Source organism: Rana temporaria (genome assembly GCF_905171775.1).
Source record: "Rana temporaria chromosome 8 unlocalized genomic scaffold, aRanTem1.1 chr8z, whole genome shotgun sequence".
Taxonomy (NCBI): domain Eukaryota; kingdom Metazoa; phylum Chordata; class Amphibia; order Anura; family Ranidae; genus Rana; species Rana temporaria.
In genome coordinates, this window is record NW_024404476.1 from 81,377 (window position 1) to 225,555 (window position 144,179).

At 51.6% G+C, this 144,179-nt stretch overlaps 1 protein-coding gene and 1 pseudogene across 2 annotated transcripts; one reads left to right on the top strand and one right to left on the bottom strand.

Annotated features, from left to right (window-relative positions):
* Positions 1-31,411: 31,411 nt before the first annotated feature.
* On the top strand, positions 31,412-116,643 carry LOC120921895 (tumor necrosis factor receptor superfamily member 1B-like). 2 transcript variants are annotated; one of them, XM_040334396.1, is made up of 8 exons: positions 31,417-31,690; positions 69,680-69,764; positions 100,977-101,096; positions 102,406-102,594; positions 104,601-104,711; positions 106,488-106,507; positions 112,722-112,743; positions 115,232-116,643. In XM_040334396.1, exons 1-8 carry the CDS (start codon positions 31,622-31,624, stop codon positions 115,336-115,338), a joined length of 723 nt encoding a protein of 240 aa, XP_040190330.1. In that variant the 5' UTR covers positions 31,417-31,621; the 3' UTR covers positions 115,339-116,643. The 2 variants fall into 2 exon arrangements, with proteins under 2 accessions (XP_040190332.1, XP_040190330.1); XM_040334398.1 differs by lacking the exons at positions 104,601-104,711; positions 106,488-106,507 and having other exon boundaries at positions 31,412-31,690.
* Positions 116,644-125,406: 8,763 nt separating this feature from the next.
* LOC120921896 lies at positions 125,407-125,587 on the bottom strand (annotated as a pseudogene).
* Positions 125,588-144,179: the final 18,592 nt, after the last annotated feature.

Below are 144,179 nucleotides of genomic sequence, written 5' to 3' on the forward strand. Positions count from 1 at the left end.
CCGCAAACCAGGAAGTCAGTGAGAATAATGATTCAGGAGTGCTGGAGGTGAATAAAACAGCTCAATTTCAACAGGTATCAAACTAGATATAATGCAAAACATTACTTTTTACTTTATCAGCTACTGTCAGACTTTAATTTAAGAGGAAAATATTTTTGTCTTTACAACCCCTTTAAGAAGCATGTATCAGGGTCCATACCTCTTGCTCTCTTTGGGGACCAAAGAATTCAAGTGGGGGGAGTGCGTAGCGGGGTCATCCTGACAGAGCTTCATGACTGGTCATCCCCACTGGAATTGCGTTCAAATTGTAAATATGTTAGACCCTATTATGAAGCTATGCATTGCGGGGTTGTGAGTAGCAGGAGATATGGACTCCATTGACTCTGAGGAGAAAACAGACTATGCCCCCTTGCAATGCCCCGTAGCCTTGGAGCATGTGACAACTCCAATCAGCCAGTCAGGATGAACATGGGAAGTTATTTAAAGAAAAGGAGGGGCCAATTTTGCTTTCTCGGGATCTGCACTTTCTCCTCTGCGGAGCTGCTGATATTCACCATCGTGCTGTTAGGCCAGAAGCCTGGGCCTAACCACCGAGGGACCAACCATCCAGACGGAAGCAAGACCCCAACGTACCAGCCTGTGTTCCCGGAGATCGGAGAGGCAGCCCAGCTGACAGCCGAAACAGTGGAGCACCCTCGTCCGGGATTCCATGTGCTGTGGAACAGTGTCTTACCTACGCATCCCCTGCTGAGGAGAAATCAGGCGGGTCGGCCTGTTGGGTGAGAGAGCACATGCTCAACTTCTGATTCTCTGGTTATCATAGACAGCCAGTTTCATTTCACAGGCCACGGATACATGTTCAGCTCATAGCCGGAGTTTAGGGGCCTAGTTAACTGTTAGGCCCCGTACACACGTCCGAGGAACTCGACGGGAAAAACACATCGTTTTGCCCGTCGAGTTCCTTGTGAAGCCGCTGAGGATCTCGGCGAGCCGAAATTTGCCATTGAACAACGAGGAAATAGAGAACATGTTCTCTATTTCCTCGCCGAGGTCCTCGTCGGCTTCCTCGGCCGAAAGTGTACACACGGCCGGGTTTCTCGGCAGAATTCAGCTCTGAACCGAGTTTCTGGCTGAATTCTGCCAAGAAACTCGGTCGTGTGTACGGGGCCTTACAGTATTTCACCAAAGTGACTGACACTGACGAGCGATCAATTCACCAACGTTCTGCTACACTAGACATTCTGTTGTGTGGTTTTCTCCTTTAACTATCACCAGTGGATTACAAATCTTTCACGTGCACCACCCGGCCGCAACGCGAATATTGACTAATTTACAGAACCTCCCGCTAGGGGCGCTCGCGAGCATAGACTGACTTTTCTTTTTTTTTTTGTTTAAACGGATGGTACCATTCCTAGGTTCAGAACATCACATTGATTCACATTAATTGCTGATTCTTGCAAGGGCCCCTACGAATCAGATTGAGCTATTACTTATTGATTGCATTGTATTTGAATCTTATGTCTGTCGTTTCTAAGTTCCTATATAGTAAACTTACCCCTTTTATTCAATCATATTCATTGTGTGGAGTATACTTTTTGCCTGGAGGGACCGTTCCATTATAGCAGGTAATTCTTTGTCATAACGTCTCTGCATGCTGTGTACCTGCTATTGTGATTCCAGCCCAGCAGGGGTCACAATATCATACTACCAGGCTTCTGATGTGTCGGGGGGTTCGAGTCAATTAAACAGGGGTGATCTGAGCCAGAGAGATCCCAAATAAAAATCAACCAGCGGCTCCTTCAGGGGTGAGCGCTACACTTATTTTCGTTAGAAGCTTCGCATTTATCTTTTGGTTGGTGAATTTCTGGCCGGGTCCTTTCCAGGAAATGAAGAGGAAGGAACATTGTTTGTTGACAGGATGACCCCGAAAACTTCAGATCCGTTTCATCAGCATTCTAATTCTAGGGCTTGTTCCAGGAAAATGAAAGCCCCGGTGTGTCGTGACTTGTGGGGTCCCAACATTTCAGCAGATTCTTAAACCTTGTTCACATGTGCTTTGGTCTCTGAAGAGTGACCTGCATTAGGATCAACCTTCAGAGAGCATTTGACAGGTGGTGAGGAGTCATTGCATCGTCTGCTTTAACCCATTGGACCCCCCACTAGCGTGCAGTCGCAGGGCACATTCGTAGAAGCCCCATTTGCTTGAATAGGGTCTAGAGAACGCATCAGGGGGTATAATTCCTCCCACGGCTGAAAAACAAAACATCAGAGATGTGTAAACCCCTGACTGCTACCTCTGCAGCTAAAGAGGGTAGTGTTTGGGGGGGTGGGGGGTAAAACCACAGCTCAAATGGGGGGGCTTAACCACCCCCTGAACTCAGGTGGGGAGAATTCCTTTAGGGCAGTTGTTGTCAACTTATGAGCCAAAGAAAGGCATCAAAGGGCCCCTGACATCACCAAAGGGCCCCACATAATGTTCAGTATATGTAATGCTGAGAGGAGTGTCAGAGACTGCAGGCCTAATAGAGGAAATGAGGGTCAGAGAGTGAGGGCATGGGGGGGGGGGGTGTAGCTGGCCAGCTATAACCTGTCCTAGGTAGCTAATATAACCTACATGTATATATACAGCTAAACCTGCCAAGAACCTAAATGTAATGCACATGTTTATATGTGAGAAACAAAAGCAAAGTTATTCACTGGGATTTTATGCTTGAATGTCATATAATAGTTCTATGTTGTGTTCACAGAAGCAAAAGAAAAAATATGCCTTTAAGAATCGTTTATTTATATGACAGTGAAGGTAAGCTCAAATTACACAGTAGAATTCATACCAGAAAGCATAGAGTTAAGCGTTTGTGACTCATCAGTAGCCTTGGCCAATCACAGCTAATCTCATATTGAGCAGAGTCTTGACCTATCACAGCTACCTTTGCATCCATTCTGTCTGGGAGGTTCCTAATACTAAACATGTGCTGCAAATTCATTCCACATGAAGACAGAGAGCAGAGCAGACATACAGAGTTCAGTTTTATGGAAGCAAGGGCCTAAATAGGTATGTTACACACGTTATATATATATATGTTCTTATTGTAAATAGTGTGATCAGAACTGTATACTGATCTAGTTGTGTGTTCACTTATAGTTCCACCGAACTAAGCCATCAAACAAAGTCATCTAACTGCCCTAACTGCATTCAGTCATTCGAGTCACATCTATCCATCCACTCTAACAAACTCATTACCGAACTAAAGCAACACTGCAAACCAAGTTGCAAACCACAGTTATACCTTTCAGAGAAATCTGAGAATGCTTTGATAACTTACAGAGAGAGAGAGGGAGTATAAATACTGAAGAAAGAAATATATCCACCATTTTACGTTGAATGACAAGATTGAATATTTGAACCGCCATTTTGTACATGGACTGTCTTCTGCAAAGCAGCAGTGTTATCTATGAAGAAAGTGAAGTTAATAAAGAAGTTATTTTATTTTATGCTTCCATAGAACGGCAATAGAGGAATTTCAGAGTAATAGACAGTCTTGTTGGACTGAAAAGTCAGAGATATCACAATTCTTCTAATGCCACAGCGCATGAGGCACTTTATAGTGTTGCGCCTGCCACACTGTGGACATGCTACATTGTTGGTTGGGGAGATGCTGTAGAAGACAAAATAAAGCTGGGAAGATGTCACATGAGGCTAGCAGAGATCAATGCTATCACCCCAATCAATGTTCCCACTACAGACTGCTGAGGTCCGAGGGCCTCACATCATATACTGGGGGGGCCGCATGCAGCCCTCGGGCAACAGGTTGGGCACCAAGACCTTAGGGGGTCATTACTACAAAGGAAGACCCAACACAACAACTCTGGCTCTGTCATTTTCAGCCTCCCTCAATGAAGGTCTCCAACTTATAAATGACCGGATACTAATATTCCAGTAATAAAATTTAGGAACCCTCCAATGATTGGTCACGTGACTTTGGAAGGGGTAGACTCATAGATGTTTGGGTAGAAGCATCCAGTCTATGATTGTAGCTGATCAGAGATTTCTTCCATTCAGTACACAAGACCAATGCCAAGACCAACGCCAGGACCAACACCAGGACCAACTTCATGACCAACTCCAGGCCCAACTTCATGACCAACGCCAGGCCCAACTTCATGACCAACGCCAGGACCAATACCAGGACCAACACCAGGACCAACACCAGGACCAAGGCCATGACCAACTTCATGACGAACCCCAGGACAAACGCCATGACCAACGCAAGGACCAACGCCAGGACCAACGCCAGGACCAACTTCATGACCAACGCCAGGACCAACTCCATGACCAACACCATGACCAACGCCAGGCCCAACTTCAAGACCAATGTCAGGCCCAACTTCATGACCAACGCCAGGCCTGAATTCATGACCAACGCCAGGCCCAACTTTATGACCAACGCCAGGACCAATACCATGACCAACGCCAGGACCAATACCATGACCAATGACAGGCCCAACTTCATGACCAACACCAGGACCAACTCCATGACCAATGCCAGGTTCAATTCCATGACCAACGTCAGGTCAAATTCCATGACCAACGCCTGGACCAACATGATGACCAACTCCTTGACCAACGCCTGGACCAATGCCATGAGCAACGCCAGGATCAACGTCAGGACCAACGCCATGACCAACTCCATGATCAACGCCACGACCAACGCCAAGACCAACGGCAGGACCAACTTCATGACCAACGCCAGGACCAACTTCATGACCAACGGCAGGACCAATGCCATGAGCAAAGCCAAGACCAACGGCAGGACCAATGGCAGGACCAACTTCATGACCAACACCATGACCAACACCATGACCAATGCCAGGCCCAACACCATGACCAACGTCAGGACTAACACCATGACCAATTCCATGACACGTGCCGAGAATGCAGAGAATAAAGTGCCAATCTAGCCAATGATTTTCATTTTTATGTAGTAGGGAATGCTTATATGTAGTAGGGAATGCTTATATGTAGTAGGGAATGTAGTGGGGAATGTAGTAGGGATTGTAGTAGGGAATGTAGTAGGGAATGATTATATGTAGTAGGGAATGATTATATCTAGTAGGGAATGTAGTAGGGAATGTAGTAGGGAATGATTATATGTAGTAGGGAATGATTATATCTAGTAGGGAATGTAGTAGGGATTGTAGTAGGGAATGATTATATCTAGTAGGGAATGTAGTAGGGAATGATTATATGTAGTAGGTAATGTAGTAGGGAATGATTATATGTAGTAGGGAATGTAGTAGGGAATGATTATATGTAGTAGGGAATGTAGTAGGGATTGTAGTAGGGAATGTAGTAGGGAATGATTATATGTAGTAGGGAATGTAGTAGGGAATGATTATATGTAGTAGGGAATGATTATATGTAGTAGGGAATGTAGTAGGGAATGATTATATGTAGTAGGGAATGATTATATGTAGTAGGGAATGTAGTAGGGAATGAGTACAATCCTCGTCTCGTATATCTTGCTGTCTGTAGACTCACATCGGGTGATCCTCTCACTTCCTCACCATTTGTTCTCTACTAGAAGATTTGTGTTCTTCCATCCAATTTAAATTGCACCCCCCCCCCTCTTCCCACATCCTTCCCCCCCCTCTCTTCCCACATCCTTCCCCCCCTCTCTTCCCACATCCTTCCCCCCCCCTCTCTTCCCACATCCTTCCCCCCCCCCCTCTTCCCACATCCTCCCCCCCCCCTCTCTTCCCACATCCTTCCCTCCCCCTCTCTTCCCACATCCTTCCCCTCCTCCCCCCTCTCTTCCCACATCCTTCCCCCCCCTCTCTTCCCACATCCTTCCCCTCCTCCCCCCCCTCTCTTCCCACATCCTTTCCCCCCCCTCTCTTCCCACATCCTTCCCCCCCCTCTCTTCCCACATCCTTCCCCTCCTCCCCCCCCCTCTCTTCCCACATCCTTCCCCCCCCCCCTCTTCCCACATCCTTTCCCCCCCCCTCTCTTCCCACATCCTTTCCCCCCCCTCTCTTCCCACATCCTTCCCCTCCTCCCCCCCCTCTCTTCCCACATCCTTTCCCCCCCCTCTCTTCCCACATCCTTCCCCCCCCCTCTCTTCCCACATCCTTCCCCCCCCCTCTCTTCCCACATCCTTCCCTCCCCCTCTCTTCCCACATCCTTCCCCTCCTCCCCCCCTCTCTTCCCACATCCTTCCCCCCCCCTCTCTTCCCACATCCTTCCCCTCCTCCCCCCCCTCTCTTCCCACATCCTTCCCCCCCTCTCTTCCCACATCCTTCCCCCCCCCTCTCTTCCCACATCCTTCCCCTCCTCCCCCCCCCTCTCTTCCCACATCCTTTCCCCCCCCTCTCTTCCCACATCCTTTCCCCCCCCTCTCTTCCCACATCCTTCCCCCCCCCTCTCTTCCCACATCCTTCCCCTCCTCCGGTAAATAAAAAAAACGTTTGGCATCGATAGTCCAGATAGAATCTGACGCTGGACTTTAACCCCTTGCCTACCGGGCACTCCCCTCCCCCTTCCTGACAATTACTCAGTCATGTGACATTTTTGCACAAATAGAGTTTTCTTTTGGTGATATTTAATCACCACTGGGGGGGGGGGGGGGTGCCCAGTAGGCAAGGGGTTAATGGGGTACCCTACATGGTAACCCGTCCATTTCACAAAAAAAGTGTCAAAAATGGTAAAAGAACCGGTTGGGACAAGTCCTTTATTAAAAAATTAAATAAAATTCCAGCGATGTAAATCCATTCTCGAGTGGAGGGGAAAAAAACGTGGCATCAGAGGGGGTGGGGTCACCTGTATATGTCCCCGTCCCCGTTGCGTCAGAGGGAGGCGGGGTCATCTGTATATGTCCCCGTCCCCGTTGCGTCAGAGGGAGGCGGGGTCACCTGTATATGTCCCCGTTGCGTCAGAGGGAGGCGGGGTCACCTGTATATGTCCCCGTTGCATCAGAGGGAGGCAGGGTCATCTGTATATGTCCAGGGCCGTTTGAAGGAATTTGGGGGCCCCAAGCAAAATGGACATGGAGGCCCCCCCCCCCCATGCACGCACACAAAGCCTACAAGAATTATGGATACTAGGATAAACATCTTGTACAGTGGACACAGTATATCTAATGACATCTAATGAGGAGAGCAAAAAATAAAGATTACCATAGCTTTACCATAGAAACAATTACCATAGCTTTCTTTCCGTTTTCTTTCTTTACCATCCCATTTCCATCTAAGAGTCCTTTCACACTGAGCCGCTCATAGCGTCGGCGGTAAAACTCCGCTATTTTTACCGCCAACGCTATGGGCGGATTTGCTAGTGCCCGGGGAAGGGTTAAAACCGCCCGCAATGTGCTGCTGCAGCAGCGCATTGCCAGCGGTATAGCTGCGCTGTCCCATTGATTTCAATGGGCAGCAGCGGTGAAGGAGCGGTAAATACATCGCCCCTTCTCCGCTCCAAAAATGCGGCTAGCAGGACTTTTTTACCGTTCTGCTGGCGCAATGCTCCAGTGGGAGCCCGAGGGCTTTCACACTGGAGACAATTGAGCAGCTTCTTAAGGGCGGTTTGCAGGCGCTATTTTTAAGAAGCTGCTCAATTGTCTCCATTGTGAAAGCCCTCGGGCTTTCACACTGGAGAATTGCGCCAGCAGGACGGTAAAAAAAAGTGTAAAAAAAAAGTCCTGCTAGCCACATCTTTGGAGCGGAGAAGGAGCGGTGTATTTACCGCTCCTTCACCGCTGCTGCCCATTGAGATCAATGGGACAGCGCAGCTATACCGCTGGCAATGCGCTGCTGCAGCAGCACATTGCGGGCCGGTTTTAACCCTTCCCCGGCGCTAGCAAATCCGCCCATAGCGTTGGCAGTAAAAATAGCAGAGTTTTACCGCCGACGCTATGAGCGGCTCAGTGTGAAAGGACTCTTAGATGGAAATGGGATGGTAAAGAAAATGGAAAAAAATCTATGGTAATTGTTTTGTATATATTACCTGATTCAAAAAAGAAGCAATAAGACCCCTTTCACACTGGAGCGTATTGCAGGCGCTATAAGATTAAAAATAGCGCCTGCAAACCGCCCTTAATCTTATAGCGCCTGCAATACGCTCCAGTGTGAAAGGGGTCTTATTGCTTCTTTTATGAATCCGGTAATATATACAAAACAATTACAATAGATTTCTTTCCATTTTCTTTACCATCCCATTTCCATCTTATAGCTTCTTTTTTGAATCAGGTCATATTTATTAAAGATGTTTGCAAAAATGTAAAAAGCAAAGTTTTTTCTCTGCTTTGTACATTTTTGCAAAAAGCTTTAATAAATATGACCTGATTCAAAATAGAAGCTATAAGATGGAAATGGGATGGTAAAGAAAATGGAAAGAAATCTATGGTGGTACCGTAATTGTTTATAATACATAATTGGGGTTATTAATTATCACTGTCTGTCGGCTAACATATTTTTGTAATGGCAGTCCCCCCCCCTGTTCTTTTTAACCCCCCCTCCCTACAGGCTACAGTACCGCATACCGCGCGGCAGCCGGCAGGAGATTCAGTTTGTTGTTCCTGGCCGGCCGGACTGAAAGGAAGTGAGCATAGAGGCAGAGCACTCAGTGTGTGCACTTCCTGTCAATCTGCAGTCCGGACGACTACAACAAACTGAATCTCCAGTACCGCGCGGCGTGGGATGCAGCATAGGACACGGCGGCATTTTGTTGTGTGTACAGAGTCAGTGTTGTTATTATCCCCATTAAAGATACAAAAATCCTGCTGCCTGTGCCGCTGGATGCTGGGGCCCCTGGCCAGCTCGAGGCCCCAAGCAATTGCCTCCTTTGCCTGTCTTGTTCCAACGGGCCTGTATATATCCCTGTTGCGTCAGAGGGGGGCGGGGTCACCTGTATATGTCCCTGTTGCGTCAGAGGGGGGCGGGGTCACCTGTATATATCCCCGTTGCGTCAGAGGGGGGCGGGGTCACCTGTATATGTCCCCGTTGCGTCAGAGGGGGGCGGGGTCACCTGTATATATCCCCGTTGCGTCAGAGGGGGGCGGGGTCACCTGTATATGTCCCCGTTGCGTCAGAGGGAGGCGGGGTCACCTGTATATGTCCCCGTTGCGTCAGAGGGGGGCGGGGTCACCTGTATATGTCCCCGTTGCCTCAGAGGGAGGCGGGGTCAGCCATGCACATGACGGGTAACCCCGCCCTCAGCTATTTAATAGCTGTCACGGTGGGGAGGCGGGGAGGCGGATCGCGTTTTTTTCTCCGTATCCTACGCTCGAGAATGGATTTACATCGCTGGAGGGGGGGGGGGGGTCTGGGGAGTACCCTTTGTTAAAGGAGACTTTCAGATTCCCAAAACCCCCCCGCATACCCCTCACAACCACCGGGCAAGGGTTGTGGGGATGAGGCCCTTGGTGCTTTGGACCCAAAGCATCCTCCCCATGTTGAGGGCATGTGGCCTGGTACGGTTCAGGAGGGGGGGCTCTCTTGTCCCCCCTCTTTACCTGCGGCCTGCCAGGTTGTGTGCTCGGATAAGGGCCTGGTATGGAATTTGGGGGGACCCCATGCCATTTTTTTTTAAATTTTGTTTCAATGACTTATCTGTATTGCCGGGACCCAACAATTCATTATAACCGCAAGTGATTTTAAATGACTTTTTTTCCCGTTACAAATTACATTTTGTGCAGAGACAGTTCTAAACCCGGGAAACATGCGCCACTTCACAGGCATACTATATACACCCCCCAGGTACAACATTTAAAGGAATATTTCACTTTTATAGTTTAACTTTAAGCATTATTAATATCACTGCTTCCGAAAAAACGGATGTTTTTAAAACTTTTTTTTTTTTGCATTGATACATGTCCCCTGGGGCAGGACCCGGGTCCCCAAACACTCCCCTGGGGCAGGACCCGGGTCCCCAAACACTCCCCCCTGGGGCAGGACCCGAGTCCCCAAACACTCCCCTGGGGCAGGACCCGGGTCCCCAAACACTCCCCTGGGGCAGGACCCGGGTCCCCAAACACTCCCCTGGGGCAGGACCCGGGTCCCCAAACACTCCCCCCTGGGGCAGGACCCGGGTCCCCAAACACTCCCCTGGGGCAGGACCCGGGTCCCCAAACACTCCCCTGGGGCAGGACCCTGGTCCCCAAACACTCCCCTGGAGCAGGACCCGGGTCCCCAAACACTTCCCTGGGACAGGACCCGGGTCCCCAAACACTCCCCCCTGGGGCAGGACCCGGGGCCCCAAACACTCCCCATGGGGCAGGACCCGGGTCCCCAAACACTCCCCTGGGGCAGGACCCGGGTCCCCAAACACTCCCCTGGGGCAGGACCCGGGGTCCCCAAACACTCCCCTGGGACAGAACCCGGGTCCCCAAACACTCCCCATGGGGCAGGACACGGGTCCCCAAACACTCCCCCTGGGGCAGGACCCGGGTCCCCAAACACTCCCCTGGGGCAGGACCCGGGTCCCCAAACACTCCCCCCTGGGGCAGGACCCGGGTCCCCAAACACTCCCCTGGGGCAGGACCCGGGTCCCCAAACACTCCCCTGGGGCAGGACCCGGGTCCCCAAACACTCCCCCCTGGGGCAGGACCCGGGTCCCCAAACACTCCCCTGGGGCAGGACCCGAGTCCCCAAACACTCACCTGGGGCAGGACCCGAGTCCCCAAACACTCCCCTGGGGCAGGACCCGGGTCCCCAAACACTCCCCTGGGGCAGGACCCGGGTCCCCAAACACTCCCCTGGGACAGGACCCGGGTCCCCAAACACTCCCCTGGGACAAGACCCGGGTTCTCAAACACTCCCCTGGGGCAGGACCCGGGTCCCCAAACACTCCCCATGGGGCAGGACCCGGGTCCCCAAACACTCCTCATGGGGCAGGACCCGGGTCCCCAAACACTCCTCATGGGGCAGGACCCGGGTCCCCAAACACTCTCCTGGGGATAGACCCGGGTCCCCAAACACTCCCCTGGGGCAGGACCCCGGTCCCCAAACACTCCCCTGGGGCAGGACCCTGGTCCCCAAACACTCCCCTGGAGCAGGACCCGGGTCCCCAAACACTTCCCTGGGACAGGACCCGGGTCCCCAAACACTCCCCCCTGGGGCAGGACCCGGGGCCCCAAACACTCCCCATGGGGCAGAACCCGGGTCCCCAAACACTCCCCTGGGGCAGGACCCGGGTCCCCAAACACTCCCCTGGGGCAGGACCCGGGTCCCCAAACACTCCCCCCTGGGGCAGGACCCGGGTCCCCAAACACTCCCCTGGGGCAGGACCCGGGTCCCCAAACACTCCCCCCTGGGGCAGGACCCGGGTCCCCAAACACTCCCCTGGGGCAGGACCCGGGGTCCCCAAACACTCCCCTGGGACAGAACCCGGGTCCCCAAACACTCCCCATGGGGCAGGACACGGGTCCCCAAACACTCCCCCTGGGGCAGGACCCGGGTCCCCAAACACTCCCCTGGGGCAGGACCCGGGTCCCCAAACACTCCCCCCTGGGGCAGGACCCGGGTCCCCAAACACTCCCCTGGGGCAGGACCCGGGTCCCCAAACACTCCCCTGGGGCAGGACCCGGGTCCCCAAACACTCCCCCCTGGGGCAGGACCCGGGTCCCCAAACACTCCCCTGGGGCAGGACCCGAGTCCCCAAACACTCACCTGGGGCAGGACCCGAGTCCCCAAACACTCCCCTGGGGCAGGACCCGGGTCCCCAAACACTCCCCTGGGGCAGGACCCGGGTCCCCAAACACTCCCCTGGGACAGGACCCGGGTCCCCAAACACTCCCCTGGGACAAGACCCGGGTTCTCAAACACTCCCCTGGGGCAGGACCCGGGTCCCCAAACACTCCCCATGGGGCAGGACCCGGGTCCCCAAACACTCCTCATGGGGCAGGACCCGGGTCCCCAAACACTCCTCATGGGGCAGGACCCGGGTCCCCAAACACTCTCCTGGGGATAGACCCGGGTCCCCAAACACTCCCCTGGGGCAGGACCCCGGTCCCCAAACACTCCCCTGGGGCAGGACCCTGGTCCCCAAACACTCCCCTGGAGCAGGACCCGGGTCCCCAAACACTTCCCTGGGACAGGACCCGGGTCCCCAAACACTCCCCCCTGGGGCAGGACCCGGGGCCCCAAACACTCCCCATGGGGCAGAACCCGGGTCCCCAAACACTCCCCTGGGGCAGGACCCGGGTCCCCAAACACTCCCCTGGGGCAGGACCCGGGTCCCCAAACACTCCCCCCTGGGGCAGGACCCGGGTCCCCAAACACTCCCCTGGGGCAGGACCCGGGTCCCCAAACACTCCCCCCTGGGGCAGGACCCGGGTCCCCAAACACTCCCCTGGGGCAGGACCCGGGTCCCCAAACACTCCCCTGGGGCAGGACCCGGGTCCCCAAACACTCCCCTGGGGCAGGACCCGGGTCCCCAAACACTCCCCCCTGGGGCAGGACCCGGGTCCCCAAACACTCCCCTGGGACAGAACCCGGGTCCCCAAACACTCCCCTGGGGCAGGACCCGGGTCCCCAAACACTCCCCTGGGGCAGGACCCTGGTCCCCAAACACTCCCCTGGAGCAGGACCCGGGTCCCCAAACACTTCCCTGGGACAGGACCCGGGTCCCCAAACACTCCCCCCTGGGGCAGGACCCGGGGCCCCAAACACTTCCCTGGGACAGGACCCGGGTCCCCAAACACTCCCCCCTGGGGCAGGACCCGGGGCCCCAAACACTCCCCATGGGGCAGGACCCGGGTCCCCAAACACTCCCCTGGGGCAGGACCCGGGTCCCCAAACACTCCCCTGGGGCAGGACCCGGGGTCCCCAAACACTCCCCTGGGACAGAACCCGGGTCCCCAAACACTCCCCATGGGGCAGGACACGGGTCCCCAAACACTCCCCCTGGGGCAAGACCCGGGTCCCCAAACACTCCCCATGGGGCAGGACCCGGGTCCCCAAACACTCCCCTGGGGCAGGACCCGGGTCCCTAAACACTCCCCATGGGGCAGGACCCGGGTCCCCAAACACTCCCCATGGGGCAGGACCCGGGTCCCCAAACACTCCTCATGGGGCAGGACCCGGGTCCCCAAACACTCCCCATGGGGCAGGACCCGGGTCCCCAAACACTCCCCTGGGACAGGACCCGGGTCCCCAAACACTCCCCTGGGGCAGGACCCGGGTCCCCAAACACTCCCCTGGGGCAGGACCCGAGTCCCCAAACACTCACCTGGGGCAGGACCCGAGTCCCCAAACACTCCCCTGGGGCAGGACCCGGGTCCCCAAACACTCCCCTGGGGCAGGACCCCGGTCCCCAAACACTCCCCTGGGGCAGGACCCGGGTCCCCAAACACTCCCCTGGGGCAGGACCCCGGTCCCCAAACACTCCCCTGGGGCAGGACCCGGGTCCCCAAACACTCCCCTGGGACAGGACCCGGGTCCCCAAACACTCCCCTGGGGCAGGACCCGGGTCCCCAAACACTCCCCTGGGACAAGACCCGGGTTCTCAAACACTCCCCTGGGGCAGGACCCGGGTCCCCAAACACTCCCCATGGGGCAGGACCCGGGTCCCCAAACACTCCTCATGGGGCAGGACCCGGGTCCCCAAACACTCCTCATGGGGCAGGACCCGGGTCCCCAAACACTCTCCTGGGGATAGACCCGGGTCCCCAAACACTCCCCTGGGGCAGGACCCCGGTCCCCAAACACTCCCCTGGGGCAGGACCCTGGTCCCCAAACACTCCCCTGGAGCAGGACCCGGGTCCCCAAACACTTCCCTGGGACAGGACCCGGGTCCCCAAACACTCCCCCCTGGGGCAGGACCCGGGGCCCCAAACACTCCCCATGGGGCAGGACCCGGGTCCCCAAACACTCCCCTGGGGCAGGACCCGGGTCCCCAAACACTCCCCTGGGGCAGGACCCGGGGTCCCCAAACACTCCCCTGGGACAGAACCCGGGTCCCCAAACACTCCCCATGGGGCAGGACACGGGTCCCCAGACACTCCCCCTGGGGCAGGACCCGGGTCCCCAAACACTCCCCTGGGGCAGGACCCGGGTCCCCAAACACTCCCCCCTGGGGCAGGACCCGGGTCCCCAAACACTTCCCTGGGGCAGGACCCGGGTCCCCAAACACTCCCCCCTGGGGCAGGACCCGGGTCCCCAAACACTCCCCTGGGGCAGGACCCGGGTCCCCAAACACTCCCCTGGGGCAGGACCCGGGTCCCCAAACACTCCCCTGGGGCAGGACCCGGGTCCCCAAACACTCCCCCCTGGGGCAGGACCCGAGTCCCCAAACACTCCCCTGGGGCAGGACCCGAGTCCCCAAACACTCACCTGGGGCAGGACCCGAGTCCCCAAACACTCCCCTGGGGCAGGACCCGGGTCCCCAAACACTCCCCTGGGGCAGGACCCCGGTCCCCAAACACTCCCCTGGGGCAGGACCCGGGTCCCCAAACACTCCCCTGGGACAGGACCCGGGTCCCCAAACACTCCCCTGGGACAAGACCCGGGTCCCCAAACACTCCCCTGGGACAGGACCCGGGTCCCCAAACACTCCCCTGGGACAAGACCCGGGTCCCCAAACACTCCCCTGGGGCAGGACTCGGGTCCCCAAACACTCCCCTGGGACAGGACTCGGGTCCCCAAACACTCCCCTGGGACAGGACCCGGGTCCCCAAACACTCCCCTGGGGCAGGACGCAGGTCCCCAAACACTCCCCTGGGACAGGACCCGGGTCCCCAAACACTCCCCATGGGGCAGGACCCGGGTCCCCAAACACTCCTCATGGGGCAGGACCCGGGTCCCCAAACACTCCTCATGGGGCAGGACCCGGGTCCCCAAACACTCCCCTGGGGCAGGACCCGGGTCCCCAAACACTCCCCTGGGACAGGACCCGGGTCCCCAAACACTCCCCTGGGACAAGACCCGGGTTCTCAAACACTCCCCTGGGGCAGGACTCGGGTCCCCAAACACTCCCCTGGGGCAGGACCCGGGTCCCCAAACACTCCCCTGGGGCAGGACCCCGGTCCCCAAACACTCCCCTGGGGCAGGACCCTGGTCCCCAAACACTCCCCTGGAGCAGGACCCGGGTCCCCAAACACTTCCCTGGGACAGGACCCGGGTCCCCAAACACTCCCCCCTGGGGCAGGACCCGGGGCCCCAAACACTCCCCATGGGGCAGGACCCGGGTCCCCAAACACTCCCCTGGGGCAGGACCCGGGTCCCCAAACACTCCCCTGGGGCAGGACCCGGGGTCCCCAAACACTCCCCCTGGGGCAGGACCCGGGTCCCTAAACACTTCCCTGGGGCAGGACCCGGGTCCCCAAACACTCCCCTGGGGCAGGACACGGGTCCCCAGACACTCCCCCTGGGGCAGGACCCGGGTCCCCAAACACTCCCCTGGGGCAGGACCCGGGTCCCCAAACACTCCCCCCTGGGGCAGGACCCGGGTCCCCAAACACTCCCCTGGGGCAGGACCCGGGTCCCCAAACACTCCCCCCTGGGGCAGGACCCGGGTCCCCAAACACTCCCCTGGGGCAGGACCCGGGTCCCCAAACACTCCCCTGGGGCAGGACCCGGGTCCCCAAACACTCCCCTGGGGCAGGACCCGGGTCCCCAAACACTCCCCCCTGGGGCAGGACCCGGGTCCCCAAACACTCCCCTGGGGCAGGACCCTGGTCCCCAAACACTCCCCTGGAGCAGGACCCGGGTCCCCAAACACTCCCCGGGGGCAGGACCCGGGTCCCCAAACACTCCCCTGGGGCAGGACCCGGGTCCCCAAACACTCCCCCCTGGGGCAGGACCCGGGGCCCCAAACACTCCCCATGGGGCAGGACCCGGGTCCCCAAACACTCCCCTGGGGCAGGACCCGGGTCCCCAAACACTCCCCTGGGGCAGGACCCGGGGTCCCCAAACACTCCCCTGGGACAGAACCCGGGTCCCCAAACACTCCCCATGGGGCAGGACACGGGTCCCCAAACACTCCCCCTGGGGCAAGACCCGGGTCCCCAAACACTCCCCATGGGGCAGGACCCGGGTCCCCAAACACTCCCCATGGGGCAGGACCCGGGTCCCCAAACACTCCCCTGGGGCAGGACCCGGGTCCCCAAACACTCCCCTGGGGCAGGACCCGGGTCCCCAAACACTCCCCATGGGGCAGGACCCGGGTCCCCAAACACTCCCCTGGGGCAGGACCCGGGTCCCCAAACACTCCCCCTGGGGCAGGACCCGGGTCCCCAAACACTCCCCTGGGGCAGGACCCGAGTCCCCAAACACTCCCCTGGGGCAGGACCCGGGTCCCCAAACACTCCTCATGGGGCAGGACCCGGGTCCCCAAACACTCCCCTGGGGCAGGACCCGGGTCCCCAAACACTCCCCTGGGGCAGGACCCGGGTCCCCAAACACTCCCCTGGGGCAAGACCCGGGTCCCCAAACACTCCCCTGGGGCAGGACCCGGGTCCCCAAACACTCCCCTGGGGCAGGACCCGGGTCCCCAAACACTCCCCCCTGGGGCAGGACCCGGGTCCCCAAACACTCCCCTGGGGCAGGACCCGGGTCCCCAAACACTCCCCTGGGGCAGGACCCGGGTCCCCAAACACTCCCCTGGGGCAGGACCCGGGTCCCCAAACACTCCCCCCTGGGGCAGGACCCGGGTCCCCAAACACTCCCCTGGGGCAGGACCCTGGTCCCCAAACACTCCCCTGGAGCAGGACCCGGGTCCCCAAACACTCCCCTGGGGCAGGACCCGGGTCCCCAAACACTCCCCTGGGGCAGGACCCGGGTCCCCAAACACTCCCCCCTGGGGCAGGACCCGGGGCCCCAAACACTCCCCATGGGGCAGGACCCGGGTCCCCAAACACTCCCCTGGGGCAGGACCCGGGTCCCCAAACACTCCCCTGGGGCAGGACCCGGGGTCCCCAAACACTCCCCTGGGACAGAACCCGGGTCCCCAAACACTCCCCATGGGGCAGGACACGGGTCCCCAAACACTCCCCCTGGGGCAAGACCCGGGTCCCCAAACACTCCCCATGGGGCAGGACCCGGGTCCCCAAACACTCCCCATGGGGCAGGACCCGGGTCCCCAAACACTCCCCTGGGGCAGGACCCGGGTCCCCAAACACTCCCCTGGGGCAGGACCCGGGTCCCCAAACACTCCCCATGGGGCAGGACCCGGGTCCCCAAACACTCCCCTGGGGCAGGACCCGGGTCCCCAAACACTCCCCCTGGGGCAGGACCCGGGTCCCCAAACACTCCCCTGGGGCAAGACCCGGGTCCCCAAACACTCCCCTGGGGCAGGACCCGGGTCCCCAAACACTCCCCTGGGGCAGGACCCGGGTCCCCAAACACTCCCCCCTGGGGCAGGACCCGGGTCCCCAAACACTCCCCTGGGGCAGGACCCGGGTCCCCAAACACTCCCCTGGGGCAGGACCCGGGTCCCCAAACACTCCCCTGGGGCAGGACCCGGGTCCCCAAACACTCCCCCCTGGGGCAGGACCCGGGTCCCCAAACACTCCCCTGGGGCAGGACCCTGGTCCCCAAACACTCCCCTGGAGCAGGACCCGGGTCCCCAAACACTCCCCTGGGGCAGGACCCGGGTCCCCAAACACTCCCCTGGGGCAGGACCCGGGTCCCCAAACACTCCCCCCTGGGGCAGGACCCGGGGCCCCAAACACTCCCCATGGGGCAGGACCCGGGTCCCCAAACACTCCCCTGGGGCAGGACCCGGGTCCCCAAACACTCCCCTGGGGCAGGACCCGGGGTCCCCAAACACTCCCCTGGGACAGAACCCGGGTCCCCAAACACTCCCCATGGGGCAGGACACGGGTCCCCAAACACTCCCCCTGGGGCAAGACCCGGGTCCCCAAACACTCCCCATGGGGCAGGACCCGGGTCCCCAAACACTCCCCATGGGGCAGGACCCGGGTCCCCAAACACTCCCCTGGGGCAGGACCCGGGTCCCCAAACACTCCCCTGGGGCAGGACCCGGGTCCCCAAACACTCCCCATGGGGCAGGACCCGGGTCCCCAAACACTCCCCTGGGGCAGGACCCGGGTCCCCAAACACTCCCCCTGGGGCAGGACCCGGGTCCCCAAACACTCCCCTGGGGCAGGACCCGAGTCCCCAAACACTCCCCTGGGGCAGGACCCGGGTCCCCAAACACTCCTCATGGGGCAGGACCCGGGTCCCCAAACACTCCCCTGGGGCAGGACCCGGGTCCCCAAACACTCCCCTGGGGCAGGACCCGGGTCCCCAAACACTCCCCTGGGGCAAGACCCGGGTCCCCAAACACTCCCCTGGGGCAGGACCCGGGTCCCCAAACACTCCCCTGGGACAGGACCCGGGTCCCCAAACACTCCCCTGGGACAGGACCCGGGTCCCTAAACACTCCCCATGGGGCAGGACCCGGGTCCCCAAACACCCCCCCTGGGGCAGGACCCGGGTCCCCAAACACTCCCCTGGGGCAGGACCCGGGTCCCCAAACACTCCCCCCTGGGGCAGGACCCGGGGCCCCAAACACTCCCCATGGGACAGGACCCGGGTCCCCAAACACTCCCCATGGGACAGGACCCGGGTCCCTAAACACTCCCCATGGGACAGGACCCGGGTCCCTAAACACTCCCCATGGGGCAGGACCCGGGTCCCCAAACACTCCCCATGGGACAGGACCCGGGTCCCTAAACACTCCCCATGGGACAGGACCCGGGTCCCTAAACACTCCCCATGGGACAGGACCCGGGTCCCTAAACACTCCCCTGGGGCAGGACCCGGGTCCCTAAACACCCCCCCTGGGGCAGGACCCGGGTCCCCAAACACTCCCCTGGGGCAGGACCCGGGTCCCCAAACACTCCCCTGGGGCAGGACCCGGGTCCCCAAACACTCCCCTGGGGCAGGACCCGGGTCCCCAAACACTCCCCTGGGGCAGGACCCGGGTCCCCAAACACTCCCCTGGGGCAGGACCCGGGTCCCCAAACACTCCCCTGGGGCAGGACCCGGGTCCCCAAACACTCCCCTGGGGCAGGACCCGGGTCCCCAAACACTCCCCCCTGGGGCAGGACCCGGGGCCCCAAACACTCCCCATGGGACAGGACCCGGGTCCCCAAACACTCCCCATGGGACAGGACCCGGGTCCCTAAACACTCCCCATGGGACAGGACCCGGGGCCCCAAACACTCCCCATGGGGCAGGACCCGGGTCCCCAAACACTCCCCATGGGACAGGACCCGGGTCCCTAAACACTCCCCTGGGACAGGACCCGGGTCCCCAAACACTCCCCTGGGGCAGGACCCGGGTCCCCAAACACTCCCCATGGGACAGGACCCGGGTCCCTAAACACTCCCCTGGGACAGGACCCGGGTCCCCAAACACTCCCCATGGGGCAGGACCCGGGTCCCCAAACACTCCCCATGGGACAGGACCCGGGTCCCTAAACACTCCCCTGGGACAGGACCCGGGTCCCCAAACACTCCCCTGGGGCAGGACCCGGGTCCCCAAACACTCCCCACTTTTTGTGACAATAACTTGCATATTTACCTAATTAGCACTTTTAATTTTTCACATTCGTGTTCCAACAAATGTTTGCATGTTCTACTGCAAACCGAACCGGGGGGGGGGGGGGGTCATCCCTAATAGGTGGCACTGATGATCTGTGTACATGTCCTCTGTGACTAGACCACTACTACACCACTACTACACAACTACTAGACCACTACTACACCACTACTACACAACTACTAGACCACTACTACACCACTACTACACAACTACTACACAACTACTAGACCACTACTACACCGCTACTACACAACTACTACACAACTACTAGACCACTACTACACCACTACTACACAACTACTAGACCACTACTACACAACTACTACACAACTACTAGACCACTACTACACCACTACTACACAACTACTAGACCGCTACTACACCACTACTACACCACTACTACTACACAACTACTACACAACTACTACACAACTACTAGACCACTACTACACAACTACTAGACCACTACTACACAACTACTAGACCACTACTACACAACTACTACTACACAACTACTACACGGCTACTACAGTAATCTCCTCCAGCTTCTGGGTCCCGTACTGATTTCCTCAATGACTGGAGAGGTAGGGTAGTGATGTCACGCTCTCCGCCTCATCCAATCACAGAATGTTTTGGCTCCCATGACCTCCTGTGTTCAGTCTCTCTGCAGAGGTCCCACAGAAGGTCTATAAAGGGATTTCCAGGTGCAGAGACTACAAATCCCATCATGCCTCTGCCTTGGGGGGTCATGCCTGTAGTGCATCATGGGACTTGTAGTTCCACAGCAGCTGGAGTGTCTTGAGAGGGATCCCAGAGGAATGGACTCCAACAATACAGAGCAAAGTGTCAGCTCCTCTGCCAAGGGCTCCTCCTTGGACCTCTTATGACTCCCCTGGGTATAGAGGAACTCTGCTGTGACCATGCTCAGGCCTTGCAGCCAGTCGCTGGGGGGGGGAGGGGTGACGGCACCACCGTCTGCGGGGTCCCCAGCGCCGTTTTCAGAGGCAGCTGTGATAGACAGGAAAGGCGACGTGATGTGCACACCGTGGGCTGTCAATCACAGGCTGTGTGCTGGCACTCCCTCCCCTGTCACCTTTTATCTCTTGGTGTCGCAGATAGCAGTGGGGGGAGGGGAGGGGGAGGAGTCATGTAGTTCAGATTTCATGTGCGGAAGCAGGCAGTGATTATGGGTACGTCCCTCCGCCTGTGTGGGGTTCCCATCACCCATCCGCAGTGCATGGCGCCCGGTCTGCCAGCGGGTGCAAATACCGAGTGACATAAAAAATTGCAGCACCCACCATTTTATTCTCTGGGGTCTCTGCCTAAATGTATATCATTTATTTCAGGTACTTGTATAGCGCCGTCAGTTTACTCAGATCTAATGTCCCCAACTAACATTCATACATACCGGGGCCAATTTATAGAGGAGCCAAGTGTGGGAGGAAACTGGAGGACCCGGAGGAAACCGGACAACCCAGAGGAAACCAGAGTTATCCGGAGGAAACTGGAATTACCCTGAGGAAACCGGAGAACCCGAGGAAACCAGAGTTACCCGGAGGAAACCGGACAACCCAGAGGAAACTGGAGGACCCGGAGGAAACTGGAATTACCCGGAGGAAACCAGAGTTATCCGGAGGAATCTGGAGGACCCGGAGGAAACCGGAGAACCCAGAGGAAACCGGAATTACCCTGAGGAATCCGGAGGAAACCCACGCAGGCAGGCACAGGGAGAACATGCAAACGCTACACTGTATATAAATGATATTTGGGGGTTTTTACCCCTTGGGATCCGCGCCAGAGATGAAAGACGTCCACAGCGCGGCTCTCAGGTGCCGGGTGGACGTCCCTGGACATCCTGTTTACATTCCTCCTGCGCGCCTCTGGGGGGTAAACACTGTGCCCGGCGCATCGCTCGGGAGCCAATGTGACTGCCTGGCGGTCGCGATGTCCTCCGAGTACACGCGATCGGCGGTGACAGCAGGACGTGGAGCTCTGTGTGTAATGATGAGGTGTAAACACAGAGCTCCACGTCCTGTCAGAGGAGAGAGGAGACCGATCTGTGTCCCTTGTACAGAGGAACACCGATCGGTCACCTCCCCCAGTCACCCCCCTCCCCCCACACAGTTAGAATCACTCACTAGGCTACACATGTAACCCCTTCCTCACCCCCTAGTGTTACCCCCTTCCCTGCCAGTCACATTTATACAATAATCAGAGAATTTTTATAGCACTGATCGCTGTATAAATGTGAATGGCGCCAAAATTGTGTCCGATACGTCCGCCGCAATATCGCAGTCCCAATAAAAACCGCAGATCGCCGCCATTACTAGTAAAAAAAAATCATAAATCTATCCCCTATATTGTAGACTTGAAAACTTTTGCGCAAACCGATCGATAAACGCTTATTGGGACTTTTTTTAACAAAAATATGTAGAAGAATACGAATCGGACGGAACTGAGGAAATTTATTTATTATAGCAACAAGTAAAAAATATTGTGTTTTTTTTTCAAAATTTTCTGTCTCTTTTTGTTTATAGCGCAAAAAATAAAAAACGCAGAGGTGATCAAATACCACCAAAAGAAAGTTCAATTTGTGGGAAAAAAATGATAAAAATATAATTTGGGTACAGTGTTGTATGACCGCGCAATTGTCATTCAAAATGCGTGAGCGCTGAAAGCTGAAAATTGGTCTGGGCAGGAAGGGGTTAAAGTCATTTTCTAGCAAAAAAAAGTCGATTTTAAGTTGTAAACAGAAAGGCCCGGATTCACGTACAGCGGCGTATATTTGAGCGGGCGTAGCGCATCTCATATGCGCTACGCCGACGCAGTATTCACAAAGCACTCGCTCCCTACGTTGCGCCGGCGTAGCGTAAATTGGTCGGCGTAAGCCCGCCTAATTCAAAGTAGGAAGGAAGTGGGCGTGATCCATTTAAATGAAGCGTGACCCCATGTAAATGAAGGGCCGAACGAACGGCGCATGCGCGCGCATGCTCAGAATCACGTCGCATATACTCCCTAAGATACGACGGCTCAATGCGTACGACGTGAACGCAACTTACGCCCAGCCCCATTCACGTACGACTTACCTAAACGACGTAAAATACGACGCTGTTCCCGCGTTCATACCCTAACATGACTTACCCCTGCTTTATGAGGGATAACTTTACGCCGGATGTGCGCCTTACGTAAACGGCGTAGCTAAATCCGACGGGAGTAAGTACGTTCGTGAATCGGCGTATCTAGCTCATTTACATATTCGATGTGTAAATCAATGGAAGCGCCCCTTGCGGCCAGCGTAAATATGCGCCCAAGGTACGCCGGAAACTTACGTCGGTCGGAGCCAAAATTCAGGCGTATCTTATTACAAGAATCAGGCGCAGAGATACGACGGCACATCCGTGCAATTACGCGGCGTATCAGTCCCTACAATGTGACGATCGATGTGTCCCTACAATGTGACGATCGATGTGTCCCTACGATGTGACGATCGATGTGTCCCTACATTGTGACGATTGATGTGTCCCTACAATGTGACGATCGATGTGTCCCTACGATGTGACGATCGATGTGTCCCTACAATGTGACGATCGATGTGTCCCTACAATGTGACGATCGATGTGTCCCTACAATGTGACGATCGATGTGTCCCTACATTGTGACGATCGATGTGTCCCTACATTGTGACGATCGATGTGTCCCTACAATGTGACGATCGATGTGTCCCTACAATGTGACGATCGATGTGTCCCTACAATGTGACGATCGATGTATCCCTACAATGTGACGATCGATGTGTCCCTACAATGTGACGATCGATGTGTCCCTACAATGTGACGATCGATGTGTCCCTACAATGTGACGATCGATGTGTCCCTACAATGTGACGATCGATGTGTCCCTACAATGTGACGATCGGTGTGTCCCTACAATGTGACGATCGATGTGTCCCTACGATGTGACGATCGATGTGTCCCTACAATGTGGGAACCTTCTGATACTTTGTATAGGGAGGAGATCGGTGATCGGAGTGATGATCGATGTGATGATCGGTGTGATGATCGATGTGATGATCGATGTGATGATCGATGTGATGATCGGTGTGATGATCGGTGTGATGATCGATGTGATGATCGGTGTGATGATCGATGTGATGATCGGTGTGATGATCGGTGTGATGATCGGTGTGATGATCGATGTGATGATCGGTGTGATCGGTGTGATGATCGGTGTGATGATCGGTGTGATGATCGATGTGATGATCGGTGTGATGATCGGTGTGATGATCGGTGTGATCGGTGTGATGATCGGTGTGATGATCGGTGTGATGATCGGTGTGATCGGTGTGATGATCGGTGTGATGATCGGTGTGATCGGTGTGATGATCGGAGTGATGATCGGTGTGATGATCGGTGTGATCGGTGTGATGATCGGTGTGATGATCGATGTGATGATCGGTGTGATGATCGGTGTGATGATCGGTGTGATCGGTGTGATGATCGGAGTGATGATCGGTGTGATGATCGGTGTGATCGGTGTGATGATCGGTGTGATGATCGGTGTGATGATCGGTGTGATGATCGGTGTGATCGGTGTGATGATCGGTGTGATGATCGGTGTGATCGGTGTGATGATCGGAGTGATGATCGGTGTGATGATCGGTGTGATCGGTGTGATGATCGGTGTGATGATCGATGTGATGATCGGTGTGATGATCGGTGTGATGATCGGTGTGATCGGTGTGATGATCGGTGTGATGATCGATGTGATGATCGGTGTGATCGGCGTGATGATCGATGTGATGATCAGTGTGATGATCGGTGTGATGATCGGTGTGATCGGTGTGATGATCGGTGTGATGATCGGTGTGATGATCGGTGTGATGATCGATGTGGAGACTCCTGATGATCGGTGTGATGATCGGTGATCGGTGTGATGATCGGTGTGATGATCGGTGTGATGATCGGTGATCGGTGTGATGATCGGTGTGATGATCGGTGTGATGATCGGTGTGATCGGTGTGATGATCGGTGTGATGATCGGTGTGATCGGTGTGATGATCGATGTGATGATCGATGTGGAGACTCCTGATGATCGGTGTGATTGGTGTGATGATCGGTGTGATTGGTGTGATGATCGGTGTGATTGGTGTGGTGATCGGTGATCGGTGTGATGATCGGTGTGATGATCGGTGTGATGATCGGTGTGATGATCGGTGTGATGATCGGTGTGATGATCGGTGTGATGATCGGTGTGATCGGTGTGATGATCGGTGTGATGATCGGTGTGATCGGTGTGATGATCGGTGTGATCGGTGTGATGATCGGTGTGATGATCGATGTGATGATCGGTGTGATCGGTGTGATGATTGGTGTGATGATCGGTGTGATCGGTGTGATGATCGATGTGGAGACTCCTGATGATCGGTGTGATGATCGGTGTGATGATCGGTGTGATCGGTGTGATGATCGGTGTGATGATCGATGTGGAGACTCCTGATGATCGGTGTGATGATCGGTGATCGGTGTGATGATCGGTGATCGGTGTGATGATCGGTGATCGGTGTGATGATCGGTGATCGGTGTGATGATCGGTGATCGGTGTGATGATCGGTGTGATGATCGGTGATCGGTGTGATGATCGGTGTGATGATCGGTGTGATGATCGGTGTGATTGGTGTGATGATCGGTGTGATGATCGGTGTGATGATCGGTGTGATCGGTGTGATGATCGGTGTGATGATCGATGTGATGATCGGTGTGATCGGTGTGATGATCGGTGTGATCGGTGTGATGATCGGTGTGATGATCGGTGATCGGTGTGATGATCGATGATCGGTGTGATGATCGGTGTGGAGACTCGTGATGATCGGTGTGATGATCGGTGTGATGATCGGTTCCTCCCCCTCCTCCGCCTCTCCCTTTTCCTTGAAATGAGAAGTTGCGCCGCCACCTTCCGCATTCCTCCCCCCCCCATGTATCGGTGTGATGATCGGTGTGATGATCGGTGGTGTGATCGGAGTGATGATCGGTGTGATGATCGATGTGATGATCGGTGTGATGATCGGTGTGATGATCGGTGTGATGATCGATGTGATGATCGATGTGATGATCGGTGTGATGATCGGTGTGATGATCGGTGTGATGATCGGTGTGATGATCGGTGTGATCGGTGTGATCGGTGTGATGATCGGAGTGATGATCGGTGTGATGATCGGTGTGATCGGTGTGATGATCGGTGTGATGATCGGTGTGATGATCGGTGTGATGATCGGTGTGATGATCGGTGTGATGATCGGTGTGATCGGTGTGATGATCGGTGTGATCGGTGTGATGATCGGTGTGATGATCGGTGTGATGATCGGTGTGATCGGTGTGATCGGTGTGATGATCGGTGGGGTGATCGGTGTGATCGGTGTGATGATCGGTGTGATCGGTGTGATGATCGGTGTGATCGGTGTGATGATCGGTGGGGTGATCGGTGTGATCGGTGTGATGATCGGTGTGATCGGTGTGATGATCGGTGTGATCGGTGTGATCGGTGTGATGATCGGTGGGGTGATCGGTGTGATCGGTGTGATGATCGGTGTGATGATCGGTGTGATGATCGGTGTGATGATCGGTGTGATCGGTGTGATGATCGGTGTGATGATCGGTGTGATCGGTGTGATGATCGGTGGGGTGATCGGTGTGATCGGTGTGATGATCGGTGTGATGATCGGTTCCTCCCCCTCCTCCGCCTCTCCCTTTTCCTTGAAATGAGAAGTTGCGCCGCCACCTTCCGCATTCCCCCCCATGTATCGGTGTGATGATCGGAGTGATGATCGGTGTGATGATCGGTGTGATGATCGATGTGGAGACTCCTGATGATCGGTGTGATGATCGGTGATCGGTGTGATGATCGGTGTGATGATCGGTGTGATGATCGGTGATCGGTGTGATGATCGGTGTGATGATCGGTGTGATGATCGGTGTGATCGGTGTGATGATCGGTGTGATGATCGGTGTGATCGGTGTGATGATCGATGTGATGATCGATGTGGAGACTCCTGATGATCGGTGTGATGATCGGTGTGATTGGTGTGATGATCGGTGTGATTGGTGTGATGATCGGTGTGATTGGTGTGATGATCGGTGATCGGTGTGATGATCGGTGTGATGATCGGTGTGATGATCGGTGTGATGATCGGTGTGATGATCGGTGTGATGATCGATGTGATGATCGGTGTGATGATCGGTGTGATCGGTGTGATGATCGGTGTGATGATCGGTGTGATCGGTGTGATGATCGGTGTGATCGGTGTGATGATCGGTGTGATGATCGATGTGATGATCGGTGTGATCGGTGTGATGATTGGTGTGATGATCGGTGTGATCGGTGTGATGATCGATGTGGAGACTCCTGATGATCGGTGTGATGATCGGTGTGATGATCGGTGTGATCGGTGTGATGATCGGTGTGATGATCGATGTGGAGACTCCTGATGATCGGTGTGATGATCGGTGATCGGTGTGATGATCGGTGTGATGATCGGTGATCGGTGTGATGATCGGTGATCGGTGTGATGATCGGTGATCGGTGTGATGATCGGTGATCGGTGTGATGATCGGTGTGATGATCGGTGATCGGTGTGATGATCGGTGTGATGATCGGTGTGATGATCGGTGTGATTGGTGTGATGATCGGTGTGATGATCGGTGTGATGATCGGTGTGATCGGTGTGATGATCGATGTGATGATCGGTGTGATCGGTGTGATGATCGGTGTGATCGGTGTGATGATCGGTGTGATCGGAGTGATGATCGGTGATCGGTGTGATGATCGATGATCGGTGTGATGATCGGTGTGGAGACTCGTGATGATCGGTGTGATGATCGGTGTGATGATCGGTGATCGGTGTGATGATCGGTTCCTCCCCCTCCTCCGCCTCTCCCTTTTCCTTGAAATGAGAAGTTGCGCCGCCACCTTCCGCATTCCTCCCCCCCTCCCCATGTATCGGTGTGATGATCGGTGTGATGATCGGTGGTGTGATCGGAGTGATGATCGGTGTGATGATCGATGTGATGATCGGTGTGATGATCGGTGTGATGATCGGTGTGATGATCGATGTGATGATCGGTGTGATGATCGGTGTGATGATCGGTGTGATGATCGGTGTGATGATCGGTGTGATCGGTGTGATGATCGGAGTGATGATCGGTGTGATGATCGGTGTGATCGGTGTGATGATCGGTGTGATCGGTGTGATCGGTGTGATGATCGGTGTGATGATCGGTGTGATGATCGGTGTGATGATCGGTGTGATCGGTGTGATGATCGGTGTGATCGGTGTGATGATCGGTGTGATGATCGGTGTGATGATCGGTGTGATCGGTGTGATCGGTGTGATGATCGGTGGGGTGATCGGTGTGATGATCGGTGTGATGATCGGTGATCGGTGTGATGATCGGTGTGATCGGTGTGATCGGTGTGATGATCGGTGGGGTGATCGGTGTGATCGGTGTGATGATCGGTGTGATGATCGGTGTGATGATCGGTGTGATGATCGGTGTGATCGGTGTGATGATCGGTGTGATGATCGGTGTGATGATCGGTGTGATGATCGGTGATCGGTGTGATGATCGGTGTGATGATCGGTGTGATGATCGGTGTGATCGGTGTGATGATCGGTGTGATGATCGGTGTGATCGGTGTGATGATCGATGTGATGATCGATGTGGAGACTCCTGATGATCGGTGTGATGATCGGTGTGATTGGTGTGATGATCGGTGTGATTGGTGTGATGATCGGTGATCGGTGTGATGATCGGTGTGATGATCGGTGTGATGATCGGTGTGATGATCGGTGTGATGATCGGTGTGATGATCGGTGTGATGATCGGTGTGATGATCGATGTGATGATCGGTGTGATGATCGGTGTGATCGGTGTGATGATCGGTGTGATGATCGGTGTGATCGGTGTGATGATCGGTGTGATCGGTGTGATGATCGGTGTGATGATCGGTGTGATCGGTGTGATGATCGGTGTGATCGGTGTGATGATCGGTGTGATGATCGGTGTGATGATCGATGTGATGATCGATGTGATGATCGGTGTGATGATCGGTGTGATCGGTGTGATGATCGGTGTGATGATCGGTGTGATCGGTGTGATGATCGGTGTGATCGGTGTGATGATCGGTGTGATGATCGATGTGATGATCGGTGTGATCGGTGTGATGATTGGTGTGATGATCGGTGTGATCGGTGTGATGATCGATGTGGAGACTCCTGATGATCGGTGTGATGATCGGTGTGATGATCGGTGTGATCGGTGTGATGATCGGTGTGATGATCGATGTGGAGACTCCTGATGATCGGTGTGATGATCGGTGATCGGTGTGATGATCGGTGTGATGATCGGTGATCGGTGTGATGATCGGTGTGATGATCGGTGTGATGATCGGTGTGATTGGTGTGATGATCGGTGTGATGATCGGTGTGATGATCGGTGTGATCGGTGTGATGATCGGTGTGATGATCGATGTGATGATCGGTGTGATGATCGGTGTGATCGGTGTGATGATCGGTGTGATCGGAGTGATGATCGGTGATCGGTGTGATGATCGATGATCGGTGTGATGATCGGTGTGGAGACTCGTGATGATCGGTGTGATGATCGGTGTGATGATCGGTGATCGGTGTGATGATCGGTGTGATCGGTGTGATGATCGGTGTGATGATCGGTTCCTCCCCCTCCTCCGCCTCTCCCTTTTCCTTGAAATGAGAAGTTGCGCCGCCACCTTCCGCATTCCTCCCCCCCCCATGTATCGGTGTGATGATCGGTGTGATGATCGGTGGTGTGATCGGAGTGATGATCGGTGTGATGATCGATGTGATGATCGGTGTGATGATCGGTGTGATGATCGGTGTGATGATCGATGTGATGATCGGTGTGATGATCGGTGTGATGATCGGTGTGATGATCGGTGTGATCGGTGTGATCGGTGTGATGATCGGAGTGATGATCGGTGTGATGATCGGTGTGATCGGTGTGATGATCGGTGTGATCGGTGTGATCGGTGTGATGATCGGTGTGATGATCGGTGTGATGATCGGTGTGATGATCGGTGTGATCGGTGTGATGATCGGTGTGATCGGTGTGATGATCGGTGTGATGATCGGTGTGATGATCGGTGTGATCGGTGTGATCGGTGTGATGATCGGTGGGGTGATCGGTGTGATCGGTGTGATGATCGGTGTGATCGGTGTGATGATCGGTGGGGTGATCGGTGTGATCGGTGTGATGATCGGTGTGATCGGTGTGATGATCGGTGGGGTGATCGGTGTGATCGGTGTGATGATCGGTGTGATCGGTGTGATGATCGGTGATCGGTGTGATGATCGGTGTGATGATCGGTGTGATCGGTGTGATTGGTGTGATGATCGGTGTGATGATCGGTGTGATGATCGATGTGATGATCGGTGTGATGATCGGTGTGATGATCGGTGTGATGATCGATGTGATGATCGGTGTGATGATCGGTGTGATGATCGGTGTGATGATCGGTGTGATCGGTGTGATCGGTGTGATGATCGGAGTGATGATCGGTGTGATGATCGGTGTGATCGGTGTGATGATCGGTGTGATCGGTGTGATCGGTGTGATGATCGGTGTGATGATCGGTGTGATGATCGGTGTGATGATCGGTGTGATCGGTGTGATGATCGGTGTGATCGGTGTGATGATCGGTGTGATGATCGGTGTGATGATCGGTGTGATCGGTGTGATCGGTGTGATGATCGGTGGGGTGATCGGTGTGATCGGTGTGATGATCGGTGTGATCGGTGTGATGATCGGTGGGGTGATCGGTGTGATCGGTGTGATGATCGGTGTGATCGGTGTGATGATCGGTGTGATCGGTGGGGTGATCGGTGTGATCGGTGTGATGATCGGTGTGATCGGTGTGATGATCGGTGGGGTGATCGGTGTGATCGGTGTGATGATCGGTGTGATCGGTGTGATGATCGGTGTGATCGGTGGGGTGATCGGTGTGATCGGTGTGATGATCGGTGTGATCGGTGTGATGATCGGTGTGATGATCGGTGTGATCGGTGTGATGATCGGTGTGATCGGTGTGATGATCGGTGATCGGTGTGATGATCGGTGGGGTGATCGGTGTGATCGGTGTGATGATCGGTGTGATCGGTGTGATGATCGGTGATCGGTGTGATGATCGGTGGGGTGATCGGTGTGATCGGTGTGATGATCGGTGATCGGTGATCGGTGTGATGATCGGTGATCGGTGATCGGTGTGATCGGAGTGATGATCGGTGTGATCGGTGTGATGATCGGTGATCGGTGTGATCGGTGTGATCGGTGTGATCGGAGTGATGATCGATGTGATGATCGGTGTGATGATCGGTGTGATGATCGGTGTGATCGGAGTGATGATCGGTGTGATCGGTGTGATGATCGGTGTGATGATCGGTGTGATGATCGATGTGATGATCGGTGTGATGATCGGTGTGATGATCGGTGTGATCGGTGTGATGATCGGTGTGATCGGTGTGATCGGTGTGATGATCGGTTCCTCCTCCTCCTCAGCCTCTCCCTTTTCCTTGAAATGAGAAGTTGCGCCGCCACCTTCCGCATTCCCCCCCCTCCCCCTCATGTATCGGTGTGATCGGTGTGATGATCGGTGTGATGATCGGTGTGATGATCGGTGTGATGATCGGTGTGATGATCGGTGTGATGATCGGTGTGATGATCGGTGATCGGTGTGATGATCGGTGTGATGATCGGTGTGATGATCGGTTCCTCCTCCTCCTCCGCCTCTCCCTTTTCCTTGAAATGAGAAGTTGCGCCGCCACCTTCCGCATTCCCTCCCCTCCCCCTCCCCCCCCATGTATTACTGGAATAGCAGGAAGAGATTTGTCGCCTTTTCTCGCCAGCAGGAAAGTTCAGCTTTAGAGATCCGGCGATAGAAGAGAATCTGAGTTCTCATGGAGGAGAGGAGACCCGAGGCTGAAGTCCCTCTAATGGATCTTTAAATTCCAACAACTTTCCGGGAAGTAATATGTGATCTGATCGAACGCGGAATAATGAAGATCCTGCCACAAATCCAACTCTGTCTCCTGCTTCTCATCACTCTCCTGGAGAAAGCCCAGCAGGTAAGGTGGGGGGTGGGGGGCTTAGCAGGTAAGGTGGGGGTGGGGGGGACTCAGCAGGTAATGTGGGGGTGGGGGGGACTCAGCCGGTAATGTGGGGGTGGGGGGGAACTCAGTGGGTAATGTGGGGGTGGGGGGGGCTCAGCCGGTAATGTAGGGGTGGGGGGGGGGAAGTCAGCAGGTAATGTGGGGGTGGGGGGGCTTAGCAGGTAAGGTGGGGGTGGGGGGGACTCAGCAGGTAATGTGGGGGTGGGGGGGACTCAGCCGGTAATGTGGGGGTGGGGGGGGCTCAGCCGGTAATGTAGGGGTGGGGGGGGGCCTAGATACGGATCTTCTTACAATGTAATGAGGGTGTTTAGCAGAAAGTAAAAAGGTTCCTCAACCTAAAGGGGGGGGATGGGAATTGGGAAACAGGAAATAAAAAGGTCGGATCCACAGAATTGATATTTTCTTGTTCAATATTTTTTATTTTTAAAGAGATTTTATTGTATAAATAACTGTGCACTGTGCCCAGAGTGGGTACAGTGCATCCGGACAGGCCTCTCTCACCAGCCTGGCAGCCAGAGTGGGTATAGTGCATCCGGACAGGCCTCTCTCACCAGCCTGGCAGCCAGAGTGGGCACAGTGCATCCGGACAGGCCTCTCTCACCAGCCTGGCAGCCAGAGTGGGCACAGTGCATCCGGACAGGCCTCTCTCACCAGCCTGGCAGCCAGAGTGGGCACAGTGCATCCGGACAGGCCTCTCTCACCAGCCTGGCAGCCAGAGTGGGCACAGTGCATCCGGACAGGCCTCTCTCACCAGCCTGGCAGCCAGAGTGGGCACAGTGCATCCAGACAGGCCTCTCTCACCAGCCTGGCAGCCAGAGTGGGTATAGTGCATCCGGACAGGCCTCTCTCACCAGCCTGGCAGCCAGAGTGGGCACAGTGCATCCGGACAGGCCTCTCTCACCAGCCTGGCAGCCAGAGTGGGCACAGTGCATCCGGACAGGCCTCTCTCACCAGCCTGGCAGCCAGAGTGGGCACAGTGCATCCGGACAGGCCTCTCTCACCAGCCTGGCAGCCAGAGTGGGCACAGTGCATCCGGACAGGCCTCTCTCACCAGCCTGGCAGCCAGAGTGGGCACAGTGCATCCGGACAGGCCTCTCTCACCAGCCTGGCAGCCAGAGTGGGCACAGTGCATCCGGACAGGCCTCTCTCACCAGCCTGGCAGCCAGAGTGGGTACAGTGCATCCGGACAGGCCTCTCTCACCAGCCTGGCAGCCAGAGTGGGCACAGTGCATCCGGACAGGCCTCTCTCACCAGCCTGGCAGCCAGAGTGGGCACAGTGCATCCGGACAGGCCTCTCTCACCAGCCTGGCAGCCAGAGTGGGCACAGTGCATCCGGACAGGCCTCTCTCACCAGCCTGGCAGCCAGAGTGGGCACAGTGCATCCGGACAGGCCTCTCTCACCAGCCTGGCAGCCAGAGTGGGCACAGTGCATCCAGACAGGCCTCTCTCACCAGCCTGGCAGCCAGAGTGGGTATAGTGCATCCGGACAGGCCTCTCTCACCAGCCTGGCAGCCAGAGTGGGCACAGTGCATCCGGACAGGCCTCTCTCACCAGCCTGGCAGCCAGAGTGGGCACAGTGCATCCGGACAGGCCTCTCTCACCAGCCTGGCAGCCAGAGTGGGCACAGTGCATCCGGACAGGCCTCTCTCACCAGCCTGGCAGCCAGAGTGGGCACAGTGCATCCGGACAGGCCTCTCTCACCAGCCTGGCAGCCAGAGTGGGCACAGTGCATCCGGACAGGCCTCTCTCACCAGCCTGGCAGCCAGAGTGGGCACAGTGCATCCGGACAGGCCTCTCTCACCAGCCTGGCAGCCAGAGTGGGTACAGTGCATCCGGACAGGCCTCTCTCACCAGCCTGGCAGCCAGAGTGGGCACAGTGCATCCGGACAGACCTCTCTCACCAGCCTGGCAGCCAGAGTGGGTACAGTGCATCCGGACAGGCCTCTCTCACCAGCCTGGCAGCCAGAGTGGAGTCTCTGCCACGGACCCTCCTGAAGATTGGAGACAATTTCGGTCCAGAATCCCTCTTGACTGGATTCAGCGCCCGGTTCTCCTTCACAAAGCTTCTGGTTGGATCAGTAACTGATAGGCGACCCGCGTCCAGCCTCTCAGAACCAAAGTGTCCTCCGATGAATGGACCAGCCTCGTACTCGGTATCCCCCGGAGAGGATCCTCATCAGACGGCTTCCTCCTATTGGACGGACAGCCGAGGACCATCTGGCAAGTTAGGGACCCAGTCGACTCACTGGATCCACCAGATAGATGAATGTGCTCCAGACCAACGCCGTCCCGGAGCCAGGAACACACACCCCAGCCATGAGGGCCACAGACGGGGGTGGTGTAACGACTGCCCAGCTCACAGCGACCCCGAACCAATGGCGTCAGCCCTTTGAATACCCCTCCCCAGCATGCACAGCGAGGCGACCAACCCTCCTGATAGGCTGCTGGGAGGAGATATTCAACTTGACCCTACTGCAACCACCTGTCGGGCCTGGGGCAGAACTCACTCCCCAGACAAGGACAGTATGCACAAACAGTACAGCCAAAGCTGGAGCAGAAATTCAGAGCCAACTACCTCTCTGAACTCCCCTAAATTTACAATAGCACCGCCTCTGAAAACAGCCAGGCGCTACAAGAGAGGAAAGAGAAGGCAGGGGGGTGCTCAGGCCACAGACATGACCCCCAATAGTGAGGAGACCACAATCACCAAGGACAGCGCAATCACAGCCAGGTGCTAAAAATCGATCCCCCAAGGCTGCCGGTGATATTGGGGCCCCTGGATTATAAAACACAAAAACAAACCTGGCGCTGGATTCAGATATTGAAGGGTCACCGGGGGGGGGGGTCACCGGGGGGGGGGGTCACTGGGGGGGTCACCGGGTACACTCGCTCCGGTTCCCCAGGAACAGGGAATGGACCCGGAGTTGAGAATCTGCAAACAAGCCAATGAGAGCGCCAAACAAACATCGAAGAGTCCAAAGTTCGGCCCTCAAAATGTGTTGGGTTTTTCTGCCAAGAATGAATTTTATCATTGAACTCTTGGATATTTGAGGCTCTCGTTGGATTGGATGGATGAGGCTCTCGTTGGATTGGATGGATGAGGCTCTAGTTGGATTGGATATTTGAGGCTCTCGTTGGATTGGATGGATGAGGCTCTCGTTGGATTGGATGTTTGAGGCTCTTGTTGGATTAGATGTTTGAGGCTCTCGTTGGATTGGATGTTTGAGGCTCTCGTTGGATTGGATGGATGAGACTCTCGTTGGATTGGATGTTTGAGGCTCTCGTTGGATTGGATATTTGAGGCTCTCGTTGGATTGGATGGATGAGGCTCTCGTTGGATTGGATGGATGAGGCTCTAGTTGGATTGGATATTTGAGGCTCTCGTTGGATTGGATGGATGAGGCTCTTGTTGGATTGGATGTTTGAGGCTCTTGTTGGATTGGATGTTTGAGGCTCTCGTTGGATTGGATGTTTGAGGCTCTCGTTGGATTGGATGGATGAGGCTCTCGTTGGATTGGATGGATGAGGCTCTCGTTGGATTGGATAGACGAGGCTCTCGTTGGATTGGATGTTTGAGGCTCTCGTTGGATTGGATGGATGAGGCTCTCATTGGATTGGATGGATGAGGCTCTCGTTGGATTGGATAGACGAGGCTCTCGTTGGATTGGATGTTTGAGGCTCTCGTTGGATCGGATGTTTGAGGCTCTCGTTGGATTGGATGGATAAGGCTCTCGTTGGATTGGATGGATGAGGCTCTCGTTGGATTGGATAGACGAGGCTCTCGTTGGATTGGATGTTTGAGGCTCTCGTTGGATTGGATGTTTGAGGCTCTCGTTGGATCAGATGTTTGAGGCTCTCGTTGGATTGGATGTTTGAGGCTCTCGTTGGACTGGATGGATGAGGCTCTCGTTGGATTGGATGGATGAGGCTCTCATTGGATTGGATAGACGAGGCTCTCGTTGGATTGGATGTTTGAGGCTCTCATTGGATTGGATGTTTGAGGCTCTCATTGGATTGGATGTTTGAGACTCTCGTTGGATTGGATGTGTAATGGAACTATGCATGCTGCCTGGACATCGATAACCATCCTGCAGTGAGGACTACAAGGAACTGCATGACTTGTTACAATTGGATTTACCACATTGTATTCTGAGCTCAAAGGGTTAATTATAGAAGGGACTCTTCCACTGCTGAATGCTAATATTCCCTTTGCATAGCTAATGGACTCTCCTTTGTGTAGTTACAGCCTCCTGTCAGGTGTATGCCGAGGGGATTATGTGTGAGTGTGTAATTGTTTTAAAGGTTAATTGAATTCTATTGTCTGAGCAGGTCATGTTAAATGTAAGATTGGAGCCAAACGGTCTAGAGAGTGAGTGGCTCAAGGGAATGTCATTATTTCAAAGTATCTGTATTGAAGCCCCCCTGTGTGAGGGGGGGGGGCGGAGAGTGTCATTGTTCCTGTAACCGTGTAACCACATATAAGCGAGGTGAAATGTACCATTAAAATCAGTCTGCTTGACCCTTCAAATGTAGCCTCGTCTCGTTCTTTTAAGGGCGTTCGATGGGATATACTGGCGGTACTTGCATATCATAACTTGTCAGGGAAAGGGACTTCTCCAACGGCTGATACCCTCTCACTATCAGTGGGTAGCCGTTACAGGATGTTTGAGGCTCTCGTTGGATTGGATGTTTGAGGCTCTCGTTGGATTGGATGGATGAGGCTCTAGTTGGATTGGATGTTTGAGGCTCTTGTTGGATTGGATGGATGAGGCTCTCGTTTGATTGGATGTTTGAGGCTCTCGTTGGATTGGATGGATGAGGCTCTAGTTGGATTGGATGTTTGAGGCTCTCGTTGGATTGGACGTTTGAGGCTCTCGTTGGATTGGATGGATGAGGCTCTCGTTGGATTGGATGGATGAGGCTCTAGTTGGATTGGATGTTTGAGGCTCTTGTTGGATTGGATGGATGAGGCTCTCGTTTGATTGGATGTTTGAGGCTCTCGTTGGATTGGATGGATGAGGCTCTCGTTGGATTGGATGTTTGAGGCTCTCGTTGGATTGGATGTTTGAGGCTCTCGTTGGATTGGATGGATGAGGCTCTCGTTGGATTGGATGGATGAGGCTCTCGTTGGATTGGATGTTTGAGGCTCTTGTTGGATTGGATGTTTGAGGCTCTCGTTGGATTGGATGGATGAGGCTCTCGTTGGATTGGATGGATGAGGCTCTCGTTGGATTGGATGGATGAGGCTCTCGTTGGATTGGATGGATGAGGCTCTCGTTGGATTGGATGTTTGAGGCTCTTGTTGGATTAGATGTTTGAGGCTCTCGTTGGATTGGATGTTTGAGGCTCTCGTTGGATTGGATGGATGAGGCTCTCGTTGGATTGGATGTTTGAGGCTCTCGTTGGATTGGATGTTTGAGGCTCTCGTTGGATTGGATGGATGAGGCTCTCGTTGGATTGGATGTTTGAGGCTCTCGTTGGATTGGATGTTTGAGGCTCTCGTTGGATTGGATGGATGAGGCTCTCGTTGGATTGGATGTTTGTGGCTCTCGTTGGATTGGATGTTTGTGGCTCTCGTTGGATTGGATGGATGAGGCTCTCGTTGGATTGGATGTTTGTGGCTCTCGTTGGATTGGATGGATGAGGCTCTCGTTGGATTGGATGTTTGAGGCTCTCGTTGGATCGGATGTTTGAGGCTCTCGTTGGATTGGATGGATGAGGCTCTCGTTGGATTGGATGTTTGAGGCTCTCGTTGGATTGGATGGATGAGGCTCTCGTTGGATTGGATGTTTGTGGCTCTCGTTGGATTGGATGGATGAGGCTCTCGTTGGATTGGATGTTTGTGGCTCTCGTTGGATTGGATGGATGAGGCTCTCGTTGGATTGGATGGATGAGGCTCTCGTTGGATTGGATGGATGAGGCTCTCGTTGGATTGGATGTTTGAGGCTCTCGTTGGATTGGATGGATGAGGCTCTCGTTGGATTGGATATTTGAGGCTCTTGTTGGATTGGATGGATGAGGCTCTTGTTGGATTGGATGTTTGAGGCTCTCGTTGGATTGGATGGATGAGGCTCTCGTTGGATTGGATATTTGAGGCTCTTGTTGGATTGGATGGATGAGGCTCTCGTTGGATTGGATGTTTGAGGCTCTCGTTGGATTGGATGGATGAGGCTCTCGTTGGATTGGATGTTTGAGGCTCTCGTTGGATTGGATGTTTGAGGCTCTCGTTGGATTGGATGGATGAGGCTCTCGTTGGATTGGATATTTGAGGCTCTTGTTGGATTGGATGGATGAGGCTCTCGTTGGATTGGATGTTTGAGGCTCTCGTTGGATTGGATGGATGAGGCTCTTGTTGGATTGGATGTTTGAGGCTCTCGTTGGATTGGATGTTTGAGGCTCTCGTTGGATTGGATGTTTGAGGCTCTTGTTGGATTAGATGTTTGAGGCTCTCGTTGGATTGGATGTTTGAGGCTCTCGTTGGATTGGATGGATGAGACTCTCGTTGGATTGGATGTTTGAGGCTCTCGTTGGATTGGATATTTGAGGCTCTCGTTGGATTGGATGGATGAGGCTCTCGTTGGATTGGATGGATGAGGCTCTAGTTGGATTGGATATTTGAGGCTCTCGTTGGATTGGATGGATGAGGCTCTTGTTGGATTGGATGTTTGAGGCTCTTGTTGGATTGGATGTTTGAGGCTCTCGTTGGATTGGATGTTTGAGGCTCTCGTTGGATTGGATGGATGAGGCTCTCGTTGGATTGGATGGATGAGGCTCTCGTTGGATTGGATAGACGAGGCTCTCGTTGGATTGGATGTTTGAGGCTCTCGTTGGATTGGATGGATGAGGCTCTCATTGGATTGGATGGATGAGGCTCTCGTTGGATTGGATAGACGAGGCTCTCGTTGGATTGGATGTTTGAGGCTCTCGTTGGATCGGATGTTTGAGGCTCTCGTTGGATTGGATGGATAAGGCTCTCGTTGGATTGGATGGATGAGGCTCTCGTTGGATTGGATAGACGAGGCTCTCGTTGGATTGGATGTTTGAGGCTCTCGTTGGATTGGATGTTTGAGGCTCTCGTTGGATCAGATGTTTGAGGCTCTCGTTGGATTGGATGTTTGAGGCTCTCGTTGGATTGGATGGATGAGGCTCTCGTTGGATTGGATGTTTGAGGCTCTCATTGGATTGGATAGACGAGGCTCTCGTTGGATTGGATGTTTGAGGCTCTCATTGGATTGGATGTTTGAGGCTCTCATTGGATTGGATGTTTGAGACTCTCGTTGGATTGGATGTGTAATGGAACTATGCATGCTGCCTGGACATCGATAACCATCCTGCAGTGAGGACTACAAGGAACTGCATGACTTGTTACAATTGGATTTACCACATTGTATTCTGAGCTCAAAGGGTTAATTATAGAAGGGACTCTTCCACTGCTGAATGCTAATATTCCCTTTGCATAGCTAATGGACTCTCCTTTGTGTAGTTACAGCCTCCTGTCAGGTGTATGCCGAGGGGATTATGTGTGAGTGTGTAATTGTTTTAAAGGTTAATTGAATTCTATTGTCTGAGCAGGTCATGTTAAATGTAAGATTGGAGCCAAACGGTCTAGAGAGTGAGTGGCTCAAGGGAATGTCATTATTTCAAAGTATCTGTATTGAAGCCCCCCTGTGTGAGGGGGGGGGGCGGAGAGTGTCATTGTTCCTGTAACCGTGTAACCACATATAAGCGAGGTGAAATGTACCATTAAAATCAGTCTGCTTGACCCTTCAAATGTAGCCTCGTCTCGTTCTTTTAAGGGCGTTCGATGGGATATACTGGCGGTACTTGCATATCATAACTTGTCAGGGAAAGGGACTTCTCCAACGGATGATACCCTCTCACTATCAGTGGGTAGCCGTTACAGGATGTTTGAGGCTCTCGTTGGATTGGATGTTTGAGGCTCTCGTTGGATTGGATGGATGAGGCTCTAGTTGGATTGGATGTTTGAGGCTCTTGTTGGATTGGATGGATGAGGCTCTCGTTTGATTGGATGTTTGAGGCTCTCGTTGGATTGGATGGATGAGGCTCTAGTTGGATTGGATGTTTGAGGCTCTCGTTGGATTGGACGTTTGAGGCTCTCGTTGGATTGGATGGATGAGGCTCTCGTTGGATTGGATGGATGAGGCTCTAGTTGGATTGGATGTTTGAGGCTCTTGTTGGATTGGATGGATGAGGCTCTCGTTGGATTGGATGTTTGAGGCTCTCGTTGGATTGGATGGATGAGGCTCTCGTTGGATTGGATGTTTGAGGCTCTCGTTGGATTGGATGTTTGAGGCTCTCGTTGGATTGGATGGATGAGGCTCTCGTTGGATTGGATGGATGAGGCTCTCGTTGGATTGGATGTTTGAGGCTCTTGTTGGATTGGATGTTTGAGGCTCTCGTTGGATTGGATGGATGAGGCTCTCGTTGGATTGGATGGATGAGGCTCTCGTTGGATTGGATGGATGAGGCTCTCGTTGGATTGGATGGATGAGGCTCTCGTTGGATTGGATGTTTGAGGCTCTTGTTGGATTAGATGTTTGAGGCTCTCGTTGGATTGGATGTTTGAGGCTCTCGTTGGATTGGATGGATGAGGCTCTCGTTGGATTGGATGTTTGAGGCTCTCGTTGGATTGGATGTTTGAGGCTCTCGTTGGATTGGATGGATGAGGCTCTCGTTGGATTGGATGTTTGAGGCTCTCGTTGGATTGGATGTTTGAGGCTCTCGTTGGATTGGATGGATGAGGCTCTCGTTGGATTGGATGTTTGTGGCTCTCGTTGGATTGGATGTTTGTGGCTCTCGTTGGATTGGATGGATGAGGCTCTCGTTGGATTGGATGTTTGTGGCTCTCGTTGGATTGGATGGATGAGGCTCTCGTTGGATTGGATGTTTGAGGCTCTCGTTGGATTGGATGTTTGAGGCTCTCGTTGGATTGGATGGATGAGGCTCTCGTTGGATTGGATGTTTGAGGCTCTCGTTGGATTGGATGGATGAGGCTCTCGTTGGATTGGATGTTTGTGGCTCTCGTTGGATTGGATGGATGAGGCTCTCGTTGGATTGGATGTTTGTGGCTCTCGTTGGATTGGATGGATGAGGCTCTCGTTGGATTGGATGGATGAGGCTCTCGTTGGATTGGATGGATGAGGCTCTCGTTGGATTGGATGTTTGAGGCTCTCGTTGGATTGGATGGATGAGGCTCTCGTTGGATTGGATATTTGAGGCTCTTGTTGGATTGGATGGATGAGGCTCTCGTTGGATTGGATGTTTGAGGCTCTCGTTGGATTGGATGGATGAGGCTCTCGTTGGATTGGATATTTGAGGCTCTTGTTGGATTGGATGGATGAGGCTCTCGTTGGATTGGATGTTTGAGGCTCTCGTTGGATTGGATGGATGAGGCTCTCGTTGGATTGGATGTTTGAGGCTCTCGTTGGATTGGATGTTTGAGGCTCTCGTTGGATTGGATGGATGAGGCTCTCGTTGGATTGGATATTTGAGGCTCTTGTTGGATTGGATGGATGAGGCTCTCGTTGGATTGGATGTTTGAGGCTCTCGTTGGATTGGATGGATGAGGCTCTTGTTGGATTGGATGTTTGAGGCTCTCGTTGGATTGGATGTTTGAGGCTCTCGTTGGATTGGATGGATGAGGCTCTCGTTGGATTGGATGGATGAGGCTCTCGTTGGATTGGATGTTTGAGGCTCTCGTTGGATTGGATGGATGAGGCTCTCGTTGGATTGGATGTTTGAGGCTCTCGTTGGATTGGATGGATGAGGCTCTCGTTGGATTGGATGTTTGAGGCTCTCGTTGGATTGGATGGATGAGGCTCTCGTTGGATTGGATGGATGAGGCTCTCGTTGGATTGGATGTTTGAGGCTCTCGTTGGATTGGATGGATGAGGCTCTCGTTGGATTGGATATTTGAGGCTCTTGTTGGATTGGATGGATGAGGCTCTCGTTGGATTGGATGTTTGAGGCTCTCGTTGGATTGGATGGATGAGGCTCTCGTTGGATTGGATGTTTGAGGCTCTCGTTGGATTGGATGTTTGAGGCTCTCGTTGGATTGGATGGATGAGGCTCTCGTTGGATTGGATGGATGAGGCTCTCGTTGGATTGGATGGATGAGGCTCTCGTTGGATTGGATGGATGAGGCTCTCGTTGGATTGGATGGATGAGGCTCTCGTTGGATTGGATGTTTGTGGCTCTCGTTGGATTGGATGTTTGTGGCTCTCGTTGGATTGGATGTTTGTGGCTCTCGTTGGATTGGATGGATGAGGCTCTCGTTGGATTGGATGGATGAGGTACGAGGAATGACATTGTTGGATTGTTTCTAAAGATTTTCCATGCAGTCCTTCTCTTATTGCTTCAATGTGTTTGATGGCTTACAGGCATGGAACAAGCATGCAGCCAGTGAAGACCTCTAGAGATGAGAGCAGTTGCTTGCTATTGTCATGTTTGGGAATCTACTCAGGGAAAGAACCTCTGGAGAGGATGGAATACCTTTGTTGTCCCCTATGAGGGTTCCTGTGCTCCTCTCTCTATGGGTCCCCCCTGAAGACTTGAGAAGAACATTGGGTCGTGTTTAGGGCCTTGTCATTGGGTGAAGGTGATCACATGGGGCTAACGTGTCCAACTGTCCTTTGGTGTCTATAAACATGATCTACATCAGTTGTCGGACATTCACATACAATGTGCCACCACTAGGTGGGGTCACTGAGCAGGAACATGGTGCCGTCATCTGATTGGATGCAGCCGCTGTTCTGTCATTAATGTTCAATAATCAACTTTTGTCAAGCTGGATTCAGCCAATCCACCTCATGGTCTTATCACTGAAAGTTTTATTGCTTTACTTGTGGCGCTGCCCTCTGACACTCAGCGTCCCTCCTCCCTGCTGTCCATTCACAGAAGCCCTTGTCATTTGTGAACGGGTATATATAACACAAAGCCCTCTGTGATTGGCCAGGGGGAGGGGGGTGCAGCTGCTGGAAGTGAGAGTGCTTTAAGGGCTCAATGACACTTCAAGATGCTTTTATGGTGTGTTTTTGATGCTTCGGTGATGCTCTTTTGAAGCTTTGTTGAAGCTTGGTAGATTCCCGGCGTGTGTATGGATATCTCATACCTGCAATTCCTCCCAATCAAAGCGAAGCTAAATTAAAGCCTCTCAAATGCTGCAGGTGCTTCAAGCGAGCTTTGCCATAGACTTCTATGGAGGCTTTGAAGATGCATTAAAGTGCCACTAAAGCGACATGGAGGATCATTTTTGTGGTGAAGCAAAGAAAACACAAGGTGCAGACAGGACTGTGAGGTAACCATTGTATTTAGTGACAGCGGCTTTGCCTGGCGTTCAGAGTGGAAACGAGCCCTTAGTATAACGATCGCTTTGCTCCCGATCACCTGTAAATTAAAGAGATGACCCCACAGGGTGGCAAATTCCTCATTAGAGTAACCCTTAACGTTCTCCAAAGCAGCTGAATTCCTGGAGTTCAGATTTTATTACTCTTTTATTTGCCAAGGTTTTTGTCATTCTAAGCAAGTCTCGTGATTCAAACAACCCTACCAGAGAGTGCAGCCAGGCCCTTGGCACACCGCAGGATTACTGACTGTGAATGAATGGCAGCACACCCATGAGAATTTATCTTTTGCTTACACTTGTCAGGATATTCACTTTAGCGCATTCAGCGGGACCCGATTGGTTCTGTAGCGCTAACCCCGAAGGAGTGACTTGGTAATTTGGGTTCTCTGTTCTGCGGCTCCAAGAACACCGCCAGCCCCTCTGACACACCTGGTATGGGTTAGAATGGTGATATGAGGAGAAATGAAGACACAGAATGGAGGCGCAGTCCAGTAGACCGTATAATCGCCATGCCAAGGCTTGGAGTTCTGTACCGATAGGCTGGAATTATCCAACGAATCAGCAATAAATAGTCATATAAGGGTTACCACAATGTGAAGTCTAGGAGGATGGCTGGGATTGGGTGCTCTGTGCCCTGAGAAGTACCTCTTAGCATAAGGGCGAAGGTCTCTGTGTAGCAACTGTACAGGGACAGGCTTTAGTCCTAACTCTTGAGCCGGCTAGCATTGGGGCCCAGTTGTACCATTGTTATGCATGCAGGCAGCAATAAGGCTACTAGATGGTTGTGTTTATCAGTTCCTAAAGGGCCCAGTCTCTCTTTCTCTAGCAGCAGATAGAATATTCCAACAGCAGCAGCCCAGCGATAATGCAGCTCTGGTCACACAGCGATTACTGTCTGCACCCAGGTGACTCTCCAGGTCCTGCTCAGGCCTCCGTTATGAAGCAATGTTGGTGCACATGGGACGGCCATTCTCTGGGAAGCTGTGTCCTCAGAACATGCCGCTCCTACCCCTCCCCCTGGCAATCTCCCTCTGGGAAATGTAGTTAAGAAGCTCCCAATTACAGTCTGTCCTCTGGACTACAGTTCCCACAGTGCAGTGCTGCCTGACACCATCTATTGAACTCTTCCTGCTCAGTGGCTCCCTCCTCTGGCTGATCGAGCTGTTAACCAGTTCAGCACTGCAGGGCAGCAGATACAGAGAGCAGCTGCAGCCAGTGTCTCTCTCACACTCCATTCTTAACCAATCACATGGCTATGTTTCGTACAGCTGAGCCTCTATCTTCTGGTCTGGGTGCTCCACAGAAGATCACGGGAGGTTCAGGTCAGGACAAATTCCGCCATTTATATTCTCTGCATGACTTCGTAACCAACACATAACCGGATTATCTTCTAAACATATTTTCCCACAGCTCAGCCTGAAGGCCGGGCAGCCGAATAATCTGAAGAGAAATGGCAACGCTCCAATCAAATCATACAAAGCTATTTAACCCCTCGCCTTCTGGAAGTTTTACCAGGCCATTATCTGCGATACGGCACTGCGCCGCTTTCACTGACAATTGCGTGGTCGTGCGACGCTGTACATAAAGAAATCTTTTGGTGTCCAGTGTAATACTGTAGTAGCGCTACTCTCAAACCCCCGTGTGAAAGACCTCTATATGTAGTACATATAGGAAACAATAATGGTGCAGGTCGTTGATCAGAATATTCCTTAACCAGTGCTCCTTTCACCAGGGGGTAGTCACCACCGTGGGGGGGTAGTCACCTCCGTGGGGGGGGGGATCACCACCGTGGGGGGGTAGTCACCTCCGTGGGGGGGTAGTCACCTCCGTGGGGGGGTAGTCACCACCGTGGGGGGGTAGTCACCACCGTGGGGGGGTAGTCACCTCCGTGGGGGGGTAGTCACCACCGTGGGGGGGTAGTCACCTCCGTGGGGGGGTAGTCACTTCCGTGGGGGGGTAGTCACTACCGTGGGGGGGTGGTCACCTCCGTGGGGGGGTGGTCACCACCGTGGGGCGGGTAGTCACCACCGTGGGGGGGTAGTCACCACCGTGGGGGGGGTAGTCACCACCGTGGGGGGGTAGTCACCTCCGTGGGGGGGGGGTAGTCACCACCATGGGGGGGGTAGTCACCACCATGGGGGGGTAGTCACCTCCGTGGGGGGGTAGTCACCACCGTGGGGGCGGTAGTCACCTCCGTGGGGCGGTAGTCACCACCGTGGGGGGGTAGTCACCTCCGTGGGGGGGTAGTCACCACCGTGGGGGGGGTAGTCACCTCCGTGGGGGGGGTAGTCACCTCCGTGGGGGGGTAGTCACCACCGTGGGGGGGGTAGTCACCACCGTGGGGGGGGGGCACTCACCAAAAAGTTAAATCAGCATGGAACAATCATCTGCATCTGCCCTGAATGTTGCACTCTCCACCACTTGTTCACCGCAATCCCATATAAGGTTCATTTAGTGCAGTACCGTTTAAAAAGTTTATTACAAACCCCACAGGTACCCCTTATACAAATATGCGTACCCCAAGAAAAAAGATCTCAAGCATGTATTGTGTTACTTGTGCCTGTGTTTGCTCCGGTCACCATGACAATGAAGTCGCTCTGTTACCAGTATTCCTGCAGACTTCCTTGTTCCTGGTCCTTGGAACACTAACAGTGCTTCTGGTCGTGCGATAGGAGTCACCCTGACGCGTTTCGTCATTGGCTGTCTTCGTCTGAGGGCGTGACTCAACCTATCCACGGCCTGTTATATATGCCCGCACGTATCTCTCCTCCCACTCATTGGCTGGCGCCAGTTACACTCGCGTCATTCTGGCGCAGGCGCACTCGGGACCTTTGAGGATCTTGCCATATTATGGTCAGAAGTGAGCGGAGTTGTTCACGCACAGCCGCACTGATCCCATTGAAGATCATGCCAGACTGAGGGCGGAGCACACATCTATTACTCGTACGATCTCAGTGTCAGCAGCGCATAATGATTTACTACGGGTGAGCACTTACCACACACTAAGTTTTCATACCCCAGTACATGAAAAAAAGTACATTATATTAAACTCACATTAAAATAAATCCTATGTACACATAAATATACGATGAACGTAATGGATAGTCCATGATTATAGTTATGTATGTACACCCTACACCTGCATTATATAATTTGTGGGTAGGGCGATACTAGCCCTTCTTCTGGTGGGATTTGATCGCCTCTGCGGTTTTTATTTTTTGCTCTATAAACAAAAAAAAGACAGACAATTAAAAAAAGACGATATTTCTTACTTTCTGCTATAAAACATCCAATGAATTAAAAACATTGAATTTCTTCATGCGTTTAGGAGAATCTGTATTCTGCTACATGTTTTTCATAAAAATAAATCCCAATAAGTTTATATTGATTGTTTTCCGCAAAAGTTATCGTGTCTACAAATACCACCAAAAGAAATCTCTATTTGTGGGGAAAAAAATGATAGAAATGCCATTTGGGTACAATGTTGCATGATCGTGCAAATGTCGGTTAAAGTAGGGCAGTGCTGAATAGCAAAGAATGGCCTGATCATAAAGGGGGGAAAACACTCTGGAGCTGAAGTGGTTAAAATATAAGTGAACCCCCCACTTTGTAAAACAACCCAATCAGGTTAAAATAGAATAGGTGGTGGAATCCCTTTAACAGGAAGAAGCCCCCCTCGCTGTTCCAAAGCTCGGACTATTTATATGCCTCTCCAGCCACCTACTGGGCACCCTTCCCCAGGGATTGGCTGAAGCACAATAATAAAGTAAGGTTGCCCATTTGCTTTGCTTAACCTCCTATGTTACAAAGCCTCTAGAAAACAGAGGAGAGAAATCAAACCTGTAGAGCCTGTGAGATCCAGAACAGCCCAAAGAAATCAATAGCTGCTTTAATGATTATAGATGAGTCAAGGCGGGAGTCTGAGCTGGTTTTAGTGCCAGGGGGTGTCTGAGCTGGTTTGGGTGCCAGGCGGGAGTTGGAGCTGGTTTTAGTGCCAGGGGGTGTCTGAGCTGGTTTTGGTGCCAGGGGGTGTCTGAGCTGGTTTTGGTGCCAGGCGGGAGTCTGAGCTGGTTTTGGTGCCAGGGGGTGTCTGAGCTGGTTTTGGTGCCAGGGGGGAGTCTGAGCTGGTTTGGGTGCCAGGTGGGAGTCTGAGCTGGTTTGGGTGCCAGGCGGGAGTCTGAGCTGGTTTGGGTGCCAGGCGGGAGTCCGAGTTGGTTTTGGTGCCAGGGTGGAGTCTGAGCTGGTTTTGGTGCCAGGGGGGGGTCTGAGCTGGTTTTGGTGCCAGGGGGGAGTCTGACCTGGTTTTGGTGCCAGGGGGGAGTCTGAGCTGGTTTTGGTGCCAGGGGGTGTCTGAGCTGGTTTTGGTGCCAGGGGGGGGGTCTGAGCTGGTTTTGGTGCCAGGCGGGAGTCTGAGCTGGTTTTGGTGCAAGAGGGGAGTCTGAGCTGGTTTTGGTGCCAGGGGGGAGTCTGAGCTGGTTTTGGTGCCAGGGGGGAGTCCGAGTTAGTTTTGGTGCCAGGGTGGAGTCTGAGCTGGTTTGGGTGCCAGGGGGGGAGTCTCAGCTGGTTTTGGTGCCAGGGGGTGTCTGAGCTGGTTTTGGTGCCAGGGGGGTGTCTGAGCTGGTTTTGGTGCCAGGCGGGAGTCTGAGCTGGTTTTGGTGCCAGGCGGGAGTCTGAGCTGGTTTTGGTGCCAGGCGGGAGTCTGAGCTGGTTTTGGTGCCAGGGGGGAGTCTGAGCTGGTTTGAGTGCCAGGCGGGAGTTGGAGCTGGTTTTAGTGCCAGGGGGTGTCTGAGCTGGTTTTAGTGCCAGGGGGTGTCTGAGCTGGTTTTGGTGCCAGGCGGGAGTCTGAGCTGGTTTTGGTGCCAGGCGGGAGTCTGAGCTGGTTTTAGTGCCAGGGGGGAGTCCGAGTTAGTTTTGGTGCCAGGGTGGATTCTGAGCTGGTTTTGGTGCCAGGGGGGGGGGGTCTGAGCTGGTTTTGGTGCCAGGGGGGAGTCTGAGCTGGTTTTGGTGCCAGGGGGGAGTCTGAGCTGGTTTTGGTGCCAGGGGGTGTCTGAGCTGGTTTTGGTGCCAGGCGGGAGTCTGAGCTGGTTTTGGTGCCAGGGGGTGTCTGAGCTGGTTTTGGTGCCAGGGGGGAGTCTGAGCTGGTTTTGGTGCCAGGGGGGAGTCTGAGCTGGTTTTGGTGCCAGGGGGTGTCTGAGCTGGTTTTGGTGCCAGGCGGGAGTCTGAGCTGGTTTTGGTGCCAGGCGGGAGTCTGAGCTGGTTTTGGTGCCAGGGGGGAGTCTGAGCTGGTTTTGGTGCCAGGGGGGTGTCTGAGCTGGTTTTGGTGCCAGGCGGGAGTCTGAGCTGGTTTTGGTGCCAGGCGGGAGTCTGAGCTGGTTTTGGTGCCAGGGGGGAGTCTGAGCTGGTTTTGGTGCCAGGGGGGAGTCCGAGTTAGTTTTGGTGCCAGGGTGGAGTCTGAGCTGGTTTTGGTGCCAGGGGGGGGGTCTGAGCTGGTTTTGGTGCCAGGCGGGAGTCTGAGCTGGTTTTGGTGCCAGGGGGGAGTCTGAGCTGGTTTTGGTGCCAGGGGGGAGTCCGAGTTAGTTTTGGTGCCAGGGTGGAGTCTGAGCTGGTTTTGGTGCCAGGGGGGGGGTCTGAGCTGGTTTTGGTGCCAGGGGGGAGTCTGAGCTGGTTTTGGTGCCAGGGGGGAGTCCGAGTTAGTTTTGGTGCCAGGGTGGATTCTGAGCTGGTTTTGGTGCCAGGGGGGGGGGGGTCTGAGCTGGTTTTGGTGCCAGGGGGGAGTCTGAGCTGGTTTTGGTGCCAGGGGGGAGTCTGAGCTGGTTTTGGTGCCAGGGGGTGTCTGAGCTGGTTTTGGTGCCAGGCGGGAGTCTGAGCTGGTTTTGGTGCAAGGGGGGAGTCTGAGCTGGTTTTGGTGCCAGGGGGGAGTCTGAGTTGGTTTTGGTGCCAGGGGGGAGTCCGAGTTAGTTTTGGTGCCAGGGTGGAGTCTGAGCTGGTTTTGGTGCCAGGAGGGAGTCTGAGCTGGTTTTGGTGCCCAGGATCTCTAAGTTTGGCCGGCTCCTCCATAGACACATAACATTGCAGACGGTTTCCTCAGAACTCAGAGGGATTTTCCTCAGAACTCGGAGTCTCGGAGGGATTTTCCTCAGAACTCGGAGTCTCGGAGGGGTTTTCCTCAGAATGCAGAAACATTTTTCTTGGATTTGTCTGACGTTTTTTTCTGCTGTTGTGCGTCTCTGTAAATTCCCTACAAAGCATCTGTGACAGAACCCACCGTCACTGTGTGTTTTGGAAGGGACTGTGGGCCGGCCTCTTACCCACAGATTATGGCCCAGAAGAGACTGGAGACCTGGGGACAAGCTGGCATTGAGATAATGTAATGCTACATCCCTTCTCCCCATCCCCCCCTCTTGTTGCTGTGTCTAAGGCCCCTTTCACACGGACGGCTGTTTTGCCGCAGCTGAAAGCATGTTTATGTTTTGCTGGAATTCAAGACTCCAGGCACAGCGATTAGCTGCATTTGTACAGTGCTTTTATCTGCGATTGCATTTAGCCGCGGCACGATATTGAACGGGGATCTGACTTGAATCCCTGCCAATACCAAGCACTGTGTTTGGTATGAATCTTGAGGGGGAACTCCACGGCAAATATCAAATAAAAAACCGGCATGGGTTCCCCCTACAGGAGCATACCAGGCCCTTGGGTCTGCTATGGATTTTAAGGAGAACCCCCGTATGCCAAAAAAACAGTGTGGGGTTCCCCCCAAAGTCCATACCAGACCCGTATCCGAGCAGCAGCCCAGCCAGTCAGGAAAGGGGTGGGGACGAGCACCTGTCCCCAAGTTGATGAGGACAGAGCCTCTTCCCGACAACCCTGGCCGTTTTTTTGTCGGGGTCTATGGGAGGGGAGCTTATCGGAATATGGGAGCATCCTTTAATAAGGGGGCCCCCAGATGCTGGCCCCCCACCCTAGGTGAATGAGTATGGGGTACATCGTACCCCTAGCCATTCACCTGGCGGAAAAAAATATATGTAAAAAAACACACTACACAGGGTTTTTAAAGTAATTAGTCAGCTCCGGGGGCCCCCCTCTCTTCTTTAGCTCTTTTACGAGGGAGGGGGCCTGCTTCTTCGATGTCTTCCGCGGGGGGGAGGTCCCGGTCTTCACCGCCGTCTGGTTCTCTTCCGCCAGGGGGGCGCTTTCTTCTTTAGCTCTTTTACAGCGCCCCCCGCTCGGGCTTTTTCGACGTCTTCTGTAACTGGAAAGCCCCAGACCATCCCCCTACCACCACCATGTGTGACTGTTGGGATGATGTTCTTGTTATGAAATGCTGTGTTAGTTTTATGTCGGATGTAACGGGACGCTCACCTTCCAAAAAGATACATTTTTGTCTCATCAGTCCATAGAATATTTGCCTAAATGTCTTGGGGATAATCCGGATGTTTTTGGTAAATGTGAGATGAGCCTTTGTGTTCTTTTTGGTCAGCGGTGACCTCAGAACTCTCCCATGGACGCCATGTTTCCCCCGTCTCTTTCTTATTGGTGAATCCTGAACACCGATCTTACCTGAGGGAAGTAAGGCCGGCAGGTCTTTCGATGTTCTTCTGGGTTCTTTTATCACCTCCTGGAGTCCTCGTTGTGCTCTTGGAGTCATTTTTGTAGGCCGGCCTCTCCTGGGAAGGGTCACCACTGTTGCAAGTTATCTCCATTTGTGAATAATTTCTCTCCCCGAGGATCACTGGAGTTCCAAAGCCTGATGCCGCGTACACACGATCATTTTTCAGCATGAAAAAAAACGTTGTTTTTCAAAAACGTCATTTAAAATGATCGTGTGTGGGCTACACATCATTTTTCAAGTTCTGAAAAACGACAAAAAAAAAATTAAAGATCGAACATGCTGCATTTTTTAACGTCGTTTTAAACAATGTCGTTTTTCAGGTTGTAAAAAATGATCGGCTACAGATTGGCATTGCAGGGCTAGGTTTTTTTTGCCTTCCTCTGGATCAACAGGGAGGGATGGTTTAGTCAGTTGGGGACCCACCCGTAATTTTCCCTTCCCATCGTTATTGATTATCTCCGCGATCAACACTTAACCACTATCACCATCCTCGGCATTTCTGCAATTATGGCTAATTTGCAATACTTTGCTAAATACATTTGGGGCCTAAGGTCATCCGCCTCAATATTACCAGCCGTCACCAAAAACGCTCTAAGTAATGAGCAACTGTTAAGAATCGATCGACGATGGACAGTCAAAAATTACACGTCTACATTTCAGCCAAAGCATATGTCATGCGCTTTGCTCAACACAAGATCGGCAGTAAAACACCGACAAGAAATCTATGATTTCATCTTACAATATGACATAGCCAGCTTTCTGTGATGAAGAGGCAGTCTAACAGCCGACTGTAACACCATTCTAGGAGAACTGGTGCCAGAGAATTATCACATTCTAACAGAAAACAGAGTGGGGCAAAGAGGAGGAGGCCTGGCGGGGATCTACAAGGCTCACTTCTCGCTCACTAAACCTGATCTACAGAGTGGGGCAAAGAGGAGGAGGCCTGGCGGTGATCCACAAGACTCACCTCTCGCTCACTAAACCTGATCTACAGAGTGGGGCAAAGAGGAGGAGGCCTGGCGGTGATCTACAAGACTCACCTCTCGATCACTAAACCTGATCTACAGAGTGGGGCAAAGAGGAGGAGGCCTGGCGGTGATCCACAAGGCTCACCTCTCGCTCACTAAACCTGATCTACAGAGTGGGGCAAAGAGGAGGAGGCCTGGCGGTGATCCACAAGGCTCACCTCTCGCTCACTAAACCTGATCTACAGAGTGGGGCAAAGAGGAGGAGGCCTGGCGGTGATCCACAAGACTCACCTCTCGCTCACTAAACCTGATCTACAGAGTGGGGCAAAGAGGAGGAGGCCTGGCGGTGATCCACAAGACTCACCTCTCGCTCACTAAACCTGATCTACAGAGTGGGGCAAAGAGGAGGAGGCCTGGCGGTGATCCACAAGGCTCACTTCTCGCTCACTAAACCTGATCTACAGAGTGGGGCAAAGAGGAGGAGGCCTGGCGGTGATCCACAAGACTCACCTCTCGATCACTAAACCTGATCTACAGAGTGGGGCAAAGAGGAGGAGGCCTGGCGGTGATCCACAAGACTCACTTCTCGCTCACTAAACCTGATCTACAGAGTGGGGCAAAGAGGAGGAGGCCTGGCGGTGATCCACAAGGCTCACTTCTCGCTCACTAAACCTGATCTACAGAGTGGGGCAAAGAGGAGGAGGCCTGGCGGTGATCCACAAGACTCACTTCTCGCTCACTAAACCTGATCTACAGAGTGGGGCAAAGAGGAGGAGGCCTGGCGGTGATCCACAAGGCTCACCTCTCGCTCACTAAACCTGATCTACAGAGTGGGGCAAAGAGGAGGAGGCCTGGCGGTGATCCACAAGACTCACCTCTCCCTCACTAAACCTGATCTACAGAGTGGGGCAAAGAGGAGGAGGCCTGGCGGTGATCCACAAGACTCACCTCTCGCTCACTAAACCTGATCTACAGAGTGGGGCAAAGAGGAGGAGGCCTGGCGGTGATCCACAAGGCTCACCTCTCGCTCACTAAACCTGATCTACAGAGTGGGGCAAAGAGGAGGAGGCCTGGCGGTGATCCACAAGACTCACCTCTCGCTCACTAAACCTGATCTACAGAGTGGGGCAAAGAGGAGGAGGCCTGGCGGTGATCCACAAGACTCACCTCTCCCTCACTAAACCTGATCTACAGAGTGGGGCAAAGAGGAGGAGGCCTGGCGGTGATCCACAAGACTCACCTCTCGCTCACTAAACCTGATCTACAGAGTGGGGCAAAGAGGAGGAGGCCTGGCGGTGATCCACAAGACTCACTTCTCGCTCACTAAACCTGATCTACAGAGTGGGGCAAAGAGGAGGAGGCCTGGCGGTGATCCACAAGACTCACCTCTCGATCACTAAACCTGATCTACAGAGTGGGGCAAAGAGGAGGAGGCCTGGCGGTGATCCACAAGATTCACCTCTCGCTCACTAAACCTGATCTACAGAGTGGGGCAAAGAGGAGGAGGCCTGGCGGGGATCCACAAGACTCACCTCTCGCTCACTAAACCTGATCTACAGAGTGGGGCAAAGAGGAGGAGGCCTGGCGGTGATCCACAAGGCTCACCTCTCGCTCACTAAACCTGATCTACAGAGTGGGGCAAAGAGGAGGAGGCCTGGCGGTGATCCACAAGACTCACCTCTCGATCACTAAACCTGATCTACAGAGTGGGGCAAAGAGGAGGAGGCCTGGCGGTGATCCACAAGATTCACTTCTCGCTCACTAAACCTGATCTACAGAGTGGGGCAAAGAGGAGGAGGCCTGGCGGTGATCCACAAGGCTCACCTCTCGCTCACTAAACCTGATCTACAGAGTGGGGCAAAGAGGAGGAGGCCTGGCGGTGATCCACAAGACTCACCTCTCGATCACTAAACCTGATCTACAGAGTGGGGCAAAGAGGAGGAGGCCTGGCGGTGATCCACAAGACTCACCTCTCGCTCACTAAACCTGATCTACAGAGTGGGGCAAAGAGGAGGAGGCCTGGCGGTGATCCACAAGACTCACCTCTCGCTTACTAAACCTGATCTACAGAGTGGGGCAAAGAGGAGGAGGCCTGGCGGTGATCCACAAGACTCACTTCTCGCTCACTAAACCTGATCTACAGAGTGGGGCAAAGAGGAGGAGGCCTGGCGGTGATCCACAAGACTCACCTCTCACTCACTAAACCTGATCTACAGAGTGGGGCAAAGAGGAGGAGGCCTGGCGGTGATCCACAAGACTCACTTCTCGCTCACTAAACCTGATCTACAGAGTGGGGCAAAGAGGAGGAGGCCTGGCGGTGATCCACAAGGCTCACCTCTCGCTCACTAAACCTGATCTACAGAGTGGGGCAAAGAGGAGGAGGCCTGGCGGTGATCCACAAGACTCACCTCACCTCTCGCTCACTAAACCTGATCTACAGAGTGGGGCAAAGAGGAGGAGGCCTGGCGGTGATCCACAAGACTCACCTCTCCCTCACTAAACCTGATCTACAGAGTCGCGCAAAGAGGAGGAGGCCTGGCGGTGATCCACAAGACTCACCTCTCGCTCACTAAACCTGATCTACAGAGTGGGGCAAAGAGGAGGAGGCCTGGCGGTGATCCACAAGACTCACTTCTCGCTCACTAAACCTGATCTACAGAGTGGGGCAAAGAGGAGGAGGCCTGGCGGTGATCCACAAGACTCACCTCTCGATCACTAAACCTGATCTACAGAGTGGGGCAAAGAGGAGGAGGCCTGGCGGTGATCCACAAGATTCACCTCTCGCTCACTAAACCTGATCTACAGAGTGGGGCAAAGAGGAGGAGGCCTGGCGGGGATCCACAAGACTCACCTCTCGCTCACTAAACCTGATCTACAGAGTGGGGCAAAGAGGAGGAGGCCTGGCGGTGATCCACAAGGCTCACCTCTCGCTCACTAAACCTGATCTACAGAGTGGGGCAAAGAGGAGGAGGCCTGGCGGTGATCCACAAGACTCACCTCTCGATCACTAAACCTGATCTACAGAGTGGGGCAAAGAGGAGGAGGCCTGGCGGTGATCCACAAGACTCACCTCTCGCTCACTAAACCTGATCTACAGAGTGGGGCAAAGAGGAGGAGGCCTGGCGGTGATCCACAAGACTCACCTCTCGCTCACTAAACCTGATCTACAGAGTGGGGCAAAGAGGAGGAGGCCTGGCGGTGATCCACAAGACTCACCTCTCGCTTACTAAACCTGATCTACAGAGTGGGGCAAAGAGGAGGAGGCCTGGCGGTGATCCACAAGACTCACTTCTCGCTCACTAAACCTGATCTACAGAGTGGGGCAAAGAGGAGGAGGCCTGGCGGTGATCCACAAGACTCACCTCTCGCTCACTAAACCTGATCTACAGAGTGGGGCAAAGAGGAGGAGGCCTGGCGGTGATCCACAAGACTCACCTCTCGCTTACTAAACCTGATCTACAGAGTGGGGCAAAGAGGAGGAGGCCTGGCGGTGATCCACAAGACTCACTTCTCGCTCACTAAACCTGATCTACAGAGTGGGGCAAAGAGGAGGAGGCCTGGCGGTGATCCACAAGACTCACCTCTCACTCACTAAACCTGATCTACAGAGTGGGGCAAAGAGGAGGAGGCCTGGCGGTGATCCACAAGACTCACTTCTCGCTCACTAAACCTGATCTACAGAGTGGGGCAAAGAGGAGGAGGCCTGGCGGTGATCCACAAGACTCACTTCTCGCTCACTAAACCTGATCTACAGAGTGGGGCAAAGAGGAGGAGGCCTGGCGGTGATCCACAAGGCTCACCTCTCGCTCACTAAACCTGATCTACAGAGTGGGGCAAAGAGGAGGAGGCCTGGCGGTGATCCACAAGACTCACCTCTCGATCACTAAACCTGATCTACAGAGTGGGGCAAAGAGGAGGAGGCCTGGCGGTGATCCACAAGACTCACCTCTCGCTCACTAAACCTGATCTACAGAGTGGGGCAAAGAGGAGGAGGCCTGGCGGTGATCCACAAGGCTCACTTCTCCCTCACTAAACCTGATCTACAGAGTGGGGCAAAGAGGAGGAGGCCTGGCGGTGATCCACAAGGCTCACTTCTCGCTCACTAAACCTGATCTACAGAGTGGGGCAAAGAGGAGGAGGCCTGGCGGTGATCCACAAGGCTCACCTCTCGCTCACTAAACCTGATCTACAGAGTGGGGCAAAGAGGAGGAGGCCTGGCGGTGATCCACAAGACTCACCTCTCCCTCACTAAACCTGATCTACAGAGTGGGGCAAAGAGGAGGAGGCCTGGCGGTGATCCACAAGACTCACTTCTCGCTCACTAAACCTCATCCACAGAGTGGGGCAAAGAGGAGGAGGCCTGGCGGTGATCCACAAGGCTCACCTCTCGCTCACTAAACCTGATCTACAGAGTGGGGCAAAGAGGAGGAGGCCTGGCGGTGATCCACAAGACTCACCTCTCGCTCACTAAACCTGATCTACAGAGTGGGGCAAAGAGGAGGAGGCCTGGCGGTGATCCACAAGACTCACCTCTCCCTCACTAAACCTGATCTACAGAGTGGGGCAAAGAGGAGGAGGCCTGGCGGTGATCCACAAGACTCACCTCTCGCTCACTAAACCTGATCTACAGAGTGGGGCAAAGAGGAGGAGGCCTGGCGGTGATCCACAAGACTCACTTCTCGCTCACTAAACCTGATCTACAGAGTGGGGCAAAGAGGCGGAGGCCTGGCGGTGATCCACAAGCCTCACCTCTCGATCACTAAACCTGATCTACAGAGTGGGGCAAAGAGGAGGAGGCCTGGCGGTGATCCACAAGATTCACCTCTCGCTCACTAAACCTGATCTACAGAGTGGGGCAAAGAGGAGGAGGCCTGGCGGGGATCCACAAGACTCACCTCTCGCTCACTAAACCTGATCTACAGAGTGGGGCAAAGAGGAGGAGGCCTGGCGGTGATCCACAAGGCTCACCTCTCGCTCACTAAACCTGATCTACAGAGTGGGGCAAAGAGGAGGAGGCCTGGCGGTGATCCACAAGACTCACCTCTCGATCACTAAACCTGATCTACAGAGTGGGGCAAAGAGGAGGAGGCCTGGCGGTGATCCACAAGACTCACCTCTCGCTCACTAAACCTGATCTACAGAGTGGGGCAAAGAGGAGGAGGCCTGGCGGTGATCCACAAGACTCACCTCTCGATCACTAAACCTGATCTACAGAGTGGGGCAAAGAGGAGGAGGCCTGGCGGTGATCCACAAGACTCACCTCTCGCTCACTAAACCTGATCTACAGAGTGGGGCAAAGAGGAGGAGGCCTGGCGGTGATCCACAAGACTCACCTCTCGCTTACTAAACCTGATCTACAGAGTGGGGCAAAGAGGAGGAGGCCTGGCGGTGATCCACAAGACTCACTTCTCGCTCACTAAACCTGATCTACAGAGTGGGGCAAAGAGGAGGAGGCCTGGCGGTGATCCACAAGACTCACCTCTCACTCACTAAACCTGATCTACAGAGTGGGGCAAAGAGGAGGAGGCCTGGCGGTGATCCACAAGACTCACCTCTCGCTCACTAAACCTGATCTACAGAGTGGGGCAAAGAGGAGGAGGCCTGGCGGTGATCCACAAGACTCACCTCTCACTCACTAAACCTGATCTACAGAGTGGGGCAAAGAGGAGGAGGCCTGGCGGTGATCCACAAGGCTCACCTCTCGATCACTAAACCTGATCTACAGAGTGGGGCAAAGAGGAGGAGGCCTGGCGGTGATCCACAAGACTCACCTCTCGCTCACTAAACCTGATCTACAGAGTGGGGCAAAGAGGAGGAGGCCTGGCGGTGATCCACAAGACTCACCTCTCCCTCACTAAACCTGATCTACAGAGTGGGGCAAAGAGGAGGAGGCCTGGCGGTGATCCACAAGACTCACCTCTCGCTCACTAAACCTGATCTACAGAGTGGGGCAAAGAGGAGGAGGCCTGGCGGTGATCCACAAGACTCACTTCTCGCTCACTAAACCTGATCTACAGAGTGGGGCAAAGAGGAGGAGGCCTGGCGGTGATCCACAAGACTCACCTCTCGATCACTAAACCTGATCTACAGAGTGGGGCAAAGAGGAGGAGGCCTGGCGGTGATCCACAAGATTCACCTCTCGCTCACTAAACCTGATCTACAGAGTGGGGCAAAGAGGAGGAGGCCTGGCGGGGATCCACAAGACTCACCTCTCGCTCACTAAACCTGATCTACAGAGTGGGGCAAAGAGGAGGAGGCCTGGCGGTGATCCACAAGGCTCACCTCTCGCTCACTAAACCTGATCTACAGAGTGGGGCAAAGAGGAGGAGGCCTGGCGGTGATCCACAAGACTCACCTCTCGATCACTAAACCTGATCTACAGAGTGGGGCAAAGAGGAGGAGGCCTGGCGGTGATCCACAAGACTCACCTCTCGCTCACTAAACCTGATCTACAGAGTGGGGCAAAGAGGAGGAGGCCTGGCGGTGATCCACAAGACTCACCTCTCGCTCACTAAACCTGATCTACAGAGTGGGGCAAAGAGGAGGAGGCCTGGCGGTGATCCACAAGACTCACCTCTCGCTTACTAAACCTGATCTACAGAGTGGGGCAAAGAGGAGGAGGCCTGGCGGTGATCCACAAGACTCACTTCTCGCTCACTAAACCTGATCTACAGAGTGGGGCAAAGAGGAGGAGGCCTGGCGGTGATCCACAAGACTCACCTCTCGCTCACTAAACCTGATCTACAGAGTGGGGCAAAGAGGAGGAGGCCTGGCGGTGATCCACAAGACTCACCTCTCGCTTACTAAACCTGATCTACAGAGTGGGGCAAAGAGGAGGAGGCCTGGCGGTGATCCACAAGACTCACCTCTCGCTCACTAAACCTGATCTACAGAGTGGGGCAAAGAGGAGGAGGCCTGGCGGTGATCCACAAGACTCACCTCTCACTCACTAAACCTGATCTACAGAGTGGGGCAAAGAGGAGGAGGCCTGGCGGTGATCCACAAGACTCACTTCTCGCTCACTAAACCTGATCTACAGAGTGGGGCAAAGAGGAGGAGGCCTGGCGGTGATCCACAAGACTCACTTCTCGCTCACTAAACCTGATCTACAGAGTGGGGCAAAGAGGAGGAGGCCTGGCGGTGATCCACAAGGCTCACTTCTCGCTCACTAAACCTGATCTACAGAGTGGGGCAAAGAGGAGGAGGCCTGGCGGTGATCCACAAGACTCACCTCTCGATCACTAAACCTGATCTACAGAGTGGGGCAAAGAGGAGGAGGCCTGGCGGTGATCCACAAGACTCACCTCTCGCTCACTAAACCTGATCTACAGAGTGGGGCAAAGAGGAGGAGGCCTGGCGGTGATCCACAAGGCTCACTTCTCCCTCACTAAACCTGATCTACAGAGTGGGGCAAAGAGGAGGAGGCCTGGCGGTGATCCACAAGACTCACTTCTCGCTCACTAAACCTGATCTACAGAGTGGGGCAAAGAGGAGGAGGCCTGGCGGTGATCCACAAGGCTCACCTCTCGCTCACTAAACCTGATCTACAGAGTGGGGCAAAGAGGAGGAGGCCTGGCGGTGATCCACAAGACTCACCTCTCCCTCACTAAACCTGATCTACAGAGTGGGGCAAAGAGGAGGAGGCCTGGCGGTGATCCACAAGACTCACTTCTCGCTCACTAAACCTGATCTACAGAGTGGGGCAAAGAGGAGGAGGCCTGGCGGTGATCCACAAGGCTCACCTCTCGCTCACTAAACCTGATCTACAGAGTGGGGCAAAGAGGAGGAGGCCTGGCGGTGATCCACAAGACTCACCTCTCGCTCACTAAACCTGATCTACAGAGTGGGGCAAAGAGGAGGAGGCCTGGCGGTGATCCACAAGACTCACCTCTCCCTCACTAAACCTGATCTACAGAGTGGGGCAAAGAGGAGGAGGCCTGGCGGTGATCCACAAGACTCACCTCTCGCTCACTAAACCTGATCTACAGAGTGGGGCAAAGAGGAGGAGGCCTGGCGGTGATCCACAAGACTCACTTCTCGCTCACTAAACCTGATCTACAGAGTGGGGCAAAGAGGAGGAGGCCTGGCGGTGATCCACAAGACTCACCTCTCGATCACTAAACCTGATCTACAGAGTGGGGCAAAGAGGAGGAGGCCTGGCGGTGATCCACAAGATTCACCTCTCGCTCACTAAACCTGATCTACAGAGTGGGGCAAAGAGGAGGAGGCCTGGCGGTGATCCACAAGACTCACCTCTCGCTCACTAAACCTGATCTACAGAGTGGGGCAAAGAGGAGGAGGCCTGGCGGTGATCCACAAGGCTCACCTCTCGCTCACTAAACCTGATCTACAGAGTGGGGCAAAGAGGAGGAGGCCTGGCGGTGATCCACAAGACTCACCTCTCGATCACTAAACCTGATCTACAGAGTGGGGCAAAGAGGAGGAGGCCTGGCGGTGATCCACAAGACTCACCTCTCGCTCACTAAACCTGATCTACAGAGTGGGGCAAAGAGGAGGAGGCCTGGCGGTGATCCACAAGACTCACCTCTCGATCACTAAACCTGATCTACAGAGTGGGGCAAAGAGGAGGAGGCCTGGCGGTGATCCACAAGACTCACCTCTCGCTCACTAAACCTGATCTACAGAGTGGGGCAAAGAGGAGGAGGCCTGGCGGTGATCCACAAGACTCACCTCTCGCTTACTAAACCTGATCTACAGAGTGGGGCAAAGAGGAGGAGGCCTGGCGGTGATCCACAAGACTCACCTCTCGCTCACTAAACCTGATCTACAGAGTGGGGCAAAGAGGAGGAGGCCTGGCGGTGATCCACAAGACTCACCTCTCACTCACTAAACCTGATCTACAGAGTGGGGCAAAGAGGAGGAGGCCTGGCGGTGATCCACAAGACTCACTTCTCGCTCACTAAACCTGATCTACAGAGTGGGGCAAAGAGGAGGAGGCCTGGCGGTGATCCACAAGACTCACCTCTCACTCACTAAACCTGATCTACAGAGTGGGGCAAAGAGGAGGAGGCCTGGCGGTGATCCACAAGACTCACCTCTCGCTCACTAAACCTGATCTACAGAGTGGGGCAAAGAGGAGGAGGCCTGGCGGTGATCCACAAGACTCACCTCTCGCTCACTAAACCTGATCTACAGAGTGGGGCAAAGAGGAGGAGGCCTGGCGGTGATCCACAAGACTCACCTCTCCCTCACTAAACCTGATCTACAGAGTGGGGCAAAGAGGAGGAGGCCTGGCGGTGATCCACAAGGCTCACCTCTCGCTCACTAAACCTGATCTACAGAGTGGGGCAAAGAGGAGGAGGCCTGGCGGTGATCCACAAGGCTCACCTCTCGCTTACTAAACCTGATCTACAGAGTGGGGCAAAGAGGAGGAGGCCTGGCGGTGATCTACAAGGCTCACCTCTCGCTCACTAAACCTGATCTACAGAGTGGGGCAAAGAGGAGGAGGCCTGGCGGTGATCCACAAGACTCACCTCTCCCTCACTAAACCTGATCTACAGAGTGGGGCAAAGAGGAGGAGGCCTGGCGGTGATCCACAAGACTCACCTCTCGATCACTAAACCTGATCTACAGAGTGGGGCAAAGAGGAGGAGGCCTGGCGGTGATCCACAAGACTCACCTCTCGCTCACTAAACCTGATCTACAGAGTGGGGCAAAGAGGAGGAGGCCTGGCGGTGATCCACAAGACTCACCTCTCCCTCACTAAACCTGATCTACAGAGTGGGGCAAAGAGGAGGAGGCCTGGCGGTGATCCACAAGACTCACCTCTCGATCACTAAACCAGACCTTCAGAACTCACTTCCATTCATGGAAACCCTCACTCTGCAACTACAAACAAATCCCCAGGACACTGTTCACATATTACTCTGCTATAGACCACCCGGTCCAAAAATGCAGCTCCTCACGTCACTGACAGAATTCATCTTCACATATACCTTAAACATCGAACATCTCCTGCTGCTCGGGGACTTCAATCTCTGGGCCAACTCCTCACAGGACCCCATCGCCGACGCCTGCATTGACCACTTGGAAGGATTAGGTCTGCAGCAACTAGTATGTGGGCCCACACATGCTTCAGGTCACACGCTCGATCTCATTTTCAGATCTGGAAATTAACATTCTGGAAAATGAGCCACAACCATGGACAGATCACCATGCCATTAAATTCACAATCAACATAAACGCCCCCTCAAAAAAAACAATAAAACCGCCGACAACACACTGGACTAGATCTCAGAAGAAGCTCCACTCGGAACTCTTCAAAACCACATTAGGGAACAAAATAAAAACAATCCAACTACATCAACAGCCACAGAAACACTGGATGCCATAAACAAGGCTCTACTACAGTCAGCCGACATAGTAGCGCCAAAACGCAAAACGTGCATCCGGAAAAACAACTCCAGCTGGTTTAACGACCAGCTGTCGTTGCTAAAGCAAGAGCGCAGAAGAGCAGAAGCAGCCTGGAAAAGAAGCTCTACAGAGGAAAACCACATTATTTACAGGGTAATAACTAAGAAATACCATAAAGAAATCTTTAAGGCCAAAAAAGATAATTTTTCTAATATATTAAATGCCCTGAACCGCCCCCACAAACTCTTTAATTTAGTCACTCAGTCCATGAACCCAGCCTGCCTAGAGGCCCCGAATTTTGAATCACAAGAATTTTGCAACGAATTATCGGATTATTTTATTAACAAAATTGACAAAATCCGTGAAAGTATTCAGCAAAATAGAACCTCTATCGACCCCCCTAAATCACAAACCTAATACCCACATAAATCCGCCGCAATCAACCAATTTCACTCTAAAACCCATCTCCATCGATGCCACTAAAAATATCATCAGTACTTTGCGAAACAGCACAGCGCCCAATGATATCATCCCCACTAAACTGCTGAAAGAATGTGCCGATATTGTGGCACCGGCTATCACCCATCTCATAAACCAGTCATTTAAGGAAGGCATAGTGCCGACCCAACTGAAAACAAGGTATAATCAAACCAATTCTAAAAAAAAAACACCCTCGACCCCAAAGACCCAAACCACCGTCGCCCCATAACATGCCTAAATGTCTTCTCCAAGGTAATGGAGAAAGAAGTTGTACAACAGCTACAACATCATTTAGACACCCAAAAATTACTCGATCCGATTCAATCAGGCTTCCGTCTGGGTCACGGAACAGAAACGGCGCTGCTCAAAATATGGGATGACGCTCTAGAGGCCGCAGACGAAGGAGAATCTTGTCTTCTGATACTGCTGGACCTAAGCGCAGCTTTTGATACGGTAGACCACGAATTACTACTGACTCGGCTAGTTGAAGTAGCCGGAGTTGCGGAATGTGACTTATCCTGGTTCTCCTCCTTTTTGGAAAACCGATCACAAATAGTGAAACTTGGTCCTTTCACTTCTGAAGAACGCACGGTGTCATGTGGAGTCCCTCAGGGATCCCCTTTGTCGCCTGTTCTGTTCAATATCTATCTCCGCCCGCTTTTTGAAATCATCAGTAACCAGAAGTTACTTTATCACTCTTATGCTGATGACACACAACTGTATTTTCGCATCTGCAACAAAAAGGATCATCATCTCGGACTAGAGAAATGCCTTACTTTGATAGAAAATTGGATGACAAAGAGTTACCTTAAACTCAACGGTTCGAAAACAGAACTTCTCCTGTTTCAGGCCAACCTAAAGAGACTTCCCGCACCAATATGGACCCCGCCGCCCATTCTGGGACAAACCATCACCCCCCAGCACCAAAGTCAAAAGTCTCTGAGTTATCTTCGACTCCTACATGACAATGGATGCACAAATAGGGTCAGTAGTCAGCGGATCGCACCATCTGCTGCGCCTACTACGCAGACTCCTCCCATTTATCCCAAAAGAAGACATAGCAGTCGTGGTGGGAACAATCATCAATTCCAGACTCGACTATGCAAATGCCCTCTATCTCGGACTCCCAAAGTACCAAATCACTCGTCTGCAAGTCGTTCAAAATACGGCCGCTCGACTAGTGACTGGGAAAAACCATGGGAATCAATCTCACCTTCACTGAGATCCCTTCACTGAGATCCCTTCACTGAGATCCCTTCCCTGAGATCCCTTCACTGAGATCCCTTCACTGAGATCCCTTCACTGAGACCCCGTCACTGAGATCCCTTCACTGAGATCCCTTCACTGAGATCCCTTCTCTGAGAGCCCTTCACTGAGATCCCTTCACTGAGAGCCCTTCTCTGAGATCCCTTCACTGAGAGCCCTTCACTGAGATCCCTTCGCTGACATCCCTTCACTGAGATCCCTTCACTGAGATCCCATCACTGAGAGCCCTTCACTGAGATCCCATCACTGAGAGCCCTTCACTGAGATCCCTTCACTGAGAGCCCTTCACTGAGAGCCCTTCACTGAGATCCCTTCACTGAGAGCCCTTCACTGAGATCCCTTCACTGAGAGCCCTTCTCTGAGATCCCTTCACTGAGAGCCCTTCACTGAGATCCCTTCGCTGACATCCCTTCACTGAGAGCCCTTCACTGAGATCCCATCACTGAGAGCCCTTCACTGAGATCCCTTCACTGAGAGCCCTTCACTGAGATCCCTTCACTGAGATCCCTTCGCTGAGAGCCCTTCACTGAGATCCCTTCACTGAGATCCCTTCACTGAGATCCCTTCACTGAGATCCCTTCGCTGAGATCCCTTCGCTGAGATCCCTTCACTGAGATCCCTTCGCTGAGATCCCTTCGCTGACATCCCTTCACTGAGAGCCCTTCACTGAGATCCCTTCACTGAGATCCCTTCACTGAGATCCCTTCACTGAGATCCCTTCACTGAGATCCCTTCACTGAGAGCCCTTCACTGAGATCCCTTCACTGAGATCCCTTCGCTGAGAGCCCTTCACTGAGATCCCTTCGCTGAGATCCCTTCACTGAGATCCCTTCGCTGAGATCCCTTCGCTGAGATCCCTTCGCTGAGATCCCTTCACTGAGATCCCTTCGCTGAGATCCCTTCGCTGACATCCCTTCACTGAGAGCCCTTCACTGAGATCCCTTCACTGAGAGCCCTTCTCTGAGATCCCTTCACTGAGATCCCTTCACTGAGATCCCTTCACTGAGATCCCTTCACTGAGATCCCTTCACTGAGATCCCTTCACTGAGAGCCCTTCACTGAGATCCCTTCACTGAGATCCCTTCGCTGAGAGCCCTTCACTGAGATCCCTTCGCTGAGATCCCTTCACTGAGATCCCTTCGCTGAGATCTCTTCGCTGAGATCCCTTCGCTGAGATCCCTTCACTGAGATCCCTTCGCTGAGATCCCTTCACTGAGATCCCTTCACTGAGATCCCTTCACTGAGAGCCCTTCACTGAGATCCCTTCACTGAGATCCCTTCGCTGAGAGCCCTTCACTGAGATCCCTTCGCTGAGATCCCTTCACTGAGATCCCTTCACTGAGAGCCCTTCTCTGAGATCCCTTCGCTGAGAGCCCTTCACTGAGATCCCTTCACTGAGATCCCTTCGCTGAGAGCCCTTCACTGAGATCCCTTCGCTGAGATCCCTTCACTGAGATCCCTTCACTGAGATCCCTTCGCTGAGATCCCTTCGCTGAGATCCCTTCACTGAGATCCCTTCGCTGAGATCCCTTCGCTGACATCCCTTCACTGAGATCCCTTCACTGAGATCCCTTCATTGGTTGCCAGTAAAAGACAGAATCACTTTCAAAGCACTCTGTCTAATACATAAGTGTATTCAAGGCAACGCCCCCCAATATCTATGCGAGAAACTAAAAGCTCATAACCCCAATCGCATTCTGCGATCCACCAATCAAAACCTCCTCCAGATACCCAAAGCCAGATACAAGTCCAAGGACCCAGACTATGGAACGCTCTACCAACCAGCATTCAGCTGGAGGAGAACCATTTGGCCCTTAGGAGAAAGATCAAAACCCATCTCTTCTAAGGGCAAAAGTTCAGTTAGGGAATGGACACCAAGCGCCCAGAGGCGATTCAATTCGCATGTATTGAGCTATATAAGTTTCTCACTCATTCATTCACAAAGCGGTCTCGTACTGCACCTGAGTATGCGCTAAGATGCCACACAGTTTTAAAAAAAGTTTTTTTTGCATTCACTAAAAAACACCGCTAAAATACTTTATAAGTTATTTGATGAAGTCATGCAGTATTTTAGTAATGAAGGCCTGCGGTAAATTACCTCCGGTGGTAGCCGGAATCTTAAGTACAGGCTGTAAATAGCTAGTTGTCAAACAAATCTGATTTCTTTTTACGAAGAAGTAAAACCTTGGACAGAGGGGTGGCGGTGGACGTGGTATAGGGGTGGCTGTGGACATGGTATACTTGGACAGAGGGGTGGCGGTGGACATGGTATAGGGGTGGTGTGGACATGGTATACTTGGACAGAGGGGTGGCGGTGGACATGGTATACTTGGACAGAGGGGTGGATGTGGACGTGGTATACTTGGACAAAGGGGTGGCGGTGGACGTGGTATACTTGGACAGAGGGGTGGCGGTGGAGGTGGTATACTTGGACAGAGGGGTGGCGGTGGACGTGGTATACTTGGATAGAGGGGTGGCGCTGGACGTGGTATACTTGGACAGAGGGGGGCTATGGACGTGGTATACTTGGACAGAGGGGTGGGTGTGGACGTGGTATACTTGGACAGAGGGGTGGACGTGGACGTGGTATACTTGGACAGAGGGGTGGGTGTGGACGTGGTATACTTGGACAGAGGGGTGGGCGTGGACGTGGTATACTTGGACAGAGGGGTGGCAGTGAACGTGGTATACTTGGACAGAGGGGTGGATGTTGAATACTTGGACAGAGGGGTGGGGGTGGACGTGGTATACTTGGACAGAGGGGTGGCGGTGGACGTGGTATACTTGGACGGAGGGGTGGCTGTGGACGTGGTATACTTGGACAGAGGGGTGGGTGTGGACATGGTATACTTGGACAGAGGGGTGGCGGTGGACGTGGTATACTTGGACGGAGGGGTGGCTGTGGACGTGGTATACTTGGACAGAGGGGGGCTGTGGACGTGGTATACTTGGGCAGAGGGGTGGCGGTAGACGTGGTATACTTGGACAGAGGGGTGGCGGTGGGCGTGGTATACTTGGACAGAGGGGTGGATGTGGACGTGGTATACTTGGACAGAGGGGTGGGTGTGGACGTGGTATACTTGGACAGAGGGGTGGGTGTGGACGTGGTATACTTGGACAGAGGGGTGGCTGTGGACATGGTATACTTGGACAGAGGGGTGGCGGTGGGCGTGGTATACTTGGACAGAGGGGTGGCGGTGGGCGTGGTATACTTGGACAGAGGGGTGGCGGTGGACGTGGTATACTTGGACAGAGGGGTGGCGGTGGACATGGTATACTTGGACAGAGGGGTGGCGGTGGACGTGGTATACTTGGATAGAGGGGTGGCGGTGGACGTGGTATACTTGGACAGAGGGGTGGCGGTGGACGTGGTATACTTGGGCAGAGGGGTGGATGTGGACGTGGTATACTTGGACAGAGGGGTGGATGTGGACGTGGTATACTTGGACAGAGGGGTGGATGTGGACGTGGTATACTTGGACAGAGGGGTGGATGTGGGCGTGGTATACTTGGACAGAGGGGGGCTGTGGACGTGGTATACTTGGACAGAGGGGTGGCGGTGGATGTGGTATACTTGGACAGAGGGGTGGATGTGGAGGTGGTATACTTGGACAGAGGGGTGGATGTGGACGTGGTATACTTGGGCAGAGGGGTGGCGGTAGATGTGGTATACTTGGACAGAGGGGTGGATGTGGACGTGGTATACTTGGACAGAGGGGTGGATGTGGACGTGGTATACTTGGACAGAGGGGTGGATGTGGACGTGGTATACTTGGACAGAGGGGTGGATGTGGGCGTGGTATACTTGGACAGAGGGGGGCTGTGGACGTGGTATACTTGGACAGAGGGGTGGATGTGGACGTGGTATACATGGACAGAGGGGTGGATGTGGACGTGGTATACTTGGACAGAGGGGTGGCGGTGGATGTGGTATACTTGGACAGAGGGGTGGATGTGGAGGTGGTATACTTGGACAGAGGGGTGGATGTGGACGTGGTATACTTGGACAGAGGGGTGGATGTGGAGGTGGTATACTTGGGCAGAGGGGTGGCGGTGGACGTGGTATACTTGGACAGAGGGGTGGATGTGGAGGTGGTATACTTGGGCAGAGGGGTGGCGGTGGACGTGGTATACTTGGACAGAGGGGTGGCGGTGGACGTGGTATACTTGGACAGAGGGGTGGCGGTGGACGTGGTATACTTGGACAGAGGGGTGGCTGTGGACGTGGTATACTTGGACAGAGGGGTGGATGTGGACATGGTATACTTGGACAGAGGGGTGGCGGTGGACGTGGTATACTTGGACAGAGGGGTGGATGTGGACGTGGTATACTTGGATAGAGGGGTGGCGGTGGACGTGGTATACTTGGACAGAGGGGTGGCGGTGGACGTGGTATACTTGGGCAGAGGGGTGGATGTGGACGTGGTATACTTGGGCAGAGGGGTGGCGGTAGATGTGGTATACTTGGACAGAGGGGTGGATGTGGACGTGGTATACTTGGACAGAGGGGTGGATGTGGAGGTGGTATACTTGGACAGAGGGGTGGATGTGGACGTGGTATACTTGGACAGAGGGGTGGATGTGGAGGTGGTATACTTGGACAGAGGGGTGGCGGTGGACGTGGTATACTTGGACAGAGGGGTGGCTGTGGACGTGGTATACTTGGACAGAGGGGTGGATGTGGACATGGTATACTTGGACAGAGGGGTGGCGGTGGACGTGGTATACTTGGACAGAGGGGTGGATGTGGACGTGGTATACTTGGATAGAGGGGTGGCGGTGGACGTGGTATACTTGGACAGAGGGGTGGCGGTGGACGTGGTATACTTGGACAGAGGGGTGGATGTGGACATGGTATACTTGGGCAGAGGGGTGGCGGTGGATGTGGTATACTTGGACAGAGGGGTGGATGTGGAGGTGGTATACTTGGGCAGAGGGGTGGATGTGGACGTGGTATACTTGGGCAGAGGGGTGGCGGTAGATGTGGTATACTTGGACAGAGGGGTGGATGTGGACGTGGTATACTTGGACAGAGGGGTGGATGTGGACGTGGTATACTTGGACAGAGGGGTGGCTGTGGACGTGGTATACTTGGACAGAGGGGTGGCGGTGGACGTGGTATACTTGGACAGAGGGGTGGCGGTGGACGTGGTATTTGTGTTTTTCAAAGTCCTGCTTGCTGCATTTGTGGTGCATGTGGTAAGAAAGACACAACAAAAATGCACCTCCCATTGAAACGAGTGGAAAACACATCCGTGAATTTTTGAGTCACGTGTCCTATTTCTCACAGGTGCAAAACACACGAGAAATTTGATAAAATGCGTTTTTACCAAGGGTATTTTGCAATGGAGCAGTGTGAAAGTAGCCTTACCTTTTTTACAAGGTAAAAAAGTTCTCTTGTGACCATTCATCTCTTCTTTCTGATGCACAGGACACTGTGCAGACAAACAGCATGCCTGTAACCCATAGTCTGTTCAGACTGTGCCAAGATACATGCTGTGCTTGAGCAGGGGGCGTGTCCAAGAAGTAGGCTGTGATTGGGAGGGGGTGTATGACAGAGGAAGGCAGTGATTGGTTGGAGAGAGTGGTGGCTGAACAAACTACCCAATAGTGGCATGCCGTGTGCCTGCACAGTATCCTGTACCTCTGAATGGCCAGACAGATCAGCTTGTGGGCTTTGTATGGTCAGTTTAGAAGAAGGAAGGAAGGTGACCAGTGGGATTAATTAGCTACACTCTGTATATGAATACACAGAGAAATACATATTGAGGGTAAAACTGTAAAATGACGTTTCTTTTTTAGAGTTCAGGGACAATTGTATGTCAGTAATTTCTGTGCAGACCGGAAATGATGGTGGATTGACATTTTCTCGTTTATTTCAGGTCACATCGAGCGATAATCAGACTTGTAACGATCGGCAATACCTGGAACAAACATTGGGAAAGTGCTGCTCCCGCTGCGAGCCGGGTAAGACCGCCCCTCCTCCGCTATGACAACCATCTGCCCAATCAGAGACACTCTTACATGTGCCACCAATCAGAGACACTCTTACATGTGCCACCAATCAGAGACACTCTTACATGTGCCACCAATCAGAGACACTCTTACATGTGCCACCAATCAGAGACACTCATACACGTGCCACCAATCAGAGACACTCTTACATGTGCCACCAATCAGAGACACTCTTACATGTGCCACCAATCAGAGACACTCTTACATGGGCCACCAATCAGAGACACTCTTACATGTGCCACCAATCAGAGACACTCTTACATGTGCCACCAATCAGAGACACTCATACATGTGCCACCAATCAGAGACACTCATACATGTGCCACCAATCAGAGACACTCTTACATGTGCCACCAATCAGAGACACTCTTACATGTGCCACCAATCAGAGACACTCTTACATGTACCACCAATCAGAGACACTCTTACATGTGCCACCAATCAGAGACACTCTTACATGTGCCACCAATCAGAGCCACACCTACAATTGCCACCAATCAGAGCCACTCTTACATGTGCCACCAATCAGAGACACTCTTACATGTGCCACCAATCAGAGACACTCATACACGTGCCACCAATCAGAGACACTCTTACATGTGCCACCAATCAGAGACACTCTTACATGGGCCACCAATCAGAGACACTCATACATGTGCCACCAATCAGAGACACTCTTACATGTGCCACCAATCAGAGACACTCTTACATGTGCCACCAATCAGAGACACTCTTACATGGGCCACCAATCAGAGACACTCTTACATGTGCCACCAATCAGAGACACTCTTACATGTGCCACCAATCAGAGACACTCTTACATGTGCCACCAATCAGAGACACTCTTACATGTGCCACCAATCAGAGACACTCTTACATGTGCCACCAATCAGAGACACTCTTACATGTACCACCAATCAGAGACACTCTTACATGTGCCACCAATCAGAGACACTCTTACATGTGCCACCAATCAGAGCCACGCCTACAATTGCCACCAATCAGAGCCACTCTTACATGTGTCACCAATCAGAGACACTCTTACATGTGCCACCAATCAGAGACACTCTTACATGGGCCACCAATCAGAGACACTCTTACATGTGCCACCAATCAGAGACACTCATACATGTGCCACCAATCAGAGACACTCATACATGTGCCACCAATCAGAGACACTCATACATGTGCCACCAATCAGAGACACTCATACATGTGCCACCAATCAGAGACACTCTTACATGTGCCACCAATCAGAGACACTCTTACATGTGCCACCAATCAGAGACACTCTTACATGTACCACCAATCAGAGACACTCTTACATGTGCCACCAATCAGAGACACTCTTACATGTGCCACCAATCAGAGCCACACCTACAATTGCCACCAATCAGAGCCACTCTTACATGTGCCACCAATCAGAGACACTCTTACATGTGCCACCAATCAGAGACACTCTTACATGTGCCACCAATCAGAGAAACTCTTACATGTGCCACCAATCAGAGACACTCTTACATGTGCCACCAATCAGAGAAACTCTTACATGTGCCACCAATCAAAGACACTCTTACATGTGCCACCAATCAGAGACACTCTTACATGTGCCACCAATCAGAGCCACGCCTACAATTGCCACCAATCAGAGACACTCTTACATGTGCCACCAATCAGAGACACTCTTACATGTGCCACCAATCAGAGCCACGCCTACAATTGCCACCAATCAGAGCCACTCTTACATGTGTCACCAATCAGAGACAATCTTACATGTGCCACCAATCAAAGACACTCTTACATGTGCCACCAATCAGAGACACTCTTACATGTGCCACCAATCAGAGACACTCTTACATGTGCCACCAATCAGAGACACTCTTACATGTGCCACCAATCAGAGACACTCTTACATGTGCCACCAATCAGAGACACTCATACATGTGCCACCAATCAGAGACACTCATACATGTGCCACCAATCAGAGACACTCTTACATGTGCCACCAATCAGAGACACTCTTACATGTGCCACCAATCAGAGACACTCTTACATGGGCCACCAATCAGAGACACTCTTACATGTGCCACCAATCAGAGACACTCTTACATGTGCCACCAATCAGAGACACTCTTACATGTGCCACCAATCAGAGACACTCTTACATGTGCCACCAATCAGAGAAACTCTTACATGTGCCACCAATCAGAGACACTCTTACATGTGCCACCAATCAGAGCCACGCCTACAATTGCCACCAATCAGAGACACTCTTACATGTGCCACCAATCAGAGACACTCTTACATGTGCCACCAATCAGAGCCACGCCTACAATTGCCACCAATCAGAGCCACTCTTACATGTGTCACCAATCAGAGACAATCTTACATGTGCCACCAATCAAAGACACTCTTACATGTGCCACCAATCAGAGACACTCTTACATGTGCCACCAATCAGAGACACTCTTACATGTGCCACCAATCAGAGACACTCTTACATGTGCCACCAATCAGAGACACTCTTACATGTGCCACCAATCAGAGACACTCATACATGTGCCACCAATCAGAGACACTCTTACATGTGCCACCAATCAGAGACACTCTTACATGTGCCACCAATCAGAGACACTCATACATGTGCCACCAATCAGAGACACTCTTACATGTGCCACCAATCAGAGACACTCTTACATGTGCCACCAATCAGAGACACTCTTACATGTGCCACCAATCAGAGACACTCTTACATGTGCCACCAATCAGAGACACTCTTACATGTGCCACCAATCAGAGACACTCATACATGTGCCACCAATCAGAGACACTCTTACATGTGCCACCAATCAGAGACACTCATACATGTGCCACCAATCAGAGACACTCTTACATGTGCCACCAATCAGAGACACTCTTACATGTACCACCAATCAGAGACACTCATACATGTGCCACCAATCAGAGACACTCTTACATGTACCACCAATCAGAGACACGCCTACAATTGACACTTGTTCAACAACCTTGAAAGCAAGAATCTCATTGGCTCTTGTGGGCGATGGATATTTCCCTTGTGAGGTCTATGCAGAGGAATGAGGTCCCTGACTTCCGAGTCACATGGTGCTGCGGCAGCGTGCGTTCCGGTATGCAGGAAATCCTGCGTCTTTGCGGATGTGTGGGGATGCAATCAGAATTCATGGCACCCGACAGATATTGTGAATAGATGTGCATTTCTCTGCATGTCAGAAGAGTTTTACACGTGTTCCCGAAACGCACTGGTGTGCCGCTTCACACTTCTCATGTTGTAACGCAACGTCACTCTGCGTGAAAAACACACCAAAACAAGTTATTATAATGAAGGGTCAGGGTTTCCCATTGGAGAATATGGTTAGGACTCAGGAATTGGAATAGGGACCTCCCCCAGAGGTCAATGGTCAGAGCTGACCCACCCCAACTAAGGTGTACCGCCTACGCCAACTAAGTCGGGGAAAGTGCTTATCGCGCGCTCCAGCGCATTGCAGTAGATGGAAGCGCGCTGCATTTTTGCTTGTTGCAATTTTTGTGTGTTTTAGTAAAAATGGGCATTTCATTGGAAAACGCACAAAAACGCACAAAAACGCACAAAAACGCACAACATGCATTATGTGCCTTGGAGAAAGATCACGTCTTTTCTAACCTAGCCACGCGGTACACAAGGGGCCACACGGTACATGCGGTACACAAGGGGCCACGCGGTACACAAGGGGCCACACGGTACACAAGGGGCCACACGGTACATGCGGTACACAAGGGGCCACGCGGTACACAAGGGGCCACACGGGACACAAGGGGCCACACGGTACACAAGGGGCCACACGGTACACAAGGGGCCACACGGTACACAAGGGGCCACGCTGTACACAAGGGGCCACACGGTACACAAGGGGCCACGCGGTACATGCGGTACACAAGGGGCCACGCGGTACACAAGGGGCCACACGGTACACAAGGGGCCACACGGTACACAAGGGGCCACACGGTACACAAGGGGCCACACGGTACACAAGGGGCCACGCGGTACACAAGGGGCCACATACTCCCCGCCCCTTTCTTTCCTGGCAAGCCATGTTTTATGCTTGGATAAAGGTCTAATGTGAGTTTTAGGTGGGGCTCCACCCTATTGTTTTCATGTGCCCTCCAATCCACACCAGACTCCTATCTAGAAAAAGAGAGCCTCAGGGGTAAAGTAAGTTAATATTATAGTGGGAGGTACCATCATCCTTGAGAATATAGGGTACTTGGGTCTAGGGTCCCCGGACCGAAGAGCCAAGAGGGGGAAATATGGGCCAATTAGGACTATCGCGGTACCGGTGTAGAGTTACAAAATAAAATAAGAATATGTAAAAAATTTATCATTTTTATTTCAGAATACATACAAGACAATTACATAATAAAAGGCACCAAAACAGAGGTCCCCAGAGGGGAAAACATTGCGATGAGTTGAGGGTTGTGACAGACAGTATCTCAACTAGTTTCGCGGATTTGTACCGCTTCATCAGGAGAAAGCTCTAAAAGAAGTCCGCCAATGGGGTACAGCGGGCGGGACCAGACAAGAGCCCCCGCGGGGGCCAACAGGGACACAAGTGTGGAGGGACCTGCTTGTCTTGGTGAATGAGGGGGTCCCGGGAGCCCAGTAGTGGCACATACTGTGCCACATTGATGGGTATGTGCGAGTTGTTGGGAGGGACTAAACCTTGTCCCGATGGAGCTTCAGGGTAATGATGCCGCCTGCAGTACACTGGGCTGGGTAGAGCCACAGCAGTCCCGGGGTCCGGCTTTTGTATGAATTCTGAAATAAAAATGATCAATTTTTTACATATTCTTATTTTATTTTGTAACTCTACACCGGTACCGCGATAGTCCCAATTGGCCGTATTTCCCCCTCTTGGCTCTTCGGGGACCCTAGACCCAAGTACCCTATATTCAGACTCCTATCTAGAATAAAGATCTTGTATAGATATTGGGGATACCCCGCGTCCTTTTTGTGGGAGGTCCCATCATGACCGGGGCTCTATGGAGAGGAACATGGAGGTCTGTTCCCAGCTCAGGGCAGATATGGTGACAGAGACCGTGCACCAGGCTGTTAGCAGAACGTTTGCCACCACATCAGGAATCAAGAATGTCACTGCCTGATCATTGGGTAGAATGCCACTGACGCTGACCGGTGGTGCCACCTGATCATTGGGTAGAATGCCACTAACGCTGACCGGTGCTGCAACCTGATCATTGGGTAGAATGCCACTAACGCTGACCGGTGCTGCAACCTGATCATTGGGTAGAATGCCACTAACGCTGACCGGTGCTGCCACCTGATCATTGGGTAGAATGCCACTAACGCTGACCGGTGCTGCAACCTGATCATTGGGTAGAATGCCACTAACGCTGACCGGTGCTGCAACCTGATCATTGGGTAGAATGCCACTGACGCTGACCGGTGGTGCCACCTGATCATTGGGTAGAATGCCACTGACCGGTGCTGCCACCTGATCATTGGGTAGAATGCCACTGATGATGACCGGTGCTGCCACCTGATCATTGGGTAGAATGCCACTGACGCTGACCAGTGCTGCCACCTGATCATTGGGTAGAATGCCACTGACCGGTGCTGCCACCTGATCATTGGGTAGAATGCCACTGACCGGTGCTGCCACCTGATCATTGGGTAGAATGCCACTGATGCTGACCGGTGCTGCAACCTGATCATTGGGTAGAATGCCACTGACGCTGACCGGTGCTGCCACCTAATCATTGGGTAGAATGCCACTGACGCTGACCGGTGGTGCCACCTGATCATTGGGTAGAATGCCACTAACGCTGACCGGTGCTGCAACCTGATCATTGGGTAGAATGCCACTAACGCTGACCGGTGCTGCAACCTGATCATTGGGTAGAATGCCACTAACGCTGACCGGTGCTGCAACCTGATCATTGGGTAGAATGCCACTAACGCTGACCGGTGCTGCAACCTGATCATTGGGTAGAATGCCACTAACGCTGACCGGTGCTGCCACCTGATCATTGGGTAGAATGCCACTAACGCTGACCGGTGCTGCAACCTGATCATTGGGTAGAATGCCACTAACGCTGACCGGTGCTGCAACCTGATCATTGGGTAGAATGCCACTAACGCTGACCGGTGCTGCCACCTGATCATTGGGTAGAATGCCACTAACGCTGACCGGTGCTGCAACCTGATCATTGGGTAGAATGCCACTAACGCTGACCGGTGCTGCAACCTGATCATTGGGTAGAATGCCACTAACGCTGACCGGTGCTGCAACCTGATCATTGGGTAGAATGCCACTAACGCTGACCGGTGCTGCCACCTGATCATTGGGTAGAATGCCACTAACGCTGACCGGTGCTGCCACCTGATCATTGGGTAGAATGCCACTAACGCTGACCGGTGCTGCAACCTGATCATTGGGTAGAATGCCACTAACGCTGACCGGTGCTGCAACCTGATCATTGGGTAGAATGCCACTAATGCTGACCGGTGCTGCAACCTGATCATTGGGTAGAATGCCACTAACGCTGACCGGTGCTGCCACCTGATCATTGGGTAGAATGCCACTAACGCTGACCGGTGCTGCAACCTGATCATTGGGTAGAATGCCACTAACGCTGACCGGTGCTGCAACCTGATCATTGGGTAGAATGCCACTAACGCTGACCGGTGCTGCCACCTGATCATTGGGTAGAATGCCACTAACGCTGACCGGTGCTGCAACCTGATCATTGGGTAGAATGCCACTAACGCTGACCGGTGCTGCAACCTGATCATTGGGTAGAATGCCACTAACGCTGACCGGTGCTGCAACCTGATCATTGGGTAGAATGCCACTAACGCTGACCGGTGCTGCCACCTGATCATTGGGTAGAATGCCACTAACGCTGACCGGTGCTGCAACCTGATCATTGGGTAGAATGCCACTAACGCTGACCGGTGCTGCAACCTGATCATTGGGTAGAATGCCACTAACGCTGACCGGTGCTGCAACCTGATCATTGGGTAGAATGCCACTGACGCTGACCGGTGCTGCCACCTGATCACTGGGTAGAATGCCACTAACGCTGACCGGTGCTGCAACCTGATCATTGGGTAGAAGGCCACTAACGCTGACCGGTGCTGCCACCTGATCATTGGGTAGAATGCCACTAACTCTGACCGGTGCTGCAACCTGATCATTGGGTAGAATGCCACTAACGCTGACCGGTGCTGCCACCTGATCATTGGAGAAAATGCAGCTACCCCTGACTTCACCCAGACATCATAGGAGAACTGAGAGACCAGCTGTCACCTCAATACTTGGTCTGCTGGCCAAACTCTACTGTACCTTATTAAATAGGAACAGTATTATATGCTTGAGCTACGATCCAAGGGCCTATACCTGGGTTAAGAGGAACTTATCTTGAGCGTTCAAACGCTGGATCTGGGCCCCAACATGCTGGCCAGCAGGCAAAAGGTTTAATACAGACTGACAGATTGTTATTGTAACATTGTCCCTCAGGCAGGACCACCCTCAGCATAGAGCTTAGGGGTTATCCTCTGGACCACTGGCTTGTTATCAACAGTATGTCCTATTTCCTACTCTATATATATATATATATGTCTGTTTACCAAATGTATACCCTAGTAGCTGTTCTTGGGGGGGGGGGGGGGTGTTCCTGTCTCCATTTCTTTGGTTATTGTAGTATTACGTATATTGTTGCAGTGAATCCCCCTCTTCAGATAGCATGGTGCTAGTTACAACAGTGGATGTCAATTAATGAGCTAAAGGGGGCCCCTGACATCACCAAAGGGCCCCACATAATGTTCAATAAATGTAATGCTTGAGAGAACTGTCAGAGAGAGTAGACCCCCTTGGGGGGCCGGGTGTCATATACCAAAGGGCCACAGGTTGGGTACAAGGGATGTACAGAGTTGTGGTCTCTGGGAACGGGGGGGGCAGGGAACATAGCTGCACCCATCGGGGGGCCGGGAACATAGCTGCACCCATCGGGGGGGCGGGAACATAGCGGCACCCATCGGGGGGCCGGGAACATAGCTGCACCCATCGGGGGGGCGGGAACATAGCGGCACCCATCGGGGGGCCGGGAACATAGCTGCACCCATCGGGGGGGCCGGGAACATAGCGGCACCCATCGGGGGGCCGGGAACATAGCGGCACCCATCGGGGGGCCGGGAACATAGCGGCACCCATCGGGGGGCCGGGAACATAGCGGCACCCATCGGGGGGCCGGGAACATAGCTGCACCCATCGGGGGGCCGGGAACATAGCGGCACCCATCGGGGGGCCGGGAACATAGCGGCACCCATCGGGGGGCCGGGAACATAGCGGCACCCATCGGGGGGCCGGGAACATAGCGGCACCCATCGGGGGCTGGGAACATAGCGGCACCCATCGGGGGGGCCGGGAACATAGCGGCACCCATCGGGGGGGCCGGGAACATAGCGGCACCCATCAGGGGGCCGGGAACATAGCGGCACCCATCGGGGGCTGGGAACATAGCGGCACCCATCGGCAGGGAGGGTCATATACCAAAGGGCCACAGGTTGGGCCCCAGGGACGTAGAGTTGTGGTCCCTGGGAACCGGGGGGGGGGCTGGATGTAATTTTGCTGTGTGGGTTTATTTGCCATGAGAAAACTTTACTAACAGGAAACCTGCAGAGTCAGAGGCTTGTTATTTCCGGAGCCGAAAGGGGAAACGTCCACTTCTACTTTCCAAGGCACGCCGGCTGCGGTTCCCGGAGGCGTCAGAGATTCGTGTGACGGAATCCGGGGACTGTTGCTATGGATACACAAAATTCTGTAGCAAAGGTCAGGCACTCCGTCCAATGAAAGCGATCGGCGTGCTGCAGACACTCATTTCTGAAGAAGTCGATCTTCTTGGCACCAAGATAATTATAATGATTAGTTGTGACCACACCCAGGAACGCCGCGAGTCCCATAATTAGGGGCGTGGTCTGTGCAAGAAATATCTCATTATATGCAATTGCCCTTTAAGGGCGGCTTCTTCCATCAGAGATCAGGAGACTTTGCAAAGGGAATTTTCTCTTTAAAGAGCAACTCCCCTTTCGGTCAGAATAACCCCTCCCCCTCTGGGTGATCTCTGTACATTATGGGGAATAAACCCCTCCCCCCTCGGGGTGATCTCTGTACATTGCGGGGAATAAACCCCTCCCCCTCGGGGTGATCTCTGTACATTGCCGGGAATAAACCCCTCCCCCTCGGGGTGATCTCTGTACATTATGGGGAATAAACCCCTCCCCCCTCGGGGTGATCTCTGTACATTGCGGGGAATAAACCCCTCCCCCTCGGGGTGATCTCTGTACATTGCCGGGAATAAACCCCTCCCCCTCGGGGTGATCTCTGTACATTATGGGGAATAAACCCCTCCCCCCTCGGGGTGATCTCTGTACATTGCGGGGAATAAACCCCTCCCCCTCGGGGTGATCTCTGTACATTGCCGGGAATAAACCCCTCCCCCTCGGGGTGATCTCTGTACATTGCGGGGAATAAACCCCTCCCCCTCTGGGTGATCTCTGTACATTGCGGGGAATAAACCCCTCCCCCTCGGGGTGATCTCTTTACATTGCGGGGAATAAACCCCTCCCCCTCGGGGTGATTTCTGTACATTGCGGGGAATAAACCCCTCCCCCTCGGGGTGATCTCTGTACATTACAAGGAATAAACCCCTCCCCCTCGGGGTGATCTCTGTACATTGCGGGGAATAAACCCCTCCCCCTCGGGGTGATCTCTGTACATTGCGGGGAATAAACCCCTCCCCCTCGGGGTGATCTCTGTACATTGCCGGGAATAAACCCCTCCCCCTCGGGGTGATCTCTGTACATTATGGGGAATAAACCCCTCCCCCCTCGTGGTGATCTCTGTACATTGCTTGGAATAAACCCCTCCCCCTCGGGGTGATCTCTGTACATTGCCGGGAATAAACCCCTCCCCCTCGGGGTGATCTCTGTACATTATGGGGAATAAACCCCTCCCCCCTCGGGGTGATCTCTGTACATTGCGGGGAATAAACCCCTCCCCCTCGGGGTGATCTCTGTACATTGCCGGGAATAAACCCCTCCCCCTCGGGGTGATCTCTGTACATTGCGGGGAATAAACCCCTCCCCCTCTGGGTGATCTCTGTACATTGCGGGGAATAAACCCCTCCCCCTCGGGGTGATCTCTTTACATTGCGGGGAATAAACCCCTCCCCCTCGGGGTGATTTCTGTACATTGCGGGGAATAAACCCCTCCCCCTCGGGGTGATCTCTGTACATTACAAGGAATAAACCCCTCCCCCTCGGGGTGATCTCTGTACATTGCGGGGAATAAACCCCTCCCCCTCGGGGTGATCTCTGTACATTGCGGGGAATAAACCCCTCCCCCTCGGGGTGATTTCTGTACATTGCGGGGAATAAACTCCTCCCCCCTCGGGGTGATCTCTGTACATTACGGGGAATAAACCCCTCCCCCCTCGGGGTGATCTCTGTACATTACGAGGAATAAACCCCTCCCCCCTCGGGGTGATCTCTGTACATTGCGGGGAATAAACCCCTCCCCCTCTGGGTGATCTCTGTACATTGCGGGGAATAAACCCCTCCCCCTCGGAGTGATCTCTGTACATTGCGGGGAATAAACCCCTCCCCCCTCGGGGTGATCTCTGTACATTGCGGGGAATAAACCCCTCCCCCTCGGGGTGATCTCTGTACATTACAAGGAATAAACCCCTCCCCCTCGGGGTGATCTCTGTACATTGCCGGGAATAAACCCCTCCCCCTCGGGGTGATCTCTGTACATTACAAGGAATAAACCCCTCCCCCTCGGGGTGATCTCTGTACATTGCCGGGAATAAACCCCTCCCCCCTCGGGGTGATCTCTGTACATTGCGGGGAATAAACTCCTCCCCCCTCGGGGTGATCTCTGTACATTACGGGGAATAAACCCCTCCCCCCTCGGGGTGATCTCTGTACATTACGAGGAATAAACCCCTCCCCCCTCGGGGTGATCTCTGTACATTGCGGGGAATAAACCCCTCCCCCCTCGGGGTGATCTCTGTACATTGCGGGGAATAAACCCCTCCCCCTCGGAGTGATCTCTGTACATTGCGGGGAATAAACCCCTCCCCCTCGGGGTGATCTCTGTACATTGCGGGGAATAAACCCCTCCCCCTCGGGGTGATCTCTGTACATTGCGGGGAATAAACCCCTCCCCCCTCGGGGTGATCTCTGTACATTACAAGGAATAAACCCCTCCCCCTCGGGGTGATCTCTGTACATTGCCGGGAATAAACCCCTCCCCCCTCGGGGTGATCTCTGTACATTACAAGGAATAAACCCCTCCCCCTCGGGGTGATCTCTGTACATTGCCGGGAATAAACCCCTCCCCCCTCGGGGTGATCTCTGTACATTGCAGGGAATAAACCCCTCCCCCTCGGGGTGATCTCTGTACATTGCAGGGAATAAACCCCTCCCCCTCGGGGTGATCTCTGTACATTGCGGGGAATAAACCCCTCCCCCTCGGGGTGATCTCTGTACATTGCCGGGAATAAACCCCTCCCCCCTCGGGGTGATCTCTGTACATTACAAGGAATAAACCCCTCCCCCTCGGGGTGATCTCTGTACATTGCCGGGAATAAACCCCTCCCCCCTCGGGGTGATCTCTGTACATTGCAGGGAATAAACCCCTCCCCCTCGGGGTGATCTCTGTACATTGCAGGGAATAAACCCCTCCCCCTCGGGGTGATCTCTGTACATTGCGGAGAATACACCCCTCCCCCTCGGGGTGATCTCTGTACATTGCAGGGAATAAACCCCTCCCCCCTCAGGGTGATCTCTGTACATTGCCGGGAATAAACCCCTCCCCCTCGGGGTGATCTCTGTACATTGCAGGGAATAAACCCCTCCCCCTCGGGGTGATCTCTGTACATTGCAGGGAATAAACCCCTCCCCCTCGGGGTGATCTCTGTACATTGCAGGGAATAAACCCCTCCCCCTCGGGGTGATCTCTGTACATTGCGGGGAATAAACCCCTCCCCCTCGGGGTGATCTCTGTACATTGCAGGGAATAAACCCCTCCCCCTCGGGGTGATCTCTGTACATTGCCGGGAATAAACCCCTCCCCCTCGGGGTGATCTCTGTACATTGCGGGGAATAAACCCCTCCCCCTCGGGGTGATCTCTGTACATTGCGGGGAATAAACCCCTCCCCCTCGGGGTGATCTCTGTACATTGCAGGGAATAAACCCCTCCCCCTCGGGGTGATCTCTGTACATTGCCGGGAATAAACCCCTCCCCCTCGGGGTGATCTCTGTACATTGCAGGGAATAAACCCCTCCCCCTCGGGGTGATCTCTGTACATTGCCGGGAATAAACCCCTCCCCCTCGGGGTGATCTCTGTACATTGCAGGGAATAAACCCCTCCCCCCCGGGGTGATCTCTGTACATTGGAGGGAATAAACCCCTCCCCCTCGGGGTGATCTCTGTACATTGCAGGGAATAAACCCCTCCCCCTCGGGGTGATCTCTGTACATTGGAGGGAATAAACCCCTCCCCCTCGGGGTGATCTCTGTACATTGCAGGGAATAAACCCCTCCCCCCCGGGGTGATCTCTGTACATTGGAGGGAATAAACCCCTCCCCCTCTGGGTGATCTCTGTACATTGCGGGGAATAAACCCCTCCCCCTCGGGGTGATCTCTGTACATTACGGGGAATAAACCCCTCCCCCCTCGGGGTGATCTCTGTACATTGCCGGGAATAAACCCCTCCCCCTCGGGGTGATCTCTGTACATTACAAGGAATAAACCCCTCCCCCTCGGGGTGATCTCTGTACATTGCGGGGAATACACCCCTCCCCCTCTGGGTGATCTCTGTACATTGCTGGGAATAAACCCCTCCCCCTCGGGGTGATCTCTGTACATTGCTGGGAATAAACCCCTCCCCCTCGGGGTGATCTCTGTACATTGCGGAGAATACACCCCTCCCCCCTCAGGGTGATCTCTGTACATTGCCGGGAATAAACCCCTCCCCCTCGGGGTGATCTCTGTACATTGCAGGGAATAAACCCCTCCCCCTCGGGGTGATCTCTGTACATTGCGGGGAATAAACCCCTCCCCCTCGGGGTGATCTCTGTACATTGCGGGGAATAAACCCCTCCCCCTCGGGGTGATCTCTGTACATTGCCGGGAATAAACCCCTCCCCCTCGGGGTGATCTCTGTACATTGCCGGGAATAAACCCCTCCCCCTCGGGGTGATCTCTGTACATTGCAGGGAATAAACCCCTCCCCCCCGGGGTGATCTCTGTACATTGGAGGGAATAAACCCCTCCCCCTCGGGGTGATCTCTGTACATTGCAGGGAATAAACCCCTCCCCCTCGGGGTGATCTCTGTACATTGGAGGGAATAAACCCCTCCCCCTCGGGGTGATCTCTGTACATTGCAGGGAATAAACCCCTCCCCCCCGGGGTGATCTCTGTACATTGGAGGGAATAAACCCCTCCCCCTCGGGGTGATCTCTGTACATTGCGGGGAATAAACCCCTCCCCCTCGGGGTGATCTCTGTACATTGCAGGGAATAAACCCCTCCCCCCCGGGGTGATCTCTGTACATTGCGGGGAATAAACCCCTCCCCCTCGGGGTGATCTCTGTACATTGCAGGGAATAAACCCCTCCCCCTCGGGGTGATCTCTGTACATTGCAGGGAATAAACCCCTCCCCCCCGGGGTGATCTCTGTACATTGCCGGGAATAAACCCCTCCCCCTCGGGGTGATCTCTGTACATTGCAGGGAATAAACCCCTCCCCCTCGGGGTGATCTCTGTACATTGCCGGGAATAAACCCCTCCCCCTCGGGGTGATCTCTGTACATTGGAGGGAATAAACCCCTCCCCCTTGGGGTGATCTCTGTACATTGCAGGGAATAAACCCCTCCCCCCGGGGTGATCTCTGTACATTGGAGGGAATAAACCCCTCCCCCTCGGGGTGATCTCTGTACATTGCAGGGAATAAACCCCTCCCCCCGGGGTGATCTCTGTACATTGGAGGGAATAAACCCCTCCCCCCTCGGGGTGATCTCTGTACATTGCAGGGAATAAACCCCTCCCCCCCGGGGTGATCTCTGTACATTGGAGGGAATAAACCCCTCCCCCTCGGGGTGATCTCTGTACATTGCAGGGAATAAACCCCTCCCCCTCGGGGTGATCTCTGTACATTGGAGGGAATAAACCCCTCCCCCTTGGGGTGATCTCTGTACATTGCAGGGAATAAACCCCTCCCCCCGGGGTGATCTCTGTACATTGGAGGGAATAAACCCCTCCCCCTCGGGGTGATCTCTGTACATTGCAGGGAATAAACCCCTCCCCCTCGGGGTGATCTCTGTACATTGCCGGGAATAAACCCCTCCCCCCTCGGGGTGATCTCTGTACATTACAAGGAATAAACCCCTCCCCCTCGGGGTGATCTCTGTACATTGCGGGGAATAAACCCCTCCCCCTCGGGGTGATCTCTGTACATTGCAGGGAATAAACCCCTCCCCCTCGGGGTGATCTCTGTACATTGGAGGGAATAAACCCCTCCCCCTCGGAGTGATCTCTGTACATTGCGGGGAATAAACCCCTCCCCCTCGGGGTGATCTCTGTACATTGCCGGGAATAAGCCCCTCCCCCCTCGGGGTGATCTCTGTACATTGCAGGGAATAAACCCCTCCCCCTTGGGGTGATCTCTGTACATTGGAGGGAATAAACCCCTCCCCCTTGGGGTGATCTCTGTACATTGGAGGGAATAAACCCCTCCCCCTCGGGGTGATCTCTGTACATTGCAGGGAATAAACCCCTCCCCCTCGGGGTGATCTCTGTACATTGCAGGGAATAAACCCCTCCCCCTCGGGGTGATCTCTGTACATTGCAGGGAATAAACCCCTCCCCCCTCGGGGTGATCTCTGTACATTGGAGGGAATAAACCCCTCCCCCTCGGAGTGATCTCTGTACATTGCGGGGAATAAACCCCTCCCCCTCGGGGTGATCTCTGTACATTGCCGGGAATAAGCCCCTCCCCCCTCGGGGTGATCTCTGTACATTGCAGGGAATAAACCCCTCCCCCTTGGGGTGATCTCTGTACATTGGAGGGAATAAACCCCTCCCCCTCGGGGTGATCTCTGTACATTGCAGGGAATAAACCCCTCCCCCTCGGGGTGATCTCTGTACATTGCAGGGAATAAACCCCTCCCCCTCGGGGTGATCTCTGTACATTGCAGGGAATAAACCCCTCCCCCTCGGGGTGATCTCTGTACATTGCAGGGAATAAACCCCTCCCCCTCGGGGTGATCTCTGTACATTGCAGGGAATAAACCCCTCCCCCTCGGGGTGATCTCTGTACATTGCGGGGAATAAACCCCTCCCCCTCGGGGTGATCTCTGTACATTGCAGGGAATAAACCCCTCCCCCTCGGGGTGATCTCTGTACATTGCCGGGAATAAACCCCTCCCCCTCGGGGTGATCTCTGTACATTGCGGGGAATAAACCCCTCCCCCTCGGGGTGATCTCTGTACATTGCGGGGAATAAACCCCTCCCCCTCGGGGTGATCTCTGTACATTGCAGGGAATAAACCCCTCCCCCTCGGGGTGATCTCTGTACATTGCCGGGAATAAACCCCTCCCCCTCGGGGTGATCTCTGTACATTGCAGGGAATAAACCCCTCCCCCTCGGGGTGATCTCTGTACATTGCCGGGAATAAACCCCTCCCCCTCGGGGTGATCTCTGTACATTGCAGGGAATAAACCCCTCCCCCCCGGGGTGATCTCTGTACATTGGAGGGAATAAACCCCTCCCCCTCGGGGTGATCTCTGTACATTGCAGGGAATAAACCCCTCCCCCTCGGGGTGATCTCTGTACATTGGAGGGAATAAACCCCTCCCCCTCGGGGTGATCTCTGTACATTGCAGGGAATAAACCCCTCCCCCCCGGGGTGATCTCTGTACATTGGAGGGAATAAACCCCTCCCCCTCTGGGTGATCTCTGTACATTGCGGGGAATAAACCCCTCCCCCTCGGGGTGATCTCTGTACATTACGGGGAATAAACCCCTCCCCCCTCGGGGTGATCTCTGTACATTGCCGGGAATAAACCCCTCCCCCTCGGGGTGATCTCTGTACATTACAAGGAATAAACCCCTCCCCCTCGGGGTGATCTCTGTACATTGCGGGGAATACACCCCTCCCCCTCTGGGTGATCTCTGTACATTGCTGGGAATAAACCCCTCCCCCTCGGGGTGATCTCTGTACATTGCTGGGAATAAACCCCTCCCCCTCGGGGTGATCTCTGTACATTGCGGAGAATACACCCCTCCCCCCTCAGGGTGATCTCTGTACATTGCCGGGAATAAACCCCTCCCCCTCGGGGTGATCTCTGTACATTGCAGGGAATAAACCCCTCCCCCTCGGGGTGATCTCTGTACATTGCGGGGAATAAACCCCTCCCCCTCGGGGTGATCTCTGTACATTGCGGGGAATAAACCCCTCCCCCTCGGGGTGATCTCTGTACATTGCAGGGAATAAACCCCTCCCCCTCGGGGTGATCTCTGTACATTGCCGGGAATAAACCCCTCCCCCTCGGGGTGATCTCTGTACATTGCAGGGAATAAACCCCTCCCCCTCGGGGTGATCTCTGTACATTGCGGGGAATAAACCCCTCCCCCTCGGGGTGATCTCTGTACATTGCAGGGAATAAACCCCTCCCCCTCGGGGTGATCTCTGTACATTGCCGGGAATAAACCCCTCCCCCTCGGGGTGATCTCTGTACATTGCAGGGAATAAACCCCTCCCCCCCGGGGTGATCTCTGTACATTGGAGGGAATAAACCCCTCCCCCTCGGGGTGATCTCTGTACATTGCAGGGAATAAACCCCTCCCCCTCGGGGTGATCTCTGTACATTGGAGGGAATAAACCCCTCCCCCTCGGGGTGATCTCTGTACATTGCAGGGAATAAACCCCTCCCCCCCGGGGTGATCTCTGTACATTGGAGGGAATAAACCCCTCCCCCTCGGGGTGATCTCTGTACATTGCGGGGAATAAACCCCTCCCCCTCGGGGTGATCTCTGTACATTGCAGGGAATAAACCCCTCCCCCTCGGGGTGATCTCTGTACATTGCGGAGAATACACCCCTCCCCCTCGGGGTGATCTCTGTACATTGCGGGGAATAAACCCCTCCCCCTCGGGGTGATCTCTGTACATTGCCGGGAATAAACCCCTCCCCCCTCGGGGTGATCTCTGTACATTGCGGGGAATAAACTCCTCCCCCCTCGGGGTGATCTCTGTACATTGCGGGGAATAAACCCCTCCCCCTCGGGGTGATCTCTGTACATTGCAGGGAATAAACCCCTCCCCCTCGGGGTGATCTCTGTACATTGCAGGGAATAAACCCCTCCCCCTCGGGGTGATCTCTGTACATTGCCGGGAATAAACCCCTCCCCCTCGGGGTGATCTCTGTACATTGCCGGGAATAAACCCCTCCCCCTCGGGGTGATCTCTGTACATTGCAGGGAATAAACCCCTCCCCCCGGGGTGATCTCTGTACATTGGAGGGAATAAACCCCTCCCCCTCGGGGTGATCTCTGTACATTGCAGGGAATAAACCCCTCCCCCTCGGGGTGATCTCTGTACATTGGAGGGAATAAACCCCTCCCCCTCGGGGTGATCTCTGTACATTGCAGGGAATAAACCCCTCCCCCCCGGGGTGATCTCTGTACATTGGAGGGAATAAACCCCTCCCCCTCGGGGTGATCTCTGTACATTGCGGGGAATAAACCCCTCCCCCTCGGGGTGATCTCTGTACATTGCGGGGAATAAACCCCTCCCCCTCGGGGTGATCTCTGTACATTGCCGGGAATAAACCCCTCCCCCTCGGGGTGATCTCTGTACATTGCAGGGAATAAACCCCTCCCCCCCGGGGTGATCTCTGTACATTGCGGGGAATAAACCCCTCCCCCTCGGGGTGATCTCTGTACATTGCAGGGAATAAACCCCTCCCCCTCGGGGTGATCTCTGTACATTGCGGGGAATAAACCCCTCCCCCTCGGGGTGATCTCTGTACATTGCGGGGAATAAACCCCTCCCCCTCGGGGTGATCTCTGTACATTGCAGGGAATAAACCCCTCCCCCTCGGGGTGATCTCTGTACATTGCAGGGAATAAACCCCTCCCCCCCGGGGTGATCTCTGTACATTGCCGGGAATAAACCCCTCCCCCTCGGGGTGATCTCTGTACATTGCAGGGAATAAACCCCTCCCCCTCGGGGTGATCTCTGTACATTGCCGGGAATAAACCCCTCCCCCTCGGGGTGATCTCTGTACATTGGAGGGAATAAACCCCTCCCCCTTGGGGTGATCTCTGTACATTGCAGGGAATAAACCCCTCCCCCCGGGGTGATCTCTGTACATTGGAGGGAATAAACCCCTCCCCCTCGGGGTGATCTCTGTACATTGCAGGGAATAAACCCCTCCCCCCTCGGGGTGATCTCTGTACATTGCGGGGAATAAACCCCTCCCCCTCGGGGTGATCTCTGTACATTGCGGGGAATAAACCCCTCCCCCTCGGGGTGATCTCTGTACATTGCAGGGAATAAACCCCTCCCCCTCGGGGTGATCTCTGTACATTGCAGGGAATAAACCCCTCCCCCCCGGGGTGATCTCTGTACATTGCCGGGAATAAACCCCTCCCCCTCGGGGTGATCTCTGTACATTGCAGGGAATAAACCCCTCCCCCTCGGGGTGATCTCTGTACATTGCCGGGAATAAACCCCTCCCCCTCGGGGTGATCTCTGTACATTGGAGGGAATAAACCCCTCCCCCTTGGGGTGATCTCTGTACATTGCAGGGAATAAACCCCTCCCCCCGGGGTGATCTCTGTACATTGGAGGGAATAAACCCCTCCCCCTCGGGGTGATCTCTGTACATTGCAGGGAATAAACCCCTCCCCCCGGGGTGATCTCTGTACATTGGAGGGAATAAACCCCTCCCCCCTCGGGGTGATCTCTGTACATTGCAGGGAATAAACCCCTCCCCCCCGGGGTGATCTCTGTACATTGGAGGGAATAAACCCCTCCCCCTCGGGGTGATCTCTGTACATTGCAGGGAATAAACCCCTCCCCCTCGGGGTGATCTCTGTACATTATGGGGAATAAACCCCTCCCCCCTCGTGGTGATCTCTGTACATTGCTTGGAATAAACCCCTCCCCCTCGGGGTGATCTCTGTACATTGCAGGGAATAAACCCCTCCCCCTCGGGGTGATCTCTGTACATTGCAGGGAATAAACCCCTCCCCCTCGGGGTGATCTCTGTACATTGGAGGGAATAAACCCCTCCCCCTTGGGGTGATCTCTGTACATTGCAGGGAATAAACCCCTCCCCCCGGGGTGATCTCTGTACATTGGAGGGAATAAACCCCTCCCCCTCGGGGTGATCTCTGTACATTGCAGGGAATAAACCCCTCCCCCTCGGGGTGATCTCTGTACATTGCCGGGAATAAACCCCTCCCCCCTCGGGGTGATCTCTGTACATTACAAGGAATAAACCCCTCCCCCTCGGGGTGATCTCTGTACATTGCGGGGAATAAACCCCTCCCCCTCGGGGTGATCTCTGTACATTGCGGGGAATAAACCCCTCCCCCTCGGGGTGATCTCTGTACATTGGAGGGAATAAACCCCTCCCCCTCGGAGTGATCTCTGTACATTGCGGGGAATAAACCCCTCCCCCTCGGGGTGATCTCTGTACATTGCCGGGAATAAGCCCCTCCCCTCTCGGGGTGATCTCTGTACATTGCAGGGAATAAACCCCTCCCCCTTGGGGTGATCTCTGTACATTGGAGGGAATAAACCCCTCCCCCTTGGGGTGATCTCTGTACATTGGAGGGAATAAACCCCTCCCCCTCGGGGTGATCTCTGTACATTGCAGGGAATAAACCCCTCCCCCTCGGGGTGATCTCTGTACATTGCAGGGAATAAACCCCTCCCCCTCGGGGTGATCTCTGTACATTGGAGGGAATAAACCCCTCCCCCTCGGAGTGATCTCTGTACATTGCGGGGAATAAACCCCTCCCCCTCGGGGTGATCTCTGTACATTGCCGGGAATAAGCCCCTCCCCCCTCGGGGTGATCTCTGTACATTGCAGGGAATAAACCCCTCCCCCTTGGGGTGATCTCTGTACATTGGAGGGAATAAACCCCTCCCCCTCGGGGTGATCTCTGTACATTGCAGGGAATAAACCCCTCCCCCTCGGGGTGATCTCTGTACATTGCGGGGAATAAACCCCTCCCCCTCGGGGTGATCTCTGTACATTGCCGGGATTATAACAAACATTGATGCAGATCCCTACCTTCTGTTATTGTGAAGAAATCCCTGTGTGTTTCTCTGTGTCCATGTGTTCAATGGGAGGGACTTTATAATTATCAATCAGCTGCTGCACCTGCAAAGTGGAAAGGAAAAGGGAAGTTTTAATAACATTCAATTACAATACGATGCCCCAATTACAATACGATGTCCCGATTACAATACGATGTCCCAATTACAATACGATGTCCCGATTACAATACGATGTCCCAATTACAATACGATGCCCCAATTGCAATACGATGTCCCAATTGCAATACGATGTCCCAATTACAATACGATGTCCCGATTACAATACGATGTCCCAATTACAATACGATGCCCCAATTGCAATACGATGTCCCAATTGCAATACGATGTCCCAATTACAATACGATGTCCCGATTACAATACGATGCCCCAATTACAATACGATGTCCCAGTTACAATACGATGTCCCAATTACAATACGATGCCCCAGTTACAATACGATGTCCCAATTACAATACGATGTCCCAGTTACAATACGATGTCCCAGTTACAATACGATGTCCCAATTACAATACGATGCCCCAGTTACAATACGATGTCCCAATTACAATACGATGTCCCAGTTACAATACGATGTCCCAGTTACAATACGATGTCCCAATTACAATACGATGCCCCAGTTACAATACGATGTCCCAATTACAATACGATGCCCCAGTTACAATACGATGTCCCAATTACAATACGATGTCCCAGTTACAATACGATGTCCCAATTACAATACGATGTCCCAGTTACAATACGATGTCCCAATTACAATACGATGCCCCAATTGCAATACGATGTCCCAATTACAATACGATGTCCCAGTTACAATACGATGCCCCAATTGCAATACGATGTCCCAATTGCAATACGATGTCCCAATTACAATACGATGCCCCAGTTACAATACGATGCCCCAGTTACAATACGATGTCCCAATTACAATACGATGTCCCAATTACAATACGATGTCCCAATTACAATACGATGCCCCAATTGCAATACGATGTCCCAATTGCAATACGATGCCCCAGTTACAATACGATGTCCCAATTACAATACGATGCCCCAGTTACAATACGATGTCCCAGTTACAATACGATGTCCCAGTTACAATACGATGTCCCAATTACAATACGATGTCCCAATTACAATACGATGTCCCAGTTACAATACGATGTCCCAGTTACAATACGATGTCCCAGTTACAATACGATGTCCCAGTTACAATACGATGTCCCAGTTACAATACGATGTCCCAGTTACAATACGATGTCCCAATTACAATACGATGTCCCAATTACAATACGATGCCCCAATTGCAATACGATGTCCCAATTGCAATACGATGTCCCAATTACAATACGATGCCCCAGTTACAATACGATGTCCCAATTACAATACGATGTCCCAATTACAATACGATGTCCCAGTTACAATACGATGTCCCAGTTACAATACGATGTCCCAATTACAATACGATGTCCCAGTTACAATACGATGTCCCAGTTACAATACGATGTCCCAGTTACAATACGATGTCCCAGTTACAATACGATGTCCCAATTACAATACGATGTCCCAATTGCAATACGATGTCCCAATTACAATACGATGTCCCAATTACAATACGATGTCCCAGTTACAATACGATGTCCCAATTACAATACGATGTCCCAGTTACAATACGATGTCCCAATTACAATACGATGTCCCAATTACAATACGATGCCCCAATTGCAATACGATGTCCCAATTGCAATACGATGTCCCAATTACAATACGATGTCCCAATTACAATACGATGTCCCAGTTACAATACGATGTCCCAATTACAATACGATGTCCCAGTTACAATACGATGTCCCAATTACAATACGATGTCCCAATTACAATACGATGCCCCAATTGCAATACGATGTCCCAATTGCAATACGATGTCCCAATTACAATACGATGCCCCAATTGCAATACGATGTCCCAATTGCAATACGATGCCCCAGTTACAATACGATGTCCCAATTACAATACGATGCCCCAGTTACAATACGATGTCCCAATTACAATACGATGTCCCAATTACAATACGATGCCCCAGTTACAATACGATGCCCCAATTACAATACGATGTCCCAGTTACAATACGATGTCCCAATTACAATACGATGCCCCAGTTACAATACGATGTCCCAATTACAATACGATGTCCCAATTACAATACGATGCCCCAATTGCAATACGATGTCCCAATTGCAATACGATGCCCCAGTTACAATACGATGTCCCAATTACAATACGATGTCCCAATTACAATACGATGTCCCAGTTACAATACGATGTCCCAGTTACAATACGATGTCCCAATTACAATACGATGTCCCAATTACAATACGATGCCCCAATTGCAATACGATGCCCCAATTGCAATACGATGTCCCAATTACAATACGATGTCCCAATTACAATACGATGTCCCAGTTACAATACGATGTCCCAATTACAATACGATGTCCCAGTTACAATACGATGTCCCAGTTACAATACGATGTCCCAGTTACAATACGATGTCCCAATTACAATACGATGTCCCAGTTACAATACGATGTCCCAGTTACAATACGATGTCCCAGTTACAATACGATGTCCCAGTTACAATACGATGTCCCAGTTACAATACGATGTCCCAATTACAATACGATGTCCCAATTGCAATACGATGCCCCAGTTACAATACGATGTCCCAATTACAATACGATGTCCCAGTTACAATACGATGCCCCAGTTACAATACGATGCCCCAGTTACAATACGATGTCCCAATTACAATACGATGTCCCAATTGCAATACGATGTCCCAATTACAATACGATGCCCCAATTACAATACGATGTCCCAATTACAATACGATGTCCCAATTACAATACGATGTCCCAATTGCAATACGATGTCCCAATTACAATACGATGTCCCAATTACAATACGATGTCCCAATTGCAATACGATGCCCCAGTTACAATACGATGTCCCGATTACAATACGATGTCCCAGTTACAATACGATGCCCCAGTTACAATACGATGTCCCAATTACAATACGATGCCCCAATTACAATACGATGTCCCAGTTACAATACGATGTCCCAGTTACAATACGATGTCCCAGTTACAATACGATGTCCCGGTTACAATACGATGTCCCGATTACAATACGATGTCCCAGTTACAATACGATGTCCCAGTTACAATACGATGTCCCGGTTACAATACGATGTCCCGGTTACAATACGATGTCCCAATTACAATACGATGCCCCAGTTACAATACGATGTCCCAATTACAATACGATGTCCCAATTGCAATACGATGCCCCAATTACAATACGATGCCCCAGTTACAATACGATGTCCCAGTTACAATACGATGTCCCGATTACAATACGATGCCCCAATTGCAATACGATGTCCCAATTGCAATACGATGTCCCAATTACAATACGATGTCCCAATTACAATACGATGCCCCAATTGCAATACGATGTCCCGATTACAATACGATGCCCCAGTTACAATACGATGTCCCGGTTACAATACGATGTCCCAGTTACAATACGATGTCCCAATTACAATACGATGTTATTTTTTCCCCACAAAGGTGGAGTTTCCCTTTAATTTAGGGAATGTGAAGAATATTGACTTTGCAAAGAACAGCCAATCCCAGACGAGGGAAATGGAAATTCCGGATAGCCAATGAATCTTCTTCTCATGCACTCAGCGAAGGGAAAGGTTTGTCTTTAGATTTGGGGTACAAATAATGGGGTTCCAGCGCGATTCTGGGGTGCGCATTACATGGAGGGCGTCTTTCTGCGCCATTATTGTCAGATTTATCGGGAAGTCATTCGCTACCAAATCATTATTGTCTGAAAACGACGACCCTGGAGAATAAGATGGCGGCGGTTCCATTTTTATGTCACATGAAAGTAACGCTTTCTGAAACCCAAAAATGTAAGTAAAACAATAAAGTTACATTTCAGTCACACAAATGTTTTACCCTTTTTGTGGTAAAATATAAAAGATGAAGTAAATAAATGTCTCACCTGTCATTCAGAGGAGCTAATGGAGTGCAGATTGTGCTTCATTAGCTTCCATCCTGGCAATACTGGCTGGGAAAGTGACACCAGGACCCCGGAAGTGATGTTTTGCAGGAAGGGGAGATTAGCGAATGTGAGGGGGGCACGTTGGGGGTGAGTGGGGCACGTTCGGGGTGAGGGGGTGCACATTGAGGGTGTGAAGATGACATGTTGGGGGTGAGGGGGGCACGCTGGGGGTGGGAAGGTGACATGTTGGGGGTGAGGGGGCACGCTGGGGGGGTGAGGGGGCATGCTGGGGGGGTGGGAAGGTGACATGTTGGGGGTGAGGGGGCACGCTGGGGGGGGTGAGGGGGCACGCTGGGGGGGTGAGGGGGGCACATTGAGGGTGTGAAGATGACATGTTGGGGGTGAGGGGGGCACGCTGGGGGTGGGAAGGTGACATGTTGGGGGTGAGGGGGCACGCTGGGGGGGTGAGGGGGCATGCTGGGGGGGTGGGAAGGTGACATGTTGGGGGTGAGGGGGCACGCTGGGGGGGTGAGGGGGCACGCTGGGGGGGTGAGGGGGCACGCTGGGGGGGTGAGGGGGGCACATTAGGGGTGGGAAGGTGACATGTTGGGGGTGAGGGGGCACGCTGGGGGTGGGAAGGTGACATGTTGGGGGTGAGGGGGCACGCTGGGGGGGTGAGGGGGGCACATTGGGGGTGGGAAGGTGACATGTTGGGGGTGAGGGGGGCACATTGGGGGTGGGAAGGTGACATGTTGGGGGTGAGGGGGCACGCTGGGGGGGTGAGGGGGCACGCTGGGGGGGGGAGGGGGCACGCTGGGGGGGTGAGGGGGGCACATTAGGGGTGGGAAGGTGACATGTTGGGGGTGAGGGGGCACGCTGGGGGTGGGAAGGTGACATGTTGGGGGTGAGGGGGCACGCTGGGGGGGTGAGGGGGGCACATTGGGGGTGGGAAGGTGACATGTTGGGGGTGAGGGGGGCACATTGGGGGTGGGAAGGTGACATGTTGGGGGTGAGGGGGGCACATTGGGGGTGGGAAGGTGACATGTTGGGGGTGAGGGGGCACGCTGGGGGGGTGAGGGGGCACGCTGGGGGGTGAGGGGGGCACATTAGGGGTGGGAAGGTGACAGTTATGGGGGGAGTTGAAGTGATTGGACAGATCGCTTCCATGTGACAGAGTCACACTCCTGAAGGAAGGTGCGGAGGATTTTAGGGCTGTCCATACAATTCAGAGATATAGAAGAACAAATGATTGCCACACTTCGTTCTTCTTTTTTGTTGAACTCGTTACTTTAGGAAATCATTTTGCCGGCACGTTGGAGTCGTTACAAATAATAGGAATGCACCTTAAATAATGTGTAACGGTCAGGGGTTAACACTGTTTACGATTTCCCATTCCACCAACCCAAGACAGCTTATCCGACAATCCAGCCGACAGGACCCATTTCATTTCCCAGAATAACGACACTTCACACAGCTCTGTTCTCTGGTTCCAAAATGAATGAATGAATGCTTTAATGGTTAACTCTCTTATATACAGTACAGACATGTTACAGTTAATCAAAGGAACAAAAACTCTCCACCCACACATCACACAATGGGGCTTCAATCACATTCTTTTAGATAATGACATTCAGAGGAGTTAATTATCCCCCAGACTTCCTGACTCCGACAATAAGTGATTCACCTGCATAATAAACATTCCTATGTCAGACGTTTTGGCACCAGTCTGACATAATTAACATGACCTAATTACTAATCATTATCCAGACAGCCCGTCTCCGCATATAGCCTGACAAGTCACATTCCACATCTTATACTTTTCACACAAAACAGTGTTATTAGCATACATAATGAGAGGTCTTAGGAGCCAGGCTGAATGAACACCTAAAAGCTAGACATCTGACCTTTACAGACTTAGGGCCAGATTCAGATAGACTTACGATGGGCGTATCAGTAGATACGCCGTCGTAAGTCCGAATCCGCGCCGTCGCAACTTTAAGGCTGCATTCACACCTAGGCGTATTGTCACCTGTAGCGCGATGCTATTGCAGCCTGCAATACGCTGGAGGGGTGATTTAACATTGTCGGCTATGGAGATGGTTCACATCTCCACGCCGAACGCCGAAACGCCGTACGCCTGAAGCTCAAAACAAGTCCCGGACCTTTTTTTCAGGTGGCTTTCGGCGTTCGGCAAAGCCGACAATGTTGATCACCCCTCCGGCGTATGTTAGGTTTAAAAAACGCCGCGTTTTGTTGCGGCAAATTGTGGGACAAAACGCCGCAATTTGTCACGGCAAATCGCGGTAACATACGCCGCGTTCAGGTGTGAATGCAGCCTAAGCGTATGCTCAAATTGAGATACGCTTAAATGTTGCTAAGATACGGCCGGCGTAAGTCTCCTACGCCATCGTATCTTAACTGCCTATTTACGCTGGCCGCTAGGGGCGTGTACGATGATTTACGCCTAGAATATGTAGATCAGCAAGATACGCCTATTCACGAACGTACGATTGCCCGTCGCAGTAAAGATACGCCGTTTACGTAAGGCGTTTTCAGGCGTAAAGATAAACCACCAAAAACATGGCGCAGCCAATGTTAAGTATGGACGTCGGAACCGTGTCGAATTTTTCACGTTTCACGTCGTTTGCGTAAGTCGCCCATGAATGGGGCTAGGCATAGGTTACGTTCACGTCAAAAGCATTGACTATTTGCGACGTGATTTGGAGCATGCGCACTGGGATACGTTCATGGACGGCGCATGCGCCGTTCGTTAGAAACGTCATTTACGTGGGGTCACACTTAATTTACATAAAACACGCCCACAGCTTTAACATTTGAATTAGGCGGGCTTACGCCGGCCCTAATACGCTACACCGCCATAACTTTGGCCGCAAAATCTGTGGGTCTTGTGCAAGGTGGAAAGATGGGCGCCAGTCACTCTTAACAGGATCAGAGGGAGAGAGGGGTAGGGCACAGGACACCCTTAGGCAAAGGCAATAGCAAACTTGGCAGATTCCTTGGACAAAAATAAAACCCGGCAATAGAGATAAACGGCCTTCAAGCTGAACGGAGCGACCTGCATCTCGTAGCAACTGCTGTCTCCTATAGCAACAAGCTTCACCCACAGCTACCCGCTGTACTCCTCTTCAAGCTTCACCCACGCTACCCGCTGTACTCCTCTTCAAGCTTCACCCACGCTACCCGCTGTACTCCTCCTCAAGCTTCACCCACAGCTACCCGCTGTACTCCTCTTCAAGCTTCACCCACACTACCCGCTGTACTCCTCTTCAAGCTTCACCCACAGCTACCCGCTGTACTCCTCCTCAAGCTTCACCCACAGCTACCCGCTGTACTCCTCTTCAAGCTTCACCCACAGCTACCCGCTGTACTCCTCTTCAAGCTTCACCCACACTACCCGCTGTACTGTTCTTCAAGCTTCACCCACAGCTACCCGCTGTACTGTTCTTCAAGCTTCACCCACACTACCCGCTGTACTGTTCTTCAAGCTTCACCCACAGCTACCCGCTGTACTCCTCTTCAAGCTTCACCCACAGCTACCCGCTGTACTCCTCTTCAAGCTTCACCCACAGCTACCCGCTGTACTGTTCTTCAAGCTTCACCCACACTACCCGCTGTACTGTTCTTCAAGCTTCACCCACAGCTACCCGCTGTACTCCTCTTCAAGCTTCACCCACAGCTACCCGCTGTACTCCTCTTCAAGCTTCACCCACAGCTACCCGCTGTACTCCTCTTCAAGCTTCACCCACAGCTACCCGCTGTACTCCTCTTCAAACTTCACCCACAGCTATCCGCTGTACTCCTCCTCAAGCTTCACCCACAGCTACCCACTGTACTCCTCCTCAAGCTTCACCCACAGCTACCCGCTGTACTCCTCCTCAAGCTTCACCCACGGCTACCCGCTGTACTCCCCCTCAAGCTTCACCCACAGCTACCCGCTGTACTCCTCCTCAAGCTTCACCCACAGCTACCCGCTGTACTCCTCCTCAAGCTTCACCCACAGCTACCCACTGTACTCCTCCTCAAGCTTCACCCACAGCTACCCGCTGTACTCCTCCTCAAGCTTCACCCACGGCTACCCGCTGTACTCCCCCTCAAGCTTCACCCACAGCTACCCACTGTACTCCTCCTCAAGCTTCACCCACAGCTACCCGCTGTACTCCTCCTCAAGCTTCACCCACGGCTACCCGCTGTACTCCTCCTCAAGCTTCACCCACAGCTACCCGCTGTACTCCTCTTCAAGCTTCACCCACAGCTACCCGCTGTACTCCTCCTCAAGCTTCACCCACGGCTACCCGCTGTACTCCCCCTCAAGCTTCACCCACAGCTACCCGCTGTACTCCCCCTCAAGCTTCACCCACAGCTACCCGCTGTACTCCTCTTCAAGCTTTACCCACAGCTACCCGCTGTACCCCTCTTCAAGCTTCACCCACACTACCCGCTGTACTCCTCTTCAACCTTCAACCACAGCTACCCGCTGTACTGTTCTTCAAGCTTCACCCACACTACCCGCTGTACTCCTCTTCAAGCTTCACCCACGCTACCCGCTGTACTCCTCTTCAAGCTTCACCCACAGCTACCCGCTGTCTCCTCTTCAAGCTTCACCCACGCTACCCGCTGTACTCCTCTTCAAGCTTCACCCACAGCTACCCGCTGTACTCCTCTTCAAGCTTCACCCACAGCTACCCGCTGTACTCCTCTTCAAGCTTCACCCACACTACCCGCTGTACTCCTTAAGCTTCACCCACAGCTACCCGCTGTACTCCTCTTCAAGCTTCACCCACAGCTACCCACTGTACTCCTCCTCAAGCTTCACCCACAGCTACCCGCTGTACTCCTCTTCAAGCTTCACCCACGCTACCCGCTGTACTCCTCTTCAAGCTTCACCCACAGCTACCCGCTTTACTCCTCTTCAAGCTTCACCCACAGCTACCCGCTGTACTCCTCCTCAAGCTTCACCCACAGCTACCCGCTGTACTCCTCTTCAAGCTTCACCCACACTACCCGCTGTACTCCTCTTCAAGCTTCACCCACACTACCCGCTGTCTCCTCTTCAAGCTTCACCCACAGCTACCCGCTGTACCCCTCTTCAAGCTTCACCCACACTACCCGCTGTACTCCTCTTCAAGCTTCACCCACACTACCCGCTGTACTCCTTAAGCTTCACCCACAGCTACCCGCTGTACTGTTCTTCAAGCTTCACCCACAGCTACCCGCTGTACTCCTCTTCAAGCTTCACCCACACTACCCGCTGTACTCCTCTTCAAGCTTCACCCACACTACCCGCTGTACTCCTTAAGCTTCACCCACAGCTACCCGCTGTACTCCTCTTCAAGCTTCACCCACACTACCCGCTGTACTCCTTAAGCTTCACCCACACTACCCGCTGTACTGTTCTTCAAGCTTCACCCACAGCTACCCGCTGTACTCCTCTTCAAGCTTCACCCACACTACCCGCTGTACTCCTCTTCAAGCTTCACCCACACTACCCGCTGTACTCCTTAAGCTTCACCCACAGCTACCCGCTGTACTCCTCTTCAAGCTTCACCCACACTACCCGCTGTACTCCTTAAGCTTCACCCACACTACCCGCTGTACTGTTCTTCAAGCTTCACCCACAGCTACCCGCTGTCTCCTCTTCAAGCTTCACCCACGCTACCCGCTGTACTCCTCTTCAAGCTTCACCCACAGCTACCCGCTGTACTCCTCTTCAAGCTTCCCCCACGCTACCCGCTGTACTCCTCTTCAAGCTTCACCCACACTACCCGCTGTACTCCTTAAGCTTCACCCACAGCTACCCGCTGTACTCCTCTTCAAGCTTCACCCACACTACCCGCTGTACTCCTTAAGCTTCACCCACAGCTACCCGCTGTCTCCTCTTCAAGCAATAATAACTCCTAATTGCACGCCCGCGCCTCCGCCATTGTCTAAGTTTAGACTTGTCTATAAACCTCTGAAAAGGGATCAGTGTTTGGATCTCTTTTAGGTGACACCTCAGCTGCAGGGATTTTCTTCTTGTCTGGTCTCTGGTCAGACACGCCCCTTCTCTTCCTTTGTGATGAGGGGTGTGGCCATTACTCAGCTCCGCCAGCATAAAACTCCGCAGTGAGAGGAAGCAAATTTCTGCAAAAAAGTAAGGGTGCATTCACACCGCGATTTTATCATCCTACTTGTTCTCACGATTTTAGGTTTGAAATCGTACAAATCTGTATGGCAAAACGTATCCATTCACTTCCATTCATTAATGTAGGTCCCCAAGTGCATCCGATTTGATCCGCATCAGATTTGATACGATTTAAAATCGCATCAAAAATCGTGTTTGACCACGATTTTTGGTCCTGATTTGAAATCGTATTAAAATCGTGTCCGATTTTTTTTATATTGTGGTCAATCTAAATCGTAATAAAATCGGATGACTTATCCGATTACATCCGATTTTGTCATATACGATTCCATCCGATTTAACGGTCCGATTATCGGATGTAAAAATCGTGATGTGAACCTAGCCTAAAAGGAAATTTTGAGGCAATTTCCAGGCAAATAATGTCACAAATGATAAAAGTTACAGAAATCTGAGACTTGGATTGCATTGAATTCTCTATTCTCTCCAATCAGGTAAACATATGAAGACGGAATGTACAGAGACGTCTGACACCGAGTGCCGGCCGTGTGAGGAGGGAAGGTACACATCCAACTGGAACTACGCCACCAAGTGCATGTCCTGCAAATCATGTGGTAAGTCCTTCATGGTGGTGCATGGATCTCCACCTCAGGCTGTGTGCTGTGCAGGTGGCTGCGGCTCCAGGAACGGGTGTGGACCGGCTGTGGGAACCACGCCTAACATGTGTGGTCTGTATGAGATAGGGTTGTCACCTATGGGTGTTACCAAGGGTGGTCTATCTAGGAACGCCCACCCCTCCAGAACGTCACCCACCCATTAAGGCATTTTGTTATCCACCCAACTCCCCCCATGAGCCCGCCCACTGGTTGCATCATGGCTGAAGACTCTTGAGAGGAGTACTGAGGCGAGGTATTGTCAGGCTTTCAGGACGCTATGTACTGCCCCCTCCCACCAGCCATCATCTGCCTGCATTGCATAGAGAGGCGCAGAGTCCTAGTGATGGGCGTAAGAAAAGAAAATAAAAAAGTATGCAATGAAAATGGAAAAGCTTTATTTAAAAACCTTATTAGTGTGTTAATAAAGGGAAAGAGGAAACCAAGCAATACAAAGGATTCCTTCCTGATGATGGCTTTGTAATTGGCTGAAAAGTCGAGGTAATACCGCGTCATCGCGTCACTTCCTCTCTGACTAAAACTACCAGGGAATCGCGCACCAAGACGCCGCTACAGGGGCTCATTCAGGGCCGATTACCCTTTTAATCAATCGCCTGCTATACACGCCGGGTGCCGGAACTATCAGGCACTCAGCAATGTAAGTGTAATGTTTTTATACAGCATTGCGCAATGAGGCCCTTTCTCTTCTGATCCCATTCATCCCTATGAGGTACATCTCCACCAATAAGATGCGAGTCCGGGGTCCCCACATGCCTAATAGACCACCCTAGAGATAGATGTACACTCACCGCAAAGTGTGGACCAACTATGTGCGGCACCCAGTCTGAGCACCATATGGGATTATTACAGGTTACCATTCAATGTTAGAAATACCTCGATATTGCTCTGCCACTTCAAATACCTTCGTGGAGGATTTGTAGAGCATTTTTATTTTTCTTAATACAAATTATTAAACTTTAGGATTATTTGAGGAATTTTGCAGCTTTTCCTCTTCCTTGGATGTGGGTCATTTTCTCCAAACATCACAGTATATAGAATATATTATACAGTAATACAGTATATAGTATTTAGTGTACAGTATATAGAATATATTATATAGTATACAGTATATAGAATATATTATACAGTATACAGTATGTAGTATATAGTATATATTTAGCGTACAGTATATAGTATTTAGTGTACAGTATATACTCGGGCCGGTAATATTTTGTCTCACATTTTTCTGTTTTCTATCTTTGTTCTGCAGATCCACCATTAGTTGAAAAAGAAAAATGTTCCCGTACCAAGAAGGCGCAGTGCGGCTGTCCGGAGGGGTATAGTTGTATTCAGCTCTCCGGGACGGGCGTTTGCCTGGTCTGTAAGCCGGATCTTATTCCGACTACCGTCCCATTGCCGACCGACCCGACTGAGCCGAGCATTACCCCGACTTCATCCGGTGAGATTCCTTTTCATTCACTTTGTCTATTAATATTCCCCATGTTATAAAAGTGTATTTATAGTCAACATAGTCCATTAGTTTTCAATTTTGGATGGAGTAAGGTAAGACCCTGTCGGCTAATGAGAGGCACTGGACCCAAGAGTGTGACAATGAGAGGCACTGGACCCAAGAGTGTGATACTAAATGAGAGGCACTGGACCCAAGAGTGTGATACTAAATGAGAGGCACTGGACCCAAGAGTGTGATACTAAATGAGAGGCACTGGACCCAAGAGTGTGATACTAAATGAGAGGCACTGGACCCAAGAGTGTGATACTAAATGAGAGGCACTGGACCCAAGAGTGTGATACTAAATGAGAGGCACTGGACCCAAGAGTGTGATACTAAATGAGAGGCACTGGACCCAAGAGTGTGATACTAAATGAGAGGCACTGGACCCAAGAGTGTGATACTAAATGGGAGGCACTGGACCCAAGAGTGTGATACTAAATGAGAGGCACTGGACCCAAGAGTGTGACAATAAATGAGGCACTGGACCCAAGAGTGTGACAATAAATGAGGCACTGGACCCAAGAGTGTGATACTAAATGAGAGGCACTGGACCCAAGGGTGTGATACTAAATGAGAGGCACTGGACCCAAGAGTGTGATACTAAATGAGAGGCACTGGACCCAAGGGTGTGATACTAAATGAGAGGCACTGGACCCAAGAGTGTGATACTAAATGAGAGGCACTGGACCCAAGAGTGTGACAATAAATGAGGGGCACTGGACCCAAGAGTGTGATACTAAATGAGAGGCACTGGACCCAAGAGTGTGATACTAAATGAGAGGCACTGGACCCAAGAGTGTGATACTAAATGGGAGGCACTGGACCCAAGAGTGTGATACTAAATGAGAGGCACTGGACCCAAGAGTGTGATTCTAAATGAGAGGCACAGGACCCAAGAGTGTGATACTAAATGAGAGGCACTGGACCCAAGAGTGTGATTCTAAATGAGAGGCACTGGACCCAAGAGTGTGATACTAAATGAGAGGCACTGGACCCAAGAGTGTGATACTGGACTCTGAAGTTAGTCACTAGATCCAGTCCTCCAATGCCTGTACCCACACAGTACCCCAAAAAAATTGTCCCAAACATAGAATTACTCACCCAGCCAACCTCTGCCTCTCTCAGAGAACATACCTGCCGCTGGGGAGAGGCCTGGACTGGCCCTTCTCCCTGGAGACCTTCCAGCCGCTGGAGAGAAGACAAGGTGACTGGGCTCAGTCCATCATGATGTTGGGGATCTTGGCCGACTGCCCTCATCCCTGGTTTACTCCCCATCACAGCCCCCCACAAATCTACACCCCCATCACATCACAGCCCCCCACAATTCTACACCCCATCACAGCCCCCCACAAATCTGCACCCCCATCAAATCACAGTCTCCCCACAAATCTGCACCCCATCACATCACAGCCCTGAGGGGAGGATCTGGCTCCTAAATGGTGGGACAGGAGCGGTTCAGATGGGGCAGTGACTCGGTCCGGATGGGGCAGTGACTCGTCAGGATGGGGCAGTGACTCGGTCCGGATGGGGCAGTGACTCGGTCAGGATGGGGCAGTGACTCGGTCCGGATAGGGCAGTGACTCGTCAGGATGGGGCAGTGACTCGGTCCGGATGGGGCAGTGACTCGGTCCGGATGGGGCAGTGACTCGGTCCGGATGGGGCAGTGACTCGTCAGGATGGGGCAGTGACTCGGTCCGGATGGGGCAGTGACTCGGTCAGGATGGGGCAGTGACTCGGTCCGGATAGGACAGTGACTCGGTCCGGATGGGGCAGTGACTCGGTCCGGATGGGGCAGTGACTCGGTCCCGATCCGCCACTTAGTGATGTCTGGTCTATATCCTCCTGCTATCCATTTATAGTTTGTCTTCACAATTTAGATGCCCTCTATGACAGGTGCTCTTTACTATCATGGTGGTCTCTGTGGAATGTATAACCATTCTCTCTTTCCATAGAGAATCCTCCATGGATCTACGCCATCATCATCGCTGTCGTGTTCACAGCGCTCGTTATTTCAGTAATATTCTTCATAAACTGCAAGAAGTCCAGAATCATGGAGAAGCTCGGTGAGTGAAACCATTGCTTACTAGAAAGGTCCATCACCGGTATAGTCATAGATCTGAATACCGCCCTCCGGTGGAGAGATGAGGCATTGCTTACTAGAAAGGTCTATCACCGGTATAGTCATAGATCTGAATACCGCCCTCCGGTGGAGAGATGAGGCATTGCTTACTAGAAAGGTCTATCACCGGTATAGTCATAGATCTGAATACCGCCCTCCCGTGGAGAGATGAGGCATTGCTTACTAGAAAGGTCCATCACCGGTATAGTCATAGATCTGAATACTGCCCTCCGGTGGATAGATGAGGCATTGCTTACTAGAAAGGTCCATCACTGGTATAGTCATAGATCTGAATACCGCCCTCCGGTGGATAGATGAGGCATTGCTTACTAGAAAGGTCCATCACTGGTATAGTCATAGATCTGAATACTGCCCTCTGGTGGAGAGATGAGGCATTGCTTACTAGAAAGGTCTATCGCCAGTATAGTCATAGATCTGAATACTGCCCTCCGGTGGAGAGATGAGGCATTGCTTACTAGAAAGGTCCATTCCAGGTATAGTCATAGATCCGAATACCGCCCTCCCGTGGAGAGATGGGGCATTGCTTACTAGAAAGGTCCATCACCAGTATAGTCATAGATCTGAATACTGCCCTCCGGTGGAGAGATGAGGCATTGCTTACTAGAAAGGTCCATTCCAGGTATAGTCATAGATCTGAATACTGCCCTCCGGTGGAGAGATGAGACTTTGCTTACTAGAAAGGTCTATCGCCGGTATAGTCATAGATCTGAATACCGCCCTCCCATGGAGAGATGAGGCATTGCTTACTAGAAAGGTCTATCACTGGTATAGTCATAGATCTGAATACCGCCCTCCCATGGAGAGATGAGACTTTGCTTACTAGAAAGGTCTATCGCCAGTATAGTCATAGATCTGAATACTGCCCTCCGGTAGAGGGAGAGATGAGGCATTGCTTACTAGAAAGGTCTATCGCCAGTATAGTCATAGATCTGAATACTGCCCTCCGGTGGAGAGATGAGGCATTGCTTACTAGAAAGGTCTATCGCCAGTATAGTCATAGATCTGAATACTGCCCTCCGGTGGAGAGATGAGGCATTGCTTACTATAAAGTTCTATCACAGGTATAGTCATAGATCTGAATACTGCCCTCGGGTGGAGAGATGAGGCATTGCTTACTAGAAAGGTCTATCGCCAGTATAGTCATAGATCTGAATACTGCCCTCCGGTGGAGAGATGAGGCATTGCTTACTATAAAGTTCTATCACAGGTATAGTCATAGATCTGAATACTGCCCTCCGGTGGAGAGATGAGGCATTGCTTACTAGAAAGGTCTATCGCCAGTATAGTCATAGATCTGAATACTGCCCTCCGGTGGAGAGATGAGGCATTGCTTACTAGAAAGGTCTATCACAGGTATAGTCATAGATCTGAATACTGCCCTCCGGTGGAGAGATGAGGCATTGCTTACTAGAAAGGTCCGTCACTGGTATAGTCATAGATCTGAATACTGCCCCCTGGTGGAGAGAGGAGGATCACGCTGTGTAGGTTCATTATCCCGAGGCATTCATTTCCTTTATTTAGTAAAAAAAAATTAAAACAAAAGGATATCCAAACCCAAGAACTAAAATTAAATATATTTCAGCTCACCATTTCTTAGATGTAGTGGCCCTAGTTTTCTTTTTTCAGGCTAAAAACATTTTCAGCAAGTACAGAAAACTTTGTTTCCATTTCTGAAAATTTTCTTTTCTTTGTTTCTCAGGTTGTGTGGCTAAAATCAAGGTAAGATTCTTCCTCCAGAGTCCTAATAAATATCAGGAGGTGTGAAAGGCCCTGATTGGTGGGATTTTCCTCCAACCTACATGAGTGCCCCTGTCACCTCCCCTGAGCGCAGGGACCCCGATATACATACAGTATGTGACAAAAGTCAGTACACCCCTAAGTGGGCCCAATTTGGAAATTGTCCTGACTTTTGTTGGCAGCGGTTTAGACATTAATGGCTGTGTGTTGAGTTATTTGTTATACAAGCTGTACACTCACTACACAACATTGTATTTGTCCATTCAGTCCTGAGATTTACACAGCCCTGCCTCCTGGTAGATAGTGCGCCTGAAGACCTGACTTTGCTGTATTGCAGATAAGAAATGTAACAAGGTCTTCTCCCGACTTCCAGCTTTTCACAATTTCACGCTTGGACAATAAAGGATCAGCAGCACTGATGGGCTCATCTTTCTGTCACTCTGCTTTCTCCTGCTGTCAGCACATGAGCACAACTGATTGGTAGCTTCTGCTGCTTCTCCCTCTCTTAGTCTGAGCTCTGCTGTAAAGGGATTGAGGGAAGCTGATACCAAGTTAAACTGAGCAACACAGAAATTGCAATATGAAACAGACACACACACAGGTATATATATACTCCAGGAATAGGTACAGGTACTCTTTCCACCCTGACTTGCCTTAAGGGAACCATCCCTTGTCTCCGCCCCCCACCCACCTCCTAGTACCGCTCCTTTAAGAGAATACAGAGCCAAGTATTATTTCGTCAAGTACATTCTTTTGTATGGAATTGGTTAATAACAGACCCCTCCACCAGGAGCAATAGACCCCCCCCCCCAGCAACAATAGACCCCCCAGCAACAACAGATCATACCAAGCAACATTAGACCCCTCCCCCAACAACAACAGATCCTTCCGAGCCGGCCAGCGGAGTGACACTTGCAGAGCAGTCTTGTGTGCCCAGCCAGGGGCCGAGCAGACCAGCGGGGTGACACTTGCAGAGCAGTCTTGTGTGCCCAGCCAGGGACCGAGCAGGCCAGTGGGGTGACACTTACAGAGCAGTCTTGTGTGCCCAGCCAGGGGCCGAGCAGACCAGTGGGGTGATACTTGCAGAGCAGTCTTGTGTGCCCAGCCAGGGCCTGAGCCGGCCAGCGGGGTGACACTTGCAGAGCAGTCTTGTGTGCCCAGCCAAGGACTGAGCAGAGAGGCGGGGGTGACACTTGCAGAGCAGTCTTGTGTGCCCAGACAGGGCCTGAGCCGGCCAGCGGGGTGACACTTGCAGAGCAGTCTTGTGTGCCCAGCCAGGGACTGAGCAGAGAGGCGGGGTGACACTTGCAGAGCAGTCTTGTGTGCCCAGCCAGGGGCCGAGCAGGCCAGCGGGGTGACACTTGCAGAGCAGTCTTGTGTGCCCAGCCAGGGGCCGAGCAGGCCAGCGGGGTGACACTTGCAGAGCAGTCTTGTGTGCCCAGCCAGGGCCTGAGCCGGCCAGCGGGGTGACACTTGCAGGGCAGTCTTGTGTGCCCAGCCAGGGACTGAGCAGAGAGGCGGGGTGACACTTGCAGAGCAGTCTTGTGTGCCCAGCCAGGGCCTGAGCCAGCCAGCGGGGTGACACTTGCAGAGCAGTCTTGTGTGCCCAGCCAGGGACTGAGCCGGCCAGCGGGGTGACACTTGCAGAGCAGTCTTGTGTGCCCAGCCAGGGACCGAGCAGAGGGGGGGGGTGACACTTGCAGAGCAGTCTTGTGTGCCCAGCCAGGGCCTGAGCCGGCCAGCGGGGTGACACTTGCAGGGCAGTCTTGTGTGCCCAGCCAGGGACTGAGCAGAGAGGCGGGGTGACACTTGCAGAGCAGTCTTGTGTGCCCAGCCAGGGACTGAGCCGGCCAGCGGGGTGACACTTGCAGAGCAGTCTTGTGTGCCCAGCCAGGGACCGAGCAGAGGGGGGGGGTGACACTTGCAGAGCAGTCTTGTGTGCCCAGCCAGGGCCTGAGCCGGCCAGCGGGGTGACACTTGCAGGGCAGTCTTGTGTGCCCAGCCAGGGACTGAGCAGAGAGGCGGGGTGACACTTGCAGAGCAGTCTTGTGTGCCAAGCCAGGGCCTGAGCCAGCCAGCGGGGTGACACTTGCAGAGCAGTCTTGTGTGCCCAGCCAGGGACTGAGCAGAGGGGGGGGGGTGACACTTGCAGAGCAGTCTTGTGTGCCCAGCCAGGGACCGAGCAGAGGGGGGGGGTGACACTTGCAGAGCAGTCTTGTGTGCCCAGCCAGGGACCGAGCAGAGGGGGGGGTGACACTTGCAGAGCAGTCTTGTGTGCCCAGCCAGGGACCGAGCAGAGGGGGGGGGTGACACTTGAGGAAGATACTGAGAGTGAAGATTGGAGGATCTCCAGGGATTCAGAGTCAGTGAATCATCTAGTGAGATCCGGGAGCTCAGTGTATGAAGAACTACAAGGAGAGATTGTAGAAGTGAACTGTTACACTTTTTAACGGACCTATGAACTATTCTGCCTACAGAGGACTGCATGACTGGTTACTGAGCTCAAAGGGTTAATTGTAGAGTGACTTTTTCACTGCTAAATGCTAATTGACGCTCTGTTGTGTATTACCAGTTAACAGCCTCTTGCCAGGTGTATGCTAACGTGATGATCTGTGAGTGTATATTGTTCTAAAGGTTAATTGAATTCTATTGAGAAAGGAATGTGCCCGGCCAGGTCATGTTAAGTAGATCTCGGTGCCGGAACGTCTAGAGACTGATTGATTCAAGGAGATCATTGTGTTTGAGTTCTGGTAATGAAGAAATGTTTATAATTAGCTCAAAGAAGGTGATTGAAGCTTCCCCACGGTGTGATGTGTGGGTGGGGACAGTTTGATTGTTCATGTGCCTTGAATACTGTATAAAATCTCAGAGTGAACCATTAAAAATCAGTCCTGCTTGACTCTGCAAACGTAGCCCGTCTCGTTTCTTGAAAGGGCGTTCGATGGGATATACCGGCGGTACCTGCATATCGCAGCTTGCCAGGGAAAAGGACTTCTCCAACGGCTGATACCCTCTCACTAGCCCGGGTAGCCGTTACATTGGTTGGCAGCAGTGGGATGGTCCTTTTATCCAAAGAGCAAGTTCTGAATGGAGTCGCAGTACGCCAGGCTGAAAAGATCCACACTAAAAGATTTATTAGAGAGTCGTGGTAGGAGCGCCAGCAACAGACCACGGAAGGAGCTGATAGCTGACCTGCTGGAGCTGGACGAAATGGATGGATCCATGGAAGGAACGGAGCCCCTTGCACCGGTCAGCGAGGAAGATGTAATTACTGGGATTGTACAGCGGAGATTATCCTTGTATCCAGAAACGTCCGTGGAACTAATCAACCAGCTGTTCCGGGAAGCAAGGGAGGAGATACAAACGAAGAGGGGACAAGAACTGGAACTGGTAAGAGCGAGACAGCCCATTACACCTGCAGTTCCTACCCCCCCACCTGCTGCTACAGGAAAGAAAATACCGTTCACTGCATTTAAAGCTTTTGTAGAAAGTGAGGAGGAAATCTATGGATATTTGGCGGATTTTGAGAGGCAGTGCTCACTACACCAGGTACCACCAGACCAATGGGTCACTATTTTGTCGGGGAAATTGTCAGGCAAAGCCAATGAAGCCTTTCGGGCTCTCGCCCCAGAGGATATTTTACAATATCAGCAAGTTAAAAAGGCGCTGCTAACCCGATATGCCGTAACGCCAGAAGCCTACCGCCGGCGCTTCCGGGAGTCCAAGAAGAAGGCTGTGGACTCCCACATGGAATGGGCCAACCAGTTACAAATGGTGGCATCCCTTTGGGTCCAAGGGTGCAAGGCCAACACCGGGGAGGAAGTATTGCAGCTGTTCCTAATGGAACATTTCTTCCAAGACCTGGCCGCAGACATACAAGACTGGGTACGAGATCGCCATCCCGCTAACTTAAACGAGGCGGCTCGGCTAGCAGATGAGTACGCGGAGACAAGGAAAGTAAGCCAGGGTACTACGTGGCTGGCTCAGAAGGTAGAACCGCGTACTCCAACCGTCACCCCACGCCCAGAGTTTCGGGCTCCAGTCCCACCACGTCCTCAGGGGCCTAGCAACTACCCCCGGGATTCGCCTAGGGTGACGTGCCATCACTGCAGCGACACGGGACATATTGCTCGTTATTGCCCTTTGAGAGCTACAACTACCAACTGGAGACGGACAACACCCAACACAGAGGTCACTCCATCACGTCCCTCTGCGGCCCACTGCCTAGAGACCGAGGGGGGCCCTGAGGAATGTCTGGGAATTTGGTATGAGGCAGACCCAATACAAGCGGCCTCTCCGGATAACCGTCAGCATCACCGTCAGGAGGTACAGGTGAATGGACAAGTAGCACAAGGCCTAAGAGATTCCGGGACTACTATCACTCTGATTCAAAAACATCTGGTAAAGCCAGAGAACGTGTCCACTCGCACAGTTGCCGTCCGGGTCGCAGGGGGTGCTGTATTTCGCGTACCCACCGCCCGGGTGCACTTAGACTGGGGAGCCGGGTCAGGAAAGACCACAGTTGGTATCATGGACAACCTACCTGCCGAGGTGGTGCTGGGCAACGACATTGGCCCTCTGACTTCGGCTTATTTACCTACACCTGCTGCTGCTTGTCCCGTGACCACCCGCGTTGCTGGAATCAACCCGCTTGCTGCTGAGAACCGGGTAAGACTACCTTCCCCGACATGTACTGTAGATCCGGCACAATATCAAAGTCTAAAATGGGAATGTGACAAGTTGGCCAGCGAGAAATCAGAGATGCAACGACACTATGTCATGTATTATGAGATGTCCCGTGGCTTGAACATTGAAATGCACAAACAGGCGGAAATTGTCAAAAGATTAAATGGGATTTGCATCCAGGTGGTGCCGTATCTGTCCCAAGAGCATCAGCAACAGGTTTTGGGAGCCATTGAGAGAGCAAAGCAAGTGACTGTTCCAGAACTGAATTCCATTATTCACCTTCACCATCAGCTACCGACCTGGTAAGCCAATGGGAAGGCCGACGGACTGTCCAGGCAAATGGAACTTTTACCCTAACAGCAGACCGGACATCCCCAAGTTGACCCGAAAAGGATCAATCCGGGTCTGCCGGAGTGTTCCACAAAAGGGGAGTAGTGTAACGGACCTATGAACTATTCTGCCTACAGAGGACTGCATGACTGGTTACTGAGCTCAAAGGGTTAATTGTAGAGGGACTTTTTCACTGCTAAATGCTAATTGACGCTCTGTTGTGTATTACCAGTAACAGCCTCTTGCCAGGTGTATGCTAACGTGATGATCTGTGAGTGTATATTGTTCTAAAGGTTAATTGAATTCTATTGAGAAAGGAATGTGCCCGGCCAGGTCATGTTAAGTAGATCTCGGTGCCGGAACGTCTAGAGACTGATTGATTCAAGGAGATCATTGTTTGAGTTCTGGTAATGAAGAAATGTTTATAATTAGCTCAAAGAAGGTGATTGAAGCTTCCCCACGGTGTGATGTGTGGGTGGGGACAGTTTGATTGTTCATGTGCCTTGAATACTGTATAAAATTGCAGAGTGAACCATTAAAAATCAGTCCTGCTTGACTCTGCAAACGTAGCCCGTCTCGTTTCTTGAAAGGGCGTTCGATGGGATATACCGGCGGTACCTGCATATCGCAGCTTGCCAGGGAAAAGGACTTCTCCAACGGCTGATACCGTTACACACTTTGTGATAGGAACTGTCAAAGACTGTTGCCATAGGAGACGGCATTCCTACACATGGAGATGTGACTTCTTGCAGGAGACCTTGTCCTCCTATGGAAGTCTCAGAGCCTACTAATTGAGTTTACAACTATCTAAGGGTGTCCTGGCCCCAACCCTCTCCCCCCAAAAGATACAAAAAGAGTTAAGTTAAGAGAAATAAAACCTCTTTTACATCCAAGAAGTGTCTGGCGCCCAATGACATTCACCATCTTTGCACCCACCACATACAGAAGGATGTCACCTATCTCTGGCCTTCGAGGTCCTCATGAGACCGGAGGGGACCTCCCTACAGAGTGTTATGGGAAGATTTGTGTGGCAATGAATTGTCTGGTGACAGGGGCTCTTTAGGGTGAAGATTTCAGTATTAATGAAGAACTTCTTTTCCTTACATTTTCTAAAAATAAAATTCTTATAAACTCCTAATAACAATTTTCTAAAATCTTTTCCTTTTCTCTTCCTCTCCAGAAACCTCTCCCGGAAAGTTCAGGTAAGACAATCCAAACCTCTTCTATGAAGGAACGAACGATCGAAGCCACAGAGAGAGATCGGACTTCCAGCCTGCATTTCCATAGGCTTGAGTGTTCTGACTCAGCAGGAGGTTTATCTGCAGAGAGACCGCTGCTTCCACAGAGAGAGCAAAGGGTCTTCTCTGCTTTGGACATCTTTTGTCTTGATGCCTCCAGAATGTATTTATTTGGCTGAAACCAAAAGTTCAGTTGGACTTTAGTAATTTCCTTCCATGCATGACACCCAGGGGGGGGGGTAACACCCGGGGGGTACCGGCACCATGACCATAGGTTAGCTGTTCTAAATAGGCACCTCCTCTTCCTGCTCCCTCCTTCCTACGCACACTCCTATTTTGGCCATAACAGATGGGAATGAAAGCCGCTGCCCTCCATACCGGCTAGCAGCTCTCTTTTTGTCACTTTAACCCCTTCCCACCCACTTCGGTGTCCCTTTATAATGCTCTGAATGCCCGGGGGGGGGATTGTTAATCATCTCAGCACTGTGATTGGTTGTCACAGTGGTCACATGATCAGGAGCGGCTCCGTTCGGCTACTGATCGTTAGTAAAGGACTGTCTGGGGAGCGCACTCTCAGCACAGAAACGTTTCCCGCCCGGTGAAGGGTGTGTGGGCGGTGCGTGATGGGCTGTGCGTGATGGGCGTTTCCCGCCCGGTGACGGGTGTGTGCGGTATGTGCGTGGTGGGTGCGGTGCGTGTGCGGTGCGTGTGCGGTGTGGGCCGTGCATGATGGGCTGTGCGTGATGGGTGTTTCCCGCCCGGTGACGGGTGTGTGCGGTATGTGGGTGGTGTGTGCCGTGTGTGGGCGGTGCGTGCGTGTGTGGTCTGTGTGTGTGGGCTGTGCGTGATGGGCCGTGCGTGATGGGTGTTTCCTGCCCAGTGACGGGTGTGTGCGGTATGTGGGTGGTGTGTGCGGTGTGGGCCGTGCGTGATGGGCTGTGCGTGATGGGCATTTCCCGCCCGGTGACGGGTGGGTGCGGTGCGTGTGCGGTGTGGGCCGTGCATGATGGGCTGTGCGTGATGGGCCGTGCATGATGGGTGTTTCCCGCCCGGTGACGGGTGTGTGCGGTATGTGGGTGGTGTGTGCCGTGTGTGGGTGGTGCGTGCGTGTGTGCCGTGCGTGATGGGCTGTGCGTGATGGGTGTTTCCTGCCCAGTGATGGGTGTGTGTGGTATGTGGGCGGTGCGTGCGTGTGTGGTGTGTGTGCGGTGTGGGCCGTGCGTGATGGGCCGTGCTTGATGGGTGTTTCCTGCCCAGTGACGGGTGTGTGCGGTATGTGGGTGGTGTGTGCGGTGCATGTGCGGTGTGGGCCGTGCATGATGGGCTGTGCGTGATGGGCGTTTCCCGCCCGGTGACGGGTGTGTGCGGTATGTGGGTGGTGTGTGCCGTGTGTGGGCGGTGCGTGCGTGTGTGCCGTGCGTGATGGGCTGTGCGTGATGGGTGTTTCCTGCCCAGTGATGGGTGTGTGTGGTATGTGGGCGGTGCGTGCGTGTGTGGTGTGTGTGCGGTGTGGGCCGTGCGTGATGGGCCGTGCTTGATGGGTGTTTCCTGCCCAGTGACGGGTGTGTGCGGTATGTGGGTGGTGTGTGCGGTGCATGTGCGGTGTGGGCCGTGCATGATGGGCTGTGCGTGATGGGCGTTTCCCGCCCGGTGACGGGTGTGTGCGGTATGTGGGTGGTGTGTGCCGTGTGTGGGCGGTGCGTGCGTGTGTGCCATGCGTGATGGGCTGTGCGTGATGGGTGTTTCCTGCCCAGTGATGGGTGTGTGTGGTATGTGGGCGGTGCGTGCGTGTGTGGTGTGTGTGCGGTGTGGGCCGTGCGTGATGGGCCGTGCTTGATGGGTGTTGCCTGCCCAGTGACGGGTGTGTGCGGTATGTGGGTGGTGTGTGCGGTGCATGTGCGGTGTGGGCCGTGCATGATGGGCTGTGCGTGATGGGCGTTTCCCGCCCGGTGACGGGTGTGTGCGGTATGTGCGTGGTGTGTGCGGTGCGTGTGCGGTGTGGGCCGTGCATGATGGGCTGTGCGTGATGGGTGTTTCCCGCCCGGTGACGGGTGTGTGCGGTATGTGGGTGGTGTGTGTGGTGTGGGCCATGCGTGATGGGTGTTTGGGGGTTAATGCCGCTCTTTTTCTGCCACACATATGTGTTCTGTGGGGGGGGCAGCAGGTTAAAAGGGAGCCTGTGAGATTGGCAAATAAGAGCTGCAAGTACTGATTGGCCGACATGCTGTCATCCCATTTTTTCCTTCATTATCCAGCCACTGATTTATGCAGGACAGCCGTTTTAGACTTCACTTGCTGCATGCTTGTTCTTGATCCATGACTTTTTTAGGCACAGAAGCCTGGAAGATGGTCAATGACAACACTGTCTATTTTATTCTCCAAGGTTCCCGCTAAGATTTCATTGACTTACGATTCCAATCCACCAATTCTCCCCTTATTCTCTTCTGTACAGGTTTAGAGTTCGTTGTCTCGTCACCCCCAACCCAAGAAAACGAGAAAGAACTGGGCTACCCCATGGAAGAGACGGATCCATTGCAAAGTGCTGAGTACGCCCCCTGAACTCCAAACACCGGCACCCCAACTCATCATCAGATATCACTCCTATCAGCCAAGGCCTGGCGGCTTCACACCCCGGGGCGGATGGAGCTGCTGCTTTGCACCCTCAAGCCACCAACCCGCGTCTACAGGAAAGAGGAACTATTGCCAAATAAAAAAACATTCACAGCTTTGAAGGGAATGAAATCCTCCTGCAAAGCAGTAATGTAACTACATGAAGATCAGCCTCATGACTCAAAAGATCATAGGGGAGGGGGAGGGGGGAAGGTGACATGGCAGCCATGGCGGTCTTACTTTTCCAGATGGATAGCCTAAGGCTGCAATGACCCCAAGTTCACGATATTTTGGAAATACAAAGAAAACTAAGACAACAGCTGCCTTCAGTGTTATCCTTCAGAGGGTCTTCTCTTCCTAGTACAAGGGATTAGGAGAAGAACGATTGGCATGACATGACAGTTTATTGGCTTAATACTCCTTCATGATAATCGCCAATAACATGGAAGAGCCAACCAAGACCGGCCCCACTATGTTCCAGTAGAGGAGGTCCGTCTACCACCATCTTTGGTAACCCAACTTGCCCTGTTGACTTATCTTCTTTCTTCCCCTTTAGCCAGCTGTCCCCGCCCCCGACTCAGCAACGCAGCCCATCCCTGCAGGCCGAGGGACAATTTATGGGACAGCGGTTGGGGAATGGACAAACGAATGGACCTCGGGATTCGGCATCGTGATGTTCATTTGTTGTAATGAAGTGTGCGATACCCATCCGGACCTCTCAAGTCTGGTTTATGGAACAATAAGCTTGTGAAACCCTCCGGCTTAGTTATCCGAATGGGAAAGAGAATGGGAAAGAGACAGTAAAACCCAACAGATTATGGTGAGAAGAGGCTAAAGAAATCGAAATATTCATATTATATGGCCTAATATTAAAGATGGCCCCACCGTACCGACATGTGATTTCTCACCATAAACTGGACGGTTCTCCTGTCTCGTTGTGTCTCAAGTCCTACGCCATGGAAGCCATGATGTCCAATCACTGATCAAGGCCAAAAACCCGCCGTCAGCTGCTGGTATAAATCGGCCCCATTTGCACTTTACACTGGAAGGTTTGGATGTTGGGACACCATGAAATAATTTTATGTTTTTCTCCTGAAATGAAGAATCGATTGTTTAATGATTGAGAATATTTTATAGTAAAGGGAACGGCACATGGAAAGAAAACCCCCAAATTCGGGGTCATACCTTAGAATTCCTAATTATCTCAGTGTTCTCGTGTTTTGTAGCACCCAATACACACAGCTTTATATTTTTTTCTTGTTATTAGTATTTCTCTTTTTATTTTCTTATTCTATGAGTGGTGATAGGAAGAAGGAAGGATCAGGGGATGGAGAGAGAAGTTGTAAAGGTTTATATATTTATTTATTTTATTATTCTATGAATGGTGATAGGAAGAAGGAAGGATCGGGGGATGGAGAGAGAAGTTGTAAAGGTTTATATATTTATTTATTTTATTATTCTATGAATGGTGATAGGAAGAAGAAAGGATCGGGGGATGGAGAGAAGTTGTAAAGGTTTATATATTTATTTATTTTCTTATTCTATGAGTGGTGATAGGAAGAAGGAAGGATCGGGGGATGGAGAGAGAAGTTGTAAAGGTTTATCTATTTATTTATTTTATTATTCTATGAATGGTGATAGGAAGAAGGAAGGATCGGGGGATGCTGAGAGAAGATGTAAAGGTTTATATATTTTAGGGCTGTTACTGATTACAATTTTCGTGTTCGATTAATCGATTTTTTTTTTAATCGACTAATCAACTAATTTCGATTAATTATAACGCACATACAGATCCAACTACTTTTAGTATAAATCGGCCCCATTTGCACTTTACACTGGAAGGTTTGGATGTTGGGACACCATGAAATAATTTTATGTTTTTCTCCTGAAATGAAGAATCGATTGTTTAATGATTGAGAATATTTTATAGTAAAGGGAACGGCACATGGAAAGAAAACCCCCAAATTCGGGGTCATACCTTAGAATTCCTAATTATCTCAGTATCTATGAATGGTGATAGGAAGAAGGAAGGATCGGGGGATGGAGAGAGAAGTTGTAAAGGTTTATATATTTATTTTATTATTCTATGAATGGTGATAGGAAGAAGAAAGGATCGGGGGATGGAGAGAGAAGATGTAAAGGTTTATATATTTATTTTCTTATTCTATGAATGGTGATAGGAAGAAGGAAGGGTCGGGGGATGGAGAGAGAAGTTGTAAAGGTTTATATATTTATTTATTTTCTTATTCTATGAATGGTGATAGGAAGAAGGAAGGATCGGGGGATGGAGAGAGAAGTTGTAAAGGGTTATATATTTATTTTCTTATTCTATGAGTGGTGATAGGAAGAAGGAAGGATCGGGGGATGGAGAGAGAAGTTGTAAAGGTTTATATATTTATTTATTTTCTTATTCTATGAATGGTGATAGGAAGAAGAAAGGATCGGGGGATGGAGAGAGAAGATGTAAAGGTTTATATATTTATTTTATTATTCTATGAATGGTGATAGGAAGAAGAAAGGATCGGGGGATGGAGAGAGAAGATGTAAAGGTTTATATATTTATTTATTTTATTATTCTATGAATGGTGATAGGAAGAAGAAAGGATCGGGGGATGGAGAGAAGTTGTAAAGGTTTATATATTTATTTATTTTCTTATTCTATGAGTGGTGATAGGAAGAAGGAAGGGTCGGGGGATGGAGAGAGAAGTTGTAAAGGGTTATATATTTATTTTCTTATTCTATGAGTGGTGATAGGAAGAAGGAAGGATCGGGGGATGGAGAGAGAAGTTGTAAAGGTTTATATATTTATTTATTTTCTTATTCTATGAATGGTGATAGGAAGAAGAAAGGATCGGGGGATGGAGAGAGAAGATGTAAAGGTTTATATATTTATTTTATTATTCTATGAATGGTGATAGGAAGAAGAAAGGATCGGGGGATGGAGAGAGAAGATGTAAAGGTTTATATATTTATTTATTTTATTATTCTATGAATGGTGATAGGAAGAAGAAAGGATCGGGGGATGGAGAGAAGTTGTAAAGGTTTATATATTTATTTATTTTCTTATTCTATGAGTGGTGATAGGAAGAAGGAAGGATCGGGGGATGGAGAGAGAAGTTGTAAAGGTTTATCTATTTATTTATTTTATTATTCTATGAATGGTGATAGGAAGAAGGAAGGATCGGGGGATGCTGAGAGAAGATGTAAAGGTTTATATATTTTAGGGCTGTTACTGATTACAATTTTCGTGTTCGATTAATCGATTTTTTTTTTAATCGACTAATCAACTAATTTCGATTAATTATAACGCACATACAGATCCAACTACTTTTAGCTGATCTTCTTGCATTGCAACTCTGCATTAGTCAGTGGTAAATGGGGTATACACTATATACAATCACCCAACACTAGTTTGTTTCCACAATCCATGACTTAAAGCAGGGAGTTCACCCGAAAAAAAAAATGTTAACATTAGATTGAGGCTAATTGTGCGAAGCAGAATCGGGTGTTTTTTTTTAAATCAATGCAGTACTTACCGTTTTATAGATTGATGTTCTCCGCGGCTTCCGGGTATGAGCTGCGGGACTGGGCGTTCCTATTTGATTGACAGCCTTCCGACGGTCGCATACAGCGCGTCACGAGTTGCCGAACGTCGGTGCGGCTCTATACGGCGCCTGCGCACCGACGTTCAGCTACTTTCGGGAACTCGTGACGCGATGTATGCGACCGTCGGAAGGCTGCCAATCAAATAGGAAAGCCCAGTCCCGCAGCCCATACCCGGAAGCCGCGGAGAACATCAATCTATAAAACGGTAAGTACTGCATTGATTTTAAAAAAACACCCGATTCTGCTTCCCGTAATTAGCCTCAATCTAATGTTAAAAATAGATTTTTTGGTTGAACCTCCACTATAACTTCACAGTTCACACAAATACATTTTAAATTCAAACTGTTGTACTGACGTAAGTATTTTTTTCTTATTAAACTTTAAGAAAAATGTAGAAAGTTAGTTAAAACTTTAATTATAAAACGTATCTACTATATTGACTGTCAGTCACTTTATAGTAGGTATAGCCGGTTCACACTGGGGCGATCCGACTTCCAGCGCGACTTCCAGAGGCGATTCCGACACGACTTGAATGTGAACCACAGGGCGATCTGAGGCGATCTGGGGCGATTTATAAATCGCCTCCAGGACAGGGAATGTCAGAAATGGCCAATCAGAGCTACTAAGCTCTTCTGACATCATTCTTCTTCCTGTTTGATTTCTTCTTCCCTGTTCCCTGTTTTCCTGTGTTTAAAATGCTCTCTGTGCGTTACCTAATGGCAGCTGTCATAACAGCTGGTTTGGCAGTATTGACATGCTATTGAGCTAATGTTGTCAAGGATCTATTGCTGTTGTCATGTGAACTTGTGTTCCGATCTGGGATCTATTGTTGTTGGGGGACCTGTTGTTCCTGCCAGGGATCTAGTGTTTTTTAAGGATCTATTGTTCTCATGTGAACTTGTGTTCTGATCAGGGATCTATTGTTGTTGGGGGATCTATTGTTCCTGCCAGGTATCTAGTTTTGTCAAGGATCTATTGTTGTTCTCATGTGAACTTGTGTTCCGATCAGGGATCTATTGTTGGGGGATCTTTTGTTCCTACCAGGGATCTAGTTTTGTCAAGGATCTATTGTTGTTCTCATGTGAACTTGTGTTCCGATCAGGGATCTATTGTTGGGGGATCTGTTCTTCCTGCCAGGGATCTAGTTTTGTCAAGGATCTATTGTTGTTCTCATGTGAACTTGTGTTCCGATCAGGGATCTATTGTTGTTGGGGGATCTATTGTTTCTGCCAGGGATCTAGTTTTGTCAAGGATCTATTGTTGTTCTCATGTGAACTTGTGTTCCGATCAGGGATCTATTGTTGGGGGATCTGTTGTTCCTGCCAGGGATCTAGTTTTGTCAAGGATCTATTGTTCTCATGTGAACTTGTGTTCTGATCAGGGATCTATTGTTGGGGGATCTGTTGTTCCTGCCAGAGATCTAGTTTTGTCAAGGATCTATTGTTGTTCTCATGTGAACTTGTGTTCCGATCAGGGATCTATTGTTGGGGGATCTGTTGTTCCTGCCAGGGATCTAGTTTTGTCAAGGATCTATTGTTGTTCTCATGTGAACTTGTGTTCCGATCAGGGATCTATTGTTGCTGGGGGACCTGTTGTTCCTGCCAGGGATCTAGTGTCGTCAAGGATTTATTGAAAGATGAAGTGACTAGCGCAATATTAAATGGCTATGTAGCAAAAAGTGTTTGTCAGTGAATCAAACTGATCATAAATAAAACATATAAACACAGTGCCAAAATATAAATATACAAAATAATGGTGATTATTCCAATCAGCATGTAGCAAGTGAAAAAATCATGCACAAAACAACTGTGATGCTGTGGTGAGTCAGCAAACAAATGAATTCTCAATAGTTCTGAGATGATAAAAGAGCTTTGAATAGCTAGTGCATAAATGGGATAAAGCAATAAATGCAATCAAAAGTTCCATCAAACAGCAATTCTCCAAAAGAAAATGGTGTGATAATCTTAGGAATCCTCCAATGTGGATCTTCAAAAAAATGTGCTCACAAAGCGCTTACCTTCCCCAAGAAGTAATCAAGCCTTGATTATATGAGTGCTGCTGGATCTGTGTCTGGATATGGATGTCCAGGGCGTCCTGTGCAGTCCTAGGTAATCAGCTCCAGGCTTCTATTGGGTGACGGTGGTGCTCAACATGGAGGAATAAAAAAGATTGCTTCCCATAGTGTAGTAAAACGGAGGCTGGTTTATTGTAAAAACGCTACATTACATAGTAAAACAAAGTGAAAACGAAAGGAAAACACAGCTGATCATAGCTTCCTTGTGTGTTCCTGTAATAAGCCCGTCCCTTACATGTTACGCCACGTCACGTGGCTTCATCAGAGGTGGTTTGTCAAGGATTTATTGTTGTTCTCATGTGAACTTGTGTTCTGATCAGGGATCTATTGTTGGGGGATCTGTTCTTCCTGCCAGGGATCTAGTTTTGTCAAGGATCTATTGTTGTTCTCATGTGAACTTGTGTTCCGATCAGGGATCTATTGTTGTTGGGGGATCTATTGTTTCTGCCAGGGATCTAGTTTTGTCAAGGATCTATTGTTGTTCTCATGTGAACTTGTGTTCCGATCAGGGATCTATTGTTGTTGGGGGATCTATTGTTCCTGCCAGGGATCTAGTTTTGTCAAGGATCTATTGTTGTTCTCATGTGAACTTGTGTTCCGATCAGGGATCTATTGTTGGGGGATCTGTTGTTCCTGCCAGGGATCTAGTTTTGTCAAGGATCTATTGTTGTTCTCATGTGAACTTGTGTTCCGATCAGGGATCTATTGTTGCTGGGGGACCTGTTGTTCCTGCCAGGGATCTAGTTTTGTCAAGGATCTATTTTTGTTCTCATGTGAACTTGTGTTCCGATCAGGGATCTATTGTTGGGGGATCTGTTGTTCCTGCCAGGGATCTAGTGTTGTCAAGGATCTATTGTTGTTATCATGTGAACTAGTGTTCCGATCAGGGATCTATTGTTGTTCTTGTCATTTGAAGTAGTGTTCCTGGTAGGGATCTACTTTTTTGGGGAATCTATGGTTCCTGTCTGCATCTACTATTGCCAGCATGGGATATACTGTTCCTGCCAGGGGATCTATTGATGCCGGTGAGGGAGTTCATGCCGCCATTCTCTGTGCAAACAAGTGGCATGTATGGAACTACAACCAGCATGCCTAGGCAAGGAAAATAGACATATAATAAAAAGGTTAAACTTACTTTTGGCAGTGCGGTCGGTCTCAGACAATATGCCCCAATCCTCAAAGGTCAGGCGAGAAATGTCCAGCCAGGCATTGTCCCTCTTCATTTGGTCCTTGTAAAAGGGGTCCCTCTTGTCATAGAGGCATGGTCTCTCTTTTACCAGCCTTATAAGGGACTCATTATCCACGGCCTCTTTCCTAACTCTGGCAGCCATGCTGCAAACAGAGACAACGTACTAAGAAAGTGAAAGTAATCCGTGCCAAGAAGGTGGGCGCTGCCTGGGGACAGGGGAGTACCTGGTGGCTTCTGGGTAAATTCCTCTCTGCTTCTGGCAAAATCGCCTCACTATGAACAGTGATCAGACTTGAAAGCTACTTCCATTGAAATCAATGGGTAGGAATCGCCTACAAGTCGGATTGAAGTCGTACAGGAACTTCTTTTGAAGTCGGATCGCCTTGAGTCGTGTGTATTAACACCGCTCCCATTCACTTGCATTGTTTTTCTTGACAGCACGACTTGGGACGACTTGAGGCGATTTCAAGTCGGATCACAAATCGCCCCAGTGTGAACCGGCTCTTACATTTTCTGGAAGCAGACATGATCGCATTCTATGGACAATATACCCTGAAGAACTGAACAGTCTTTCGCACGGAACAGATGTTGTCGATACACAAAGAATTATCTGCACAAAACTGCTTAGGACAGGAAAACAATGATTATTTTTGCCCCCTTCCCCTGATGGAGCCTGATGCATCCTCCTGCTCCACAGATGCAAAGGTACCTCAATCCAATGGGTGCAGTTTGCTCGCATCCAGCAGGGTAAGTCTCACTGTCCAGGCTGTTCGGGGGAGTAGCAGAATGGAATGGGGGTCTGTGGGGTGTATTTGGGGAAGGAATGGGGGTGATCAAACCACAAGGAGACAGAGTGACGGTAATATTATATGTATAGTAACACAGGGGGGGGTCATACCAGATCCAACCACAAGGGGGGCAGTGACAGTAATATTATATGTATAGTATCACAGGGGGAGTCATACCAGATCCAACCACAAGGGGGCACAGTGAGGATAATATTATATGTATAGTAACACAGGGGGAGTCATATCAGATCCAACCACAAGGGGGCAGAGTGACAGTAATATTATATGTATAGTATCACAGGGGGAGTCATACCAGATCCAACCACAAGGGGGCAGAGTGACGGTAATATTATATGTATAGTAACACAGGGGGGGGGTCATACCAGATCCAACCACAAGGGGGGCAGTGACAGTAATATTATATGTATAGAAACACAGGGGGAGTCATACCAGATCCAACCACAAGGAGGCACAGTGACGATAATATTATATGTATAGTAACACAGGGGGAGTCATATCAGATCCAACCACAAGGGGGCAGAGTGACAGTAATATTATATGTATAGTATCACAGGGGGAGTCATACCAGATCCATCCACAAGGGGGCAGAGTGACAGTAATATTATATGTATAGTAACACAGGAGGGTCATACCAGATCCAACCACAAGGGGGCAGAGTGACAGTAATATTATATGTATAGTATCACAGGGGGAGTCATACCAGATCCAACCACAAGGGGGCAGAGTGACGGTAATATTATATGTATAGTATCACAGGGGGAGTCATACCAGATCCAACCACAAGGGGGCAGAGTGACGGTAATATTATACATATAGTAACACAGGGGGAATCATACCAGATCCAACCACAAGGGGGCAGAGTGACGGTAATATTATATGTATAGTACCACAGGGGGAGTCATACCAGATCCAAACACAAGGGGGCAGAGTGACGGTAATATTATATGTATAGTAACACAGGGGGAATCATACCAGATCCAACCACAAGGGGGCAAAGTGACGGTAATATTATATGTATAGTAACACAGGGGGAGTCATACCAGATCCAACCACAAGGGGGCAGAGTGATGGTAATATTATATGTATAGTAACACAGGAGAGTCATACCAGATACAACCACAAGGGGGCAGAGTGACGGTAATATTATATGTATAGAAACACAGGAGAGTCATTTTTTTTTTTTTTTTTTTTTTTTTTTTTTGAAAAGCCTATGGCGTGTGAACACACCCAAAAAACTCCACCCGGTGCAGAAAAAATGTGCACACACATAAAGAGTGTTCACAAAAACGTGCAGACGGGTGCAACGTCAAGTGGTCCTCCTGTGAAGAGGGACCCATAACCCTGATCCCCCGGGGCGTTAGGCTCCAGACGGGGACTGAGGTACTGTGGTCCGAGCAACCGAAGTCGACACGGACCCAACTTCCTCGGAGGGACTGCCGAAACAGAACCCTCCCAGTACTAGGTGGGGCTCCCCCGAAGGGAGACCCCATGAGAGCAGGCGAACTAAGCCAGAAGGCCATGTCCACCCACTCCCAAGACGTTCAGGGCTGGCCCGAGGACCCGCACCCTACTAATCACACAGTGACAAAACGTGCACAACAAAAAAAGACAAAAAAGTGACAAACACAGGCTTAAATAAAATAAAGTGGGGGAAGGGATAGTGGAGAGGAGAGTGAAAGAAGTGGCCATTGTGGTGAAACAATGACCAGGCCCTCCGGCCAGGAATAAAAAATTCCTCCGGTCCTAGCCAAAAGGCCCGGCCCAGGAGGCAGGTGCTAAAAAAAGCGTGTATCTGGTGCAGTGACCGTGGTATCCTTCAATCAATGTGTCCCTCACACACAGTGATCTTCAGATACCCCTGGACTGCCACTCCAGGGGCACATGCACCATAGGCTTTTCGTTCCATATCCGACCCCCCGACTGGCCAGTGCAGCCCTCCACCCCCGTCAGCTAGAGAGCCCTTCAAGGTTTTCTTGGGGAGAACTGCCGCTCCAGTTAGCAGCCTCCACCAATACTAGCCCCTCCAGACCCTCCGTCAACCCAGCGGATTTGCATGGCTCTGCCCTGTCCTACCACAGGGCATTACCAGCTCCTCCAACCGGATCGCCGACAGAGATAGCACTTACACCAGCCAGCCAGAAGGCCAGACTAGAACTCGGCAAAAAGACCAAGACCAAGCACAGCACCCATCCTCACCAGGAGCACCCTTCCAGATGGCTCAGACTCAACCATGGGCCGGCCCCCAGTATTCTGTCGGGCAGCACGGCGTAGTCCCTGCTGAAACCATCCTTCCAGGTGCAATGACGTCATTGGATTGCATCCACCCTCCCCATGTAGGAGGTGCTTCAGCGCTCCGCTGACAACTGATAAGGACAGATACCACACCTAGTCCCAGCCAAAAGGCCGAGAAGCGGCAGGGAAGACAACCACGATCAGCACGGCCTAGAGTGTGCAATAGCCGTGCCTCGCCCTGGGAGAACCGCCTTCATGATCATGGTGTCTCCCCTGCCAGGTAAGTAACACAGGAGAGTCATACCAGATCCAACCACAAGGGGGCAGAGTGACGGTAATATTATATGTATAGTAACACAAAGGGGAGTCATACCAGATCCAACCACAAGGGGGCATAGTGACGGTAATATTATATGTATAGTAACACAGGGGAGTCATACCAGATCCAACCACAAGGGGGCAGAGTGACAGTAATATTATATGTATAGTAACACAGGGGAGTCATACCAGATCCAACCACAAGGGGGCAGAGTGACGGTAATATTATATGTATAGTAACACAGGAGAGTCATACCAGATCCAACCACAAGGGGGCAGAGTGACGGTAATATTTTATATGTATAATAACACAGGGGAGTGATACCAGATCCAACCACAAGGGGGCAGAGTGACGGTAATATTATATGTATAGTAACACAGGGGGAGACATACCAGATCCAACCACAAGGGGGCAGAGTGACGGTAATATTATATGTATAGTAACACAGGGGGAGTCATACCAGATCCAACCACAAGAGGGCAGAGTGACGGTAATATTATATGTATAGTAACACAGGGGGAGTCATACCAGATCCAACCACAAGGGGGCAGAGTGACGGTAATATTATATGTATAGTAACACAGGGGAGTCATACCAGATCCAACCACAAGGGGGCAGAGTGACGGTGATATTATATGTATAGTAACACAGGGGGAGTCATACCAGATCCAACCACAAGGGGGCAGAGTGACGGTAATATTATATGTATAGTAACACAGGGGGAGTCATACCAGATCCAACCACAAGGGGGCAGAGTGACGGTAATATTATACGTATAGTAACACCGGGGAGTCATACCAGATCCAACCACAAGGGGGCAGTGACGGTAATATTATACGTATAGTAACACCGGGGAGTCATACCAGATCCAACCACAAGGGGGCAGAGTGACGGTAATATTATATGTATAGTAACATAGGAGAGTCATACCAGATCCAACCACAAGGGGGCAGAGTGACGGTAATATTATACGTATAGTAACACAGGGGGAGTCATACCAGATCCAACCACAAGGGGGCAGAGTGACGGTAATATTATATGTATAGTAACACCGGGGAGTCATACCAGATCCAACCACAAGGGGGCAGAGTGACGGTAATATTATACGTATAGTAACACCGGGGAGTCATACCAGATCCAACCACAAGGGGGCAGAGTGACGGTAATATTATACGTATAGTAACACAGGGGGGTCATACCAGATCCAACCACAAGGGGGCAGAGTGACGGTAATATTATATGTATAGTAACACAGGGGGAGTCATACCAGATCCAACCACAAGGGGGCAGAGTGACGGTAATATTATATGTATAGTAACACAGGAGAGTCATACCAGATCCAACCACAAGGGGGCAGAGTGACGGTAATATTTTATATGTATAATAACACAGGGGAGTGATACCAGATCCAACCACAAGGGGGCAGAGTGACGGTAATATTATATGTATAGTAACACAGGGGGAGACATACCAGATCCAACCACAAGGGGGCAGAGTGACGGTAATATTATACGTATAGTAACACCGGGGAGTCATACCAGATCCAACCACAAGGGGGCAGAGTGACGGTAATATTATACGTATAGTAACACAGGGGGGTCATACCAGATCCAACCACAAGGGGGCAGAGTGACGGTAATATTATATGTATAGTAACACAGGGGGAGTCATACCAGATCCAACCACAAGGGGGCAGAGTGACGGTAATATTATATGTATAGTAACACAGGAGAGTCATACCAGATCCAACCACAAGGGGGCAGAGTGACGGTAATATTTTATATGTATAATAACACAGGGGAGTGATACCAGATCCAACCACAAGGGGGCAGAGTGACGGTAATATTATATGTATAGTAACACAGGGGGAGACATACCAGATCCAACCACAAGGGGGCAGAGTGACGGTAATATTATATGTATAGTAACACAGGGGGAGTCATACCAGATCCAACCACAAGGGGGCAGAGTGACGGTAATATTATATGTATAGTAACACAGGAGGAGTCATACCAGATCCAACCACAAGGGGGCAGAGTGACGGTAATATTATGTGTATAGTAACACAGGGGGAGTCATACCAGATCCAACCACAAGAGGGCAGAGTGACGGTAATATTATATGTATAGTAACACAGGGGGAGTCATACCAGATCCAACCACAAGGGGGCAGAGTGACGGTAATATTATATGTATAGTAACACAGGGGAGTCATACCAGATCCAACCACAAGGGGGCAGAGTGACGGTGATATTATATGTATAGTAACACAGGGGGAGTCATACCAGATCCAACCACAAGGGGGCAGAGTGACGGTAATATTATATGTATAGTAACACAGGGGGAGTCATACCAGATCCAACCACAAGGGGGCAGAGTGACGGTAATATTATACGTATAGTAACACCGGGGAGTCATACCAGATCCAACCACAAGGGGGCAGTGACGGTAATATTATACGTATAGTAACACCGGGGAGTCATACCAGATCCAACCACAAGGGGGCAGAGTGACGGTAATATTATATGTATAGTAACATAGGAGAGTCATACCAGATCCAACCACAAGGGGGCAGAGTGACGGTAATATTATACGTATAGTAACACAGGGGGAGTCATACCAGATCCAACCACAAGGGGGCAGAGTGACGGTAATATTATATGTATAGTAACACCGGGGAGTCATACCAGATCCAACCACAAGGGGGCAGAGTGACGGTAATATTATACGTATAGTAACACCGGGGAGTCATACCAGATCCAACCACAAGGGGGCAGAGTGACGGTAATATTATACGTATAGTAACACAGGGGGGTCATACCAGATCCAACCACAAGGGGGCAGAGTGACGGTAATATTATATGTATAGTAACACAGGGGGAGTCATACCAGATCCAACCACAAGGGGGCAGAGTGACGGTAATATTATATGTATAGTAACACAGGGGGAGTCATACCAGATCCAACCACAAGGGGGCAGAGTGACGGTAATATTATATGTATAGTAACACAGAGGGAGTCATACCAGATCCAACCACAAGGGGGCAGAGTGACGGTGATATTATATGTATAGTAACACAGGGGGGGTCATACCAGATCCAACCACAAGGAGGCAGCATAGCGAGTGTTATCGTATATACAGTACTACTGCGCATGCCTAAGCCGCCATTTTTCATTTTACCAATTGATTGGTCTTCAACATGATGGCGGTAACACCAGACACAGTCTTATTTATATTTCCTCTGTCTTATCACATTGGGCTCCCCTGTGTTGTCATATTTCGCTCCTCATCACAGAATGCTCCGGAAGTCATGTCCCGTCGCCATCTTGCTACACCCCACACTCCTGCACATTAATGATAGAGTGAGAAGGGGGAAGCGGACATCTTGTTACACCCATCTGAGTTTTAGATTTCACACTTATTTTCAACACAAAACGGAGCTTATATGCTTAAATACAGTGGGCCGGATTTGGAAACGAGATACGGCGGCGTATCTTCGGTTACGCCGTCGTATCTCTGAGTGCTATGAGAATCAGTTACGCATAGATTTCCCTAAGATCCGACCGGCGTAAGTGTTTTACACCGTCGTATCTTAGGCTTCATATTTACGCTGGCCGCTAGGTGGCGCTTCCGTATATTTACGCAATGAATATGCTAATTAGGTAGATACGTCGATTCAGAAACGTACGTACGTCCGGCCGACGGATTTTTTTACGTCGTTTACGTTTTTCTGGCGTAAAGTTACCCCTGCTATATGAGGCGTAGCTAATGTTAAAGCGGTGGTTCACCCTAAAAAACAAGTTTCTACCATGAAATCCAGCATACTAGCGCGAGCTACAGTACGCCTTTTATTCTTTACTCACAGTTTAATCCCGTAGTTAAGTTTCCCCGCGGGGAATGGGGGTTCCTATGCAGAGGGGAACATGATTGACGGCCGGCTATGGCGCGTCACGCTTCCCGAAAATAGCCAAAGTAGGACTTGGCTCTTCACCGGGCTTTACGGCGCCTGCACACAGACTAGGAGCTGACTGCGCAGGCGCCGTGAAGAGCCAAGTCCTATTTCGGCTATTTTCGGGAAGCGTGACGCTCCATAGCCGGCCGTCAATCATGTTTCCCTCTGCATAGGAACGCCCATTCCCCGCGGGGAGTCTGAAACTTAACTACGGGATTAAACTGTGAGTACGGCGCAAAAAAATAAAATAAAGGCATACTGTAGCTCGCGCTAGTATGCTGGATGGCATGGTAGAATTTTTTTTTTTTTTTTTAGGGTGAACCCCCGCTTTAAGTATGGATGTCGTTCCCGTGTCGAGTTTTTAAAATTTTACGCCGTTTGCGTAAGTCGTTCGCGAATAGGGCTGTATGTAAGTTACGTTCACGTCTAAAGCAATGACGATTTGCGGCGTAATTTCGAGCATGCGCACTGGGGTTTTTTCACAAACGGCGCAAATACGCGGGGTCACCATTCATTTTAATAAAACACGCCCCCAACATCCACATTTGAATTAGGCGGGCTTACGCCGACACACATACGTTACGACACAACCCTAACTAAGGGCGCAAGTACTTTCTGAATACGGAACTTGCGCCCTAATTTATGGCGATGTAACGTATCTGCGATACGTTACGTCCGCAGATAGACAATTCTATCTGAATCTGGCCCAGTGTTTTTAAATCCTACGGACTGTTTAGATGTTAAATGTGAAAATCAGAGGAGTTCTGTCACAGGAGCAAACATGTGAGGTCATCGGGTTTGCTGCGGCTTTCAACATTTAACATTTAAACAGTCTGTCGGATTTCCAAACATTGTATTTACGCAAATAAGCTCCGTTTTGTGTTGAAAATAAGTGTGAAATCTAAAACTCCTGTGGGTGTAACAAGATGTCCGCTTCCCCCTTCTCACTATCATTACTGTGCAGGAGTGTGGGGTGTAGCAAGATGGCGGCGACGTAACGTCACTTCCGGAGCATTCTGTGATAGGGAGCGGAATGTGACACTGCACCCCATCACAGATTGCTCCGGAAGTGACGTTCCTTCGCCGCCATCTTGCTACACCCCACACTCCTGCACAGTAATGATAGTGAGAAGGGGGAAGCGGACATCTTGTTACACCCACAGGAGTTTTAGATTTCACACTTATTTTCAACACAAAACGGAGCTTATTTGCTTAAATACGCAGCGAAATGCGCAGCAAAAACGGGCGTTTTAAACGCCGGTTTTTGCGTTTGAAAACGTGTGTTTAGATGAGTTTGCATCTGCGTCTCGTGTGCATGGGGCCTTAGGGTGGAAGATTTGGCTATAAGAATAATAATAATATATATGTGAGATAACAATAAGTGATCTTGCTATGCACAGTGTTTGGAAATGCGACGGACTGTTTACATGTGAAAGTCAGAGGTGTTCTGTCACATCAGCAGCCATGTGAGGTCATCAGGTTTGCTGCTGCTTTTAAAATGTAAACAGTCCGTCGCATTTCCAAACACTGTGCATAGCAAGATCACTTATTGTTATCTCACATATATATTATTATTATTCTTATAGCCAAATCTTCCACCCTAAGGCCCCATGCACACGAGACGCAGATGCAAACTCATCTAAACACATGTTTTCAAACGCAAAAAACGGCGTTTAAAACGCCCGTTTTTGCCGCGCATTTAGCTGCGTTTTACCGCGTTTGCGTTTTTTAAGCGTTTGGTTAAGAAACATCATAAGACCCTACCTAAGCTCAAAAAACAGTGGGGTAGATTCAGGTACCGCTGCGCACTTCTTACGGAGGCGCAGCGTACCGTTTTTACCCTGCGCCTATGCAAATTATCTGCGCTACGCTTCATTCATGAAGCAGTAGCTACGTAATTTGCGCGGGTGCTCCTTAAAACTGCCCGGCGTAAGGGAGCGTAATTTAAATGATCCCGTAGGGGGCGTGGATCATTTAAATTAGGCGCGTTCCCGCGCCAAACGTAGTGCGCATGCTCCGTCTGGAAACTTTCCCGACGTGCATTGCGGGAAATGACGTCGCAAGGACGTCATTTGCTTCAAAGTGAACGTAAATGGCGTCCATTCACGATTCACTTACGCAAACAACGTTAAATTTTAAATTCGCGACGCGGGAACGACGGGTATACGTAGCATTGGCTGCCCCTGCTAATAGCAGGAGCAGCCTTACGCGGAACCCGACGAACGGAAACAACGTAAACTGCGTACGCAGGGCTCGCGTAGGATTGTGCATACTCTACGCTGACCACTACAGGAACGCCCCCTAGCGGCCATCGTAAGAATGCAGCCTACGATACGACGGCATAAGAGCCTTATGCCAGTCATATCTTAGGCCCCATACACACGAGAGGATTTATCCGCGGATACGGACACCGGACCGTTTCCGCGGATAAATCCTCTCGAGGATTTGCGAGGATTTTGATCCGATGGAGTGTACTCACCATCGGATCGAAATCCGCGCTGAAATCCCATCGCGATGACGTGTCGCCGCAATGATGACGCGGCGACGTGCGCGACGCTGTCATATAAGGAATTCCACGCATGCGTCGAATCATTATGACGCATGCGGGGGATTGATTCGGACGGATTGATCCGGTGAGTCTGTACAGACCAGCGGATCAATCCGTTGGGATGGATTCAAGCGGATAGATTTGATAGCATGTCTTCAAATTTTTATCCGCTGGAAATCCATCCCAGGGGATAAAAATCAGCGGAAACAGATCCGCTGGATCGTACACACCAGGGGATCTATCCGCTGGAGCCGGTCCGCGGATCAATTCCAGCGGATGGATCCTCTCGTGTGTACGGGGCCTTAGGCTGCAGTCGGCGTAACAAGCTTTCTGAATACACAAAAGTCGTTACGCCGGCGCAACTAAGCAATTGCGCTGCGTAACTATGGTTACGCAGACGCAATTGCTACCTGAATCCACCCCAGTATTGTTTAACCATTTCAGCCATTTTGTGAGACCAGAGTGAGTAGCAGCTGAGAGAGCAGCAGTGTACGTGTATTTAGCGTGTCACTTGCCACATCACCTGCCTCAAGTTGTGAATTGTCCACTTGCCACATCATCTGCCACGGCATCTGGTCACGCCACCTGCCACAAGTTGTGGATTGTCCACTTGCCACGTCACCTGCCACAAGTTGCGGATTGTCCACTTGCCACGTCCCCTGGCCATGTCACCTGCCACATCACCTGGCACATCACCTGCCACAAGTTGTGGATTGTCCACTTGACACATCACCAGGCCATGTCACCTGGACACATCACCTGCCACGTCACCTGGCCATGTCATCTGCCACAAGTTGTGGATTGTCCACTTGCCACGTCACCAGGCCATGTCACCTGGCCACATCACCTGCCACAAGTTGTGGATTGTCCACTTGCCACATGACCTGGCCACGTCACCTGCCACGTCACCTGGCCACGTCACCTACCACAAGTTGTGGATTGTCCACTTGCCACGTCACATGGCCATGTCACCTACCACAAGTTGTGAATTGTACACTTGCCACATCACCTGGCCATGTCACCTGCCACAAGTTGTGGATTGTCCACTGGACACGTGACCTGGCCACTTCACCTGCCACATCACGTGGCCACGTCACCTACCACAAGTTGTGGATTGTCCACTTGCCACGTCACCTGGCCATGTCACCTGCCACAAGTTGTGTATTCTCCACTGGCCACGTCACCTGCCACAAGTTGTGGATTGTCCACTTGCCACGTCACCTGGCCATGTCACCTGCCACAAGTTGTGGATTGTCCACTTGCCACGTCACCTGGCCATGTCACCTGCCACAAGTTGTGGATTGTCCACTGGCCACGTCACCTGCCACAAGTTGTGTATTGTCCACTGGCCACGTCACCTGCCACAAGTTGTGGATTGTCCACTTGCCACAAGTTGTGGATTGTCCACATTGCAATGCAAGCAATTACATTTTTTTATGTTTTTTATGGTTTTTCATCATTTGCCATAATTTTTGAGATTTCTAATGTAAAAAATAGGTCACCTTTAAAAACGCCTATAAACGAAATCGCGGCAAAACGCCGGTACCGCGTTTAGCCGCGATTTGCGTCTAAAATGCGTCTAAAACTAGCATTAACACAACTGCATAAACACAACTGCCGAAAAACACAGAAAAACGTGACTGTGTGCATGGACACATAGGATAAAATTGAATGTGTTCAGGGGCAGTTGAAAAAGCTATCCAAATGCCTCTGAACACGTGTTTATCAGCGTCTCGTGTGCATGGGGCCTAACTCCTCCCACAGTTTTTACACTACATAGACGAGTAATATATCGGAACGTGCGGATTGTTCCCGAATGGTGTGCTATTACTTTGTGGAACGTTTCGCCGAATTGTTCGGGAAATATCGTCCTTTTTTGCGGCAACATTTTCCCATAGGAATGAATGGTGAGAGGTAGAGTGTGGGAAGAGAAAAAATGAAAAATCAGGACATGATTTCTAAACTGCGACCACTCCCTCATTTTCAAGCTGACCTACACAAATCGTATATCAAAACGTTCAGCTATCCCTGCTGCCACTACACGTGTCCACAGCTAAGCGATAGTCCTAAGCATTTTCATAATACGACCATTTGTTTGCAACCCACGCCATCCATTGACCTCCATTGACTTCCATTGAAATTCCAATCAAGACACTTAAAATTTGAAAGACAATATATAAACTGTGATTGTGCCTTCAATTTTAATATTTCTGAGACATACTATACATCAAAATGTAGGTTTGGGTCTTGTGATTCACACAATATAAAGATATTCGCTGTACGATCTATAGTTTTTAAAATACAACCGTTTGAAGAAGGACAATTATTCACAAAGGTGTCCGTTTATGAAGCAGTGAACAGCGGTGATTCCAAGGATCCCAAGGATCACCAGTGATCACAGCCCATAGACAGTTTATGAAACAGAGATAATCGGGGGGAGAAGTGTTTGAACTTGTTCTCCTGCCGATTTTCTCTTCACACAGTGAAGTCTCGTAGACTGACACAGAAACGGCCAGATTATGAAGCTGTGATCTGAGCTCTTCACTGGCGAGTCAGAATTCACCATCTCAGAGGTGGTGAGTCGGGGAGTGAAGAGGGAATCCCGGGGGATCTGAGGAGGAAGGAGGAAGATTTTTAACTTCCTTCTACCTCGTTCTGACCCCCCAACACTGTAACCATATCCCCCTGTAATATTTATGTGTATACATGTATATACATACATATATATATATATATATAATGTGTGTGTGTATATATATATATATATATATATAATGTGTGTGTGTATATATATATATATATATATATATATAATGTGTGTGTGTGTATATACATATATATATATATAATGTGTGTGTGTATATACATATATATAGTGTATGTGTGTGTATATATGTATATATTATGTAGGGGGACTCGTTTATTTTAAATACATTACCCACGCCGTCTGTCAGTGTAATGAGCGGTGATAATTTATCACGGCTCAATAAACTGACATCTCGGTTTTTCGGTGAATTTCTGGTACTGTAATCTCGTAAAGTCTCACAAGATTCCAGTATCAGGGGCCGTTCTCCAGTGTTTGAAGTGTTGGGAGATCACTTCACTCCTCCGAGGGTGAAAATATCTTCTCCGCTTCATAAACTGGCACAAAGAGGTCTAAAGCTGTAAAGATATGCTGGACAAAACAGGACCTTTCAGACCCACGCTTTTGGGATCCGGAGCTGTGACGGTATTAGAATGATATCCCCGTCAAATATTCCCTTCTTCCATAAAGAGCATCACCCCAATATTCCACGAGGGGGAACATTCCTGGGATTGCCCCAATAAGCCACACATGGGTCAGCGCTTACTGCTGGAACAAGACAGATTTTAATGGTATAACAAAGAGCTTATATGTAATTTACAAACTGTTATAATGACAAATCTCCGCCCCCTCACACAGTGGGGGTTCCCATACAGATGATTAGGCAGACACGACGGAGCTGACCCTGACGACATTTCTTTAGATAATGACATCAGTGACGTTAATTACTAGTTCAAACAGAATACATTATCTAGACAGCCTGGCCCCGTGGATAGAAGGGATAATTACCACAATGAAGCAATCAGAATAATTAACATGAGCCCCTTCTAATCACAGTAAACAGTAACCACAGGGCTTCTTCACACACACAATAGATCAATTAACCCTTTGAAATAGGGAGCTGGCTGAGGAAGGGTCATTAACATATCAATAGTCTGTTAGAGGAGTGAGTCACACCTGAAATCACCTTCTAACACAGCATTAACCAAGCAGGGAGAATTTAAACTGAAGCATCCTTCACAATGGCCCCCCTTCTTCTTCCTGCTCCGGCAACCCGGTTGGACCTTCCCTGGTCCAGTAGGGTTGACGGGTTCAGAGCTTTTAGTCCGAGGTTAACTCCGTTTGGCGTGACTGACCTCCCTTAGCAACAGCTTCAGACTCAGGTATGCCACCGGGTCGTCGGATCACACGCCGGTCAGTCCCCAAGTCTTTGTGTGATCTGCAAAGTCACCAGAAGTCAGTGTGAAGACGGCGAATGGGTCTGTGCGCCGCCGTCTAGGTGTCCCGCTATGGGAGGGGCAGGTTATGGCTCTGAAGTGACAATCACAGGAGATTCATAAAAAGAAAAAGTTATATTTGTTGAAATGCTGTAGCACTGGTGCTCAGAGTTCGGGGGGGGGGGGAATCAGTGGCCCATAGGGTCAGCCACCCTCTACTCCCTCCGCAGCCGCCGGTTCTCCTCTTTGAGCTTTTCCAGCTCCATCTCCAGTTCATGGAGCCTGGGGGGGTCAGCCTGCTGTGACCTCAGGTGGTTGTTCTCCTCCTCCATGCGGCTTATGCCCTTCTCCAGCTCTATGTACTCACGGATCAGCTCCTGCTTGCTCATGTCCTGCAGGCTCTCCACGTGGTCCTTCATCATCAGGAACTGGGTGGTGGTGTAAGGGGCCACCGGTGGGACCTTGGCGAACATCTCGGCCCGCATCTGGGACGCCCGCTGCGACTCCCTCTCCTCCAGTTGCTTCTTCTCCTCCCAGGTCAGCTTGTTATGTGGCTTCCAGGACCTCTTCTTCTTGGAGGGTGGCCGGCGGTGCCTCTTTCTGCCCAGCTCCCTCCAGGGCCCCTCCGGCTCATGGCTGTCGCCCATGACCAGCTGACAATGGTGCTCCCTGTTGTCCGTAATAACAGATTGTACCATGAGGGCTTCATAAGGGGTGCCCAATGGTTCTTCCGGACCCAGCTCCTGGGGATCCCAAGCCGAGTCTACACAATGGGCTGCTGCTGGTGGGCGGTACACAGGTTGAGACCAATTTGACCTGGTGTTGTCATTCAGGGGACAATTCTGCTTGAAGTGACCCAGCTGTTTGCACCAGAAGCAGCGTTGTTCGTTGTCCTCCTGGCGTGGATAGCGAGGGCTAGATGTCATCGGTCTGTTAGGAGGTTGGTATCTAGCGGCTGGTGGGTGTGAGGGCGCCATTGGTCGTGGAGGTTGTACCCGTGGTGTGACCTGGTTTGTCTTGCGAGTATCCGCATATTCATCCGCCAACTTCGCGGCCTCTGGTAGAGTCATGGGCCTGCGATCTCTCACCCAGTCTTTGACGTCCGTCTGGATGTGATTGTAAAATTGCTCCAGGAGCATTAGTTGCAAAATGTCCTCTGCGGTGGTGGCCTGGCTGCTGTTAACCCAGTTAGAGGCCGACAGGGATAACTGGCATGCCCATTCCGCGTAAGAGTCTTTCGTGGTTTTGCGTGAGTCCCTGAAATTCTGTCGGTGGGACTCTGGGGTTACTGCATAACGAGCCAGGAGCACTTCTTTAACCCGGGCGTAGCTATGGATATCCTGATCTGGCACGGTATGGAAAGCATCAGAAGCTTTGCCCGACAGTTTGCCTGACAATATTGCGACCCACTCTCCTCTAGCTATTCGGTGCAGGTTACATTGTCTCTCAAAATCTGCCAGGTAGTTATCAATCTCACAGTCCTTTTCATCAAAAGCTTTAAAAGCGCTAAACGGAATCTTCCTTGTGTCTGCTGTGCTGTACTCACTGTTTGGAGAATGTGCGGCTGCTTGTTGGACTGCTGCCAGTTTTAACTGTAGTTCTGCGTCTCTTATTTGATTGATTGATTTAATAGATTTATAATGCGCCAAATACTGACCCGTCAGGGCAGTGTCTAAGCGCAGCCTCCTTCACTAACAGGTCCATCACTTTCAGCACCACATCCGCCGTTGGGTTCGGACCACTCCAGAGCCTTAACAACTATATCCCTTAATATACGCCTGTATATGTATGTAAAAATATACAATTCAGAGTACCAATGTTGCTATTCTGCTTACAGGCCTCTTTATTAAACCCCTTCCCTTCTGCCAACAATTCCACACCCCTCCTGGGTTTTTGCATGGTCTTTCCATCTTTGACCCGGCCCTGTTTGGGGGTGACCCCCTGTGGTGTCGAGCGAGGGGTCTTATTCGGCGTGGAGATCCGATTTATTGCCTGGGTTGTGGATCATCTTTGAGTGGGCGATGCGGTGCTGCTCTACAGGCTCACAGTATTAACACTGAGACACCTTACCAAGGTAAAAAGACAAAAAAAATTCATTTTATTTCATTATTATTGTTTTGTATATAAATATAGAACATACTGTCTCTTTTTCATATATTGTTTTCCTATTTCATAGTTTTTTTTTTAAAGTAGACGCAAATTCTAAAAGTGTACCTCCTATTATTTGAATGAATATGAGATGTCTAATCAATATGTGTTCCCTTTTAGTTACACAATTCTCTGAAGAAGACCTTGTAGGTCGAAACGTTCGTTAGATTGCTTATGCTACAATACATATTTTTGGCTGTATAAACACTATTTGTGTACTGTATTGCATATCTATGTAAACGCTGACTGTGTACTTGTCATAGCTCATATTCTATCCACTTTTGCTATTTCATTCTTGCCCGATTTTTTTATCATGTGAATAAATATAATTTTTTACTACATGGTATTATATTCTTCTACACTAGCTGCCTAATAACCCCACCTGGGAAAATCCGTTCATCGGACCGAACCATGCTAGCTTCTCTCTCATTAGCTTGTTGGCTGGCGATTCCTCCTCCTGAATCACTGGTGTCTCCATCTCTTGTACTGCTGGCGTTGCTGCAATCCCGTCCTCCTGGTCTATCTCCATTGATTCTGCTATGATGACCCGCTTGGTTTTGTTGCTAGCAATCCTTCCACGAACTTCCAGTAGTTCTTTCAGTGTCTGCTTGGAATCCGGGTGTAAAGGAGAGTAGAAGGGAAAATCCCGCTGCTGCCAACCAATTGTGACGGTATCGGTATGATATCCCCGCCAAATATTCCCTTCTTCCATAAAGAGCATCACCCCAATATTCCACGAGGGGGAACATTCCTGGAATCGCCCCAATAAGCCACACATGAGACAAGCTTACTGCTGGAACAAGACAGATTTTAATGGTATAACACAGAGCTTATATGTAATTTACAAACTGTTATAATGACAAATCTCCGCCCCCTCACACAGTGGGGGTTCCCATACAGATGATTAGGCAGACATGACGGAGCCGACCCTGACGACATTTCTTTAGATAATGACATCAGTGACGTTAATTACTAGTTCAAACAGAATACATTATCTAGACAGCTTGGCCCCGTGGATAGAAGGGATAATTACCACAATGAAGCAATCAGAATAATTAACATGAGCCACTTCTAATCACAGTAAACAGTAACCACAGGGCTTCTTCACACACACAATAGATCAATTAACCCTTTGAAATAGGGAGCTGGCTGAGGAAGGGTCATTAACATATCAATAGTCTGTTAGAGGAGTGAGTCACACCTGAAATCACCTTCTAACACAGCATTACCAAGCAGGGAGAATTTAAACTGAAGCATCCTTCACAGGAGCCCCACAGCAGCATAGTGGAAATGGAGGTTAGCAACCCTCCATAGCAACCAGTTCATAGCAACGCATCCATAGCAACCAGTCCATAGCAACCCATTCATAGCAACCATCCAAACCAACCAGTCCATAGAAACCGTCCATAGCAACCAGTCCATAGCAACCATCCATAGCAACCAGTCCATAGCAACCAGTCCATAGCAACCAGTCCATAGCAACCAGTTTTGATGGGGTAGTTTTTGATGGGGCAGTTTTTGATGGGGCAGTTTTTGATGGGGCAATGGATCAAAATGGATCGACACACGGTTGGATCACATTTACATCTCCAGGGGCACTGTCTCCAGTCAGGAGTATTGGTGGAGGCAAGAACACGTCGCACAATTTCCCCAGAAATTGTATATTTTCTAGTTAATCATATAAGCTCCGTTTTGTGTTGAAAATAACTGAAATCTAAAACTCCGGTGGGTGTAACAAGATGTCCGCTTGCCCTTTCTCACTCTATCATTACTGTGCAAGAGTGTGGGGTGTAGCAAGATGGCGGCGACAAAACGTCACTTCCGGAGCATTCTTTGCTAGGAAGCGGAATGTGACACTGCAGCGGAATGTGACAACGTCACTTCCGGAGCATTCTGTGATAGGGAGCGGAATGTGACAACGTCACTTCCGTTACCAATTCTGACGGGTCGCCATATCTGGCGAAACACCGCCATTTTCTCGAAGAGCACTGCAAATTTCTCCACTCCAAAAAGGTAGCACATGCGCAGTAGTATACACAACAAGGATACTAATGCCCCTGGTGGTTTGACTTGGTAGGACACCTTCGATATAATCGGTACTCTGATGTCCCCTGGTGGTTGTAACTGGTAGGGCAGCTCCAATGATATCAAACACAAATTATTACCGATACTCTGATGCCCCCTGGTGGTTATAACTGGTAATACACCTCTTATGATATCAAGCACAAATTATTACCAGTACTCTGATGCCCCCTGGTGGTTGTAACTGGTAGGACACCTCCAATGATATCAAACACACAAAATTATCAAAATAAAACAGAGTCCGCGCTTAGGATGCAAATTTATGCTGCTGCCTCCCTAAGGAACCTCAGTGATGAGATCAATAAAGAAAATAGAAAAATTGGGATGGTGGCGCTGCAAGTAGGATCACCCTAAGGTGTTCGCAGTTCCTGTATATTCACAGGTGTTGGGTTATCTATTTACAGGAAAAATCAAATTTTATGGACCTCCCTGGTAGGAAACACAATCCTTCAGATACCCTATTTAATGATGCCAATAATAAAATTGCCTCAAAGAGGGTTAATGTGGGAGTGTAAAAATTATCAGTCTTACCAGTTGCAACAAACAGGGGCATCAGAGTACCGGTAATATTTTGTAAGTAGTACCAGCGTCACACCTATGAGATGGCAGAATAGTTACTGGATCACAAATTGCGCATGCTCCGTACGCCGCCATTTTACATATGACATATATGCTTGGGTCCTCCAGAAGATGGCAGCCACAGAGGACATTAATTATACAGCTGACATTGAGAAGACAAATATGTCCTGGTCATCAATAATATGGCGTGTCTGGGAGGATCCGCGTTCTGTACATGGGCCTCGCTCTTAGGACACTTCACTCATTTATTTCCTAATGCGAGTTCCCGGAATGAAGGAACATTATGGACGACTTTCACCAGCACAGAGTTCTATGGAAAGTGCACTCAGCATAGGGTTGTCACCTGTTCGGGGTTCACCCGGACAGTTCGGGTTTTGAATCGTGTGTCCGGGTTTCAGTCCACCTGAAACCCGGACACAATATTCAGACAGGAATGTGGCTTAGAACAGGTCACCATAGGAGGGTGAGGGGGGAGGGGTACTATGTGCGCCACATTACTCTCTATGGAGTGCCCAAAGGTGTCCCAGGTCTGTGACACTCCTATAGATCAGGGGTCTCCAAACATTCTAAAGAAAGGGCCAGTTCTGAATTGAGGGGGCCGGACTGTGCCCAGTGGGAGTAAACAATGCCCGATCTTTGGTATTAGGGGGAGAAATAGTTGGTGTCCATTGGAGGAAATGTGACCAATTTTTGTTTAATGACTTAAGGGCCCGATAAAGCAAAGGGCCGCAGTTTTGAGACCACTGCTATAGTGTACACTAAAAAAAAAATATATATATATATTTTTGCTGTGCACCGCTAAAGCGTCCGGGTTCAGCTTGAAGAAAAAGTGGCAACCCGAACTCAGCATAGGACGCCGCTGTTCTATCAGATTACCGCTACCCATCAGATTGTATAATGGAAGTGACGTTTCAACCAAAAAATACTTATTGTGCATGCGCATGCGTTCCAACATGCGTTCCACAGCACTACGCGTTACAAACACTTCATGATTATTGTTGATGGGCAACAATAATCTAATAGAAAGCGGCAGCGGACATCTTACTACACCCAGCTACATCGTGACATTCAGATAAATTTTTGTAATAAAATTAGTGTATATAAAGAAATATAGTATAGTGATATTTGTGATGCTGTTTTGATGATACATTGTGAAAGAAGCTGGAGGTGAGCAGTAGGAAGGTGACGGAGGCCATGTTGGTACATCCAGCAGTAGGAAGATGGCGGAGGCCATATTGGTAATCCCAGCAGTAGGAAGATGGCGGAGGCCATATTGGTACACCCAGCAGTAGGAAGATGGCGGAGGCCATATTGGTACACCCAGCAGTAGGAAGGTGGCGGAAGCCATATTGGTAATCCCAGCAGTAGGAAGATGGCGGAGGCCATATTGGTACACCCAGCAGTAGGAAGATGGCGGAGGCCATATTGGTACACCCAGCAGTAGGAAGATGGCGGAGGCCATATTGGTACACCCAGCAGTAGGAAGATGGCGGAGGCCATATTGGTACACCCAGCAGTAGGACGGTGGCGGAGGTCATGTTGGTACACCCAGCAGTCTGATGTGCTCTGTTGGTAGTGAAGTGAAGAAGTGTGTGGAATGCATATCGCGTCTGCTGCGGTCATCATCCCGAAAAACACTGCAACTTTCTCCACTGCAAAATGGCAGCACGAGCATGCGCAGTAGTATACATATGGATACTCTGATGCCCCTGGTGGTTTGACTTGGTAGGACACCTCCTATCTTATCACACACAAGATATCACCGGTACTCTGATGGCCCTTGTGGTTATAACTAGTAGGACACCTCCTATCTTATCACACACAAGATATCACAGGTACTCTGATGCCCCTTGTGGTTATAACTGATAGGACACTTCTTTTTATATCAAACACACAATATTACTCGCTAACTTTAGCCTTATCCCCCTCTATCGCTTACCCCAAAACTATAATGTGTACCTTAATCTTTCCTTCCCCCTAGGCCCTAACCCATAATTGACACCAAACCCTCAACCCCACACCTTTAACAGCAGTCCTATCCTAACCTCCTAAACCCTTAACCCATCATTTACCCCCCCTATCCTATCCCATCAGACACAACTAAACAAACCTTAAGACGTAGCTCTAACCTTATCTCAACCCATCTTTAATTTCATACAAACCATAACACATCCTTATACTGATCACACTAAACCTACCCTTCCCTAACCTCTAACACCAAACCCTTACCCCCTGATCCAAACATAAATCCACCAAACCCTTATACTACACCCTCATGGTCCTTCTATCATAACCACAAACCAAACTACCCTAACCCTCCCCCCACACTTCAGCCATCTAACCCTCATCCCTTCTTCTCAACCTCTAACTCATAAAACCTCTGCCTTTCGCACCCCTTCCTAACCCTCGTCCCAGGGGCCCAACCCCCAAATTACCTGCACTGCCCCCAAACACTACCACTTCCCTATTCTTTCTAACCCTAAGGTTCATCCCAACCCTAAAACTCTAACCACCTGAACACTGCTGTAACCCCAACACTGATCCCCTAATTCCCATCCCTACTCCTCTCCACCCCCCCCCCCCCAGGAGAAAGATAAATGACCATACAGAGGGAGAGGGAAGAAAGGGGAGATCCATCACTGACCACACTAAGGGAGCAGGAAGGAAAGACGAGAAGGATGAGTGATGATCCTGGGGAGCAGGGGGAAGGATAAGTCACCATTCTGGGGGAGCAGGGAGAAGGATAAGCCACCATTCTGGGGGAGCAGGGAGAAGGATAAGCCACCATTCTGGGGGAGCAGGGAGAAGGGTAAGCCACCATTCTGGGGGAGCAGGGAGAAGGATAAGCCACCATTTTGGGGGAGCAGGGAGAAGGATAAGCCACCATTCTGGGGGAGCAGGGAGAAGGATAAGCCACCATTCTGGGGGAGCAGGGAGAAGAATAAGCCACCATTCTGGGGGAGCAGGGAGAAGGATAAGCCACCATTCTGGGGGAGCAGGGGGAAGGATGAGTGATGATCCTGGGGAGCAGGGGGAAGGATAAGCCACCATTCTGGGGGAGCAGGGAGAAGGATAAGCCACCATTCTGGGGGAGCAGGGAGAAGGGTAAGCCACCATTCTGGGGGAGCAGGGAGAAGAATAAGCCACCATTCTGGGGAGCAGGGAGAAGGATAAGCCACCATTCTGGGGAGCAGGGAGAAGGATAAGTCACCATTCTGGGGGAGCAGGGAGA

Coding starts and splice junctions, on each gene's coding strand:
- LOC120921895 (XM_040334396.1), top strand. CDS start 31,622: ATGAAGATCCTGCCACAAATCCAACTCTGTCTCCTGCTTCTCATCACT. Junction 102,595..104,600: donor CATTACCCCGACTTCATCCG/GTGAGATTCCTT, acceptor CTCTTTCCATAG/AGAATCCTCCATGGATCTAC. Junction 104,712..106,487: donor CAGAATCATGGAGAAGCTCG/GTGAGTGAAACC, acceptor TTTGTTTCTCAG/GTTGTGTGGCTAAAATCAAG.